We start from the raw sequence: 141,921 nt of genomic DNA, 5'->3' as shown, positions 1-141,921 counted from the left end.
TACATGCCCTTGACCGGAATCGAACCCGGGACCTTTCAGTATGCAGACCGACACTCTACCTCTGAGCCAAACCGGTTTTGGCGGAAGGAGCATTTTAAAGCTCTTTGCCATCTGAGAGGTGAAAAACAGCATTTCCCTTGCATTTTAAAGCAGTCCTTTACAAAATGCCAGCCTGCTCCCCCTGCTACAACCTCCCGTGTTCCCTTCAAAATACGGTCCACAGCCTGCCGACAGGGGGCGCCCCTATCAGCTCCTGTTTACTCCCTTCATTGTCCCTTCCCGCTGCTTCCTCTTCCCACCAGTACCAGGAGCCGCAGAGCTGGTCACTTCGGAAACTCCCCACAAAACTTTCCCCTCCAGGACACTGCCTGGAATGCTGGGTGCTCACTCTGCTTGCCCCTCCCCAAGGTACCCAAGGAGAGGTCAGAGGGTGAAACTGAAGCCAAACTGGCTGCCTTTCAGCCCAGCTCTGCTGTGTGGCCTTAGACAAGGTACTCACCTCTCTGTGCCTCAGTTACCACAATGTAAAAGACAGTAAGGGTTGTTGTAGGATTAACGGAGTTAATAAGAACGTATCAGAATTGTCTGGGTCTTGGAAGGTATCAGACATCTTAGCTGCTACCATCATTATTATTCACTAGAGGCCGGGTGCACGGATTCGTGTACCGGCGGGTCCCTCGGGCTCGCCTGCGCCTTCTCACAATCTCATACTCTCAGGGGTGTCAGAGGCCCAGTGCACGGATTCAGCCGATCCCAGGAGGCCAGGCCAAGGGACCCCATCAGTGCACCACAGGAGGGCTCCTGGAGTGTCTGGCCAGTCTGGCCTATCCCAAGCAGCAAGCTAACCTACCCGTTGGAGTGTCTGCCCCAGAGTGGTCAGTGCCCATCATTGCTACTGGTTGAACGGTTGGACACTTAGCGTATTAGCCTTTTATATATTGTATATATACAAGAGGCCCAATGCATGAAATTCGTGCAGGAGTAGGCCTTCCTTCCCCTGGCTGCCGGCACCGGCTTCCCTCTGGCATTGGGGACCTGGGCTTCTCTCGGGCCACTGCCAGGCACCAAGGATCCAGCACCAGGGATCCAGGATTCTCTCCCAGCCCCAGCTTTGTCCGGAAGGTCGTCCCAAAGGACATTCGCTCTGATTAGCATATTATGATTTTATTATTACAGATAGATAGCTGCTCCTCCCTAATCTGGCCCATCACCTGGAAGGAACAGTCCTCTGTCATTGCTCGCATCCAGCGTGCTGCTTCTCAAATGCAGGAGCCTCATGCTTCTCATCTACCTGAAGTGAATAACCCCTAGCTGCTTCAGACTCGCTTTGAGGATTTAAACAGCGAATATGTATCCAAGAGCTTTTTAATGCAGTGTGTCACTCCAGTCAGGGTTCTCTCTGCCCCCTCCCCTCCCCATCGGAGGAGAGCAGCATGACAGTGAGAGCTGAGGTTTACTGGGTGCCCAGCCTGACCAACCCATTCATTCAGGGCTCCCTGCAGGGCAGCAGTAAGGCCCGGCAGGAAATGGCACCACCCCAGGGCCTCCAAGAAGCTCCAATGGGTTGGGCAGGGAGAAAGGGTCAATGAGGGGTGGTGAGACCAGCGATGGGGAAGTCATTGTGCCTCCGAGGGCTGAAAGGGCAAGGGGCAGTCCGGGGCCACAGCAGGCCGAGGTAGGGGAAGGAGGGCCCGGCTTCTCACCTCCCTAAGATACCCTGCCAGCAGGTGCTGCCCCGCAGAAAGCCCGCTGGCACCGGGCCAGGGCGGGGCGAGCGGTCAGCCTTGCAGGCGGTGCCTGGCAGAGCAGAGTGGGTGGCCGTGAGGAGCATGAAGGTGGGTACGAGCGCTGGGAGACTGTTCTCCACCAGCACCTCCGCTCCGCAGGGGAGGATGAGGCCAGAGCTGAGTTCCCTGCCCGCTGGCCTGGAGCTTCGGGCTGCCAGGCTGGGCGGGGCGAGCGCCAAGCTCGGAAGGATGGTCCCTGCGGCCCCCCCCAGGGTGACAGGGCTCAGGGCGCAGCACCACGCGCTCCTGCCTCCCTCCCTCCCTCTGGCCCCTTCCTCCCTGGTCACTGGCCCCGGCCTCACCCGCTGCCGGCCTGGCCTCGGAGAAGGCCTCTGGCTCTCTCTCCGGTGCCGGTGCCCTTCATCTCTCTCCTCCCATCTTCCCAGTCTCTCTCTCCCAGCCTCTCCCAGCGCTGGACGGGTCATCAGCCCCCAGCGCTCCGATTCTGGCACCTCCTCCCTCCTCTCTAGGTTGTGCCCCGAGCCTCCATCTCCGCCTCCAGCCCCCGCCGCCGCCCGCACCGGTCCCCGCCGCCTCCGGTGGCCTGTCCCCGCCCCGCGGCGCTCGGTGGCCGGGCGGCGGCGGGGTGGGGGGGTGGCCGAGCGGCGGGGGCGGTGGGGGCGGCGGCGGGGGGGGGACGGGGGGACCGAGCGGCGGGGGCGGGGGAGTGGGGAGCGGCGGGGGGGGGCGTGGGGGCGGCGGCGGGGGGGGCGGGGGGGCCGAGTGGCGGGGGCGGGGGGGGCGGCGGAGTGGGGAGCGGCGGGGGCGGGGGGGGCGGCAGAGGGGGGGGCGTGGGGCCGAGCGGCGTGGGCGGTGGGGGCGGCGGAGGGGGGCCGGGGGGGGGCCGAGCGGCGGGGGCGGAGTGGGGAGCGGAATTGGGGGCGGCGCTGGGGGCGGCGGGGGGCTGGCGCGGCGCCTCCTGAGTCACACGCATGAGGCAGCGTGAGTCAGGCGGGAGGGAAGTCCCTGCGGAAGGGGCTTTCGAAGCCGCATCGAGTCTCGGAGAAAGAGAAAGTGTTCGGAAGGTCCTTTGACACAGTGACCTTGTGTGAGCCCGGCGGACACACCCCACCCCGCGCCGGACAACAACACGCACCCCCGCCGGCGGCCAGCCCGCAGCCCGCAACCCTCAGCCCGCCCCCAGGTGCCGGCGCGGGGTGGGCGCAGGGGCTCCGGGGCGGCTGGAGCCAACCACACAGCGCCCGGGTCCCAGCAGCTCTCCAGTCTGTACCTCTCCCCCCACCCCCAGCTCCACCCCCACCCCAACCTCACCCTTACCCCTACCTCCACCTCCATCCCCACCCCCACTCTCACTCCCACCTCCACCTCCACCTCCACGGGCAGCCTTCCCCATCTTCCCAGGCCTGGCGGTGCCCCAGCCAGCATGGCTCACCTGCTCCAGACCCCAGACCCCTCCACCCATACAGGGTGGGGGGAGGCTGTCAAGCAGGGCTCCTTGGGGGTGGACTAGGTCACCAGGTGGAGCTTTGTGGGGGCAGAGGAGACGGGGCATGGGTTCCTAAAGACCCCTCCTGACGCTCTCCTGACCTCGGAGACTCATCTGCAATCAGACCGCTGGATTCAATTAAACAAATGTTTACTGAACACCTTCATTACCGTGCCAGGCTCTGAAAACTGGAGTAGACAGTGAACAAAAAGGACAGAGAACAAAATATGTCAACTGCTGCCCTCCAAGAGCAGACATGAGGGAGGGTGGAGATTTACAATAAACAATAAATAATAAATAAGCAAAGGATTTAAACCTGCACTGTCCAGTAGAAATAGAATGGAAAACACATATCTGATGTTAGGTTTTCTTGGAGCCATATATTTTTAATATGTTTTCCTTATTGATCTCAGAGAGGAAGGGAAAAGGGGAGAAACATCAATGATGATCAGCTGCCTTTTGCATCCTCCCTCCCCGGGGATCGAGCCCACAACCTGGGCATATGCCCCTGACCGGAAGTGAACCTGAAACCTTTCCGTCTGCAGGCCAATACTCTACCCACTGAGCCAAACCAGCGAGGGCTCTTGGAGCCATATTAAAATGCTAAGAAGAAACAGGAAATTAACTTTAATAATATATTTCATTTAATCCAATATATCCAAATATTATCTTTTCAACATGTAATCAATATACCAGAGAATCAGTGTTTTTTGTATCGTGTGTGTGTGTGTGTGTGTGTGTGTGTGTGACAAGCTGTGGAAATCAGTGAGGATTTCGTGCTGCCAGCACAGCTCAGCCCAGACTTGCCACATTCCAGGTGCTCAGGTGCCACCTGTGCCTAGTGGTCAGCCCAATGGGCAGCACAGTCCAGATGTCAGATGAAGTTAAAGCAGAAACAAGTGGAGCAGGGTGAGGGGGTGGGAGAGCTAGGTGGGAAGAGCCGGGTGGGGTGGGACAGAATTCAGAGAAGTGAGACCCACAGATATTCTAAGCCCTGGCTCTGCCATTGGCCTTGGCAAGTCACCTGACTTTGCAGAACCCGTGTCCTCATCTATGAAGTGGGACATGGTTTCTCCCGTGTGGATTGGGAAATGCACAGTGGCCAGGGCACAGCCTCCCGATCTCAGCCACATCCCCTCCACTCCTAACACTTAATGGCCGCCAATGGCGGCCTAGCCTCCCACCCCACCCCCAGACCCTTCATTTTATGTTTCTATCCCAGCAAATACTTAACCTCTTGGACTTCAGTTTCAGAGGCTGTGTAATGGACTGAGCTCTTGGGGAAAAGGATTGCAGACTTCAAGGGACCAAGCCACTGCCAGGGGTGGGGTGGGGTGGGGTGGGGCACCAGGTAGGAGCCTCAGTGCTGAGAAGGTGAATTCTCTTTGGAAACTAAGAAAAGGATTTCTGCCATGAAAGTCACCCTGACCCCAAAGACCCCTCCACCAGGGGCAGAACTGCCAGAAAGAGTTCACAGGCACCGGGCCAGAGCCCAGGAGCAGGGCTGGAGGAGAGGGATTGCCGTGGGAGGGGTTCTGCATCCTTTACCCCACTTCCAGGGCAGCTAGGCCAGCGGGCCCAGAGCCCAAGGGAAGTTGAGGAACAACAATGAAGCCCTCAGGTGGGGGGCTCCATCAGGCCCGTGGGGGGGGGGGGGGCGCAGGCCCCAGAAGTCGCAAAGGAGGCAGCAGGGTCTGGATGTGGGATGCAGACCTGCCCTCACCCCTCAACCCACCCCACCCCCAAAGCCTGGGAACTGGCAGGGCTCCCTAGATGGTGACCCAGAAACCTGACTGTCAGCAGCTCCTCCCTGGCACTGCCCACACGGAGCTCCGCGCTTCCCTGGCAGCTGCCTCGGCTCCTCTCCCCTGGGTTTCTCACTCACCCACTCGCCCACCACCCAGAAACCCGCACTCGCCAGGCTTCCCGGGGCCGGAGCTGACTCCCCGGGGCGTAGCGCCAGGCGGGTGGAAGGAGTGCTCGGCCCGGGTACGCCCTCTGCCCGCTCATGTCCCGGCCGCTCAGGTACTCCAGTCCCCGGGCCACCCACCCTGGTGCTGAGCTCCCGGAAAGTGAGAAAACAAAGATGCGCCACTCACTTCACAGTGAGGACCAGGCCTGGAGGACAAGGACCCCAGGATCTATGGGGGACAAGGACCCCAGGATCTATGGGGGACAAGGACCCCCAGGATCTATGGGGGACAAGGACCCCCAGGGATCTATGGGAGACAGGCCGGAGGCGGGCGAGCGGGAGCAGCCAGGTTCCCCAGGCCGGTGGGGAGAAAGGCGGCCCCTCCCCCGCCGTGGCCTCCCAGCCGATTCCAGACCAGCAGGCTCGCCCGGCTCCGCCCGCCCCTTCCTCCCGCGCTCCCGCCAGTGGCCACCTCCCCTCCCCCAGCCACCACTCTCCGGCCCCTCCCCGCCCACCGCCCTCATTCATCGTCCATTCACTAGGTCTGTGCTGAGCACCGAGGCCCCTTAGGCCTGGGTGCGGGGCTCGCGGGTGTGGCGTCTAGAAAACAAAGCCCCAGAGGACTCCCACCAACGCCAGCATGGCGCCGGCTCCTCCCCACCGCGGCCCACCTCCTCCCAGCCCGCCCGGGCCTCCGACCTCCCTCCGCAGGCCCTCCTCTGCCCCTCCGCACTCCGCCCAGCCTGTGGGCCTGTTCCCAAACTTTGTGCCATGGGTGGGAGCAAGCAGGTGGCTGAAGCCACAGGCCTTGAGTCCCAGGTCCCGCAGCTGGTTAGCGAGCTGACATGGACATGCTGCCCGGGCGGGCCAGTGGCCTGGAGAGACAAGCTAAGCCCCCAGAGAGCAGGGTCACAGGCCCACAGTCGTGGCCCCTAACACTTCCTTCAACTGCTTACATGGATGGGGCCTCCATAGGCTGCACACCTTTAAAGGGCACGAGTTTGGGGGCACTTTATCTGCAGAGCCTGGTGCACTAGACATTGCTAGATGGTTCCTTAGGCCAAAGGGGAACTTTTGTTCCACGCAAAGCGTAAATCTTACCCTCTCCTGGAGTGCACTCTGATGAGCTGCCACCACTGCCAGTCACCAACAAGCAACCCAGCCAGCCAGTTTGCCCCAGCCAAAGGCCAACATGGTTGCCAGCTCCTGAGGCCCAGAGAGCAAACAGTTACCCACCATCGTAGGTAAAATTTTATAATTTGTAAAGATAGCACCTTTACAAATTATAAAATGTAAAGGTGCTGTCTGCCCTGGCGACAGCTCAGCTAGAGAATCATGCCCATACTCCAAGTTGGTAGGTTTGATCCCCAGTCAGGGCACATGCAAGAACCAACCAGTGAATGCATCAACAGAGGAACAGCAAATCAGTGTGTGCTCCAGGACACGTTCTCTCTCTCCTCTTTCCTCTTTAAAATCAACCAATGTATATTTTTTAATCCAAAGGTAATATCCATTAGAAATGAGCCTGCAGGAAATCATGTGACGATGCTGGCCACTGGCCCAGCGGTTTTTAACCTAATGACAAACACAGGTGTCTCTGTAAGGTGCAATCCTGTCTGTCACTCCGGTGATGATCTGCCAGGTTCCCTGCCCTTTCTTTTCTCTCCCTTGACGTTCAGAACCCAGCACAACTCCCTGTGGTGTGGCCTTTGCTGACAAAGAAATCACTTTGGCTAATTATCATCTTTTTTTGTTTTTATTTTAGAGAAACAGACAGAGAGAGAGAAGCCTGGCCAGTGGTTCAGCGTTGACCGCACCAGCAGGTCGAGGTTCCATTCCCAGGCATGTTGGGAGCTGGATCCCCAGAAGGCAACAGATCAATAATTCTCTCTCACCATTGATGTTTCTCTCTCTCTCTCCCTTTCTATGAAATCAATGAAAACATGTTTTGAGAGAGAGAGAGAGAGAGATCCATCTGAGAGAGAAACATCAATCAGTTGCTTCCTGAATATACTCCAACAACGGATCCAACCCTGAGTATGTTCCTTGACCGGGAATCCAATCCACCACCTCATTTGGGACGATACTCCTTCCAGCTGAGCTACCTGGCCAGGACCTAATCATTCTTTATTCAAACACATTTTTTTTTTTAGCTCGAACACTGTGGTAGGCCCTCGGGATACCCCAGTGAACACAGCATAAAATTCCCGGCTCCAATGAAGCTGACTTTTCAGTGGGGAGAACCAGACAGAAAACACAATACGTAGCACTGTTTACATGTTATTTATTTATGGTTAATCCTCACCAGAGGGATGTCTTTACATTGATTTTTAGAGAGAGTGGAAGGAGGGGGAGAGACAGAGAGGGACCCATCCACCAGGCTGGGAGAAGGCAACAAGCTCACCCAGCCCAGGAGAAGCAGTGTGGGGGAAAGAGGCAGCATCCCAAGTTAACCTCCCTGAGGCTGTTTTTAAAAATATATATTTTATTGTTTATTTTTATTTTTTACAGAGAGGAAAGGAGAGGGATAGAGAGTTAGAAACATTGATGAGAGAGAATTATCGATCAGCTGCCTCCTGCACACCTTCTACCAAGGTATATGCCCTTGACCAGAATCGACCTGGGCCCTTTCAGTTACAAAGGTTGATGCTCTGTCCACTGAGCCAAACCGGTTAGGCGAGGCTCAGGTTTAACACCAGTAAAATGGGGGCAATAGCATTGCTGAACAGGCCCTCACTGAGGGCCTGCATGTAGTAGGTGCTCATCAACGCTCCCTTTACCTCTTTTTTGTTTCTTGTTTGTTCCTGAGGTTGACGAGGAGCTGGGCTTTCCCAGGTTCCAGCTCTGAAGTTGATAAAACTGATGCATCATGCAAGGTGGGCAGCTGGCTCAGGGCAGGGGCAGGGAGGTTCCTGTTTCCCGGGCCTTGGCCTTCCTATTTTTTTATTTTTTATTTTTTACATTTTTTACATTAAATTATTATCTGTGTACATATTTTAACATTGCCCCCCCCCCTTTATGTTTTATTAATTTTTTTACAGGGAGGAAGGGACAGGGATAGAGTTAGAAACACTTATGAGAGAGAAACATCGACCAGCTGCCTCCTGCACACCTCCTACTGGGGATGTGCCCACCACCAAGGTACATGCCCTTGACTGGAATCGAATCTGGGACTCTTCAGTCCACTCTATCCACTGAGCCAAACATGTTAGGGCTCTGGCCTTCCTATTTATTGGAGAATTTTTCCCTCGAAAGTTGGAAGCAGAAAAGGTCCTCCTCCCACTCTAGGCCTGCCAGGGTTCCTGGCAGCAGAGCCTGTGGTCGGCAGGGCCCAGTGGCCTGATCCTGCCAGATGACCAGATGGACTAGTAGCTGGGTGACTCTCCAGCACAGTGGTCAACACTGCACGCCAGTGGGATCCTATACCTGGCTTGCCTAGGTCAGTCTTGGTTGATATGGTCCTGGGTCAATCCCACTTACAATGGGCCAGTTCAGGTTCATGCTCATTGCTTGTCATAACTGCTGGTAAACCCTTTTACTCTTTGTGTTGTTTCTATTGATTTCAGAGAGGAAGGGAGAGGGAGAGATAGAAACAAATGATGAGAATCATTGATTGGCTGCCTCTTGCACACCCCCTACTGGGATGTGCCCTGACCGGGAATCAATCGAACTGGTTCATAGGTTGATGCTCCAGTACTGAGCCACACCAGTGTCCTGCTTGTCTGGGCATACATATCCTATGATCCAGGAATTCCTCTCCTAGGTGTGTACCCAACAGAAATGTGCACATCTAGTCACCAAGACACACTCCAGAACATTTGTGGCTGCACTATTTGTAACAGTCTCAGACCAGAAACTATCCAAATGCCCTTCCACAGAGTGGATATAAAAACCGTGGGACACTTACACTAGGCATCAAAGAGAACAAACATCCCGAAGCCACGTGCAATCACATGAATGAATGAAACATAATGTTGAACAAAATAAACTAACACAGGAGAGTCTGTAATGTGTGATTCCATCCACACAAAGCACACAGAAGCTGCTTGACCTGGGTGTTAGTGATACAAGGGTGTTCACTGTGAAAATGTGTTGCGCTGAACACAGGATTTGTGCATTTTCTGTGTGTACATTTTTCACCAGTGAAAGGCTTACTTTAAAAAGGATCCTGGTTTGGTCAATAGGTGCGACAATTTCTACGCCTCTTCACCCCACCTTGTCCCATTTCCCTTCCAGGTGAGGCCAGTTCAGAACACTGTCACACCTGACTCCCGCCTTGTGGGACCTCCATTAACCTCTCCTCTTCCGAGAGCTGCAGCTGATGCAAAAGCCGGAGAAAAGCTGGTAAGTAAATGTGTAAGTGGAGGGATGTCAGACACGAATCCCCAGGGAATGCTAAGGGGCACGCTAACCTACCACGACCTCTGCATTTCAAGCCACGACCGGGAGATGGTCAGGCTCCTGCTACTGAACAGGGCAGGGAAAGAGCTAACATACATCAGGAAGAATTTCAGCAGCCCAGCTGTCCCGAAAAAGGAAGTTGAGCTGAACTCCCCGCTTTCTGAATATGTCTGTGGGGCTCATCATTGAGCTCACTGGGTTGTCCTTATGAAAACTGTATAATTCAACTCGGACATAAGAAAATGTTTCCTGTGGCAAGGACTGGTTCTGGGGCCCCTCAGGCCTTGACCAATCAGGTTGATGGCCCTGGCCTAGAACAGTTTCCTCTCCCTGCCTGCTCCCCATGGCCCCCCAAATCCCATCAGGCCTGCTCAAGCCCACCTCTCCGAGACTTCCTTGACTATCCCCAGCTCCCCCCTCTCCTCCTGTAGCACCCACCAAGTCTCTCTTTCAGCACCTGACCCCCTGGTCTACATTCTAAGAGCATAGAGAACTTGACGTTGCTCACCGATTGCACCCAAGAGCATGGGCCACTCCTGTACACAGAAGGCCCTCAGTAAATATGAACCCAGGCTTTCTGCCTCCTGGCATCTAGGTGATGGCTACTCTGGGGTGCTCCTACTTCTGATTCCTCTAGACATGAAATCCACTGGGGCAAGGACTCGGTCTTATTTTTAAAACCCCTACCACTCATCCTTCTGCTTAATAAATACTTACTGAAAGAGGAAACAAAGTAATTTTGGGGCATTTGCATTCTAGAAAGCATGGCGGTGGGGGTCAGTGGTAGTTATTTGGATTTCAAGGGTGTGGGTAATCCTGGAGAAGGATAAACTACTATTATTTGCCTAGAAATTTATTTATATCTGCTTCCTTCCAGAGAGGGATTGAGGTGGCTTACAAAAACACACATAACACGAGGTAAAAAACAAGTCGGTGAGGAAATCAGGACGAGGGGAAAATAAGATCAAGTCGGCTGGTGAAAAGTGGGCCAAAAAGTTGGCCAAGTTTCCCACAGCCCACTGGAGACGGAGCCCCGCTTCCCCGCCGACTCTCAGGGGCAGCCCCAGGCCACACAAGGCCTCCCTGGCCGCCAGCCCCAGGCACGGCCTACCAGCCTGGGGCCCCGGGTCGCTGGCGGGGGCCTGCCACCTCAGGGTGGAGGGCTCGCTCTCCCACTCCACGAAGGCTCTGGAGCGAACAACTCCCGGCCACCGGCCATTCTACCAGCGGCCTACTAAGCGCGCGCTGGCCCGGCGCGGGCCACAAAGATGGAGCAGCGCGCCTGCACCCGCCCCACCCCCACCGGGGCTGCAGACAAAGGGGCAGCCACCCCTCCCCCAGCCTCCCCTCCATCCCCTCCGCCCTCTCTCCCCTCGGGCCGCCCTGCGGTGACTTCCTCTCCCTCCGGGGCAGCTGCGGACCGCACCGGGAGCGTCCCACCTGGGCGCCGGGCGGGAGGCCTCCCCGCCCACTCCCAGCCCGGCCCCGCGCCCTCCTTTAAACCGGTTCCGTGGGCCCCCGGCGCCTTCCCGCCCGGCGCCCCACCCCCACCCGGCCGAGCACGTGCTGCCCGGGTGGGGGCTGGGCCCGCTCCCGCCCGGCGCCCCACCCCCACCGGAAACATTCCTGAAACATTCTTGGGACTGGGAGGCCGGCCGCCGCTCCCCTCCCCCCGACCCCGCTCCGTGCTCAGGGAGCCCCGCCGCCGGCGGCCCGTGAGGAGGGGGCTGGGCCGGGGCCGGGCTGACCGGGAGGAAGAAAAACATGAGTCACCGCCGTGTGTCACGGGCCGCATTGCAATTCCCTGCATCACGGGAGTGGGGAGGCCGCCCCGGGATCGGGCGCGGGGAGGGGGCGCGGAGGCTCCCCGAGGCCCGGCCCGGCCTGCAGGGAGCGCCACCGGCGGCGCCCTCTCTTCCCCCTGCCCTCCCGCCATCTTCCCACTTGGGCTTCCTGGTCGGTCGCGCAACAAGTCTTTGTTGGGCCGGCGCCAGGCGGCGGGGCGGCCGGGGGAGCGCGGGCGCCTTCCTGCCCGCACCGCGCATCCCGGCGACGCCCGCCCCCGCCTCCCGTCCGCGAAGCCCCGGCGGGCGCAGAGCACGTCTGAGGGGTCCCCCCTCGGGGTACCTGCCCCGAGCCCGTCGTTTGTGTTGCCTTAAGGATGCACCGTGATTGAGGTTCACTTGCGGCCGCTAATAAATTAAAACTCGGATTTCACAAGTTTCACGTTTGAATTTCACAAGAGCGGCGTTTCACCAGGTGGCCACACGCGGGCTGGCACCGAAACGTGCATGCCGACACCTGTCCGCCCGGGGAAGGCTCTCTGGGCGACGGGGGCGGCGGGTAGGCCGCGAGCTCTCCGCCCCCCGCCCCCGCGGACCCCCAGGCACACCGTCCCTCACGGCCTCGCGCCCCGCGGGCCCTTATGCCCCTAAAAGTCATTTACCCGGGACAACCCCGTCCCAGGACGCTCTCCCCCACAACCCCAGGAAAAGCTCCTAGACGACCCCTCGGTGCCCTCCCCCAGGTTCCCCGTCCGGGATGGTGGGGAGTGGCCGGCACCTCCGCCGCAGCGCGGCGCCACCCCGCAGCCAGCACCCACCCGCGGGGCGGCTGGCGGGCGGCCGCCCTTTTAAATCCCCGGGCTCATTTGCATGGCCCCGCCCCCCGGTGACACGGCTGGCGCGGGCGGGCCCGTCCCCCCTGCCCCTGGGTCGCTCTTTTTAAGCTCCCCTGAGCCGGGGCTGCGCTCCTCTAATTGGGACTCCGGGCCCGGGCTATTTCTGGCGCTGGCGCGGCTCCAAGAAGGCGTGAGTTCGCGGCCCCTCCGGTGGCTCCTGCTTTTTTAAATATCTAGCATTTAATGGGATTATTTATTGAGGCCGCGCACGGGCCGTGCCCGGCTTCCTGCCCCTCGCCATCCTTCAGGGGAGGGGGGATGTTCCCTGCCCCCGCCTGGCGGTGACACATAAATGCCCCGGGGGCCTGGGCGGCGAGCACGCGGCGGCGGCGGGCTCTGAGCACCTCTGCTCCCTCCCGGTTTCAGATCCGCATTTGCTACTAGCGGCGGCGGCGGCGGCGGCGGAGCCAGGCCGGTCCTCAGCGCCCAGCACCGTCGCTCCCAGCAGCCCGGAGCGCGCACACAGGCCGGCGGCCGAGCTCGCGGTGAGTCGTCCCCGGGGCCCGCGGCCGAGGGGGGCGCCCCGCCGCCCCTCCTGGAGCCGCCGGGGTGCCGCGCGCGCCTCCAGCTTTATTCCCAGGCCGGGGCCGCGCGAGGCGCGGGCGGCGGAGGGCCGCGCGGCGCGGGGGCGGCGGCGGGGCCCGCGGGCTCGGGCGGGCGCCCGCACTGCTTCCCCCGCGGCGCGGCGCCCTGCGGGGGGCGGGGGCCGGGGCGGCGCGCGGTGGGGGAGGGGGCGCGCGGCTGCGGCGAGCGCGAGGTGTGCACCCGGCGGAACCCATGCACCTCGCGCCCGCCGCTCCCGCCGAGCCCGGGCCCGAGCCGGCCCCGAGTGTGCGGCCGGGGGGCGGGGGAGGAGCAGGCTGCGGCGCGGCGGGAGAGTGGGGAGCCGGCCGTCCCCCGCAGCCTGGGGAAGTTCTAGAAGTGAGGGGGATGGGCAGGGATCCCGCAATCCGGCCCTGCTCCCGCCCGGCCTTTACCTGGCGCCCCTGGCCGCCGCTGAGGCCGAGCCGCGGGCCCGGGTGTGGGGCTTCACCCCGACCCCACCTCTGGCCGGGCCCGCGAGCCTCTCCAGCCCCCGGGGCCAGGCCTGCCCTCCACCCCCACAAACTGGTTTCTCTGCTTTGCTGGGCTCTGTTGGAACTAGTCCCTTGGACTCCCCGTTTCGGTGTGTTTTCCTGGGGCTTTATTTTGCGGCGAGGGCACAGAGGAAGGTGGCTTTCTTCCTCTCTCCGCGCCCGCGCGCGCCAGGTTTCCTGCCCCAAGGCGGGCTGGGGTGCCCCCTCTGGCAGGAAGTGGGGCCGGTGCACCCGCGTGGCTGTGCATGCGGTCGGTCGGGGTGCACGGGTTTCCCGCGCCTGCGAGAGCGCCCCTCCCCCCGCCCATTCTGGCCCCTGCTCCCGCCGGTGGACCTGCAACGGCCATGCAGGCACTTGCAGAGTCACCCCGGGACCCAGGGTGGAGCCGTGGCCACAGGGACTTCACCGAGCCTCCCGGCGGGTCCGCCAGGAACCTACTCCATCCTGTCCCTCAACTTGCTGTGTGACTTTAGGCAACTTACCAGGTTCTCTGGACTACTTTTTTTTTTTTTGTAAAACAAGGCAGCTCAGCGATGCTCTCCTGCAAGTTCTCTAAGCATTTGTGGAGCACACAGTACGGGCACCGCGTGTACAGGGGACAAGCTGGAGCACCAGAAGGTCTTATAAACTGAAGGATTAAGATTGGGCCCTAAAAATGGCTTTTCCACGACAAGCCTCTGATGATCAGAAACAGGTGGAAGAGGCAGCGTTGGTTGGTCTCAGCAGAGAGGGAGGGCCTCGGGCCTTTATTCAACTCATGGAGGGCTGGATTTAGGGTGGGCGAGTGTGGGCTCCAGGGTCCCCAACAGCAAGAGGTGGGAGGAAGCACCAATGAATCACAAGCTTCCAGGGAAACTCATCAGGAGCCCAGCAGCGGGCCCAGCTTCCCCCTCTCTGAGGGGGCCTCCAGCAGACCGGACTCATTTAGCTGATTAATTTCGATGTTTGGTTTGAAAGGGGACCTGTGGTGTAATAGAAGATTTTAATCGCTGCCTGTAATTACAGAGAGGCCAAGCCACTGATGATGGCTAACGCACCAACCATCTTGCTTAAAGCGTCTTCAAGTCTAAAATATTGTAAAACAGGGGAGATACCAGAAAAGGCCCTGCTGCCTGGAGTACTCCGAAGCTTTCGAAGCTTTGAGGATGGGGTCCTCCAAAAGTCAAATTTGCAAAATGTTTTCTCGTTGGAAATTGTCTGAAAAGGAGAAAAGTCACTTTCAAATGTTCTAGTTCTCGTTTTGCATGAAGACTTCCCATTGTTTAGGAACTTTAAAACTTATCTGGTCTGGCCTTCGCAGGAGGCTGGAGAGGGTTGAGGCAAATGTCTTACCTTTACCCCGTTTTACCGCCTGAGGGGCTTTCCGGAGCCAGTCCCTCGCGCCCAGCCCACCCTTCACCACGCAGCCAGGCAGCCAGGAATCGTCCCCATGGGGGTGGTGGAGCCACGGGTTTCCTAACTCCCGCCTCTTGTCTATAACTTGGGGAATATGACTGGGATGATTTCCTTTTTTAATTACTGATTTGAGAGATCAGTTTGTTGTTTCCCTCATTTTGTGCATTCATTGGTTGGTCCCTGTATGTGCCCTGGCCGGGGAAAGAACCACCACCCTGGTGTATCTGGACGACACTAACCAGCCAGCTACCCGGCCAGGGCCTCGATGTCCTTTTTATGCCTCGAAGGGGCTCCCAGCGACCGCGTGCAGGTGTCCTTGCAGGGGGAGGTTTGGGGCAAACTCAAATGGTGAGGCTTCTGAGAGGGAACATGCTAGAAAAGGACCCAGAAGCTTTTTAGGGTCAGGCCTGCCAGGGCTCCGGAGGGTCAGCTGGAAGGTTGGCCCAGTTGGAGAAGCCCCTCCTGTAAGCGGGGTCAAAGGGAAAGATCTCTGATCAGGTGGGCAGGGTGGGGGCGAGGAGACCCACCTTTCCGTTGTGGGCTCCTTCCCCCCTCAGCCTTGCCCACTGCGGTTCAGCCACTTTGCCGGGTCCCATTGTGCCCCATCTTTGAACCCCAGGCTTTACCTGGGGGAGCGTAGAGAGGGCCCTTGCTGGGGCCCAGGCACCAGCCGGCTTTGAGGTCGGTGTGGATGTCAAGGTTGGCCCTGAAAGCCGTAGGTCCTGAGCCTCGAGCTGGACAGTATTGTCAGCACAGTGTGTGGCCTCTGCTGCCTGGCTCCTTGTCTCTGCCTAACTTTCCTCTCTTGCTCCCTGCTGGCTAGAGAGTCCCCCCTCCCCCTCTGAGGTGTGAAGACCCTCCCCCCCATCTACACCTTTGCTCAGGACAGCTCCCCCTCAGCCAGGCCGGGCTGCCTGTGCCTGGGCCCTGGCCCTGTGGGGGTGGCGGGAAAACAGCCCTTCTTACGGGAGCTAAGGAGTGATTCGGACAAAGGGCTAGTTCCCTGCGGCAGGTGGGCATCTGGGCGCAGGCAGTTTTGCTGCTGTTCCTTGGAGGGCGGGGGGATGAGGGCGGAGGAGGTGGCTGGAACGGTTTTGTTTAACACCCCTTTTTCCCACCTTCAGCATCAGCCATCGCTCCGCCTGCTCCATAGAGAAGGAAGATGAGCGAGTCTAGTTCCAAGTCCAGCCAGCCCCTGGCCTCCAAGCAGGAGAAGGACGGCACTGAGAAGCGAGGGCGGGGCCGGCCGAGGAAGCAGCCTCCGGTGAGTCCTGGCACCGCACTGGTAGGGAGCCAGGTGGGTGTCCACAGCATTGCCTCGCTTTACCCCTTTGGGCCGGGGTGTGTGTGTGTGTGTGTGTGTGTGTGCGCCAGGCGTCCTGCAGGTGGAATCACTCCTGTCTGTCTGCATGTCCTCCCCGCATGCCTGCACAGCCAGCACTCACCAGCTCCCAGGCCCCCTGAGACCCCAGCAGAAGGGTCCGCGCCTCGGTTCTGCACAGGGAGGCCAACTGCTCTGTTTCCCGCCTGCCCTGCCCTGCCCTGTGTGGAGAGGACAGTAACGATGAACTCTGGCAACGTGAGAGAAGCCTAGGGTCTTTAAGCAGGAGATCCGCCTCATGTCGCTGAGGGGTTGCTGTTAGGAAAGTTCTGGGTACTCACTGACCGTTTCTGCACTCCCTCATCGCCAGGACAGGGCCTCACTGCCGGTGGCTGGCTTCGCCCTGGCTCTGATCAAGGAAATGGAAGCCTAAAAGTTGAAAGTGGTGGGTGGGAGGGTGGCAGAGTGACCCTCGGAACCCTGGTGCTGTCTTCCTCCAGCCTGCCCTGTGGGGCACCCGGGAGGCATGGCCAGTGGGCGAAGGCTCCCCCTTCCTGGGGAGGAGGGGAGACCGAGGCCAGCCCTTCACACACGGCCTCCCGCCTCCCGGCAGCGAGGGGAGAGGGTCTGTCTTGACTGGGAGCCACGAGCCATTAGGAGTCTGGGGGTGGCATTCCGCTGCCTCTTCAGAGCCCGGTGTGCGGGGCACTCGGCCTTGCAGTCTGCTTCCCTGGGCCTCCCCACCGCCTGTTCCTGGGGTGGGGTTGGGGGTCAGAAGGGGTGTTGGGTTACTGGACCGTGGTTAGAAGCCACCCCCGGGGAGCCGTGGCCGCTTGCCTCTGCTGCTGGCTTCTATGCATTATGCAGCAGCTTTTTATTGTGTCTCGGGCTTATTAAAATTTTAGCGGCAACAATGGTAGGGGTCTCTGGGGTTTCTTCTCCCTGGGAGGCAGCTGGCGGGGCCAGTTCACAGGTGGAGGCTGGAGGCGCCCTCCAAGGGAGACATCCTTTCTGCTCTTCTGCATCCCAGACGAGTGCTGCCGTATGGCCTGAAAAGGGTGGGCGGTGGTGGCGGCTCAGGACTCTGCTTCCTTCATTTCACTTTGATGATGCCCTTTACAAACGAGGAAAGCGAGGCTCGGGCATGAAGGTCTTCCCCAGGATCTTGGGGTTAGTCAGTGGCAGAGCTGAGATGGGCAGAGCTGTCGCTGTCGGCCCCAGGATGCCCTCCCCAGGTTCTTCTTGTCGCAGGGGAGCAAGGGCCTTTGTGAAAGATGGTCCAACAACTGAATCCTGACTTGTCCCTGCCATTGTGGGCTCCTGGCCGAGGGGGTGGCTTGCTGACTGAACTCCGGTTGGGGTGGGACAGGCGGCATCTGGGTCTCACTGCCTCCTTTGTCTTTGCAGAAGGAGCCCAGCGAAGTGCCAACACCTAAGAGACCTCGGGGCAGACCAAAGGGGAGCAAGAACAAGGGCGCTGCCAAGACCCGGGTGAGCTGGGGTGGAGTGGCCATCCTAGTGCTCGCAGAGGGAGGCGTGGGGAGGGCTGGCGTATCCTGAGGCTCTGATGATGGGCAGTGGGTCCCTGCTAACGGGGAAACGGTGATGACTGAGGTCTCACTTCTGCACCTTGGTTCTCCCGGGACCATGGGGAAGTCAAGTCAAGCCCTAAGCATCCCTGGCCCGGAGAAGGGAGGGTTGGGCACAGTGAGGGGCAGCCGCACGAGCCCCCGGGCTGAGAATGTTCCTTCTCTCCTGGGGTCCTGGGTCCGGGCTGGGGAGCAGGGAAGGCCAGCTTCCCGGCGGCATCAGGCTCTCAGAGGAGTTGTTTTGTTTTTTATTTTATTTTTTCTAAGATGCGACTCATATCCTCTGAGTCATGGGAGGAGGAGGGAGTGGGGGGCGCGTGTGTGTATATTGAGGGGGGCAGTGTGGTGGCCAGTCACCACCAGCTGGACCAGCTGGGGCGGACCTGTGGCTGGGATGAGATTCCTGGGCTGCCCTGAGCAGAGGAGGGCAGCCACCGTTATTGGATGAGCACCGATGGGGACATTTTTGACTCTGGGTTTTCTCTCTGCCCTTCTAGAAAACCACCACGACTCCAGGGAGGAAGCCAAGGGGCAGACCCAAGAAACTGGTAGGTGAAGGGGGTACAGGCTTGGCCCCTCTGGGTGGGGTGCGGAGAAATGGGTGAGGCCTACCTGATCCTGTGCACCAGGGAAAACGCTCTCCCGACCAGCTGGGTCGGGAATGATGGCTGTCACACCTGGCCCCGGCCGGCTCCGGGCACCTAGTGTAAAGGGCCGAGTGCCCATGAGCGGTGAGGGCTCCCTGGTACAGCACAGACCCTTGCCCTGCACTCCTGGAGGCTGTCTGCTTCCAGGGGCGCTCTTGGACGCCCTCTAATCCAGGGGTCCTCAAACTTTTTAAAGTGGGGGCCAGATCACGGTCCCTCAGAGAGCTGGAGGGCCGGACTATATGAACTACTAATTCCTACTGTAACACCTCGGCTGCGCTCACTGCCCAAAAAACCTGGCGGGCCGGATCAGACTCCTCTGCGGGCCGCATGTGGCCCGCGGGCTGCAGTTTGAAGACGCCTGCTCTAATCCATCCCCATCTCAGGAACGAGGGGAAGGAGTGAGGCGGGTCTTTGCCCTGATCTGGGGAGGAGGAAGCAGCAGCAGAGCGCTCCGCGCTGGGGTGTGTGTGTGTGTGTGTGTGTGTGTGTGTGTGTGTGTGTGTCAGTGCTGGGGGGGAGCTGAGGGGTGACCCACAAGGAGGCCCCTTTCACTTCTGGGCCCCCAGAGCTGGTGGTGGTGGAAGTAGGTTTGTCGAGTCAGGAGACTGCCTCTAGGGGGCTCCCCTGGGTTAGCCTTCCCGTTCCCAGCCCTTCCCTATCCCCAACCTGCTCCCTGAACTCCCTGAGGCATTCATTCCTCGAGCTGAGCCACTACCATCAGGGCTGGGGGGCGGGGGGGCCTGGGGGGCTGGCTGGGCCCCAGGAGTGAGTAACAGGAAACAAGTTGTTTTGGAGTTTGTGCCTGGCACGGGGGCTGCAGCCCGTGGTGTCCCGACATTCCCGCCCCGTGAGTGAGCCCCTGGGCCACACACTTCCCCTTCCTCCCGCCCTGGCCTGGGGTCAGCCTGTGGCTGCGGCCACTGCCCCAGCTCAGCAGCTGCCCCTGCGTGCCAAGACCACCTGGCTCTCTGCAGTTTCCTCTCCCTGGCTGCTTCTCCCCTCCCCAGCCAGTCACTCCTCCCTTCAGCTTCAATCTGCTGTTCTGGGTTCGGCCCTGTCTCCCACCAGGGGCCCTGGGGCAAGGGAGGGAGGATGGCTCTGAGAGCAGCGTGTGTTTTTTTCCCCTCCTTTTAAATTCTTCCTTTTTTATGAATGAAGCTGGGCTGTGGAGGTTGCTGAGTCACCCACACACTCAGCCCTGACTCATCCCCCTTCTGGAGAGCCAAGGAGGGGTGGGGGCAGCGGGCCTGAGTTCCCTCCCCTGCAGCTGGGGGTGGAGGCGGAGGAGGGCCAGGCCTGGCACCGAGCTGATGGCCCTGCCTGTCCCCCTCACAGGAGAAGGAGGAAGAAGAGGGCATCTCGCAGGAGTCCTCCGAGGAAGAGCAGTGACCGTGCCCCCTGCTTCCTCCCCGTGGAGCCGCTTCCTTCTGGGACTGGACAGCTCCGCTCCCCCTGCCCCGCCCCTCCCCCCGCCACCACCCGCCCGCCCGCCTGCACCGCCACACTACACAGCACACCAGCCGGGCCCTGGTGGCCCGAGTGGGGAACAGTTTTCCTTGGTCTCGATTCCCAGCATCCTCTCCCCCCACAATGCATTCCCCCCGGCATCCTGACAAAGCTGACATCCCACTTAGCTGCACCCATGCCTGCTGCGTCCCTGCTCCCTGGGTGGTGGGGGCATTGCTGACTGGGCTCCCGGTTTAGGGGGTCCCTTCCCCACTCTTACCTCTGGCTTCCCATCAGGGGGCCTGGGAGGACTCCCCTGGCCTTAAAGGGGCCTGAGCCCCGTCTCTCTGACATGCCCCCACTCCACTGTCCTGGCAGCAGCACCTGTGGCCATGGATAGGGTTGTTTGGCCCCCAGATGACTCAACGAACCTGTGTCTCACCAGGTGTGGCTCACACCCACTTACCTGCCTTCCACGAGGCGCCTACCCCTGCGCTAGGTTGAACAGCGCCCCCCTGGGGCACAGGAGGGAAGGCAGGAGGGGTGTGAGCCTGACCCCATCTGCTTCCACTCTGCCTCCAGTTTCCTCCCCCTCATGGGGCCCTAGCAAGGAGCGAGCCTTGCCCACTCCCACCCCTGCTCCTCCCCACCCCCCAAGGTTCTGGTTCCATCTTTCCTCTGTTCACAAACTACCTCTGGACAGTTGTGTTGTTTTTTTGTTCCATGTTTCATTCTTAGACATCTTGTCATTGCTGCTGCTACCAGCGCCAAATGTTCACCCTCACTGCCTCCTGTTCTGCCCACACTCCCCTCCAAGATGCTCTTGGGAAGGAGCCAGGGGCAAAGCAGACTGCCCCAGCCCCAGGGAAGGGGGGCTCTGCCCCTAGGATGCTGCAGCAGAGTGAGCAGGGGGCCGGTGTTGACAGCGGAGTGTAGGGCCACCTTCTCCCCCGTTATGCCGGGAGGGGGTAGCCATTTGTCCCAGCCTGGGCCCCTCCCTCTGGTTTCCTATTTGCAGTTACTTGAATAAAAATATATCCTTTTCTGGACTGGAGTCTGTAGGGGGGATGAGGGGGGTGTGCACCTGGTGGAGCAGGTGAAGGCGGAAACCCAAAATGTGTGCTGGGTGGCTCTGGAGTGAGTGTGTGGGTGTGTGTAGGAGGGGGTGTCTGTAGCTGCCATGCTCAGGTCTTCAGGGTGGAGGCAGGATGGAACGCTGTCACCTCCGGAGGTAATTTAAAGCCCTTGAAATCACCTCTAGCCACAAAACATTTTATTTACAAAGTATGTATACTGAAGACTATACATCAGGCCCTGTCACCATGGAAAGCTCCCAAGCCAAGTCAGGGGCCTAAAGGCCCACAGAGAGGGCAGGGCTCTGTCCACCCCCAGAGGGAGCAACCCCTGCTGCCTGGGAGCAGGCTCGGCCCGCCAAGCAGAGGGGTGGGTGGGAGGAGTGGAGACCCAGTGCCCAGGGTGAGCAGGTGGGAGGGGAAGCGGCAGGACCCCATGGCTCTGAAGATGAGGGTGTCAGGTCTTGACATCCAGCAGGGCCATCCGCTTGTGCTGGTAGCCACTCTGCCAGCCGTGCACCACCTGTGGGGGAGGCACAGCTCAGGCCCCTGCAAGAGGCCTTGCTGCTCAGCCCCAAGGGGAGGGCTGAGGGCAGAGCAGTCGGCTCTGCCGGCTCCGCCTTACCTTCATGTCTCCCATGTCAGACAGGAGCTCTTGCTCAGCCTCGTGCAGCTCCTCGGCGGGGTCGTAGCTGTACATGGGGAGCAGGTGATGGCGAAGCCTGTCCACCCTGGGGAGCAGGCGAGGGGGCTCAGCCACGCCCCCCCAACGTCTGACCGCCCTGCCTCCACCCCCCAGGCTCAGGACAAAGGGCCTCTCCCCAGCCGGTAAGCTGAGCCTGGGCAGGAGAACCTGACAATGGGGTGCAGGGGCTTCAGGCTTGTGTCAGGATGGCTGGGAGCCATCTTACATGTGTGCAGAGAGCACTAGTCCCGTGAGGAAATTTAAGCCCGATGTGGGGAGGTGCTGGGGGCAGGGACACTCACCGCTTTTTCTTCTGGACATACATTACCTGTAACAGAGACAGCGCTGTGGAGGCTGGGCAGCCTGGACAGCCCACCCACCCCCACAGCCACTGCAGGGCAGCTCGCCAGGCTGTGCTCAGACAACCAGGCCAGCAAAGGTGCGGTGTATGTGTGAACGAGGGGGCTCCTTACCACGGCCACCACCACCCCGACCAGGGTGATGAGGAAGAAAGGCCCCAGCACATAGCCCACCATAGAGTCGCTGTTGGCCTGGGGGGCGCTGGGCACCGTGGTGTTACTCATGACATCGGCAGCTGGAGGACCGTGCAGTCAGCATGGGCAGTGCCTCGGGAGGGCGCCTCCACCGGGCTCCCTGGGGAGGAGGAAGGGCGATCAGTGCAGCCCCCGGAGCCGTCCCCAAGAGCCGGTGATACATGAAATCTTGGGCCAGGCACGGGGTTCTCCCTGTACCCTAACCTTCCAACGACTCTCAGCAAATCCTGGGTGCAAAGGGGCACCCAGGGGAGGCCCAGACCCAGAGACTTCGTTCTGCCCAGCTCCGATCCCCACATCAGGGTGGGGCCCAGCTCAGGTGCAGGCCAAACACTTGCAATTCTAAACTGGGGAAAGGTTAGATACAGGTTCCCAGCTCCTGCCCCAACCTCCTGGGGGCTCGGCTGCCAGCACCTATGCGGTGAAGCAAAATGGGGAAATCAGGTGAAAATGTGAGGGCCCTGCACTGTAGCCCGGGGATGAGGTAGGCACGCTGGAAGGAGCCCGTCTCAGTCCTGACCCAATCCCCACACTCCAGGCTACAGTATAGGCTGTGTGTGTCCCTGTCCCTGGTGTCACGTCAGACACACAGCCTGGACATCCTCTTCCTGTGTCTCCGGCCCGGCTGGACACAAGTTGCATCTGAGGTGAAGTCCCCTCCCTCTGGCCCCCACCCAGGACTCCGCCCAGGTCCCTACCCTCCTGGCCTGAGCTGACAAGTAGGAGAGGGGCAGCTCCCATGGATAGATGCAAGGAGACTGTCCTCGGGCGGCTGCCCACAGATGCCCCACGGCCCCTGACCCTGGTCCCCCGAGTCCGCGCCCGATGGCAAGGTGTGAACCACCTGTCCCGGTGCTCGCGGGGTCAGGCTGCTTAGTCGGGGTGGGGAGAGTATCGGGCCGTTTCCAGGGCTGCGGGAGGCTCAGGCGGGGGAGGGAGGCTTGGAAAGAGCGTGGAGGGGCCCCGGCATCCTGGAACCCCGGAACCCCGAGGCGTGGACAGTGTCAGCGCTCCGCAGCCCATCCGCCCCGGCCATGCCTTACCTCCCGCCGCTGCAGCCCGGACAGGAACGCCCTCGCTTGGCTCCCGGGCCCCGGAAGAGGCCGGAGGCGCGTGATCAAAGGACCCGGGGAAGTGGGCGGAGCCCCGGGTTCGGAGCGCAGCCAATCCGGCGGCGCGAGGGCGGGGACGGCCCGGGCTGCAGGGCCACCCCGCGGCGGCAGGGGGCAGCCGCGGGCCGCGCAGGGGGGGAGAGCGGCGCGGAGCGGCGGGCGCGGCTTCCCGGCATGCCCCGGGCGGCCTCGTGGAGCGCGGCGCCGGGCACTCCCGTTCCCGGCGAGGCCGGGTGCCCTCGCGCCTCCTCCGGGACCCAGGCCCGGAGCTGAGCCGCCTCGCGCTTCGCTCAGCGCCGGCCCTGGGGCGTCCCTCCCGGTGGCCCCGGCCGCCAGGCCTCCGCTAGCCCGCTGCGCCCTCCCGCCTGCGGCCGCGCGGAGGGAGAAGGGGCGGCGGGTCCGCTCTGAGCCGCAGCCCGGACCCGCCCGCACGGCCGCGCCTCAACCCGCATCCCGCGGCCCCCCCCCCCCCACAGCCGCCCGCGGCCCCCCCCGCAGCCGGGACGGTAATGGTCAGGCCACCGGGGCGGGTGGGCCCCGGGTCCAGCTGCTGGTGCGCGGGCCGGCTGGGTCAGAGCTCTCCGGCCTGGTCAGTGACATGCCACCCACCTGCCAGGTAAATCTGAATAGGATGGGTGGGTTTTTACCAATGCCGGCACTCTGGTTGGTATGCTGCAGTTTTGCCAAAGTTTGTATTGGGAGCCCCAGCCAGGTGGCTCAGTTGGTGCCCCAAAAGGGTTGCGTGTTCTGTACCCCAAAAGGGTTGCGTGTTCGACCCCGCTCGGGGCGTGTAGGGGAGGCAACCCATCCATGTTTTTCTCCTTCCCCCTCCTCCCTCCAAAATCAATAAAAACATATCCTTCAGTGAGGATTCTTTTTTTTTTTTTAATCATTGGGAGAAGCTAGGCAAGGGGATCGCTGCTATTTCTTACCACCACAGGGAATCTACAGTTACCTCAAATGTGTGTGGTTTTGCTCCCCCCCCCCCCCCCCAATCACATACAATTGGGAAAACTCCAGACTGGCAGGTGATGGAAACCACCTGAGAACACAGGTTGCAGTTGAACCAGGCTGGGATCCTCCCCTTGGGTCCTCGGGTGCCACTATGGCCTGGGTCCCCCTATTTAAAATAAGGTGTTTTTATTGATCTCAGAGAGGAAGAGAGAGAAACATCAATGACAAGAGGATCACTGACCAGCTGTTCACCACCTGCCCTTCACTGGGGATCTAGCCCACAGCCTGAGCATATGCCCCTGACCGGAATCAAACCAGGACCCTCAGTCCACAGGCCAGCGCTCTGTCCACTGAGCTGAACCAGGCAGGCATGGGCCACCCTGTTTTTGCCAGGGCCTGCCCATGGCATGGACACGGTCTGATCTGACCTGTCTCCGAAGGTCCTTCGGGAGGAGGTTGGCTGATTCCGCTGAGAACCAGATTGCAGGCAGAGACTTTGGCCTCTGGCTGTGGTGGGAATCAGAGGGAAAGCAATCATAGAGCCTGCGTTTGGAGGCTCCAGGGTCTCAGCCTTTTGAGTCTGAAGAGGAAGGAGACCATGCCGAGGGAGGAGCCCCCTCCCCAGGCAGACCTGCCTCCCGCTGCAAGGCAGTGGGGATCCACTGATAGGTTTCACTTTTTAACTTATTTCCCCACAGTATTTGTTAATCGTTTACTTATCAAGAGACCTATTCCTCAGCTCAAATACCCCCGTCTCATAGTTCAGGAACACAGCTCGGTGACAAGCTTCCACGGGATTCAACCCAAATAAATTCTTTGCATTCCAAGATCCCTTCTCACTCTGAAAGATGCCAGCCTTCTTCATCTCCTCAAAACCTTCCCTGGAATTACAGTTCCCGCAGGAATCCATACATGCCTTCTTTCTTGCCCCCCCCCCCCCCCCCCCAGCAAACTTACAGAAAACTTCGACCCCAGGACACAATGGTCGCTCCAGCAGTGTGCAGTCACATTGAGGAAGGCCACGCGTCTGAGGTTTGTATCTGAGTACTGGGAGTACTGGCCCTGGCCCTGAGCTAATTTGTCTAGGACAGTGGTCGGCAAACTCAGTCAACAGAGCCAAACATCAACGATTGAAATTTCTTTGAGAGCCAAATTTTTTAAACTTCTTCTAACGCCACTTCTTCAAAATATTATAGACTCGCCCAGGCCGTGGTATTTTGTGGAAGAACCACACTCATGGGGCCAAAGAGCCACATGTGGCTTGAGAGCCGCAGTTTGCCGCAGTTCTTGACTTGAGGAAAAATTTCACACACCAGTCCAGGTGACTATGAGGGTATGTTAATTAAAACCGGGGACAGAGCCGGGACCGGTTTGGCTCAATGGATAGAGCGTCGGCTTGGGGACTGAAGGGCCCCGGGTTCAATTCCGGTCAAGGGCATGTACCTTGGTTGCGGGCACATCCCCAGTAGGGAGTGTGCAAGAGGCAGCTGATCGATGACTCTCTCTCATTGATGTTTCTAACTCTCTATCTCTCTCCCTTCCTCTCTGTACAAAATCAATAAAATGTATTTTAATAAATAAATAAATAAAATAAAACCGGGGACAGAGAGAAGTAGGAAGGGCTTAGGAGAGAAGAAGCCACAAGTGAGTTAGGCTGGGCTGTCCTAGCTTTCTGGGGAGTCAGAGAAAGGCCTTGGGGACAGGGTTAGAGGTTGGCCTGGGGTGAGCTGCTGCTGCCCATTGCTCCCCTGGTCCCTTAGAGTTTAGGAGGTGCGTGCATGGGGGGAAGAAGAGGGAGAGGGGAAGGCTCCCAGGAGGGAAAGTGCACACTGCAACCTTTGTCTGTAGCCTTTTCTCTCTCTTGCAGGCAGGAATCTCAGGGGAGGGTTACAGCAGAATATTCATCCATTTTCTAGGTGTGTGTTGTTAATCCTCACCCAAGGAAATTGATTTTTAGAGAGAATGGAAGCGAGGGAGAGAAACAGAGAGAAACATCGATGTCTCATGTCAATGGGTTGCATGCCCATAGGTTGAGCCTGCAACCCAGATACGTGCCCTTGACCAGGATCAAATCTGGGAGTGACCCAGGATAGAGTATCAGTTCATGAGCTGACATTCTAGCCACTGAGCCGAATCAGCTAGGGCTCCAGTTGTGGGTTTTTTTGTTTTGTTTTGTTTACATTCACAGAATTTATTTAAAAACAAAGCCCCCCATAAGTGGACCACACAGTTCTAACCTGTGTTATTAAAGAGCCAACTGCACTTCAAAATAGCAGTTTGTGCTGTTATTCAGAATTATTTCTTTTTAAAAAATCTTAATTGTGGAAAGTATTACATATGTCTCCTTATTTCCCCATTGACCCGCTCCAGCCCCCCATCCCACCATCCAGGCCCTTTCCAACCCACCATCTGCATTCAGGGGCCTTGCATATCTGCACACAGGTTCTCTGGTTGATTACCTCCCAGCCACCTTCCGCCTCCTTCCCTCTGAGATTCTGCACTCTGTTCCATGCTTCCACGTCTCTGGATCCACTCTGTTCATCAGTTTGTCTTGTTGATTGGATTCCACATATAAGGAGATCGTGTGATACTTGTCTTTCTCTGACTGGCTTATTTCACTTAGCATGATACTCTCCAGGTCCCTCCCTGCTGTCTCACAGGGTAAGAGATTCTTCTTTTTTACTGCTGCACAGTATCCCATGGTGAAAATGTAAACAACTTTTTTATCCATTCATCTGCTGATGGGCACGTGGGCTGTTTCCACATCTTAGCTACTGTATAATGAGCCGCTATGAACACAGGGGGGCATACATTCTTTATGATTGGTGCTTTGGGTTTCTTAGGATATATTCCTAGAAGTGGGATCACTGGTTCAAATGGCAGTTCCGTATTTAATATTTCTAGGAAACTCCATGCTATTTTCCGTAATGGCTGCATCAGTCTGTGTTCCTACCAGCAGTGTGCGAGGGTTCCATTTTCTCCGTATCCTGGTCAGCGCTTGTCCTTTGTGGATTTGTTGATGGTAGCCATTGTGAAAGGTATGAGGTGGTACCTCATTATTGTTGTTTTGGTTTTTTTAAAATATATTTTATTGATTTTTTACAGAGAGGAAGGGAGAGAGATAGAGAGCCAGAGACGTCGATGAGAGAGAAACATTGTCCAGCCGCCTCCTGCACGTTCCCTACCGGGGATGTGCCTGCAGCCAATGTACATGCCCTTGACCGGAACCGAACCCGGGACCTTTTAGTCCGCAGATCGACGCTCTACCACTGAGCCAAACCAATTTCGGCTCATTGTTTTATTGTAATTTGCATCTTTCTGATGAACAGTGACTTTCAGCATTTTATCATATGTCTCTTGGCCATCAGTGTATCCACTTTGGAGAAGTGTCTATTTAGGTGCTTTGCCCATTTTTTAATCGGATTGTTTGTCTTCCTTTTGTTAAGTTGTATGAGTTCCTTATATATTTTGAATATTAACCCTTTATCAGATGTATCATTGCCAAATATGTTCTCTCATACAGTAGGATCCCTTTTAGTTTTGTTAATGGTTTCTTTTGCTGTGCAGAAGCTTTTTATTTTTTTTAAATAAAAATTTTAATTGATTTTTTACAGAGAGGAAGGGAGAGGGATAGAAAGTCAGAAACATCGATGAGAGAGAAACATCGATCAGCCGCCTCCTGCACACCTCCCACTGGGGATGTGCCTGCAACCAAGGTACATGCCCTTGAATGGAATCGAACTCGGGACCCTTGAGTCCGCAGCCGACACATGATTTTGCTGCTTTTCTGGGCCTGGAACTGAAATACAACTGAGGTCTAGAAGTTATCTCTAGGGAGGTGACTTTCTGTATTTGTTATAAATTGCTCTGCCAGTTTGTTCAGCTATTTGTCTCAGTTTCTCCATTTCACGTGTCCTAGATTACTGGTCTATCTCTGAAGCCTTGGTGTTCATTCTCCTCAACTCCATGTCCCCCTTACTCAGTGATAGGTTTTATTGATAGAACCCCGGACAAAGGCTGCCCACACACCAACCTCTGTCCTCATCCCCAGGGCTTCTAACTGTGTATCTTGAGGCTAAGTGGTCCTGCGAGCAGGCCTCCTGGTAACATTGGCTAGGCCAGTGTGTGGAAAGGATTGGAGTCTCAGTATCAGAGGCTTAGCATGTTTTTCTTCCCTCACTCCTAGAACAGAACACTATTTTGAGCTAGGCAGGGCAGGGGGACAACCCCCGTTTACAGTGAGTGAGCTGAGGCCTGAGCAGCGCTGCCTTCCCGAGGATGAGGCAGACTGGACGGCAGGTGGGCCTTCCTCTTGGACAGCTCTGTGTTGGCAGTTGCTCCGGGGCTGCTTGTGAGGCCTGGTTAGTTCCTGTGGAGTGGACTGTGGTAAGGTAAAGATGTATACTGTAAACCCTAAAGCAATCAGTAAAATAACAGTTATAGCTAATAAGCCAGCAAAAGAGGTAAAATGAAATGAAAAATACTCAAGTGCCCTGGCTGGTTTGGCTTAGTGAATAGAGCGTTGGCCTGCGGACTGAGGGGTGCCAGGTTTGATTCCAGTAAGGGTTCGCCCTGGTTGTGGGCTCTATCCCCAACTAGAGAAGTGCAGCAATCAGTGATTCTCTCTCATCATTGATGTTTCTATTTCCGTCCCTCTCTGACAGCAATAAAAATGTTTAAAAAAAAAAAGACAAGTCTCAGCCTAGCTGGTTTGGCTCAATGGATAGAGCATCGGCCTACAGACTGAAGGGTCCCAGGTTTGATTCTGGCTAACGGCACATGGCTGGGTTGTGGGCTCAGTCCCCAGTAGGGGGCGTACAGGAGGCAGCCAATCAATGATTCTCTCATCATTGATGTTTCTATTTTTCTCTAAAATCAATAAAATATATATTTTTAAAAAGACAGTCTCTTCAGTAAATGGTGTTGGGTAAATTAGACAGGTACATGCAAAAAAGAAAGAAAAAAGAAACTAGTTAATCAATTTACACCATACACAAGAATAAACTCATAATGGATAAAAGATTTAAATATAAGTTGTGAAACCATAAAAACTTGAGAAGAAAAACAGCAAAATCTCAGACATCTCTTGTAGCAGTTTGTTTACAAATACATCTTATAGAATGCAGGAAAATAAGGAGAAAATAAACAAATGGACTACATTAAAGTACAAGCTTCTGCACAGCAAAAGAACCATCAATAAAATGAAAAGGAACTGTATGGGAGAACATATTTGGCAATTGATATAGCCAATAAGGGGTTAATTTCCAAAATATGTAAGGAACTCATGCAACTTAACATAAGGAAGACAAACTATTTTAAAAATAGGCAAAGGACCTAAATAGACACTTCTCCAAAGGGGACATATGGCCAAGAGACATGAAAAAAATGCTCAAAGGCACTAATCATCTGAGAGATGGAGATTAATAATGGCAATGAGGTACCATCTCACACCTGTCAGAATGGTTACCATCAACAAACGACAAATATGGTGAGCATGTGGGGAAAAGGAACCCTAGTTCACTGCTGGTAAGAATGCAGACTGGTGCAGCCACTGTGGAGAAGAGTATGGAGTTTCCTCAAACAATTAAATATGGAACTGCCATTTGATCCAGTGATCCCGCTTCTAGGAATATGTCCTAAGAAACATGAATCACCAATCAGAAATAATACGGTATATGCACCCCTATGTTCATAGCACAATTTACAATAGCTAAGATCTGGAAACCTAAGTGCCCATCAGCAGATGAGTGGATAAAAAAGCTGTGGCACATCTACACAATGCAATACTATGCAGCTGTTAAAAACAACGAACTCCTACCATTTGCAACAACATGGATGGACCTGGAGAGTATTAGGCTAATGAAATAAGCTGGTTGGAGAAAGGTAAGTGTTACATGATCTCACATGTGGAATCTGATGAACAAAATAGATACAGAGACAGAAACATGGAACAGCCTGGTGAATTTCAGAGGGAAGGTGTGTGGGGGATGGGTAGTGATTAACCGAGGAATGTATATGCATAGCCATGGACAGACAGTAGAGTGGTGAGACCTGGGAATGGTGGGTGTGCGGTGGGGTGTTTCAGTGGGAAAACAAACAGAATATCTGGAATATTTTCAACAATAAAGATAAATTAAAAAAAATAGAAGATGCAAATAACTAAAATCACAAACGAAGGCTGGCACATTACTGTTGACTTCACAGGAATTAAAGGGAGAATAAGAGAACACAATAACGATGGCAATGTGAGAATTTGGATGAAGTAAATAAATTCTTGAAAACACAAATTTTCAAAAGGGAAAGAACTAGAACTCTTAACAAAACTATGGTAAGAAAACTGGACCAATGGTCAAAAAGCCTCCCATACCCTGGCCAGTTGCTTAGTTGGTTGACGTGTCACCCCATACACCAGAAGGTTACAGGTTTGATTCCCCATCGGGGCACCTACAAGAGGCAAGTGATCAAGGTCGGTCCCGCCGTCCCGGATTGCGAGAGGGATGTCAACTGCTGATTTAGGCCCGATCCCTGGAAACCTGCTATAGGACATCCTTTGAGGGTCCCAGATTGGAGAGGGTGCAGGACAGGCTGAGGAACACCCTTCCCCCTCCCCATGCATGAAGTTTGTGCACCGGGCGACTAGTGTGTGTACACACACACACACTAGTGTCCTGGTACATGAAATTCATGCACATGGTGTGTGTGTTGGGGGGAAGGATGTCCCTCAGCCTGGCCTGCACCCTCTCCAATCTGGGACCCCTCAGGGGATAACCAGCAGTCGGACATTCCTCTCACAATCCAGAACTGCAGGCTCCTAACCCCTTGCCTGCCTGCCTGCTTGGTAGCCCCTGACTTCTGCCTGCCTGCCTGGTTGCCCCTGACTTCTGCCAGCCTGATTGTCTCTAACTGCTCCTCTGCTGGCTTGATTGCCCCTAACCACCTCTGCCTTGGCTCTGCATCCGGGACCCAGGATTCTCTCCTCCCGCTGACCACAGGCACCCAGGATCCAGGCTTCCCTCCCTCTGGTCAGCCATAGGCATCCAGGCCAGCTGCGGCCACGGGATGGTGGGCAGGAGGCTTCGCCTGGACTGCAGTCGCAAGTGCTGGTGCCCCGACCACAGGGTGGATGGCTTCTCCGTCTCCCGGCCACAGCCAGCCGCAGGTACTGGTGCCAAGGACTGCAGGGTGGCTTCTCTGTCTAGCAGGCTATAGTCGGCCACAGGTGCCGGTGCCTGGACCACAGGCAGGCGGCTTCTCCGTCTTCCCTGGGGTGCAGTGGGAGCGACTTCTCCGGCTGCCTGCTGCCTGGGGTCACCGGGCAGGCGGCTTCTCCCAGGTCGCTTCCAGCCTCAGGAGCTGGGGCCCGTTCCTCATCTCCCCCAGGACGTGGGGCAAGTGGACGGGAGGCTTCTGCTGCTGGCTGTGGCCTGGGATCACTGCACAGGCGGCTGCTTCGTCTCCCGGCTGCAGCCAGCCTCAGGCACTGACACCGACTTCGCTGACCCCCACAGGCCCGGAGTGGCTGGGGGCAGAGCTGCCGCCATATTTTCAGGTTAATTTATATGCTCACTCTGATTGGCTGGTAGTGTAGTGGAGTGTTGGTAATTTGCATGTTTCTCTTTGATTTGTGTATATATTAAGAAAGAAGCCTTAGCCGAAACCGGTTTGGCTCAGTGGATAGAGCGTCAGCCTGCAGACTTAAAGGTCCCAGGTTTGATTCCTGTCAAGGGCATGTACCTTGGTTGTGGGCACATCCCCAGTAGGGGGTGTGCAAGAGACAGCTAATCAATGATTCTCTCATCGATGCTTCTAACTCTCTATCCTCTCTTCCTCTCTATAAAAAATCAATAAAATATATATATTAAAAGAAGCAGCAGCCTTTGATGGCAGAAGGGGGGGTAAGCATCACAGGAGGCCTGCAGACAAAGGAGGCCTGGGAGTCAGAACTGATGGGGAAAGTTCCCTGACCCCTGATAGGGGTCATGATGTCCCCAGGCTGTTATTGCTCAGTAACCAGCTTTCTGCCAATTTTTAGTGCCTATACAGGACAGCGGTGCACTCACCAGCTAACTTGACTGACATTTATTATCAAACAAACCGACTGTCCCCCCTCAGGAGTCAGGCTCCTGTGAGCGCTGTCAGGATCGCAACCCTCTGGGCGCACAGCGCGCAGCCTGTGGTGGGCAGCCTGGCTGTGCCGTGGGCAGTGGCCATCCCTTCAGCGGAGAGCGTGTCTGTCTGACTGACATGCTGCCTTTTCTTGCTTCTACCGTTCCCGGGTCCACTCGCTGAGCCTGTGCGGCCTCACGGACGGATGTCGCAAGCTTCCAGCTGCTCTTCCCCAGCCTCCTGCTGCCTCCTCTTCAAAGGGGCTGAGTCTACATGGCTGTCTGTTCAGGGCTTCACCCGGCCCCGCGGCAGCTCAGCTGGTTAGTGTGTCATCCCCATATGCAGGTTTGGTCCCCGTTCAGGGCACACAAGAACCAACCAGTGAGTGCATAAACAAGTTTCTCTTTCTAAAATCAATCAATACAGGTTAGCCCTAGCTGGTTTGGCTCGGTGGGTAGAGCGTCATCCTGCAGACCAAAGGGCCCCGGGTTCCATTTGGGTCAAGGGCACATACCTTAGTTGCAGGCTCCTCCTCGGCCAGGTTCTGGTCAGGGCGCATGCAGGAGGCAACCAATTGATGTGTTTCTCTCACATCAACGTTTCTGTCTTTTACTCTCTTCCACTCTCTAAAATCAATTGAAAAATATCCTCAGGTGAGGATTAAAAAAATAAATACATTTTTAAAAAGGCGTCACCTGTACGGAGCCAGACTCTTGTGGTCTCTGTAATTTGGCCTCCTTGCGCTTCAGTCCTCATTGCAGCTTGATGCTCACTGTCCTTGAGGCCCCAGCGCACTTACTGCTGCTGTCCCACCGACGGCCCCGGCCGTCCTCTGCCTGGAGGCCTACTACCGCATGTTGGCAAACACCGCCCCACCCCTAGGGCCCCCCTGACCACCTCCTGATTCCACACAGGGGCCACTCCCCGCACGCTCCCCAGGTATCCGGGATGTGGCCCATGCCTGCCCTGCCGCACGGGCACTGCCAGTCTGCCCCGGGTCTCCGATCCAGCCCTCACCTGGACTCCCTGGACAGCATACCTTCCATGGGAGAGATGAGCTCTGACAACTCCCCCAAACCCAGCAGAGAAGGATGGGAAGGACTCAGGAAACCTCTAGAAGGAAGAGACGGACACGCACACAGATGTGCAGGAAATACTGGTTTTTATTGGTTGGCACAAGATTACAATCTACGATTCCAATGCCTTCCCTCCCCACAGCTCCAATGGAGAAGAAAAGTGATTACAGAGAAAGGAACAGCACGCTCACAGGCTTAGCATTTGTACAGAGAGGAGGGGGATGTGGGGTGGAGCTTCAGGGCACCACCAAAGCTGTCTGGACTGCGGGGAGGGTTTGTGTGCCCTCTTGCTGGCACCACATAAGCAGACGCTTGAGAAGGAATGGTTACATGTGGCTGCTGCTGTTACAGGGGGCGTAGGTATTGCCTCTGCTGTGCACGTCTCGAACCCAGACCTGGGGCTGCTCCCTGCTCCCCTTCTTTTCCACCTCCACAGCCTAAGCCCACTGTGGAGAGAGGTATGAGGCGCCCCAGGAACCGTTTGAGAAAGGGAAACAGGAAAGCTCCGCTGCCTTCTTGTCTTTGCCCGCAGCCCCCTCCCCTTGGCTGCTGTGGGCACCGCCGCCTCAGGGCGCTGTGAGGACAGGGAAGGGGCGGGTGGGCAGGCGGCACAGGCGCGCGGGGAGGAAAACCTGTTTCCATGCAACACCAAGCAAGGCTGTTCGGAACCAAAGGAAACAGAAAACGAGGCCATATCCCCATGGCGGAGCGTCGGCCCTGGAGGCGTCTGGGTCGGGGTGCAGACCTCATCATGCAGCACCAGGCCCAGGGTGAACGGACCTCGCCGTTCAGCGCCGCTCCTTGGATTCCCAGCTCTGTGAGCTCATTTCTGCCAATCTCCCCAACGCGAGTGCTCAGCCGCTCCCCGGTCCACTCCCCGCCTCTGCAGGCATCCGGAGCTCCCTGCCTGAGCTGGTGCAGTGTGAGCAGTGCGAGCGCGGAGACCTGATGACGGGAAGGCCGGGGGACAGCGGCGGAGTTCTGGTGGGACCAGAACAGTCTAGACGGAGCCCCTACATCTGTTCTATAGACCTGACCATATTTGGCCATTGAGCCTGTTGCATGGATGAGCACCACAGGGAAGCGGCCGAGACTCCTGTCCTTTGGAAAGTTGAACTCCGTACATCCTGGGCCCGTGGGGGGTCCGGGAACACCTGTGGAGTTTGACCGCAGGGAGACGATGCACTAGCCACAGGGTTCGGGAGCGTGCGGCCTCGTCGGTTCTAGAACTGGAATGTGCCAGGGATTTCAGCCTTTCTGGCGCTGAGGGTGGATGATGGAGTGGTGACCCTAGTGAGGAGTCACCTTAAATAGACCTTCCGCTGTTTGGAGACCACACCCTGCAGCTGAGCAAACAGAGCTTACCCCTACCACGTTCACTGGACGGACGGAAGACAAAGTCCTTGAAATAAAGGCGGGGCAAGTATGAAGATGCGACTAAGCTCTCTGAGGAGTAACACTGGGGTCGCCCCCGACACTCGCTTTACTTTATAACAGCTCCCCTCACCCTCCAATGCTCTTACATGACCAACAGGCAGCTCTTTCTTTACTTAGATGTACCGACTGACATTTTACTTACTGTAACCACCAACCTTTTGATTATAAACCAGTTTGAAAGTTTTCAGACCACGAAACAATAAGCACAGACCTGACATGTACAACATGCACCACATACTGTGTTTCTTTTAGCACAGTTACTACCCCAACTGCCTAACTGCTAAACGCAACACCATGCCCTGGCCCCGGGCCCCTCATGCAGCTGTGCCCTGAGCACCCGGCTTCCTGCCGGACGGCAGAGGGAGGCCAGGTTGAGGCATCTTGTGTTTCCTAAGGAATTACAAAGACTGAAGATTTTGACCTAAGTGGACCTCAAGCCCAGAGTGGTTGTACGGGACTGTCAGATGTTCCCTCACAGGTACACCCACAGATGGTAAGCCATTCAGTATGTCATCGTTCCAGAACCAGTATTTATGCTCTTCAGTCCGGCGATTAACAAAACCTCCACTCTGAGCTGGCTGGCATGCGGCTGATGAGCTGGGGAACGGCACTGCCATGACTGTGCCTTTAAAAGCCCATCTCCAGGTTCTAAGTGCCTCACTGGGTGTTTGGTGGCCCCTTTGGGGTTAAGAATGAAATGTAAACCGAAGGAAACCTAGAGCAATTGAATACACAACAGACTGCCGGAGGGACAGACAGCAATCTCATTTCCTCTCCACAGTCCCGCACGCTGGGTTCGGAGTACCTGCCAGCCCCTGCCCGGCGGTCGCTCGGAGACAAGCTCAGCTGGCTGATGGCCACGGAACGCTGGGAGGCGCGGAGCGGCAGCCTTTCACTCAGAGAACGAACTTCCCGCTGCGGGCGCCACACCGGGCCTCCCTCCGCGCGGGAGCCGGTCCGCACCAGCCCGGGGGGTTTCCCTTCTTCATTAATGTTTAAGGGCTCCGAGGACAGATTGTTACTGTAGATTAGCGGCCTCCTCCGCAGGCTGCAGTCAGTGCTTCCCTTACCATCCCCCCACGGCCTCCCTGCCCGTTTCAGCGGCATCTCGGGCGCCACGGAGCTCAGCGCTCTGGGCTGCCGCGCCCTCCGCTCCGAGCGGGGCGGTGCCGGTGCAGCAGGCTCCGCCGCCAACACGGAGCGGCATAGCCCGGAGCCTCTGCAGCAGGGAGAGGTGCCACCCAGAGGGCCCACGGACGTGACCGGACCAGGCAGTGTGAACTCACACCTCAGTTCCCACCTCCTCATCTTCAAGAGGGAGAACGCCAAGAGTGTTCACACTGCTCACCACTATTAAGCCGTGTCCTCGCTCCGGAACTGCCGTCTCCACCGTTTCTGGAAAATGGATTATTCTCTGAAATGCAGACGGACCAGGATGAGGCTGTCTCATCAATGACAGCTACCCTTACTTCTCTTAAAGAGAACTGCACCCGGCTGTGAAGGTATTTCTTCTAATCCTAAACCCGCTCTCAACTACAACAGGCTCACAGAGACTTCAGAATATTAAAATTACAGTTGTGGCAAAAATCACATTGTTATGAAATCCTTTCTGTAAACTAAAAACCCGTGGCTCAGGCTAAGCTGCTTAAAACGGGATCAGGCGGAGGCGGACGCAGTGCTGGCGCTCAGCACAATGGGCACCGGAGAGGCAGGCCCGGCGCCTGCACCGCACGCCCCAGGGCAGGGGCGGCCATGACCACCGTCCGGGAGGAGAGCGAGGAGGAAGGTCCTTCCTGGCACTTTTTCTTCTGAGCAGGTCTGAGCGCGCTCCCATGGCTGCCCTAACAGCACGGCAGAAGGAACTGGCCTGTGTAGGAGCACGTTTACAGACTGCTGCACACTCTGAGTGACCCCTCCGCAGAGGCCGGGAGTCAGGCCTACTCGCCGCCCGCCCCACAGCACCACCCGCTCACGTCGCTGAACAGTAGTCCTTGGCCCAGGCCGCTTTCTGCCCCAAAGACACCACCAACCATCCGCTGCCTTCGCAGTGCAGTGCTGGTCTCCGCCCAGAGGCTCCTCGGACCACGGACCCACATTCCTGTACGTGCGGTTCCCTCCCCAGGTCCCGGCTGTTCTGCAAAAGCACCTGCAGTCCACCGCCCCGAGGGAAGCATGGGTAGAGGTGCGTCTGGGTTCCACGGAGCGCTTAGCTGAGCTCATTTCCTGTCCCTGCAGGCGTCTCCGGGGCCTTCAGCGCCGTCAGGCACAGTGTGTCCGTCTTCAGGTAGGTGGAGACCAGTGAGTGGCGTTAGACGCATTCCATGCTGCTATCCGCTGGGACCTTCCCTTGGGGATAGAATTCCTTTCCGAGAGGGGATGATACGAAGGAACCTGCCGGCACTGCTGACGGGTCTGTGTTTAAGACTCGGAGAGAAGCCCTGACCGGTTTGGCTCAGTGGATAGTCAGCCTGCGGACCCAGGGGTCCCAGGTTCAATTCAGGTCAAGGGCATGTACCTTGGTTGTGGGCACATCTCCAGTAGGGGGTGTGCAAGAGGCACCTGATCGATGTTTCTCGCTCATTGCTGTTTCTAACTCTCTCTCCCTCTCCCTTCCTCTCTGTAAAAAAAAAAAAAAAAAATTATATATATATATGGACTCAGAGAAAAGATGCAAACCGAGGTATAGCAAAATTTAAATTCACCAGCTGACACCCCCAATGCTGAAAACTATATGACACAGGCCAAACAGATACATTAGATTCTTCTAATGGGAGGGAAGAGCAAAAGCTTTGCAAAGTTTGAGTATTTATTAGAATTCTTAAATAAAGAGAACTACGATTCTAATTTCACATCTTGGCTATGTTCTGACAAAGGAGATGCCACTGAGGGTATAGCAACTAGCTCCTTCCCCAAGCCAGGGCTGATCAGTGCCCCTCCCCCTCCCCCTCCCGCCCCGACTGGATTTTAAGACCCTGACTTCTCAACGAGACAACACAAGTGCAGCCAGCAGACCTGTCAGAACCTGACCGGACAGCGTGCAGGGAGCCAGTGTTACACACTCTGCCACACACGGCTTTTCCTCCCGGGACACGTCAGTACTTCTGAGATGAGCATGGTCACTGGCCAGTGCTGGACCCTCAGACAGGCGGACGCCCGGACCGCCCTCCTGCGCGTTTCCGGACGCAGCACGGTCACCTGGGCGGGGAAGGGCTGCACGGCTGAGGGCTGGCCGGCGGACGCACAGGAGAGGCTGCTGTGGTGAGAAGCCGCATCACGGAAAAACTCCAGCAGGACAGGAGCAGTGCGCCACGCCCGCTTTTAGAAAGTAATTCCAGGAACCCAGTTCAAATCCCTACTGTCAGCCCGCAGGGAGGAATTCCATCTCTATCACTCCTATCGCTCCTGGCTTGGTTCTGACAAGGAACAGGCTTCTTCCCGGTTCTCCCTGGGCCGGGCACAGCTGGAGGAGAAAGGCCAGGCACTGGCTGTGCCCGGCCGCTAACCGCAGTCCTGACTGGAGGAGGCAGGCAGGGAGCTGGTCTAGTCACTAACATCAAAAGAAAACAAACTGTGAGGCTCTGTGTCAGAACGCCCAAAATGAAACAAAACAAAACCTTGAAAATTTTAAAGAGTTAAATTCCTCTTCTAAGTCACTTATTTACAGATTACGTGCCCAGGATGTAATGTGTAGGTAAATGCACCTGCAGTGAAAGGGACCGACCACTGGGCAGAAGAGCACATTACAGAGCACATTCTTGAAAGATTTCATCTCGTATTGGTATCTTTTAATAAAATAAAAAAATTAAAAATCGAATAAGAGAGCCGGCCAGGGCCAAGATGTGGCAGATGGAACCCTATAGAGTCGAGGCAGAGGATGGCTGTGCCTCTGAGAATGTAGGATGTGAACAGGGAGGGCAGATCATGCACAAAAGGGCTTACAATTACCCCACCCAACTAAGAAAAGCCCCATCACGGAACACCAAACAGCAACGTTATCACCAGCCCTTTCTCTGCTGCCATGCCCGAGAGGAGGCTGTGAGGAGGGGGAGGAGAGCAAGGGGACAGGGAAGGTCTGCACTTCAGTCTGGTTTCCAATTTCCACCCCCTTCCAGGTCTTCAGTCATCTGATGCCCGTGAAGTTCTGCGGAGAAGACACGGCGTACGTGGTGGCCATGACCGGGGTGCCGTTGTTGGCGGAGTAGCCTTGCCGCAACGTCTCAAAGTACGAGGCCTGCACAGGCTTGTGGTGCTGCAGCACCTGGACGGCCTCTTCCACCTTAAACCACGCCCGCTTCCTTCCTGCGGAGGCAACAGAAGCCATCAGGACCCCGGGAAGCACGAAAGCTCTCTAACCTTCCAACTTCTGAGAAAATGCAGAAGGAAATAAGAGCAATGTTTGTCGACATTTTAAAACATGTTTTATAAACACACTTTCTTATAGAGCGATGCGAGCACACTTCATATGCTTAAACCCTGTACAGCCATGGCCGGTCTGGCTCAGTGCAGAGCATCAGCCCACGGACTCGGGTTCCCGGCTCGATCCCAGCCTTGGGCACATACCTCGATGCAGGCTAGATCCTGGCCCTGGTCGGGGCACATGCGGGAGGCAACCAATCAATGTGTCTTTCTCACAGGTATGTCTCTCTCTCTCTCTCTGTCTCTGTCTCTCCCTTCCACTCTAAAAGTCAATGGAAAAATATCCTCAGGTGAGGATTAACAACAACAAAAAGAAAATACTGTACAAATGCTCATGCAGAAAATAGGTAAGAAATCTGAAAACTGAAGAGCTAACAGTAACCACATGGCACCGCCCACCAGAGAATCAAGGCCAGCGTTTCCTCCTGTTCCCATGGGCCTCCTCAGCTTGCCGGTAAGAGCCTGAAGCCCAGCCAGCAGCCTCCTCTCCTGCAAAAATCAGCCTGAGCGTTAAACTTGCAGAATCACCAGGATGGTTGGCTTGTAATCAGGTATTTATTTTTTAAATTTTATATGGGTAACATCTATACATATAAAAGCCTAAGCGACCGAACAACCGGTTGACTGGTTGCTATGACACGCACCGACCACCAGGGAGAGATGCTCAATGCAGGAGCTGCCTCCTGGTGGTCAGTGTGCTCCCACAGCCAACCTCCCAGGGCTGGCCAACTTCCCGCAGCCCCTCCCCCTGCCGGCCAGCCCCGATCAGCCCCGATCACCAGCCAGGCCGAGAAATCCCACCATGATTAAATTCGTGCACCAGGCCTCTAATATCTATATAACAGAAAATACCACTTTTAGAAAAAGAAAAATTTATCACAATCACTATCAACTTTTCAGTCTATTTTTAAAAATTATTCTTTTATTAATCCTCTCTGGAGAAAATTTTTTCCATTGATTTCTTTTTAGAGAGAGAGGAGGAGGGAGGGAGGAAGGGGGAAAAGAGAGAGACATCAATGTGAGAAACGTTGACTGGTTACACCGATGCTCTAACCACTAAGCACACTGACCAGGACTATTTTCTCTTTTAAAATATGCATTACATACCACTGACTTGGCTCTGTCTATCCATACTGTCCGGTCCAGGCACACTCAGGCCTATGGCTTCTTTCATGGAGTCAATCCATCTCCTATTTGTCCTTTTGACACGTTTTAAAATCCTTTATTTTTTTTCTCTCTTACATTAAAAGATCATTGCTTAACATTGGGAAAATGGAGAAAAGTATAATGTAATTTCCCATGATCTTCTAAACCAAAAATTACCCTTCTCAATACCTTAATGTAGGGGTGTCGAACTCAATCAGAGAAGGGGCCAAAATCTAAAATCCAGCCTAAATCGCGGGCCGAATGGTTTACTGAACAGTCATAAACTGTCATTGTGATGGAAACGCAGCGGAGTGCAGTGATGACAGCGCGGTGCGGGCCACATTGCAAGGCCTGGCGGGACGGATTTGGCCCGCGGGCCTTGTGTTTGACACATGTGCCTTAATGCATTTGCTCTTCCTTTCCTCCTATTTGAAAAAGATACTGTATATGAACGACTAACTGGATCGTGCTTTAAGGTGCTCCAAATCTTGAGAGGCTCTCAGAGTCAAAGTTGGGGTTGGGAACACGGGTGCTGCCGCTAATACGCTGGACTCCAATCACATCACCGCCCTCTAATGAGCTGTGAGGCTTTGGGCATGCTACTGAACATTCCTGTGCCCCGTTTTCCTCATCTACAATGGAGAGATAATAGAGAGTACCTATCTCACAGTCTGTTGTGAGGATTAAAATGTAAAGTAATTGGCCGAAACCGGTTTGGCTCAGTGGATAGAGCGTCGGTCTGTGGACTGAAAGGTCCCAGGTTCGATTCTGGTCAGGGGCATGTACCTTGGTTGCGGGCATATCCCTGGTAGGGGGTGTGCAAGAGGCAGCTGGTCGATGTTTCTCTCTCATCGACATTTCTAACTATCTCTCTCCCTTTCTCTCTGTTAAAAATCAATAAAATATATATATATTTTTAAAAAAGTAAAGTAATTGAATAATACCTGGCACATAATACATGCTATTAAGAGTTCCCTTTCATTATTACTATCATTGTTATAGTGTTTTTGTCGTTTTGTTTTTTTACTTTATACTGCCTCTTGAGCATTCTTCCACATTATAAAATAAAACAAAAAACAAAAAAGCATTTGCTCTGGCTGGTGTGTTCAGTGGTTAGAGCATTGGACCAAACACCAGTCACGGAGTCAATTACACGTCAAGGAGACCTGTCTGGGTTCCAGGTTTAATGTCTGGCCCTAGGTTGGGTGAATGCTGGAGGCAACCAATCAATATGTCTCTCTGACATCGAATTCTCTCTCTTATCCCTCCCTCCTTTCCATTTTCTCTAAAAATCAATGGAAAAAATGTCCTCAGCTGAAGATTAACACCAAAAAATAAATTTAAAAAACACTTTTAATGGCAGTTTATTATAACCATTTCCCTATCACTGAACATCAATATACTGTGATTTTAAATAATACTATAATTAGAAAAAAGTCTTTTATCTGTTTTTCTCTTTTTAACTTCTCAGGAGATCCTTAAAATTGAGATTATAAGAATAAAACATGCCCTAACTGGTTTGGCTTAGTGGACAGAGGGTCGGCTTGCAGACTGAAGGGTCCCAGGTTTGATTCCGGTCAAGAGCATGTACCTTGGTTGTGGGCACATCCCCAGTGGAGGGTGTACAGGAGACAGCTGATCAATGTTTCTCTCTCATCGATGTTTCTAACTCTCTCTCCCTCTCTAATATATATATATATATATATATATATATATATATATATATATATATATATATATATATATTTATATATATTAAAAAAAACAAAAACATTTCGCTCTAAAGGGCTCATGATAGATAGTGCCAAAATGCTTGCCAAGATGGCTCCCGCAGCCCCCAATCCTGCTATGTGTGGTGTACTGGTCTCACATACCCAGCCAGCACTGTTTCCTTTTGCTTGTCACTGCCAATTCTTTTGGTGAAAACCAGTATCTCGTTTAGTTTTCATTTCAAGTTACTATTTCAGTGTAGCTCTAACTAGTGTAATATATAATTCTATACCCTGCTTTTTGCATTCACCAGCACTATTTTTAAGCACTCTGCTATAGTAATAGTTCTTTTAAGTATGTGTTTAACATCTAACATTCCTTCAGATGAATGTATCTTACACCATTTCTCATTCACTGAGTTGTACAGGTAGGACCAATTTTTCATCTGAAAAAGGCTCATCTGCAGGAAGGCTCATAGATATAAGATCTTGGGTTAGGAACTAAGATAGTGGCCTATACTTGCTGCCTCCCACAACCACAGAAAAATTACAACTGAAATACAGAACAATCACTATTCAGAACCACCTGAAATCTGGCTGAATCGAAGTCCGAAGAGAAGTAAAGAAGAAAGCACATGCCCTAGCTGGTTTGGATCAGTGGATAGAGTGTCAGCCTGCGGAATGAAGGATCCCAGGTTCGATTCTGGCCAAGGGCACATGCCTGAGTTTCTGGCTTGACCCCCAGTAGGGGCTGTGCAGGAGGCAGCTGATCAATGATTCCCTCTCATCATTGATGTTTCTCTCTCTCTCTCTCTCTCTCTCTTCCTTCCTCTCTAAAACCAATTAAAATATATTTTTTAAAAAGTAAAAAAAGAAAGCACATTGAAACTGGCAGGAGGGATGGAGGTATGAAACAGACTGGTCCAGCACCCATGTGTGGCATTTTATTAATCTGAAGGGATATCTTCAAGGCCTCCCATGGGAAGCAAGGGGTCCCAGCCCCACACCAGAACCCTAGCCCAGGGTCCCAGAGCTGAGAAGAGAAGTCCCCGTAACTTTGGACTGTAAAAACCAGTGGGGATTGTGGCTGAGTGATATGTAAAGTGCTGGAGTCCCAGGGGTTCCCCTTAAAGGGCCGTAGTACTTACTAGTACACCATCCCACTTCCTCTGAGCTCCAGTGCCAGGTGGCTACTTTTGGGGAATCCAGGGACATCCAGGAGGAACTGGACTATCTGGCATTGGGGCAGGAACTTGGGGGTGACTTTCTCTCAGATAGGGGTACTTGCAGGGGTCATTGTTTTTGTGCTGGGACCTCCCCCCACAACAGAGCTGACTGGCAGACATATCTGAGTTTCTATCAGCTTGGCCCACACTATTCACTCAGCCCTGGTGAATCCTTGAGACCCCGTCCCATCCAATTTGCAGCCCCACCAAAACTGTATGCAGCTGCTTTACCATATCAATGGCTTGTCCTGGCTCAAGCTTCAGACTTTGCTAAAATATTTCAAACAAGCAGCAGGTGGTGTCAAAACTATCAATAAAAGGCCTGAGACCTGGCTCTAGCACCAGCATGCCTTGCTTCACATCTGGGCCTCTCCTGCTGCTTCCTAGCCCAATATAAGTAGCAGCCATCTGCATCATCTGTAGCTCTTGCCAGGTGGCTCCAGGCAGTAGTTGAGTCTGTACCTCTGAGGCCCCAGAGCCAGTGCACCCAGTGAACAACTTCAGACCATTCCAGATTACCACTCTACACATCCACAAGTGACACACTCAAGGGGCAGACTCAGTGAGCACCAAAGCCCCCCTGAAGCAATTCTTACTCCACAGGGGTTTCTCCTGCACAGCAGCTCTTCCAATGTAGTCACAGCTGGTCCTCACAGCTAACTGGCTTGGAGGTAGATTCCTCCCAGTGAAGCCAACAGCAATCAAGGCTCAACTACAATAAGATTGTGCACACAGCTCACACAGGGGCACACATAGAATGCCCAGCTCAGGTGACTAGTGAGGCAGGGTCAGTGGCCCTACAAGACACCATTCCAGGAGACATAACAGTTCTACCTAATATATAGGAACAAACACAGGGAGGCAGCCAAAATGCAGAGACAAAGAAATATGTCACAACTGAAAGAAATGGAAGCAAGCAAACTACTGGATACAGAGTACAAAACAACGCTTATAAAGTTTTTCAAGGATCTTAATGAGAGCTGTAAAGGAATTAATAAAAGTGCCAAGGGACTTATGGAGACTTTTAAGGATCTTAGTGAGAATGTCAAAGACATGAAAAAGGAACAGTCAGAAATTAAGCACACACTAACTGAAATAAAGAATAATTTACAGGGATTCAACAGTAGAGGATTCAAAGAATCAAATCAATGATTTGGAATATGAGGAGGCAAAAAAGACCCAATCAGAAGAGTAAAAAGAAAAAAGAATACAAAAATAAGAAGATAGTGTAAGGAGCCTCTGGGATAACTTTAAGGGTACCAACATTCGAACTATGGGAGTGAGACCAAGAAATTGAAAACCTATTTGAAGAAATAATGACAGAAAACTTTCCCTACCTGGTGAAAGAAATAGACTTACAAGTACAGGAAGTACACAGAACCCCATACAAGAGGAATCCAAAGAGGACCACACCAAGACACATCATAATTAAAATGTCAAGGGTTGCCGAACCAGTTTGGCTCAGTGGATAGAGGATTGGTCTGTGGACTGAAAGGTTCCAGGTTCGATTCTGGTCAAGAGCATGTACCTTAGTTGCGGGCACATCCCCAGTAGGGGGGTGTGCAAGAGGCAGCTAATCGATGATTCTCTCTCATCGATATTTCTAACTGTCTATCCCTCTCTCTTCCTCTCTGTAAAAAATAAAAAATATATATATTTAAAAAAAAGAAAAGAAAAATGCAATAAAAAAATGAAAATTAAAAAATATTAAAAATAAATAAAATGCCAAGGGTTAAAGACAAAGAGAGAATATTAAAAGCAGCAAGAGAAAAAGTAACCTACAAGGGAGTGCCCATATGACTGTCAGCTGATTTCTCAACAGAAACTTTGCAGGCCAGAAGGGAGTGGCAAGAAATATTCAAAGTAATAAATAGCAAGAACCTACAACCAAGATTATTCTACCCAGCAAAGCTATCATTTATTATAGAATTGAAGGTCAGATAAAGAGTTTCACAGAATAAGAATTAAGAATAAGAATAAGAATAAGAATAAGAATAAAAATAGGAAGGAAGGAAGGAAGGAAGGAAGGAAGGAAGGAAGGAAGGAAGGAATGAAGGAAGGAAAAAGGAAAGAAAGAGGAAAAAGGGAGGAGAAAAGAAGGGAAGAGGAAAAAGGGAGGAGGAAGAAGAAGAGAAAGATAAAAAATGAACAATAAAATGGCAACACACACACACACACACACTAGTATATCAACAATTCAACCTAAAAATCAAATAAATGAATAAGCAATGTAATGAACAAAATAAACTGATGAATAAAACAGAATCAGGCATGGAAACATGGAACAGACTGATGAATCTCAGAAAGAAGGGGTGAGGGTGTGTGTGTGTGAATAGATTAACCAAAAGGTCTTTATATATATATATCAGAGAGGAAGGGAGAGGGAGAGACAGACAGAAACATCAGTGATGAAAGAGAATCACTGATTGGCTGCCTCCTGTACATCCCCTACTGGAAATGGAGCCTGTAACACAGGCATGTGCCCTGACGGAATCGAACTGTGACCTCGGGTTCATATGTTGACACTCAACCACTGAGCCACGCTGGCCAGGCTAACCAAAGATCTTATAGCATATTTACATTACCTATGGGCACAGATAATAGGGTGGTGAAGGCCTGGTGTAGGGCAGGGACTGGGTGGAAGGGGCCAATGGGAGGAAAAAAAGGTGACATCTGTAATACTCTCAACAATAAAGATTTTTTTTTAAAATGAAGGCTCATAAACTTAATCCCCATTTTTAATTTTTTTAAATATATTTTTTATTTCAGAGAGGAAGGGGGAGGAGGGTAGATAGAAACATCAATAATGAGAATCACCCCCTGCATGCTCCACACTGGGGATCGAGCCCAAAACCTGGGCATATGCCCTGACCAAGAATTGAACCCTGACCCATGCCAACTGGGCGTATTCACCATAGTTGAGATGACTTCATCAGGGTCAATTCTCAGGGGTGGAGCACAGGTGAAAGGCTTTTCGGGTATTAATAGTGCAATGGTACCTTGAAAATTCCTGTCACAGTGTGACTCCTGCCAGACAGAGACTCTGCGGACAGGCCACACCACACTACCTCTGTCTCCCTCTCAGCCCAACCCCAGCTGTCCAGGAGTCTATTTTTAATTAAACCCCAATTGAATTCCTTTACTTAAGCATATTGCACCCCTACCAGACACAAAGCCATGGAAAGCTAAAAGGCTCTGAAATGCCCACATGAGCAGTGTGAGGGGCCTGGCAGCCAAGCACACACTAACAATAAAGGGAGAGGTTTTGGCAAGTGTTTTGTCTGCTTGCCAACTTAAAACAGAAATTAAATCAATATTACTTTTCTAGAATATACATGTGTGCAGAGGGAAAAGATTAAACCACGACCCAACCACTAAATCATCTCAATTTTTAGTTCAAAGATATGAATACAACAGTGATCTCAGAGATCAAAGCAAACAGCTCTTTAGGAGAGAGCTAATCTAATAAAAGTGTAACAGGCTTCTATAACAATAAAAGTGTAATATGCTAATTAACTGGACGTCCATCTGGAAGAAGCCGGGGCTGTGAGGGAAGCCCGGTTCCCCGGTGCCAGGGGGAAGTCAGAGCAAGCAGCCGGGGGAAGGAAGGCCTCCTTTTGCAGAATTTTGTGCATCGGCCTCTAGTATGGATATAACTGGAAACTACTTCCACTACTCTGCATCTGCCGATGGCTCCGGAGAGAAACTCACACACCAGGCCAACAGTTCTCTCCGACAAGAATGAGCAGCACAGGTCCCGCTCTCCTGGGGGTGCTGTGGCCAGCAGTGGACCTGGCACTGTGGAGCAGGACCCAATCTGATTTTAGTAACATTTCCTATTTGTATGGGCCATGTTTCTATTTGTTGACCACGCACCCAACTTCAGCTTCCTTTTATACATTTCAAAACACAGCAAACCCTCCATTTTGGAGACCTCGATTTAACAGACTGGGATTTAATGGACAGAATTTCTGGTCCGTATGTCAAATGTTAAAATTAACATCCTGTTAATTTTAAAATGTTTTTAACGAAGATTTGCTTATAATTAAATTGACAGGTTATTTTTCGTATTATTTTTAACAAATTTTAACGAATAGGCCATATTTAGAAAACAACACCACCACCACACTGTAGTAATTTGCCAACATAAATATTATATACCTATGCCGAAACTGGTTTGGCTCAGTGGATAGAGCATCGGCTTGGGGACTGAAGGGTCCCGGGTTCAATTCCGGTCAAGGACATGTACCTTGGTTGCGGGCATATCCCCAGTAGGGGGTGTGCAAGAGGTAGCTGATCAATGGCTCTCTCTCATCGATGTTTCTAACTCTCTCTCTCTCTCCCTTCCTCTCTGTACAAAATCAATAAAATATATTTAAAAAAATATTATATACCTACAACTATAGTCTGCTACATATCTACATCCAAGAGTCACTGCTGATTAACAGTGTTTGGTGAATGATTAGCGCATAATCAAACTGAACTGATCACACTGCATCTCAAGGTAACTGGTTCTGTTATGTGGCATGCCTTTCTGTAGCAGTTTTTGTTATTGCTGTTAATCCTCACCTGAAGATATATTTTCCATTTATTGAGAGAGATGGAAGGGAGGGAGGAGGGGGAAAGAGATAAAACACTGACATGAGAGGGTTACATCAATTGGCTGCCTCTTGCATGCACCCTGCAACTGAGGTACACGCCATTGACTGGTATCAAACCCTAGACCCTTTGGTGCACAGGTTGATGCTCTAACCACTGAACACACCAGCCAGGGCCCGAGGATATTTTTCCCATTGATTTTCAGAGAGAGTGGGAGGGAGGGAGGGAGGGAGAGAAAAATATCCATGTGAAAGAAATTCATTAATTGACTGCCTCCTACAAGAAGCCTGACTGGGTCTTGGGATTGAGCCTGCAACCCAGGTATGTGCTCTTGACCAGGAATCGAACCTGAGACCCTTTGGAACACAGGACGATGCTCTAATCGCTGAGCCACACCTTCCCGTGTTCTGCAGCAGTTTTAAGTCCTGCTGGCCAATGTCTGACTTGCACTAGGCCACACCCCAGCCATGTGAACTCATCTACTCCAGGGGACTGGTGAATGGACCCGTTTACTGAGCCTATTCAGTATAAATGTCAAATTACTGTAATACACATAGAAAACTTCTGTAAAATTAAACTTTTTATAATACTTAATTTTAATTACACAAATGTGTTTACATAAGTAAAAACACGTAAGCTAACTTATTTGCCAATTTTTTAACATATGCCTTTGGAAAACCTACTTTATTATATAACAGATTTTTGGCTTTAACAGACACCACCTTGCCCCAATTAGTCTGTTTTATTAAGGTTTTACTGTGCTTTCACAAGTTAAAAATAAGATATGCTTGTTTCATTAAATATTAGAGGCATGTTGCATGAAAATTCATGCATGGGGGTGGGGGGTGGGTCCCTTAGCCTGGCCTGCCCCCTCTCACACAGACCAGGAGCCCTCAGAGGTGGGAGGTGACCCAGTGATCAGGTGCAGGCGATGCCCCCATCACACCTCTGCTGCTGCCACTGCCCGCAGTGCAAGCCTCAGGTGGCCCTGGGCGGCCAGGGGGCTGAGGAGACTCTGGAGGCAGACACACGAAGTGGCTGGACCTGATTGGGGCGGGGCGGCCCGGCCATACTGTGCACCTGCCACCCCGGAGGGGCTGAGAGGCTTGGATGCCACTATCTTGTAGCTGTGAGTGCTGCCATCTTTGAGGGCACGATGGTCAATTAGCATATTCCCTCCTTATTGGCTGTGGGGTCGTCATCTTTGTGAGGCTACCACCTTTGTGAGAGTGTGATGGTCAACTAGCATATTCCCTCTTTATTAGATAGGATGTCTTCCTATTGCTCAGCTGGCATGGCTCAGTGGTTGATTCCCAGTCAGGGTATATACCTGGGCTGCCAGGCTTGATCCCCAGCAGAAGCATGCAGGAGGCAGCCAATCAATGATTCTCTCTCATTATTGATGTCTCTCTTTTCCTCCTTCTCCATTCCTCTCTGAAGTCTGTCTGTCTGTCTATCTATCTATCTACCTATCTATCTATCTATCTATCTCTCTCTCTTAAGTCTGTCTGTCTGTCTGTCTGTCTGTCTATCTATCTATTGCTAAGTATCCGACTGTTTGACCAGTAGCTATGATGCCCACTGACCACCCTGGGGCAGACACTCAACACAGGGGCTGCCATGATGCCTACTGGCCATTTAAAAATAAATGGTACATGGACCTGGCACTGACAAACCATCACTTGGCTTCCCCCAAGTGGGACACAGGCCCTGCCACCACCCCAGAGTGACACCCCACCATATCGCAGCCAATGCTGCCAAGACCCCCCTGGCACAAAATGCAGCCCACAGCCCAGCCCAGAAACGGTGGGTATGGGTACTGGGTAATGACATCACATAGCAATGCCTGGCTTCCTCTCCCTAGCGACTAGCCTCCTTGGAGTTTCTTCAGCCCAGGAACTCCATTTGCTTTATAGCCAGGTGCAAACATTTCACACTTAAACCAGATGTCTGTGAAGTGTTTTCCCATGCCTCATTTCATCTGATCCTCACAGAAGTCCTGGAGTAGGTAGATAGAAGACTCGGTGGAATCCTATTTTTTTTTTTTTTTTTTCATTAGCCAGAAAATAGAGATTTAGAAAGCTTAGAAACTTGATCTAACTGAAGAGAAGAAATAACGGACCTTGAAAATGACTTCAGGTTTTCTCACTGTGCAGAATATAGTCAAACACTGCCACTACTAAATATTTTACCCTTTGTTCTCCCTGAATGATCTATAATAATAATATGCTTCATGTTGATATTTACTGCTGTGTTGCTGACAATTACCTGAAAGAGAAGTTGGAGTGCTTCACTGGACTGGAAAAAATTTAGCTAAATCAGAAAGCAGGTCTAATTAAGCAAGTTTATTCTATATATACAAAAGGCTAAGTTGCCAGGACTGGTTTGGCTCAGTAGATAGGGCGTTGGCCTGCGGACTGAAAGGTCCCGGGTTCGATTCCAGTCAAGGCATGTACCTTGGTTGTGGACACATCCCCAGTGGGGGTGTGCAAGGGGCAGCTGGTTGATGTTTCTCTCTCATCGATGTTTCTAGCTCTCTATCTCTCTCCCTTTCTCTCTGTAATTATCAATAAAAAAATATTTAAATTATATATATATATATATATATATATATATTAAAAAAAAGGCTAAGTTGACTCATGCATGCGTGATACATATAAAGTTTTGCTGACGCCAATCGCACGTGTGTGCTTCAATCTGTCATTGTCTATCATGAATTTGGTTGATACTTCTATTATTGAGAAAGGGTGAATAGCAATATTAAAGTATTTCTTCTAATTAATTTCCTTTCAATGTGCACGAATCTGTGCACTGGGACACAGTATACATATAAAAAGCTAAGTGACTGACCGTCTGTCCATCCGACCAGCCAGTACATATGACCGTACAATGGCAATTTAAAAATAAACATTGACTAGTGCATGCACGATGCATATAAAGCTCTTGCTGGTGCCAATTGCACACATGTGTTTCGATCTGTCATCGAACATGAATTTGGTTGTTTTTGTTGACATTCTGAAGCTGAAAGAAATCAGTTTCATTGACAGAATATGTCCGAAGACCAACTATTAGCACAACTGTCCCTGCCTGATACCGGCCTCCCATTTAAATTAATTAGAAGACAGTTTGATGTGATGCCAGCATTTGTGAATGACTATTGATAAATCACAAGGAAAAAATCTAGACAGAGTAGGAATATTCCTACCTGAACTCGTTTTTAGACATGGTCAGTTATATGTTCCTTTCTCTCGAGTTCAAAGAGCATGTGACGTTAAAGTTGTAAATACTTCATCACAAAGGAAATTAGTCAAGCATTCTGAAAGTGTTTACTTTTTTTTTTTTAAATATATTTTATTGATTCTGTACAGAGAGAGAGAGATAGAGATTTAGAAACATTGATGAGAGAGTCATCGATCAGCTGCCTCTTGCACACCCCCCACCGGGGACATGCCCGCAACCAAGGTAAGATACATGCCCCTGACCGGAATCGAACCTGGGACCCTTCAGTCCCCAAGCCGACGCTCTATCCATTGAGCCAAACCAGTTTCGGCTGAAAGTGTTTACTCTTAATGAGGTATACAGGGAGATAGAATAAGTTGAATCAATTTATCAGTCATTGTTTTTATCAGTGTTTTTATATTATGTTTTTATTGTTTTTATATAATGTTTTTTTTATATCTTTATTGTTGTTATATCATGTTGTTACTATTTATTTACTAATCAATTTAAATATTTTCATATACATTTTTTAATTAAATTATTATCTGCGTACATATTTTACCATTGCCCCAATATTTTCATATACATTTTACTAATTTTTTTTTATCTCTTGACACTTCTATTTTAGAGAAAGGGAGAATAGTGATATTAAAATATTTCTTCTAATTAATTTCCTTTCAATGTGCACAAATCTATGCACCGGCCACTAATTATATATGTATTTAAAGAAGATAAATAATAGGAGGATTTTTTTAAAAATTGATTTCAAAGAGGAAGGGAGAGGGAGAGAGAGAAACATCAATGATAAAAGAAAATCATCAATTGTCTGCCTCCTGCATGCCCCACACTGGAGATCGAGCCCACAGCCCAGGCATGTGCCCTGACCAGGAATCGAACCATGACCTCCTGGTTCATAGGTTGATACTCAACCACTGAGCCACTGAGCCAGGCAATTATGTCTCTTCTTATCAGGCGCTTGTTTCTGGTCCTGAGTACCACCTGGGCTGCAGCAAGGACGGCTGTGGGGAGCTCTCTGGATGACTTACCAATGTTAACCGAGTCCTCCCAGTCTTCCAGCACCTCCGTGACAATGAGCACATACACATACGTCCTGTGCTTCCTCTCCTGGTTCTGAGGGCAGAGAGGAGGACAGAGGGAGTTACTCCTTACAGAGCTGAGAGGACTTACGCGAAGTGCACTCTCACACTTACGTCCAGAGAGGTTGTGTCCACAGGATTCCTTTTACTTTCCACTGTCCTACAGTCAAACACGAACTAGTACCAGATGGGCTATTTGAAATAGGCCACACATGCATTTGAAGGTAAGCTCCTTGATTGGATTTCTAAAGCCAAGCTTTGCTCTTGTTCTCCTTCCGTTTCCTTAAGTGCAACTTCATATAAATGCTGTGAGCAGGAAGGTCATTACCTCTCAAGAAAAAGGCACCACGTACATTTAGGTAGCTGGGCACAGAAAGAAGAGACTGTGGAGGGCAGGGCCTCATCGGTGCAAGTCAGTGATTATCTCTCTTCCTACTACCCTCTTCTTTTCCTGCTTCTCTTCCCTTCCCCTCCTCCAATCTCTACCCCAGTAATTTCCTTGTTTCTCTCTTTTGCTATAGCTGCTTAATCTTCCGTTTTCCCTCTGTCTTCTCTACATTTACCTATCCCTTTCACATCTCAGGAGAAAAGGTAGAGAGAGAGGGATGGGATAAATAATACTTACAAATAATATTCTAGCTGTTTGGAGGAGACAAAGACTACAATAGACTTAATATTTATGCCCCCCCATTCATATGGTGAAATCATGTCCTCAGAGTGATGGTTAGGAGGAGGGGTCTTTGGGGCTGACCCTCAGGAATGGAATTAGTGCCCTTATAACAGAAACCTAGAGAGCAACCTTCTGTTTTCCACCATATAAGGACAGAAACAGTGGTCCATGAAGCAGGAAGCAGGTGCTTAGCCAGACATTGAATCTGCTAGTGCCTTCATCTTCCACTTCTAGGCACCAGAATGATGAAAAATCAATTTCTATTATTAATAAGCATCCTAGTTTATGATATTTTCTTACAGCATCTTGAATGGACTAAGACAAAGATATATGTGTTATTAATACAATACCAAATGTACCAAAGATTTTAACAGACTTACCTCAAAAATTCCAACTAATCTTCCCAATGTCCCTTTTACTCCAGCCTGAAAAGTGGGAAAAAATTAACACTGATATTGTTTATATTGCCATCTCATTCGGAATCTACTGAGCAGTTAGTGAAACAGAAATGAAAAACAAAAAAACATTTTGGTGAGAGGCACACCAGGGTTTCATGTGTCACTGACAAGAGCTTTTTGTCTCCTCTAGGCTCTCCCCACACTGCAACGCCGGCCAAACAGAGCAGGTAACCACAGCCATGGACTACTTCACTCACCTACCCATTTGTTCAACAAAGACACTGAATGCCTGGTCTGAGCCAGATAACACCGTGTACCAGGGATATCGTGACGGACAGGCTAAAACAAAAGGGCAAGGCCCTCATCTGACGCGTTCTTGGATGTCGTGTGCCCAGGACAGAGCTCAGCACCCAGCAGGAGTTCAGCAAAACTAAGTCAACAAAAACACACACCTGGTCACTGTGCCAGGACAGGGACTGACAGAGATGCACAGAGCAATGTGAAGTCAGACAGGATGAGGAGCGACAACTTCATTCAGTGGTTAGGCATTTGAGTATATTCTATCTCCTATTATTTTATTTATTTATATATATTTTTAAGATCTGTGTCTTTCCAATGTACTAGAGGCCCGGTGTATGGATTCCTGAACTGGTGGGGTGCCTTGGTCTGGCCTGCAAGGATTGGGCCCAAACTGGCAGTCTGACATCCCCCAAGGGGCCCCAGTGTGTGAGAGGGCACTCTGCAAAGTTGCTGTTGCTCGGCAGCTCCTGCGTTGAGTGTCTGCCCCCTGGTGGTCTTTATGCATCATAGCTACTGGCCAGTTGCTTAGGCTTTTATATATATATACACACACACACACACATACATACACACACACACACACACGCACACACACACACATACATACACACGCACACACACACACACACAATTATATATGAACTAGAGGCTTGGTCATAAAAATTCATGCACTGGAGGGGAGGTCCCTCAGCCTAGCCTGCCCCCTTTCACAGTCTGGGACCCTCAGGGGCGGGAGACAACCTGGCGATCAGGGGAAGGTAACAGCCCCATCACACCTCTGCTGCTGCCATGGCAGCAGCGCAAGCCTTGGCCGGCCCTTTTACCTGAGCCTCAGGTGGCCCTGGGCGGCTGGGGGGCTGAGGCAGTCCATTAGCATATTCCCTCCTTATTGGTTGTGAGCACCACCATCTTTGTGAGGGTGTGGTGGTCAATTAGCATATTCCCTCTTTATTAGATAGGATTTTTCATTCTATTCCAATTTACTAATTTTCTTTTAAACTGTATCCAGGCTAGTTATCCTATCTCTAGCCTGCATTTTATTTGAAATTTTTAATTTCTATACGTTCTTTACATATCTGTTTTAATTACATATTTTATTTCTATGTTTTGTTCTTTTAAAATAGAAGCTATTCCTTTATTTCTCGATCATCTGAATATATTTAAGTTCTTTGCCAGGCCATCTACAAAATTCACTGAGTCTGAAGAGCATTCACGCTCCAGCTGGGGAAGGCTTGCGAGGCGGCTTTCCCCAGGCCTGCACCTACAGGGCTCCTGCTCCAAGGTGATGTGTGAATGCTGCAGACAGAGCCCGGAGTCAGAGGCAGGTGGCTCATCCTTGAGTGTGCACTGCCTCTGTGTCCTCTCCCTGCCTAGGTCACATCTTTCTAAGTCTCAGCTCCTGGTGTCCTCCCCATCAGGCACCTGGGCCCCACTCCAAGGGTCCAGACTGCATTGTGGTGCTGCTCTGTTTCTGATCTATGGAGGATTACTTCATTCATTCATTCATTCATTCACTCATTCAACAAATATACACTGAATGCCTAATCTAAGCCAGATAACACCTTGCTCTTGAGCCAGGCTATGACTTTTTAGCTTCTGCTTTTTATATCTATCTCTGCCAGAACAGAAGGAAAAGATGAAGCCCTGGAAATGCCATGGAATGCTCTAACTTGTTTTCTATTACTACTACCTTATTTGTATAATGACCTAAAAATTAAGACAAAATATTTTCTAAACACAGCGCAGGTGCTCAGTAACTTTGTACAGAATGAACAAACATTTAAAACAAGTACTCTAAAAGTTTCTTTGTTTGGTTAATCCTCACCCAAGGATATTTTCCCATTGATCTTTAGAGGGACTGGAAGGGAGGGGAAGAGACAGAGAGAAAGAGAAACATTCATGTGACAGAGACATATCAATTGGTTGCCTTCCACTTGCATTCAGACCAGGGTCGGGGATCAAGCTTGCAACCAAGTTATGTGCCCTTGATCAGAACCAGACCCAGGACCTTCAACCATCGGGCTGACGCCCAGCCACTGTTCAGAGCCAAGCCTGCTAGGGCTACTCTGAAAGTTTAAGAGATATTGAATAGAAACAAAAGGAGCCAATGTAACGGGCTAGACACCTGAGTGAACTATATTTTAAAATTAATTTTTTAATATGTTTTATTGATTTTGTACAGAGAGGAAGGGAGAGAGCTAGAGAGTTAGAAACATCGATGAGAGAGTCATCAATCAGCTGCCTCTTGCACACCCCCTATTGGGGATGTGCCCGCAACCAATGTACATGCCCTTGACCGGAATCGAACCCGGGACCTTCCAGTGCCCAAGCCGACGCTCTATCCATTGAGCCAAACCGGTTTCGGCTTAAAATTAATTTTTGCTAATTATCTGCCAAGGAATTCCATTCCTTTCTCTTGCCAAGATGCCTGTTTCTTTTCCTAGTCTTTTCCCCATTCATTATATATATATAATTGATTTTTTACAGAGAGAGGAAAGGAGAGGGATAGAGAGTTGGAAACATCAATGAGAGAGAAACATAGATGAGAGAGAAACATCGATTCAGCTGCCTCTTGCACACTCCCCACAGGGGATGTGCCCGCAACCAAGGCACTTGCCTTTGACTGGAATCGAACCTGGGACCTTTCAGTCCACAGGCTGATGCTCTATCCACTGAGCCAAACCAGTTAGGGCTTTCCCATCCATTCTTGTCCCCATATGGCTTTCAGTCTACTTGAATGGAAATGTCTACCTTTTCTTATTTAAATTGCTTCTCTACAGTTTTAGAAATAACTGCACTTTCACAGCCAGCAAAGACCAGCTAGATTTTATTTCATGAATTAAGCAGTGAAGCAGCCTGAATAACTGGGACAAGCGGGCATACCAGCACAAGCTGGAAAGCCAACTCTGTCCTCTGATCCAGGCAGCCAAGCCCACTCAATGTGTCCCCCTCACCCTTGTCACAGGTATGCACTGACAGAGGTGGGGAGTAGAGCTATCAAGGTTGGGATGGCGGGGGGTGGGGGGTGTGTGGGGGGAGGCGGGTAAAGAAAAATTATAGAGGTTTAAAGATGCCATCATTCACTTTTCTGGAAAGTGGAGAAAGAGTTCTCTTTAGCAGTTATGGTGCAATTAATTGTTTTTGTTAATCCTCACCGGAGGATATATTTTCCATTGATTTTTAGAGAGAGTGGAAGGACGCCCTAAATGGTTTGACTCAGTGGATAGAGCGTCCGCCTGAATGCTAGAGAGAGTGGGAGGAAGGAGAGAAGGAAGGAAGAAGGGAGGGAGGAAGGGAGGAAGAGAGGGAGGGAAGGAGGGAGGAAGGGAGGGAGGGAGGGAGGGAGGGAGGGAGGGAGGGAGGGAGGGAAAAAGGAAGAAATATGAGAAACACATCTACTGTGTTGCATCTGGCATGTGCCCCAATTGGGGCTGACCAGGGCAGGATCAAACTTGCAACCCAGGTCCATGTTCTTGACTGCGAATCAAACCCTCCACCCCTCAGTGCCTGGGCTGACACTCAGAACCACTGAGCATGATTCCATGCAGCCTGACCAGAGCACATGTCCGGGTTGTAGGCTCCAGCCCCAGTATGGGGCGTGAAGGAGACAGCTAATTGATTGTTCTCTCATCCATGTCTCGCTCTTCCTTCCCTCTCTCTGAAATCAATAAAAACGTATTTAAAAAAACCCAAAAGTTTAAAAAATGGTCTTAAAATTTTAAGGGCACAAATCAACTTCATATTACAACAACTCAATATAATTTACAAATTTTAATAGTAGTTTCTGCATTCAGCATCAACATATAACCTGGATTTACTCTGTTGGGAAAAATATAAAGGCATTTTCCTTTATAAAATTTATGCACTCTTATAAAATCTAGAGTAAGTCAAATCACATTGCCATCTGTACACTGAAATTTCAGTGGCATTTACTTTCACTTCTCATTAATGTTCAAGTTGTAGAGAATAACAGTTTTATTTGTCTCTTAGTATTTCTTTCGAGTTTTATATTAACACTTAGGGAATCTACTTGTGTAAATTTTACCTAAGGTGATCCTGCCAATGATTCTATAGTAAAAAGCAAAGAAATATTCCTCTACTTGTCAGTTGTGATTTATTTAAAAAGATATGTACTTTTTTTTATTGATTTCAGAAAGGAAAGGAGAGGTAGAAACATCAGTGTTGAGAGAGAATCATTGATCAGCTGCCTCTTACAGGCCTCACCCTGGGGATGGAGCTCACCACCTGGGCATGTGCCCGGAGCAGGAATCGAACCCTGACCTCCTGGTTCAAAGGTCAACACTTAACCACTGAGCCATAACAGACTGGACTATTTACCAGTTTTTAAAATTAAGCCTTAGGCCTGGCCACGCTGTCTCCATGGTTGAGCATTGACCTATGAATCACAAGGTCCCGGTTCAGTCAGGGCCAGGAGGCAGATAATCAATGATTCTCTCTCATTACTCTCTTTCTCCCTCCCCTTTCCTCTCTGAAATCAGTAAAAATGTATTTTAAAATGTAAATAAAATTGAGATTTAGCAGTTTTCTTAGGAGGAGGCTCTTTAGTAAAAAAGAGAATTTCAGCTGAGACCTGTTTGGCTCAGTGGACTAAAGGGTCCCGGGTTCGATATTCTGGTCAGGGGCATGTGCCTTGGTTGCGGGCACATCCCCAGTGGGGGGTGCGCAGGGGGCCACTGGTCGATGGTTCTCTCTCATAGATGTTTCTGGCTCTCTGTCCCTCTCTCTTCCTCTCTGTAGAAAATCAGTAAAATATATTAAAAATAAATAAATAAATAAATAAATAAATGGAAACCTTTAAAAGTAATAAATAAAAAGGAAACCTTTAAAAAATAATAAATAAATAAATAAATAAATAAGAGAATTTCAGTTCTTTAAAGTCAAAGTGCTGAAAAAGACAGATTCGTCTTGAGCAAAGGTCCTCCATGACAAGGTTCACTATAACCATTTTACTTCTTCATAATTTTCCACAGTCCAACATCCATCTCCCAGCGCTCTCTCAAATGCTGCCGCAGCAACGAGGCTGTTATTTTTATCTCTCATGCGACTCTTGCGTGTGGGCTGGGGTAGGTGTCAGGATCACCGCTGACAGATTTCTGGCCCAGACCCGGGATGAGATTTGGTTCCGGGTACATGGAAGGTGGTCCAGCCAAAGTGTGGGTATGAACTGTCTTTCTCAAATTCCTTTGAGTCAGTTCTGATGTCAGCCTGTATGTCACAGGTTCCTGCTCCAGAGGAGACTATTTAAAAGTCCGTTAGCAGGAATACATTTAAATAGCCCTTGCCAATGTTGCTCAGTGGGTAGAGCCTCAGCCCATGCACAGAAGGGTCCCAGGTTCGAACCTGGCTCAGGTCAGGGCAAGTTCAGGAGGCAACCAACCCATGTTTCTCTCTCATATTGATGCTCCTGTCTGTCTCTCTCCCCATCCCTTCCACTCTCTCTAAAAATCAATCAATGGAAAAAATATCCTCAAGTGAGGATTAGCAACAATAAAAACAAAATCCAAATAAATTATCTATTGGCCTTTATTATTCAACCATACGCAGGTAAACGTTAAAATATTAATTCTAGCTCTTCCGGTCTAGTCAACAAAAATAATCTGAGCAAGTGCCTATTTTTTAAAAAGAAAAAAATCTCAGGCCTGGCCAGGTGGCTTAGATGGTGGGAGCATTCTGTCCTCCAAAAGGTTGTAGGTTCAATTCCCGTTGGGGCACGTATGATGCTTCTCGCTCACATCAATGCTTCTCTCTCTCCCTTAAAAACAATTCAAATGTATTTTCTTTTTAGGATGTTTTACTGAAATGGGAGGTATTTATTTGCAAAGGGCTAGACCAACCAGGGAGACTCTCGTCCCTATCTTTCCCTCTAGCTCCCCTCCCCCCCAGAGGGTGGGCAGAGACACACACACTGAGCCTGCCCCTGAAATGATCTCCCATCACAAGAATGCTGGCTTTGCTGTGCAGTAAGGATGGGTACAAAGTGAACCACCACCTGCTGACACCCACTTTCCACTCTGAGGCAGACATCTGGGCTGACACGCTGGCTGTCTAGCCCACAGCACTGTCCCTCCCGCCTTGCTACTGGGAAGGCAGATTCTGTGGGGTGAGGGCTGAGGCACCGGTGGAGGGGCACAGGGAACACTCCTTTCCTCCGCAGTGACCCACTTCTGGATAAATGGCTCCTGAGGCGATGTCTCTCAGGGTTTCTGGGAAAGATTTCCCACAGGATAAAAAAGCAGTGCACAAAAAGAAACCCTATACCTCCTTGCTTGGCAAGTGGGAACCTGAGACTTGGAGCTGCAATGGTCATCTTGTGATCCTGAAGGGAAAGCCAAGAGAGAATCAATGAGAAGCTGAACCAAATCCTGACAGCGTCGAGCTGCTGAAGCGAGGCGATAATGGCACCTCTGTCTTCTTACGTGAGAAAATTAATGGTGTTGTTGGAGCCATGTTTAGTCAGGTATTCTGGTACTTATATCAAAAGCCTCCTGCTACTTCGCTTGACTTAAAAGGTAACTCTGTGAGGCACTGGGTATCCAAAACCAAAAATTCTGCATGTTCATGGGAGCTCTAGTGTAAACGTTTCCTTTATTAAAGCAATTAAGCCCAGATCCAAAAGGAGCTCAGAGGAGCAGCTCCATGCCAGTGTCTGTAGAGGAAGTCCCAGACAGAACACATGGCCTTCGATGCACGTACCTTTGCGGTGCTGCCACTTCCTGTCCCACAAGGTGGGCACCGCAGTGAGGACAGATGGGAGGGAGCACCAGGAGACGGGAAGTCAGTGTTAAGTGAAATCCCTTCTCAGGGTTTTGTTTTGTTTTAAAATGAAATATTTCAAACATGAAAAAATAAAGAAAATAATAAACACTGGGCCATACTGGGTCCCTTCAAGGTGAGTTAGAATCAGAGTCCTTACATTTTCTTTGTAGCACAAACTCTGCGAGGCAGTTTGCATCTGTAAGGTCGATGAATTGAGAGGAATCTGTTAGGTGGCACCTCAGCCAGGTAACTTACACCTGCACAGGTCCAGTGGCTGTTGGTTGGAGGTGGTGGAGTCGCTAGAGGCAAGAGTTGCATTTGTATTTGCTGAAACCACTGTGAATTATACTGGAGTCGGTGAAAAAGTAATCTGTGGCTCTACTTCCTAATGACTAAAACTCTTTCCTGGAATGTGAAGCTGGGTCAGAAAGCAAATACAACTGTTTTAGAACAGTCATCTGGACTCAATTCATTTAGCAGAATGCACTTGGCTCCTATCCCAGAAATTCACTCTCTCTTCAGAGTTCCAACACAAACCAGCTCAAGTCTAGTACTATATTCTCTGAGGAGCAGATTCTAATCTCTACACTAAGCCACTGAATTAGCTATTCATTAATGGGTAGCATTCAATGATGTGTGATAATGTAGACAGTTTATAAACTTAGTAAAAATATATCTTTTCTTAATTTTAGGTTGTAAAAAATTGGTTGAAAGGTAATTTAGGAGTAAAAGAGCTAATCTTTAAATTAGGTCCTCCAGCCGAAACTGGTTTGGCTCAGTGGTAGAGCGTCAGTCTGCGGACTGAAGGGTCCCAGGTTCGATTCCGGTCAAGGGCATGTACATCGGTTGCGGGCACATCCCCGGTAGGGGGTGTGCAAGAGGCAGCTGGTCGATGTTTCTCTCTCATCGACGTTCCTAGCTCTCTATCTCTTTCCCTTCCTCTCTGTAAAAAATTAATAAAATGTATTTTAAAAAAACCCAAACAAACAAACAAATAAATAAATTAGGTTCTCCGAATTTAAAGTTCCTAATAAGTTTAAAATAAGTAATAAACAAGAAATAATAATATCAATTCTTTGACTAAAGAGTGACTTGTTTTTTTTAATCCTCAACCATGGATATTTTTCCATTGATTTTTTTTTTAGAGAGAATGGAAGAGAGAGGGAAAGACAGAGAGAAATACTGATGTGAGAGAAACAAATGAATTGGTTGCCTCCTGTACGCACCCAGACCAGGGCCCGGGCTGGGGAGAAGTCTGTAATGAATGACATGCCCTTGACCGGAATCTAACCTGGGACCCTTGGGTCTGCAGGTCAATGCTCTATCCACTGAGCGATACTTGGGCTAAAGAGTGATTCTTTTAAAAAGCTGCTAGTGTTTGAGATAAAGAACACTGAATTTACAAAAATGTGATCTACTTAGAATTTTTTATCTATTGAAAGCAAGATATTCCTACTCATGTCTTAAATGATTAGCTTAGAGTAGCAATTTTCAACCGGTGTGCCACAAACATTTTAAAAACATGCAATACCTGACTATTTAGTCAGGGGCACTGGCTTCTTTTCCTTTAGGTTGTCAAATTAAAAAATGGTAACAGCCAATGCAACAATAGCCGTCAAGTGTGACTAAATCAAAACTACTTATTTTGTTGTCAGATTGGCAAAAAATTTATCTTTTGATATGCTGCAGAATTTTAGTAATTAGTTTGTGTGTGCCATGAGATGAAAATAACTGCCTTAGAGAATCAAAAATAAAGTATTACCTCAGAGTCAAAGGAAAGAGAAGTATAATTCTAAAAGTAAAAAAATTTAACTAACAAATGTAGTAGTAGATTGACTAAGCATATTAATCTTTCTTCTTCCTCAGATTCCATAAAAATCAAAGTAGAGGAATAAGATTGGAAAGAGGCTGTTGAAAGAAAAGAGATTTCAAAAATTCCAAGAAGGTGCAGTGATGAATGAGGATTGAAAGGTGAAGAAAGGCAAAAGCAGCAGCTCAGCTTCCAGACTCTGGAGAGGTTCCAGGGTTGGCCCGGGCAGGAGCACACAGCGTGGAAGTGAGAAGGGTCCCGAAAGCCAAAGGCCTAAATACCAAACAGTCCTCCCCACACATGGAGCATGGCCAGGAGCCAGGCCCTGTCCCCCAGCCAACTCTGAGCGCTCTAGCTGAAGCAGAAAAATAGGGCCGTACAGCAGCTTACTAGCATATAGCTTACACACCCCGAGAAGAAAGCCCCATTTTGGCATTCTTTTAAGACTCCTGACACATCAGTTTCACTTCCCTGCAGGTCACTCTGCTGCTACTGCCTCAACCATGACTGTAACAGGACAGCCACAGTCTCCTGATCCAAGGAAAGTCACCAAAAGGAAAGAAAGATCAAAACAAGCAAATGAAAACTGGCTCTGTGCCGAAACCGGTTGGCTCAGTGGATAGAGCGTCGGCCTGAGGACTGAAGGGTCCCGGGTTAAATTCCGGTCAAGGGCATGTACTTGGTTGAGGGCACATCTCCAGCAGGGGGTGTGCAGGAGGCAGCTGATCAATGATTCTCTCTCATAGATATTTCTAACTCTCTACCTCTCTCTCTTCCTCTCTGTAAAAAATCTATTCGATATAAAATATTAATATATTTTTAAAAAAGAAAGAAAAAAATCAAGAAAACTTGGAGAAAATTAGTTCTTATCTTTAAAGAAACTTGAGAAGGTATGGCATCCTAAACAAGAACAAAATGTATATAAAAGCAACCAAGAATAAAAATGATAACACAGCCGAAACCGGTTTGGCTCAGTGGATAGAGCGTTGGTCTGCGGACTGCAGGGTCCCAGGTTCGATTCCGGTCAAGGGCACGTACATTGGTTGTGGGCACATTCCCAGTGGGGGGCGTGCAGGAGGCAGCTGGTCGATGTTTCTCTCTCATCGATGTTTCTAACTCTCTGTCCCTCTCTCTTCCTCTCTGTGAAAAATCAATAAAATATATTTTAAAAAAAATAACACAGAACTTAAAAATGGTAACTTGCAACTTAAAAATGACTAGTAAAACAAAACATTCACTAGAAGAGTTAGAAGATAAGTAAATAAAACTTCCTAAAACATAACAAAACAGCCGGGACCGGTTTGGCTCAGTGGATAGAGCTCAGCCTGTGGACTGAAAGGTCCCGGGTTCAATTCTAGTCAAGGGCATATACCTTGGTTGAGGGCACATCCCAAGTAGGGGGTGTGCAAGAGGCAGCTGATCGATGATTCTCTCTCATCGATGTTTCTAGCTCTCTATCCCTCTCTCTTCCTCTCTATGAAAATTCAATAAAATATATTTTAAAAAAAAACATAACAAAACAAAGGGATGAATATATAACTGGAAAAGAGTAAGAGTGAAGGCTCAGGCCCTGGTTGGGTAGTTCATTAGTTGGAGCATCATCCTGATAGGCCAAGGTTGTAGGTTCCATCCCCAGTCAGGCATGTACAAGAATCAACCAATGAACACATAAATAAGTGGGTCAGCAAAACCATGTTTCTCTCTCTTTCCCACCCACTTTGTCTCTCCCTAAAAAAAAAAAAAAAAAAAAAAAAAAAAGAGTGAAGTCTCAATCTAGATGGTCTACTATCTAATTAATAAAAATTACGGCCGAAACCGGTTTGGCTCAGCAGTAGAGCGTCGATCTGCGGATTGAAAGGTCCCGGGTTCGATTCCGGCCAAGGACATGTACGTTAGTTGCGGGCACATCCCCGGTAGGGGGTGTGCAAGAGGCAGCTGGTGGATGTTTCTCTCTCATCGATGTTTCTAGCTCTCTATCTCTTTCCTTTCTCTATGTAAGAAAATCAATAAAATATATTTTTAAAAATAAATAAATAAATAAATATTATGGACAAATCGCTGAGGAATTTCAAGACCTATAAAAAGGACAAAACTGGTGATCTCCAGAGGAATAAGAACCACACTAGTATTAGGCTTATTATCCACAACACTGAAAATATTTTTACTTTTAAGGGAAAGTGATTTTCAATAAAAAATTCTCTTTAGCAAAACCTTCAGTAAGACATTGACAAATACACACCACAGCTGGGGATTAAACTTGTAGCCTGCATATGTGCCCTGTTCGGGAATCAAACTGGCAACCTTTTGGTGTACAGGATGATGTTCCAACAAACTGAGCCATTTGGCCAGGGCACAATGATCTAGCTTTTATTTATTTATATTAATATGAGGAATTTAATGAACAAACTGAACTACCAAGCAAAATAGAGACAAATTCATAGATAGAGCAGGCAGACAGCTCTGGTTGGGGAGGGACAGGGGAAGTGCTGCGAGGTGAGGATGGAAGGATTGAGCAAGCAAGAAAAAAGAGAGAGAACTCATGGACAACAGTCTGGTGAGTGGGGGGGATGGAGGTGGAAGAGGGCGTAGAGGGGATAAATGGTGGTGGGCAATTCTGTATATACTAGAGACCCAGTGCACGAAATTCACCCATTGGGGGAGGGTTCCCTCAGCCCAGCCTGTACCCTCTCCAATCCAGGATCCCTCTCGCAATCCGGGGCCACTGGCTCCTAACCACTCACCTGCCTGCCTGCCTGATTGCCCCTAACCACCTCTGTCTGCCAGCCTGATGCCCCTAACTGCTCCCCTGCCAGCTTGATCACCCCTAACCATCTCTGCCTCGGCCCCTGCCATGGTGGCTTTGTCTGAAAGATGTCCGATCTAATTAGCATAATACCCTTTTATTAGTATAGATAAAAGCCTAAGTGATTGTCCAACCAGTAGCTATGACACACAATGACCACCGGGGGCAAACACTCAATGCAGGAGCTGCTGAGCTGCGGTGACTTGGCAGCTGCAGTTCTTGGATGATGAACCCGGAACCAGAGAGGTGGGAGCCCAATTGTAACCTGAAAACCCCCTCTCACAATCTGGGACCCCTCGGGGATGCTGGAGAGCCAGTTTCGGCCTGATCCCACAGGCCAGGTGGAGGGACCCACCAGGGCACAAATCTGTGCACCAGGCTTCTAATCTACAATAAAAGTGTAATATGCTAATTAGACAGGAGGTCCGGTCCTGATTGCGTGGCACCATCAGCCGGTTCGAGCAGCCACAGTGGCTGCCGGCTGCCGGCCCCAATTGCCCCTCAGGGCTTCTCCATCTCCCCATGCTCCTGAGGGGCAACTGGTGCTGGCAGCTGCCTCTCGCACCTGCTGCCGGTGACGGCCCCGCTTACAAGCACTGCTGGCACCAGAGCTGCTGTTCACATCCACTGCCCGCACAGGCCCCCCCCCACCCCCCCCCCCCCCCCCCCCCCCGCAGCCAGAGCTGCCACTTGCATCTGCTGCTGGTACCTGGTGCCAGTCCTGATCACTTGGTGCCGTCATAAACCTCTTATACATGCTTCTTTGTGCTCATGAATAGGCATTTGTCTACAGACACTTAGAAATGAAAATGCCAGTCTAAGATGTGAACTACGAAGCACAGAGAGTTATAAGATTTGGTCAAGGCCTCTAAGCCTGTGGTGAGAGAGGAGGGCGCAGGGCTGGGATAACAGAAAATGACAGCAAAGACAAAAGTTAGAAAACCCCTGCCTCCTCCTCTTTTCTATTTTACTTTTTTACGAACCTCCCAGCTCACTTTCATGTCCGATAGTTGAGGGTAGTGTTGAGGAAAGTATACAGATAAGAAGGAAGGCTCACAGTAAAAAACACAGAAGGAAATACATCAAAATGTTACTAGTAGGAAGTATGAAATTTTGAAGTTCTTTTTACTTTTCTGTTTTTCAAAATGTCCACACTGAATAAGAATACATGGAAAAACATACTTAAAATTTACATTTCACCATCAACAAAAGATCTCATGTTTTTAAAAAAGCACTTATGCATCAGCCTGGAAAGTCATGGAAGCTTCCAGAAAATGTAGCAACTGAGCTGAAAACTCAAAGAGGTGTGCCCAAGAAACGAGGGCACAGGGCAGCTGTCTAGCTGGAGGCAGCCATGCACATGATGTCCATGTGGGGCAGGTCCTGCAGTGGAAAGCAGCTGCAATGACTGGTGGACAGTGCAAGAGAATATGGCATTTCTAAGGCTCTTAACACATGCTGCCCCTTTCCTCATCAATGACAGAATTAGGTTTTTTAATTTTAGCAAATTTGGTAAGGGCAATTTAGCAGCTTATTTTAATTGGCATTTATCTGATGACTAGTGAGATGGAATATGTTTTTAAATTTCCTGTCCACTTAAAGCGGGAAAGCCCAGAGAGGAACAAGCATCACCATCTTTTCCTCTCCTGCCACGAGTCTGCAGGTCACTGAGCAGCAGTACTCCCTCCGCCAGGCCTAGGAGCTCCTCAGCTGCAGCCTCATCCGCAGGGCGTCGGACCTGCTCTTTTCCTCTTACCGTCGGCCATGTTCAGGACGCGGGCCCCAACCCTAACTGAGCCTGCAGCAGAAACTTGGCAAATAATGACCAATTAAGCTTGAGTAAATAAGCAACAGGATCTGAGGGACAAAAGAAACTTCCAGATCATTCCAAATTGTTTTTCCACAAGTGTGACCACCCAGGAGCACTATGGAATTGGTGAGTGCCTTTGGTCGTGGGGATGAGGAGAGGAAGGTCTGGCACTAGTAAGAAGGAACCAGGAGCGCTCGATATCCTGCAAAAGGACGGCCTCACCTAAGACTTCTTTTCAAAACCCTGCCACACATTTAGTGTGTGTAAATCTGGTTCAACTATCTGAGCCTAGAACTCAATTCTTTTCTAGTCTATGAACATTAATACAGGAGACTGCTTGTATAAGAATAAAATAGCTGAAACCGGTTTGGCTCAGTGGATAGAGCGTTGGCCTGCAGACCCAAGGGTCCCAGGTTCGATTCTGGTCAAGGGCATGTATGTTGGTTGCGGGCACATCCCCAGGAGGGGATGTGCAAGAGGCAGCTGATCGATGATTCTCTCTCATAGATGTTTCTAACTCTCTATCCCTATCCCTTCCTATCTGTAAAAAATAAATAAAATATATTTAAAAAAAGAATAAAATAAGTGCATCTAAAAATTATACATAAATATATAAATTAATCAATTAGCTAATTTTTAACTTATTTACTATAGAAAGGAGGGATCAAGTTTGACAAGGCTGAGAACCACTCTGATCTAAGCAATCATTCACAATTATAAGAGAAGTAGAGAATGGTTAACCGGGTATGAGGTTTTTGCCATGTAATGCTTACATCCTCATCAACCCGTTTGAATACAACTTTTCATAAAGCCAAGAGTATCTACTTAAGTGTTTTTGTAAAAGCCAAAGTGACAGTCCCTGAAAATTCTCATTCTATGGCTGACTCTACAAGTAACCATGGAAGTGGCCCGGGAGGAGCAGAGGCCCTCTTCTGAAAGAGGCGGCCTCCTGGCTCTGGGGCCAGAGCCGAATTACACTCTGGCCACGTGAGCACAGAACCTCAGCACCTCAGCCAGTCCCTTCACAGGGGCAGTGTCTTTGCCAAGGTCTCCTTTCATCCCCGAATTGTAACTGAGCGGAAAGTCCCTTTCTAAGTCTCAGCTGCCAGAAATAAGAGACTCAGTAAGATTTATTTAAGGGCCTCTGCCAGAGATCTGGGGGATTCATCCTGTCATCTAACATAAAAAAGCCTCACACCAGCGACGACACCCAGGCCTGGTTCATTTCACTGTTCATTTTATATAGTCAAAACTATTTTTCTTAAGGAAAAGCTCTTAATTTCTTTTGTTATATTTTTGTGCATATGCTTTTCCTAGGAGGGCAGACTAAAGATGCTTCCACACACAAATATATATGTTTATGCTAGGTGGACAAAGGCTTTCCTGAAGTTTTAAATCATATCTTCCATTAAATTATTAAAAGAACAAATCATCAGAATAAGATCCTATATAATAAAAGCCTGATATGCAAATCGACTGAAGGGTGGAATGACTGGTCGCTATGAGTGCACTGACTACCAGGGGTCAGATGCTCAATGCAGGAGCTGCCCCCAGCCCACAGGCCCCAAGCCGGCCTAGGCGGGGGCCAGCGGGGGTTCCCCCGATTGCCCCTCAGATTGGCCCTGGTCGCCAGCCAGGCCTAGGGAGCTACCCGGGCATGAACTTCACGCACGCCTCCGGTCACTATATATAAGACTAGAGGCCCGCTGCACGCAGATTCGTGCAATAGGCCTTCCTTCCCCTGGCTGCCGGCACCAGTTTCCTCTGGCACCGGGACCCAGGCCTCTGCTCCAGCTGCAGCGGAGAAGCCCAGCCCCTTCAGTCTTCGCTCTGCACCTGCGTATACAAATTAACCCGCCACCTTTGTTGCGTTGATTTGCATATTTCTCTTTTATTAGTGTAGGTATTAAAAGACATAATTGTTACACTTTATAATGTGGTCACTAAAGGAGTTAAAAATACATCTTCTTACCAAAGTAGTACTTACAAAACCACAATTTATCTTAGGGAAAGTAGTGTTCCACATATTCTACTTCATAGTTTCCTCCTCAAGATCTTGAATATATTTGACACATGATACATATTTATGGCTACCTTTTGCCCAATCTTTTATTTTGAATAATTTCAAACATATAGGAATTTTCTTCCTATTTTTGTACTTATTTTTAATACAAATCTATAGGTACAAATAGCCATACATGTACATTATTGCTAATATTCATATTTATGTGATTTAAAATTCATTAAAAATTAAATAATGGAAATTCGGAGAATGATATCTAAATAAAGCCTGCTTCTCGACAAACCAATGGGGTTAATTTGCGATCTCTTTTGATTTGTAGTAATTTACACCTGGATATGTTTTCTCATATTAACATCCCATTAAACAGTGAAATATTCCCAAGGTTAAAAATGTTTATTTGCTTGAACTTATTTAGGAGACTAAAAGCAAACTCTGTTCTTCCAAGAAGCTGGAGCTTTGTTTGCAGATCAAAATAAAGTGAAAACCTGGAACACAGCTTATCCACCTAATTAAGAAGACATCTTTTGGTTGTTTTCATTATGGGTCTTTCAGTACTGCTATTGTTTCTTCTTATCTATATGCAAACTTGGTTATGTTCATTAACAATCTTTGTAAAATTAGTCACCTACATGGAAAGATCAGGAGATCTCACAAGAGAACCCAGCGTTCAAGCTTCTCTTGAAACATCAGAGCCACACGGGTCTTCACGGCCACAGGCTGAGCCTGAGCAGGTCCCCTCCGTGTGACCAGGGCAGGCTCTCCCCGCCCTGTCAGAGACACACCCTGCCACCAGCCCGCCCTCCCCTAAAGCTTATGAGCTGGAGGCCCCGGTCTACAACATTATTTCCTCTATTTTATCACGTGGAAATGGTTGAAAATACTCTTCATATATTATGACATATATTTTGTGATTAAGGTTCTGGATTTTTTAAAAAATCATGTTATTTTCCTAATGAATTCTGTGATACCTTAGCCCCACCTTCCATTCACAACTGTTCAGACTGTAAATTTGAAAATATAAGTCATACAGAGCCTTCACTTTTTTCTCCATTTCAAATAGAGTCAAATACTTTTGAGCTTAAAAAAGGTTAACAAAATTGAACCTTAAAACTATTCCCAAGTAGTCACAGGCTTTTTAAATACTCTACTTGTGTAGAACAAGAGATAGGAAAAACTGCTTCCCTAATGAGAGACATTTTGAGTTACCCTTTGAAGATTTCTGGTTGCTATGATACATGAAAGAGAGTATAACCATTTATTTTCAGGAACAGGAACACACAGTACCGAACTGGGATAAGAAGCACAGATTTTAAAAATAAAGTTCACTATGGAGTTTTCCATGTTCTTAGATGAAAATACAAATGAGATCAAGAAGGGTTACAAGCTCTGGCTGGTTTTCTCAGTGGTTAGAGCATCAGCCATTAGACTGAAGGATCACAAGTTTGATTCTGGTCCAGGGCATGTACCTCAGTTGCAGGCTTGAACCCCAGGCCCCAGTCAGGGTGCATGCAGGAGGTATCCAATCGCTATGTCTCTCACATCAATGTTTCTCCCCCCCGCCCCCTTCCACTCTAAAAACCAATGGAAAAATACCCTCAGGTGAGGATTAACTAAAAAAAGAAGAGTTACAATAAATTCTTGACAGGCTGACATAAGATTAGTAAAATTAGAGAAAATTATGAAGCAGCTCTGAACTCTTGAGGCATCCAGAAGTTCAAAAACTTCCTTAAATGAAGGTGAATTAGGTCAAACATGCTGTAATATTTTTACTTTATGCAAGACAGCGTATCAACAACTTGAGGGAGAGGATCAAAGTGCAGGGAAATCTAAGGACACATCACTACACTGAGAAATTTCTAAGATGGTGTATTTACATGGCAGAGGAGCAAGTGGTAAGAGCCAGCACTGTAGCAGAGAAGTGTGATACCGTGTTTCCCCGAAAATAAGACATCCTCCAAAAATAAGACCTAGCACATGGAAAGATAAGACATCCCCTGAAAATAAGACTAGCGCAACTGTGGGAGAAAAAATTAATATAAGACACTGTCTTACTTTCGGGGAAACGGTATTAGGACACAAGTGAGGAAGTCAGAGAACAGGCCTATGTCACAGGTTATCAGGCTGCCTACAAGTCCCTTCTAATTTATATTCTAGCAACGGTTCTGTGGATATGGTCTTGCCCAGACATGAAGCAGCAGGCAAAAGGAAATGGCATCCTTGAGGAGAATGCAGTTGGAGGTATGCACATAATTCTCTCCTTCTGTTTCCGTTTTCAGACGTCCTATATTTTTGTAATAATGCTCTTGGTTTGGCTGAGGTGAGACTGGGTAAAAGAAATGAAAATATGACATGAACAGAAGGCAGAACAGCTGCAGACCCAGCCTCTCTCTTTTTACCCTGCCAGCCAACAGTTTTACCTTTCGCACGGAATCAGCAAGAAAGAATAGCTCTGAAAACCACACAAAGAGGTGATTTTCTTTTTCGTTACAGAGAGAGTGCCACAGGGCGGCTCCTGCAACCTCTGCTGCCCCGGCCTGGCCCTGGGAGAAGCCTTCCCCTCTAACCCTTTCCCCCCCCCAAATATATTTCATTGATTTCTTACAGAGAGGAAAGGAGAGAGAGAGAGAGCTAGAAACATCGATAAGAGAGAAACATCAACCAGCTGCCTCTTGCACGCCCCCTACCAGGGATGTGCCTGCAACCAAGGTACATGCCCTTGACTGGAATCGAACCTGGGACCCTTCAGTCCGCAGACCGATGCTCTACCACTGAGCCAAACCGGTTTTGGCCCCTCTAATCCTTGAGGGTCACTATAGTACTAGGTTTTGGCAATAAGCAACTGAGTAAGTGGAGGCCAGTTTATAAAAGGGAACATTTTAGGTCTTTGATGTGATTGCTAATGTTTCAAGTTCTGCAGATTTACCTGTTTCAGAAGTTCAGCCACTTTGCTGAAACTTCAGCTGGGTGAACGAAGCTTAGAACAGGTTGAGTTTAATGGTACTGAGGCCCTGACAATGCGAAGATAAACTACTTAATAGTCGCAGTCCACTCCTGTTCATACAGAGAACTTTTCTAGTAACAGAATAAATATATGTTCAATGCAGAAAAACTTGATAACCTATGAACTAACCCAAAGATAACCACTGTGAACATGTGGGTGAACATTCTTTCAGGAGCACAGCGTTAGGAGTGTGGGTACGGATGAGATACTAGATCAGTGGTCGGCAAACAGCGGCTCACAAGCCACATGCGACTCTTTGGTCCCTTGAGTGTGGCTCTTCCACAAAATACCACAAGCGGGCGCGCACGTACAGTGCGACTGAAACTTCGTGGCCCATGCGCAGAAGTCGGTTTTCGGCCTGGGCGAGTCTATTTTGAAGAAGTGGCGTTAGAATACTCAAGGGGCCAAAGAGCCGCAGTTTGCCAACGACTGCTCTAGATGCAGATCTTACCGGAAGCGCTTGAACACACATAGCTGGGCACAATTTGTGTGGACAACTATTAATCTCACTGACCCTCAGTTTTCCCTCATCTGTAAAGTGTAAATAAAAACAGTTCCTACCTCATAGGGCCCGGTAAGCACTTAGTGAGGCAATATATGCAAAATGCTAAGGACAGAGCTTATCATATAGTAAGTGTATAAGCAGGGTTTCTATTCTTTCTACACAAATGGTTATATACACATTTTTTTAATTGATTTTTACAGAGAGGAAGGGAGAGAGACAGAGAGCTAGAAACGTCGATGAGAGAGAAACATGGACCAGCTGCCTCTTGCACACCCCCTACTGGTGATGTGCCCGCAACCAACGTACATGCCCCTGACCAGAATAGAACCTGGGACCTTTCAGTCCACAGACTGACGCTCTACCACTGAGCCAAACTGGTTTTGCTTATATACACATTTCTTTCCCATTTTATGGTCTCATGTCATAAATGCTGTTTGTAGCCTGCTTTGGTCATTTAGGAACGGGTTACAAACATTTTCCTGTGTTAGTAAATATCTTTCACTACATATACGGGCCCTCAGGAAAGCTGCCCTAGACAGTACCTAAGCACAGGTTGTTATGCTTGTAGAGCACATGAACTTGCCACTCTCAGCACAGCTAGAGGAATCCTCTCTAATAAAAGAGAAACATGCAAATTGATCGTACCTTCACTACACCCACAAGGCACGCCCAATCAGGGCGAGCCAATCAGGGTGAGCATGCAAATTAACCCAACCAAGATGGCGGTTAATTTGCATACCAAGTCCAAAGCAAGGTAGAAAGAAGCCAAGTGCTGCAGAAGGGAGCGAAGCTGCAGAGAAGCAAGCAAGCAGGGTGGCAGAGAGGGTAGGGAAGCAGGCGGGGCGGGCAGAAGGGAGAAACCGGTGGAGCAGTGGAGACCACAGCAGGAAGCCCTATTGCAGGAATCTTCCTGCAGGGGGCATCTAGTCCTATATAATAAAAGGCTTAAATGCAAATTGTCCCTTCGATCAGGGGTTCGATCAGGGAACAGGACCGGCGAGCCAACGCTCACACCTCCCCGCCCCAGCCGGCCAGGACCCCATCCATGCATGAATTCATGCACCAGGCTTCTAGTAAGAAATAAGCAATGGGCAAAGGTATGGCAGACATCTTCAAAATGGCAGGAGCTGATGAGATGGCCTGGCAGCTCTGATCAACAGTCGTAACTAGGCAACACCAATCAGATCCTTCCTTGGGAAGACTGAAAGTGAGATGCACACAGGGAGGAAAAATACAAAGTAAAAAGGTGCAAGCAGGAGCCAGGAGACTGAGAAGAGGTGAAGGCGGCAGATCCTTCACACTGGAAGGGAGGGACTGGGCCACGGGTGTGGGTGCAGGTGTGGTGATGAGGCTGCCTGAGCTACAGACATTCCCACTGTCATCTGCCCACCATGAGCGAGCCCTGCCTGTGCACGGTAGCCCATGCTTTCATTTCTGCACAACCTGGCTGGGTGGGTGCTGCAACACTGTTACTTTCTTCCTCATTTAACTGAAGGACCAGTAGATACATTTACTCCTAACCACCTGAAAGTGCATTTATGTGGCTGCTCCAGTTGTCATTTCAATAATAGTAATAAATGTAATAACTGTAAAATACAAAAATTATATTTTCTTTCTTTTTTTAATCCTCACCCAAGGAGTGAGGATATTTTTTCCATTGGTTTTGTGTGTGTGTGTGTGTGTGTGTGTGTGTGTGAGAGAGAGAGAGAGAGAGAGAGAGAGAGAGAGAGAGAGAGAGACAGACAGACAGACAGACATACAGAGAGACAGAGAGAGAGAGGGAGGGAGAGGGAGAGAAGAGAAGAGAAAAAGAAAGAAACATCACTGTGAAAGGGTACATCAATTGCTTGCCTCCCACACACCTCAGGTATGTGCTCTTGATAATCAAACTCACAACCCTTCAGTGAGTAGGCCAATGCTCTAACCACTGAACACACCAGCCAGGGCAAAAAAAATTATATTTTCTTAAGTACTTGCTGTGTGTTAAGCCCTGGGGATTCAACAGTGAGCAAGAGAGAATGGTACCTTGACTACATAGAGCATCAATTCTATCACAGAAGACAAGCAAGCAGTACCAATAAAGGATGACAGATACCATGATGCTAGAAGTACAGACTGCAATAGACACACAGGAAGAACAAATCTGGGTGGAATTACAAAGACTTGATGAGAGAAGTAACTTTCAGATTAAGGCAAAAGAAATGTAGAGTTGAGACCTGTTTCAAGTGCTATTTTATATGTTCTTGGAATCAGTATTACATCCCTGTGGAACAAGCAAATAATCTAAAACATTATGTGGTGAGAGGAAGTAAATGGGGGTGATGAAACTTATACCAGCCATTAGGAACCTAACTGAGATAACATAAGCAGAGCAGAAGATGGTGTTGCCACAAGAGACGATGGAGAAACATTAGTTCCTTCCTCCTGGTTTTGAATTGCAATCTCTCAGTTTCTCTAATCTATCTGTTAGCTCTTGAAGTAGAGAAGCAAGGGTCTAAGACTTTACTTCTGACTATTTATTCTGGAGTATTAGTTAGATAGGCAGGGCATGGCTCAGGAACTCAAAGCATGTACGTTGAACATCATCTGACTACAATAAAACAGAAAAGGTACTGTTCTCTCTCAAGCTGCACCGTTAACAGCTCTGGCTGACAGAACTGCTGCTTTAGCCACTGCTCGACAGCCAGGAGCCAGGGAGCACAGGAGAACAAGGCTGCCACCTCCCACCCAAAGGCTAATGAGAATGAGCGTGTGTACTGAGACTGCCTGTTCTCCGGCTGATCAGCTGATTCCTGATCTTCTTACCGAAGAGACCCCGGGAGTCACCGGGCTGTCTGGTATAAGTAGACACAGTGACTCTGTGAGAACCCTTCCTGCGTAGAGCGGTGCCTGATAAACACTACCATGTCACCGCCTGACCTCCTCTTTAATCCACACGGTAACTGTTAAATGCCTTCTTTCTACGACCCTCAGTGTGTTTAGCAGACATACAGGTTCACGATCACAGGGTACGCCGTGCTCTTTCTCGTGCATACCTCCTCACAGACTTCCCGGACTGCTGCCACGCCCGGCTCCTCCTCAGGCTCCATGCCTCCTCCAGGGACAATCCACCGGTCTGGATGGCGGCTACTACTCACCAGTAGCACCTGGAAATCACACAGGCCACGTGGTGGTTAAAAACTCAAAAGACACATTCATACAAATTCAGAGTTTAAACACCACAAAAGTAAAAATACCTAAGACCCCTTTGTTTACACCTCTCCAAATCACTTCTTGCGAGGCAGCTTTCGTTTCTCTTTGAAAAAAGCAGGCCACCTGCCTAGTAAAAGCAGGAGGGCATCTAAACCAATGGCATCACCCCCGCTTTCCCTTCCAATTCTGCCAACTGTTCCATCTACCCCCTCCTTCATTGCTTCCTCTAAAACCCACTGAATGCAGAGCTGACGAAAAATAGAGAGATTGTCTCTGATGAGCATGTGAGTGCTGTGAAGGGCTGGCCAGAAGGCAAGGCCTTAGCTGAGGCTGGTACCACAGTCCCACCTTCCCTTCTGTCCAGATCCTGCTCCATCAGATGGCCACGGGCCCACACAACCTGCCACCCTAGGCCCTAAGTGTGCACTGAACACCTCATTCTCTCATCTACATGGAAAGTAGAATATTCCTTTTCATCATGCTTTCAGATGAGATAAAACTGTAATTTTTTTTTACTAAGAAATTTTATTAAGAAGTGAAAAGCAAAGCAAAGACACAAAAATATTGATAGAGAATTCAGTTTACTAATTCAAACTTTACCAGCATTTTATTTATTTATTTAAAATCTTTTCTTGTTTAAAGTATTACATGTAGTATTACGTATGTCTCCTTTTCCCCCACTGACCTCTCCCCGGCCACCCCCACCCCTACCCTCACCAGCATTTTAGTCACGGCTAAAATAAAATCTGGAATTTCTCTAGTCCCTCTTCTTACCCTTCTCAAGGACTCATGCTAAACAAAGTTAGTGGCACCCATTTGGGAGTGGAGTTGGGATGGCATTATTCCTAAAATTAAAGGAATCCCCAAGTGCTCCCTAAGCCGTCACTTTCTGATGTCTTTGAGCGTCCATTCTTATCGCAAACCATATTCCTTACCTACCCCTTCACTCTAGTCCACCCTCAGCACTAAACTTCTACTCTGCAGTCATCTTTACTGCCTAAAAGAATATACTACTTCCTCTGTAGCCTTTACAGATTCCACCACTGACTTCCAGTTACCTACCTTCCAGTCATCCCCTCCCCCCCTTAATTGATTTGCTATATAATACGTAGGCTTTCTTCCTAGAGTTCCCCCATGTTCTGGCTGTTCTTTGGACACAGGAATTTGATAGTTCAATGACATGTCTAATGAATACTTCTAGTTACAACTATAAATGTGGACTGGAGCTAAGAGGGAAAGCGAATGAGATTTGAAAAACAGTCTTAGATCTTCCAGCCAGGATGAAAGGAAGCAGGGGGAATGGGCGCATCTGCAGAGCTTACCTAAAAGAGCTGTCCCCATTTCCTCTACCTGCCCTTGGTGTCATGCAAGTTCCCATCCCCACCACCAAGAGAACAGTAGTGATAGATCTATTCCAGGTATCCCATGTTATTAACGTTCTGGAAATATTGTCCTTAAAAATTAGTTTATCTATGGTAATACATCTTAGATAGATTACTAATTCCCAGAAAAATTGCCTGCAGTAATGCACCTAACATGATCTCATTTCCAGAAATGTAATGTCCCAGTTGACAGCCCCTCAGGCCTGCTATTACCTCCAGAGAGGTCTTCTGGTGTCCCAGATGGCACGGGGCTGCACCCTGTCAAATCTGTGCCATGCCCTGCAGACTGCTTCTACAACCAGCTCTTTCTAGTAATTTGTGTGTTCCTTCTTAAAGATAAGACCAACACAATAGTGGATAATTATCTGAACTTGCTTGGATTCCAGATAAATAAGAGTTTCTCTTTTTACAGAACAACTGCCACAAGTTCTTATGCACGACGACGCTATGTTTAAAAGAAGAGTAAAGCTGAGTAGGAGGTGAAATAACCTTTCAGATTAAATCAGTGACTTATCAGAGGGCCAAGCATTAGTAGTTTCAGTTCCTAGAGTTTTAAAGCCATTTTACCCCTAAGCTACTTTTTTTCCTACCCAGGAGCTCAAATACTGCTACAAAGAGGAACCAGCAGACATAAACAGTTTACAAAACTCCTCATAAACAGCCCTTCACTTTAATCAGGTTGTTTATTTAACAAAAAAAGGAAATTCCCTGCATAGTCCAAAGTAACACTGTATTTGTGTTGTGAATAGATATTCTGACATTTTTACTTTGGAAGTAAGAAGGTATTTTAAGAGCAATACGAAAAGGTGGTAACATACACAAATATCATCCTTAAGTATGAGTCCAAGGGTATGGAGTATGGATTATATGGAGTATTAGACTTCTAAATGAGTGTGTCCTGCTCTGTCTTTTCAAATTAATGTCTAAATATTAAAATAAGCACACATAACACTTTATATTGCCTGGTGTTCAATGACTTTATTTTTTATTTTTAAAGAGAAGACTAAAGAAATCAGTTATATAAAAATAAAAACTATAGTGAAAGTACACTGTTTGAATATAACTTACTGGAACATCCAGTGTGTTCTTATAAACCTTAACCCCCTCCCACAACTCTTGTAAATACTGAAAGAAAACAGACTAATACCAAGGGGAAATACAGGGATAATTACAGCCGCAGGAGTAATTTATTCAGCGCCCACTTTAAGCCATGTGCTGGCTTTTTACATATTCTATTTTTACTGCACTCTCTACTTTTCTAACAACCATGCAAGCCAGGTGTTATGTAATTCTCACCATTATAGAAATGAGAAAAGTGAGCCTTAGATGTATCTTTCAATAAAGTATCTCTTGTAGGCAGCATATGTAAGGGTCTTTTCTTTCTTTTTGTGCCTTTGTTTGTTTGTTTGTTTTTATATATTTTATTGATTTTCCACAGAGAGAGAGGGAGAGGGATAGAGAGCTAGAAACGTTGATGAGAGAGAAACATCGACCAGCTGCCTCCTCCACACTCCCTACCAGGGATGTGCCCGCAACCAAGATATATGCCTTTGACGGGAATCAAACCTGGGACCTTTCAGTCCGCAGACGGACGCTCTATCCATTGACCCAAACCGGTTTTGGCTGCCTTTTTTTTTTTTTTTTTTTAGAAATAGATAGATGATAGCTAGATAGCTAGATAGATACAGAGAAAATCGATGTGAACAAAATATCAACTGGTTATCTCCTGCAATCAGTGTTCCAAGCAGAGATGGAACCCACAACCTCGGTATGTGCCCTGACTGGGAATCAAACCCACAACCTTTTGGTGTGGGGATGATGCTCCACCTAAATGAGCACCCAGCTCAGACAAGGGTCTTATTTTCTTATCCATTCAGCCATTCAATGTCTTATGATGGGAACATTTAATCCATTTACGTTTAAAGCAATGCTGATAGATATGTAGTTATTGCCATTTTATTATTCATATTTTTTACCTTTTTATTTTTTTCTTCTTCTTAAAGAAATCCCTTTTAAATTTCTTGTAATATTGGTTTGGTGGTGATGAACTTTAGCTTTTTCTTGTTCGGAAAGGTTTTTCTCTGTCCTTTGACATAAATGATAGCTTTGCTAGGTATCATTATCTTGTTTTTAAATCCTTGCTTTTCATTATTTTGAATATTTCAGGCCAATCCCTTCTGATCTTAAAGTTTCTGTTGAGAAATAGACTGACAGTCTATGGGAGATTCCTTGCAGATAACTGCCTTTCACTGGTTGCTTTCAAAATTCTCTTTGTATTGTATTGTATTTAACCTTTGGCATTTTAATTATGTGTCTTGGTATAGGCTTCTTTGAGTTCATCTTGTTTGGGACTCTCTGGGCTTATATGTCTATTTCCTTTGTCAGATTAGGAAAACTTCCTGTCATTTCTGCGAATAAGTTTTCAATTCCTTGCTTTCTCTCAGCAAATGTTAGAATGCTTGGTGTTGTTCCAAAGGCCCCTTAAACTATCCTGTTTTAAATTATTTTTCTGTTTACTGTTCTTATTGGGTATTTTCTGCTATCTTACCTTTTAAATATATATATCTATATATCTCTTTACATATAGATATAGACATATAGATAGATATAGATATATTTTATTGATTTTAGAGAGGAATGGAGAGGAAGAGAGAGAATCATTGACTGGCTGCCTCCTGAACACCCCCCACTGGGGACTGAGCCTGCAACCCAGGCATATATCCTGATTCAGAATTGAACAGTAAGTTCCTGGTTCAACCCAGCTGGGCTGTTACCTTACCTTTTAATCACTGTTGGTTCCCTCTACTGTATTCTTCAGTTACTATATTCTTAATTTCTGACTGGTTCTTTTTTATGTTTCTTATTTCTTTTAAATATATTTTATCGATTTTTTTTACAGAGAGGTAAGGAGAGAGATAGAGTTAAACATCAATGAGAGAGAAACATGGATCAGCTGCCTCTTGCACACCCCCTACTGGGGATGTGCCCATAACCAAGGTACATGCCCTTGACCGGAATCAACCAGGGATCTTTCAGTCTTCAGGCTCACGCTCTATCCAATGAGCCAAACCGGTTTCAGATGTTTCTTATTTCTTTGTTGAAGTTTTCATTGAGTTCACTGAGCATCCTTATAATTAATGTCTTGAACACTGCATCTGGTAGATTACTTATCTCCATTTTGTTTAGTATTTTTTTTGGAGTTTTGTTCTGCTCTTTTATCTGGGATATGGTTCTTTGTCTCCTCATTTTGTAAAGTCCCCAGCATGAGCCAAGAAGACAGGCTGCTTGTATGGAAAAGCTACTCGGTAGAACCAGCTTAGGTGGATAGGAAAGTTGGGTGGGGTGTGGTCTAAGGGAATCCGCAGGGCAGGCTCAGAAAAAACAAACAAAAAATGGCTCTGCCAGCACTTTTGTCGGTAAGAAAGCTGCCTTTCAAGCTCTTGTCCCAAAGTCAGACAATTCAGTTCCTCCCCATATGCCCCTGGCATATTTCAAGCTATTGCCCTAACACTGGATGGAGCTCAGAGCGAGTGAGACCATCCATGGGCCCTTTAAGTGGAACGCTGGAGATTCCAGACTTCTCTCTCACTCAGCCACAATCTCCAAAGGTTTCCACACACAGAAATTATGGGGATTTCTCTTCCTGAGCTGGGGAGCCTGGTATGGAGCTAGGACCCCTTGCTACTGTGAAAGAAAAGAGCCACATGCTAACCTGACAAGCTCAGGGGAGGCCTGCGTGGCAGTCTTGCAAACCCAGAGTCCTAAGATAACCACAAAAGACGGTTTGAAAATTAAATATCTAACAGGTTATAGTAGGTAGTCATGTCCCAGATATTTTCCCAGACAAAGATCAACTTTGATCTTTTTACTGAGCCCATTTGCCTTTTGCCTTTAAGATAACATATCTATGAGATGTCTGGGTAACTTGTAATTTCCCTTTTTCGGGAGCCCCTGGGGCACAACCAAATGTGGTGAGCGCCAGGATAGATGCCTCAGTTCCTTCATTATCATGTTAATTGTTCCTGCACTCACCTGAGTACACGTCCATCATTTTACTTTTTATCCAATCCCAAGAGTTTCCCACCGCTTTGCTTTCTCCCGCCTCCTTACTCCATCACCAATGAATTTCATGTAACCCACTTATGTCCCTCCTTTGATTTCAGTGTATAAATAGAGAAATGTAACCCGACATTCTTCGGAGCATTATCTCAATCCGTTGAGGTTCTGCTTCCCGGCATATGTCAATAAGGCTCAAATAAACTCTTAAAAATATTCTTTACAGGCCAAAGCCGGTTTGGCTTAGTGGTAGAGCGTAGGTCTGCGGGCTGAAAGGTCCCAGGTTCGATTCCGGTCAAGGGCATGTACATTGGTTGCGGGCACATCCCCGGTAGAGGGTGTGCAAGAGGCAGCTGGTTGATGTTTCTCTCTCATCGACGTTTCTAGCTCTCTATCTCTCTCCCTTCCTCTCTATAAATAAAAATCAATAAAATATATTTTAAAAAAATTCTTTACACGTTTCAATGTGGGTTTTTTTTTCCCCATTAATACTACTCATGGGGAACCTCTGCAGATAAGATAACTCTCCTGATTTCTAACTGCCACCAGCCCATTCCAAGTCCCTGCCCTTCCTACCAGTCTTGCGGAGACTCCTTAATTTCTTTAGTTATAGGACTTCTTTCCATCATGGTTCTCAATGATGCTGTTCTATAGTTAGTTGTAATTCTGATGTGGTTGTGGGAGGAGATGAGTATACCAACTTAAGTGGAAGCCCTCCTTTTTGATGTTATTTAAAATGGTACTTTTAGTCCCAGCTGGGTAGCTCAGTTGGTTAGAGCATCATCCCAATATGCCAAGGTTGTGGGTTTGGTCCTCGGTCGAGGCACATACAAGAACCAACCAATGAATGCATAGGTAAGTGGAACAACAAATTGATATTTCCCTCTCGCGCTCTCTCTCAAATCCCAATACATTAAAAAAAGTATTTTTAAAATGATACTTTAAAATTTTCAATTTGTTAATTGCTAGTATACAGAAATACAACTGATTTCTGTACATTAAACTTATATCCTGTACCTATACTAAATTCACTTAGTAGTTCTAGTAGCTTTTACATAGATCCCTTAGGATTTTCTACATAGAGGATAAAGTCATCTGTAAATAAGAACAGTTTTACTTCTTCCTTTCTAATTTATATATATTTTAATTCTTACCAAAATTAGGACCAAAAAGAGGCAAACTATATATGGTGCACCAGAAACAAGCCAATGTTTAACTATATAGGAGAAAATTAAGATGGAAAGATTTTTTTTATAGGATAAAGACTTTTATGTAATTTCAAGAACTGTATTTTGCAAATTTTTGTGTTCCTAAATGAATTAAATTTAACTGTCAAACTTTTATTCTACTACAAATTATTCTTTTAATCTATTTAGGAAGATGTGGAGTATCATGAGAGATCACAGAAAAAACTAGGTAGTTTTTTCTCATTAAATGAGATTGAGAATTCCTGGCTACCAGTTCTTTACCCTGGCTGGTTGTGGCTCAGTTGGTTGGGCATCATCCCATACACCAAAAGGTTGTAGGTTTGATTCCCAGTCAAGGCATGTGCCAGGATTTCAGGCTCAATCCCTGGTAGGGGATGTGCAGGAGACAGCCAATTGATGTTTCTCTCTCTCTTCCTCTCTCTCTCAAAAACTCAATTAAAAATATTTTTAGCCCTTGCCAGTTTGGCTCAAGTGAATAGAGTACCAACTATCCTGTAGACTGAAGGGTCCTGGGTTCAATCCGGACAAGGGAACATGCCCAGGTTGTGGGTTCAATCCCCAGCGGTTTTTGCTTATGAATGGCCTTCTCTATTGCAGTTTAACCTAGCAAACTTGCAACCCGGTGCAGACAGCTTCAAAGCCTCTAAACTCCAAGCAGGGAGCAGAGGTCAGTGGTTCTTGCTGTAGCTCCTGCAGGGTGGCCTCAGACAGTAGCTGGACTGCACCCCATTGGAGATCCAGAAGCCAGTGTATCTAATGGTCAGTGTAAGATACCAGATTTCAACTCCTCACATCCATAAGTGACACATTCGGGAGGCGGACTCAGTGAGCACCAAAGCCTCACTGAAACAAAGCCTGCACCATAAGCGTGTCTCCAGCACAGCAGTTCTTCCATTATTGACATACTGGGTCATCACAGCCAATTGGCCTGAAGGTCAGTTCCTCCCAGTGTACCAACAGCAATCAAGGCTTAACTACACCAAGACTTTGCATCAGCCTACAAAGGGGTGTACCAAGATCAACCACCTTGGGTGACTGGGGAAGCTGAGCTACTGGCCCCTATAGATCGCCTACCACACAAAGCCACTCCATCAACACAGGGAGGCAACCAAATGCAGAGACACAGAAGCATGTCACAAATGGGAGAGATGGAGGAAAGTAAACTACTGGACAACACAGAGTTCAGAATCACATTTATAAGGTTACTCAAGAATCTTCTAAAAACTGCTGAGAAACTTGAAGAGATCTTCAAGGACCTTAATGAGAATACCAAAAATATGGAAAAGGACCAGTCAGAAATTAAGCATACACTGTCTGAAATAAAGAATATACAGAAACTCAACAGTAGATCAACATACTCCAAGAATCAAACCAAAGATCTGGAATATGAGGAAACAAAGAACACCCAACCAGAGAGGCAGAAAGAAAGAAGAATCCCAAAGTGTGAGGATAGTGTAAGGAGCCTTTGGGATGGCTTTAAGCGTACCAACATCCATATTTTTGGGGTGCCAGAAGAAGAGAGAGAGCAGGATATTGCAGGCCTATTGGAAGAAATAATGACAGAAAACTTTCCCTACCTGGTGAAATAGACTTACAAGTCCAGGAGACACACACAAGAGGAACCCCAAACAAGAGGAATCCAAAGAGGACCACACCAAGACACATAATAATTAAAATGCCAAGGGCAAAAGACAAAGAGAGAATCTTACAAGCAGCAAGAGAAAAACAGTTAGTTACCTACAAGGGAGTACCCATACGATTGTCAGCTGATTTCTCAACAGAAACTATGCAGGCCAGGTGGGAGTGGCAAGAAATATTCAAAGTGATGAACATCAAGAACCTACAACCAAAATTACACTACCCAGCAAAGTTATCATTCAGAATTGAAGGTCAGATAAAGAGTTTCACAGACAAGAAAAAACTAAAGGAGTTCATCACCACCAAACCAGGATTACATGAAATGCTAAAGGGTATTCTTTAATAAGAGGAAGAAGAAAAAGATAAAGGTAAAACTATGAACAACAAAAGACATCAAATACATACCTACCAACAAGTGAATCTAAAAACCAAGTGAATAAAAAATCTGAAGAACAGAATTGCACTGGTGAATATAATATAAAAAAGGGACACAGAAAGGAAGTGGACTGACAATTCTCAGAGGGAGGGGGTCAGAGGGGTGCGGGAAGAGATTGGATAAAAATCTTACACCTATGGATGAAGACAGTGGCAGGGGGTAAGGGCATGGGGTGGGGTGGGGAATCAGGTGGAGGGAAACTATGGGGGGGGGGAGGAACACCTATAATAATCTGAACAATAAAGATTTATTAAACTAAAAAAATAAATAAAAATAAAGTCTATTTTTTAAAGTATTAAAATATTTTTATTAATTTCAGAGAAGAAGAGAGAGAGAGAGAGAAAAATCAGCGATGAGAGAGAATCATTGATTGGCTGTCTCCTGCACACCCTACACTGGGGACCGAGCCCACAATACAGGCATGTGCCCTTACCGAGAGGTAATCGAAGGGTGATCTCCTGATTCATAGGTCGAAATTCAAACACTGAGCAACACTAGCCGGACAAAATATTTTTTAAAGTATCAGATATATATATGCATGTAAATATAATCTAACTTAATTGTCATAATAACCCTGGAAATTAGATGATCTTAGTGGATGTATTTCTATTTTATAAGTGAAGAAACTGTGATTTAAAGAGGGTAACTCAGACCTGACTACCAACCTGACTCTAGCACCATGTGTTTTCCACATCCTTGACTTCATTTGACTGCTGTAGCCCTATCCAGCATTATTAGCCAACACTCATAATGAGTCCTGGAGTCTGCAACTGAATAAAGAGTAAATTGCACATGAAGCTTCAGTTCTATAGCACATGGTTTAAATTTGCAAAACATGCTCAGTATATACAGTAACAATTAATCACAACACTCAAACTAACAAGAATATTAACTTCCTCTCTACTTTTCCGGGCAGCCCAAAGCTGACAGATGTTTACAGCTGGTTTATGAACTGTGAGGCTGCATTACTTGTTAGTGGCCATACTGAGGTTCACTCGGTTCTAAGCCAGCAGAGCCTGGAAGTCCTCCAGATCCATATATTCAGCCTCAAGAAGGATACAGGGTTATTTGGGTCCCTTTGCAAATCAATGAGCACTTCCACTAGCAGTGGTTCTCAACCTTTCTAATGCCACAACCCTTTAATACAGTTCCTCATGTTGTGGTGACCCCCAACCATAAAATTATTTTCCTTGCTTCTTCATAACTGTAATTTTGCTACTTTTAATGAATCGTAATATAAATATCTGTGTTAGGCTCTACAGCAGCGGTTCCCAACCTGTGGGTCCTGACAGGTTCCCACAGGTTGAGAACCGCTAGAAGGGTACGCCTAAGGCCACTGGAAAACACAGCAGATATTTACATTACACTTCGTAACAGTAGCAAAATTACAGTTATGAAGTAGCAATGAAAATAATTTTATGGTTGGGGGTCACCACAACATGAGGAACTGTATTAAAGGATCACGGCATTAGGAAGGTTGAGAACCACTGCACTGGAGGAAGTCAGCTATACAAAGAAAATTTGCAGAAGTAGCAAATAATCAAAGGGAAATATAAACACAAAGGGCAGACTTGAGTCCTCATGCAACCACAGTGGTGAAAAATAACTGAATTTTTATCCTAGCCCATTAAAAGGAGTGAGGAAAGCAGGCTTGTCATTTGAGGATCAGAAGCAAACCCAACAGTTGTGGGAGATGAGTCTTGGCAGTGGGAAAAGAGGGCCCAAAATAGACATATTAAACATGGCTAGGTGAGAGTTCTGATCAGCATGTATTTTTAGTAATGGCACATTTATAACTTTCACATGTCCAGTTCAAAATTAGTCTATTAATATATTTTTAAAAAAATGTTTTTTATTGATTTCAGAGAGGAAGGGAGAGGGGGATAGAAACATCAATGATGAGAATCACTGATTGGCTGCCTCCAGCAAAATGAAAAAACAAACAACAAAAAAACTTCAAATGGCTCCCATTACTTTTGAAATCACAGCTATAATTACACGAGAGGCCCGATGCACGAAATTCGTGCAGGGGGCTCAGCCCTTGTAGCAGCCCTAGCTTCATCTGGAAGGTCGTCTGGAAGGTCCATCTGGTCTAATTAGCATGTTAGCTCTTTATTATATAGGATGGGTGAAAATACAGATGAAGTAAGATTAGCCAACTATTGATTAAGGCTGGAAGATGAGTACCCTGAGATTATTATACTGTCTTTCTTCTGTGCATGTCTGATATTTTCCACAATAAAGTGTTAAAAAATGAATAACAACCAAGAAACAAAGACCGAATGCCAAAGACCATGGTTGACAAGCACCTCCATGGTCTGGCCCTCTGAACTCCATGTTTGTTCTCTGCCTCACTAATCTAACTGGTCTAATTTCAGTTCTTCATATACACTACCTTCTCTCTTGCTACAGTGCCTGCACATGCTGACCCCTCAATGTGGAATGCCTTCCCAATGCTTAGTTAACTCCCACTCATCCTTCAGAGATCAGGGCAGCCTTCCCTAAGAAACTCCTGTCCACCTGTCCATATAAAGTTCTTCTGTCAGAAGCACTGACTGACTGATGTTCTTCTTCTAGAGAATGGTACTCAGTTTATGATCAAACATTTCTGATTGTGATTATGTAAACTTCATAAGAGCAGAATCCATACTTTTGCTTATCAGTGAATACCAAGCATCTGCAATAGGATCAGCTCTTTAAAAGTAGTTGTTGAGTGCTCACTTCGGCAGCACATATACTAAAATTGGAACGATACAGAGAAGATTAGCATGGCCCCTGCGCAAGGATGACACGTAAAAGTAGTTGTTGAATAATCTATTACTATTTAAGACTATCAAGGCAACTGCTTTCAAATTTTTATAACAAAACATTCTTTTTTTTTTTTTTAATGTTATTTTGGTCCCAGTTTCGCTCTATTTGCTACAGAGAAATTGTTGATATTTATTCCCTTTGAAGATCCCTTCATTTGAGATACTGGAGTCTTCAACATTCCTGTGATAAAAGTATCATGATTACCAACCAAAAATAACCACACAAATCCACCCCTGGCCTCTTTTCACTCTTTGTGGTTGCTTCTCCTCTCCTCTCCCCCAAGCCAACATCAAAGAACTGGAGACACTTGGGGATAAATTCCCTGCCAGATCCCAGGAGCTCTCTCCAGCTCCTGCTCCAGAGGCTGGCCCACACACTTCTATTAGAAACGCTTCAGCACAGCCCCGGAGCTCACTCGGAGCTGCACTCGCTGCGACCACATTCATATGCCTTCGCCAGTGTATCCCAGGCATCAGCGCAGTGCCCTGTAAATGGGCTTAGCTTTTTATTTTAGCAAAACTCCTGGGCAATAGGCAAAAAACAGAAGATATTAGAAATTAAATCTAATTTAAATAAGTTTGGTTATTTTATCATGTTAACATTCAGTATAACAATTCGTGTAACTATAGAGTGACATATTGAGTATTAATTTCAATACTTCTTAGAAATACAATGCTGACACTAAGGACCATTAAGTGCTTAGGACCCTAAGAAAGAAATGGCCAGCCAGGAGACTCAATTCATCAAAATACCACCTGAACATAAAACTACATGAAGCATCTGGCACAGGCTTCATCAAGTAATTCAGAAGTCAATAATCCAAATTTCTAATTGAAAAGAAGCCAAGTAAAAATTTAACTTTTATACTATCTATAACCTGCTAAGTAAATCAAGAATAGAGTCCAAAAAATTTAGACACCCTCATTTGAAAATAACCCATGTTAACTACAAATCACTCTTGTCAGTTAAAGCTAGATGGTGAGGAGTTCCCTAGGATATGGTCTAATGCCATGCATATACATATCTATGAATCAACAAAGTTCTGTAATATGTAGTTCACACTATTAACTGGCATTATGACTGGTAAATAAGTCGGAATTAAGAAGATCCTTGAAAAACAAACATAAGAGGAAGAAGGACCTACTATAGTTTTAAACACAAAAGTGGTCTTTAACACCAGAGCAAGAGTAAGTAAGCCTTAAAGTTCCTTTTTAAATATTTGGGAAAATATTCTTCATAAATTTTAATTACTAAAAATTGTAACAGTAAAACTACCTACTCAAAGCTGAAAAAATGGCAATGAAAGAACTTCATGTATTTTTAGAAACTTTTTTACCAAGTTCAATAAAAAAGTTTAACAGAAGTTATCTTTCAATCTGGGAAGGGAAGTTCTCAAGACTGATTTATCACTTGCTCAGTATAAAACCTGGGCTAAAGAGTAGAGCCTTCTGAAAACTAGACCATTCCTACCTGCAGGAAAGACTGCATTTCAATTTCAGACAGATGGAGCCTGTCTTTAAGGAAAGACTGCATTCATAGCCTATTACAGTGTTTATCTGCTGATTGTCACAAATCTCCGATGTTTGCCCTTATACTTAACTACCCTGTTTCCCCGAAAATAAGACAGTGTCTTATATTAATTTTGTTCCAAAGATGTGCTAGGTCTTATTTTCAGGGGATGTCTTATTTTTCCATGAAGAATACGGTACACATTTATTGTTAAATGAAAATAAAGGAAATTTATTACCTGTATACGGTACGGTGGTACGGTAGTTGTCAACATGTTTGTGAGACAAACTGTGAATCCTACAGTATCAAGAATTTACTCATTTATTCAATGACAATCATGTCATCATCTTCTGGAACATCATCATAACAATCCAATTCCTGAATTTCCTGGTGAATTTCTTGTGACTATTTCTTTTAGAATCTTTTAAATCTCTCATGTTTAGCAATAGCATTCTGAGACAGAGCCTAGGGGGAGGCCTTATTTTCGGGGGATGCCTTATATTTCACTCAGAAGGAAACCTGTAAGTAGGTCTTATTTTCGGAAGATGTCTTATTTTTGGGGAAACACGGTAATTCCTCCTGCCATCATTAGTCCCATTCTGGTGTTTATTGGGAGCAATATGGTTACATAAAACAGGACAATTATTAAGTAACTAGAGGCCCTGTGTATGAAATTCATGCATGGGTGGGGTATCCCTCAGTCTGGCCTGCACCATCTCCAATCTGGGACCCCTTGGGGGATGTCCAATTCCCGGTTTAGGCCCAATCCTCTTCACAATTTGGGACCACTGGCTCCTAACAGCTCACCTGCCTGCCTGCCAGCTTGATCGCCCCCTAACTGCTCCCTGGCTGGCCTGATTACCCACAACTGCCCTCTCCTGCTGCCTCATCAACCCACAACTACCCTAGCCTGCCACAACCCGCCTCCTCTGACACCTGCTTCCTTTGCGCTAGGAAGCAGAGACGCCGGGATGGCCTCCTCTGTACCACACAGAGCCTTGCGACCCCCAGGCCTCACTGTGTGGAGCAGCCACCGGATCCCACCTCCGCTGTGTGCGTGGCCATCTGTGGCGGCCATCTTGTGATGCCACTGAGCTAAGGCATGACACCATGTAGGCTTTTATGATAGAGGATTCCACTTCTGTCTTTCCCTTTTAGAAGTGTACAGCCAGCATGGCTCAGTGAGTGAGCTTTAACCTATGAAACAGGAGGTCATGGTTCAATTCCCAGTCAGGGCATACACCTGGGTTGCAGAGGCAGCCGATAATGATTCTCTCTCATCACTGATGTTTCTCTCTCTCTCTCCTCCCTTCCTCTCTAAAATAAATAAAAATGTTTTCTTTTGTTTTGTTTTGTTTTTAAAAGAAGTGTGGCTCTTTATCTGGCAGCTACTAGACGTTTTAAGTGGTGGCCTGTATTGCCAATTAACAGTATATATGCATAAGGCGCCCACACAGCACTGGCCAAATGTTTAATAAGCCAGTCAGTGTGTGTATGCCTCCTCAAGTACCAGGTAACTTAAGAAGACTGTTCAGGTCTATCGTTCCACAGACCTTGATGTGTCATATTCATTGTACAATTTGCCAGCCAATCTCTTAAAATATTTAGAGAATTTTTAAAATAAGTCTTCTAATTCCTTATCTGTTATTATATCACCTACCAGTGGAATTAGGTGACAGTTTCCAGTTCTATTTTCCCAGGAAAAAGCTTTGACTGGAGAGAACCAAGATGGTGGCGCAGGTAAGCACAACTGTACTCTCCCTCTCCCACAACCACATCAAAATTACAATTGAAATATAGAAACGCCTGAAATGTGGCTGAATGGAAGTCCTACAGAGAAGTAAAGAAGAAAGCACATTGAGACTGATAGGCGGGTGGAGGCACAGAACAGGCTCGTCTGGCACCCACATGCAGCGTATTTTTAAGCAGAAGAGATATCTCCAAGACCTCCAGTGAGAAGCTGGGGTCCCAGCCCCCCCCCCCGCCCCGGGGCTCTGGAATGGGAGGCTTCTGCAGCACCCAGCATCCGGGGCCAAGGTCTTGGCTAGGGTCAGGGGTGGGGCCATAGAGTTTACAGAGGCAAGGCTGAGGACAGGAATGGATCCCCGTCACCAAGCCTAATCAAGGACAGGAAGATCGAATCCCTGAGATCTATCTCTTCTCCCTGCCCATTAAGGAACCTGAGGTCATTGACTTTTTCTTGGGAGCATTCCTCAGGGACAAGGTTTTAAAGGTTATCCCAGTGCAAAGCAGAAACATTGCTGGCCAAAGGACCCAGTTCTAGGCTTTGTCTCCATTGGGGATGACAACAGCCATGTTCTGGATGGTAAGTTGCCCAAAGGAAGTAGCCACTGCCATCCATGGGGCCATCGTCCTGGTCAAGCTCTCTGCTGTCCCTGTACGGCAAGGGCACTGGGGGAACAAGATCAGCAGCCCCACTCCGTGGCTGCTGGGCTCTGTGCTGGTGCCTCCTCCCCACCCCCAGGGCACTGGCACAGTCTCAGCCTGTGTCCAAGCATCTGCTGCTGGTGGCTGGTATGGCCAGCTGCTGCGCTCGGCCAGGGCGGCACTGGCACCCTGGGCAACTTCGCCAAGGCCACCTCTGAGGCCACCTCTGAGACCTAAGCTACCGCACCCCCGAGCTCTGGGAAGAGACTGTGTCCACCAAGCCTCCCCGTCAGGAATCACTGACATCCTGGAAAGGCCCTCACCCATTTCTGTGTAGAGGACCCAGGCTCCCGCTGTGGCCAACACGCAATTGCATGCAAGAAAAATACAGTGAATTCAGTTTGCTTAACAAAACAAAAACGCAATGAGAGCTCAGCTCTGACCTATTAGAATGGCTGTCCTTAAAGACAAGAGGTAACCATGGATATGGAGTAAAGGGAACACCTGGGCGCTGCGAGTGGGAATGTAAATTGGTGTAGCAACTTTGGAAAACTGTATGGGGGAAAAAAATTATAAGTAGAACTACCATATGATCCAGCAATTCCATTTATGGGTATATATATCCAAAAGAAACAAAATTACTATCACAAAGTGATATCTACACACTTATGTTCACTGCAGCATTATTTACAATGGCCAAGCCATGAAAACAACCTAAAAGCCCATTTACTGATGTATGCGTAAAGATGATGTGGTGTACACACACACACACACACACACACACTGGAATATTGCCTATATATATAAACAGCTAAGTGGCCAACCTGCAGGTCGGCTGGTACATATGACGCATACTGGCAATTTAAAAATAAAAGTTGACACACATGCGCAATACATATAAAGCTCTCACTGGCACCAATCGCATGCATGTGTTTTGGTCTGTCATTGTTGATCGTGGAATTTGGTTGACACTTCTATTATAGAGAAAGGGCAAATAGTGATATAAAAATGTTTCTCCTAATTAATTTCTTTTTAATGTGCATGAACCTATGCATTGGGCCACTAGTTCAGAATATAAAAAAGAAGAAACCTTACCATTTGCAACAACATGAATGGACCATGAGATGCCTATATGTGAAATATGCTATGTGAAATTAGTCAGACAAAGACATACTATATGATCTCACTTACATGTGGCATCTAAAAAAGCCAAACTCATTAAAATATAGAACAGATCGGTGGTTGCCAAAAGTAGAGGTAGGGGTGAGGTGGGAGGTGAACATGGTCAAAAGGTAAAAACTTCCAGTTATAAGATAAATTAAGATCTGGGGATGTGATGAACAGTATGATGACTACAGTTTAATAATACTGTAGTGTATATCTGAAAGTTATTAAGAAAATAAATCTTAAAAGTTCTAATCACAAGAAAAACAATTTTGTAACTATGTTAGAGAAACTAGACCACATGTGTCAAACACAAGGCCCGCGGGCCAAATCCGTCCCGCCAGGCCTTGCAATGTGGCCCGCACCGCGCTGTCATCACTGCACTCCGCTGCGTTTCCATCACAATGACAGTTTATGACTGTTCAGTAAACCATTCGGCCGAGATTTAGGCTGGATTTTAGATTTTGGCCCCTTCTCTGATTGACAGACACTAACTTAACCAAGCAATCAAGGTAAAACATCACCAGTAATAAGCCATGTTGATATAATGTGCCCTCTGATATGATGCATTGATAAGGGCATGTCACTCCTATGTTACTGCCAAAAAATGAGTGACCTCAAATTAATCAAGAGAAAGATGAGTTCCAAATTAAGGAACATTCTACAAAACAATTCACTATGAATCTTTGAACAGCTCAATTTTCTTGAAACTTCAAAACAACATATCACAAGACACTGAATGCAGAATCAGATATGAAAACTCATCTATTTTCAATTAACCCAAAGAGATTTGTAAAAAATATAAAATACCACCACTCTTTACACTAAATCTCATGCCTGCTTCTTTTTTTTATTAAATATATTTTATTGATTTTTTGCAGAGAGGAAGAGAGAGGAATAGAGAGTTAGAAACATCGATGAGAGAGAAGAATCAATCAGCTGCCTCTTGCGTACCCCCTACTGGGGATGTGCCCACAACCAAGGTACATGCCCTTGACTGGAATCGAACCTGGGACCTTTCAGTCCGCAGGCTGACACTCTATCCACTGAGCCAAACCAGTTTCGGCGTCATGCTTGCTTCTTAATAAGCACCGGGGGAAAGATTGGCAAATGGAGAGTAGTAATTCTTTAAAATAGTTGGTTGTCATGTTTTTTAAGATGTGTACTTTGTGAGGCTGGAGAAAGGAAACCATTAATTACTGTGGTCACCAATACTAGTTTCTTTTGTGATTTAAAATGTCATTTACAACAACAAATAAATGGGCACATAGCCATTAAAAATGTATATGCTAAATTCAGATTAGGGAAAAAAATGTTTTATACATGAAAAAAACATAAAACTGTGTATAAATTTATCACAATGTTATCAAAACTAAAAACCATAATGATGGAAGAATTGCTCCTAAATGTTTTGAAGGAAATTTGAAGGATAGATGATATTTATTCTCACAAGTGTGGCCTCCTATGTGCAGAGCACCATGGAGGATACTATGAGCTGGAGAGACTCTGGTAGCTTATAACCTAGTGGGCTCAGAAGACAGGCGTTGCTCTAGCTGGTGGGGCTCAGTGGATAGATCTTTGGCCCAAGGACTGAAGGGTACTGGGTTCAATTCCAGTCAAGGGCACATACTTCAGTTGCAGGTTCCATCCCCAGCCCCATGTGGGAGGCAACCAATCGATGTGTGTCTCTCAAATCAGTGAAGAAAATGTTCTTGGGTGAGGATTAACAACAAGTAAACCTCAAATGCCACCCTATGGGGCCTGGACAGGGGAACGTAAGTTTATGATGTCAGTCAAACATTGTGGCCATAAGCACATCATGAGTCCAAAGTAAAGAGGAATATTTTCACCTCCAGAAAGAAAGAAGTGCTCTCCCATTTTCTTGAAACATGTTGCCCTTTGTGTCTCCCACATTTGAGAGAAATTCACCATGGCACAAGTTTCTGACCTTCCTCTTAACTCTACCTTAAAAAGGCAGTACCACCTCAGCCACCACAATCCATGGAAGCTGACAAGAGCCTCAGCATCTCTGCAGGGAGTGTAAGAACTGAGGCCAACTGAGGAGGCGTGAAGAGTGCAAAGGGCAGCCACCACGCAGCTGCAGCCAGTCATTACATAGGAATGTTGGCCCAGTAGTGCCAGATCTTGTGATTCTTTTCAAGAGAATCCTAAAGACTAGGTTACTAACTGAAATTTTTCAATATTAAAATGTAGGCAACTAATTTTGAAAAGTTATTCATCTTGCCCTGGCCAGTTTGGCTCAGTGGATAGAGTGTCAGCCTGCAGACTGAAGGGTCCTGGGTTCGATTCCAGTCAAGGGCATGTACCCTGGTTGTGGGCACATCCCCAGTGGGGGGTGTGTAGGAGGCAGCTGGTCGATGTTTCTCATCATGTTTCTAGCTCTCTATCCCTCTCCTTTCCTCTCTGAAAAAAAATCAATAAAATGTATTTTTTTTAAAAAAGTTATTCATCTTGCTGCCCAAACGTAGCCATATGCCATCAGTTTATGGTCCTCACAACCCTTAGGACAAACAGGCTTCCAAAGACTATACTAGTCCATCCAGGTCTCTACTTCCCATGGTCTACCTGGCCCCATGTTTCCCATCTGGAATATTCTTCATCAGCTACTCAAATCCAACCAAGACATCCAGGTGCAGCCCCACGCTCCAAAAAACTGTTCCTGACAGTCCAGCTCGTCTTCAGAGACTCCTCCCAAACCCCCTACACATTCCTCTCCATCGATTCTCTAATTATTTCACACTCTCGAAACTGCATCTTGCCAACAGAGAGGACAACAGGGCAGGGGAATGGACGTATGTAGTACTTCCAATAATAAAGAATTAAAAGAACAGCCAAGACTGGTTTGGCTCAGTGGATAGAGTAGGGGTGTCGAACTCAATCAGAGAAAGGGCCAAAATCTAAAATCCAGCCTAAATCGTGGGCCGAATGGTTTACTGAACAGTCATAAACTGTCATTGTGATGGAAACGCAGTGGAGTGCAGTGATGACAGCGCGGTGTGGGCCACATTGCAAGGCCTGGCGGGATGGATTTGGCCCGCGGGCCTTGTGTTTGACACATGTGGGATAGAGCGTCGGCTTGGGGACTGAAGGGACCCGGGTTCGATTCCGGTCAAGGGCATGTACCTTGGTTGCGGGCATATTCCCTGTAGGGGGTGTGCAAGAGGCAGCTGATCGATGACTCCCTCTCATCGATGTTTCTAACTCTCTATCTCTCTCCCTTCCTCTCTGTGAAAAATCAATAAAATATATTATTAAAAAAAAAGAATTAAAAGAACAACCAAAAAGTATTTTTAGTGCCACTTCAGCAGCACATATATATCACACACTTATTTCCTGCCCAGCACCCCCTACTGCCTAAAATCACCAAGTTCACTGATATTTTTGCTCATTTACTATCTCCCCGCATTCCTATCAAATGCTCCAAGAGTGAGGGCTTCCATTCTGCCTTGCTCACCACTGTGTCCCCAGAACAGTATATGGCCTGAAAACACTCAATACAAGTCTGCAGAAGTGAGTAAATGAATGAATATAAAAATGAACATTTTGCACTAGTCAAAGGGTTTCAGAGAGCAAAGGTTTCAGGAAGGCTGGGAAAAAGATGTGAATATTCTTTTTAAAAATATATATATATTGAGTAATTTTATTGACTTCAGAGAGGAAGGAAGAGGGAGAAATAGAAACATTAATGATGAGAATCATTGATTGGCTGCCTGCATGCCCCCCACTGGGGATAGAGCCCGAAACCCGGGTATGTGCCCTTGACCAGGAATTGGGAACTGAACCATGACCTCTTGGTTCACAGGTTGACGCTCAACCACTGAGCCACATCGGTTGTGCTGATGTGAGCATTCTTGAGCAGCTTCCATGCTACTTTAGAAATTCTGAAATTGCATTCAAGAAAGCTTTACTGGGTGTTGAGGGCATTTTACTCAGAAAATGGACTTTTGATGTTTATGTTTTACTAGAGATCCAGTGCATGAAATTCATGCACTCGGGTATGGTCCCTCAGCTTGGCATGCATCCTCTCGCAGTCTGGGAGTCCTTGGGGGATGTCAGGGAGCGGGCCTACGCTGGCAGTTGGACAACGTTAGTGCTGCCACGAAGACGGGAGAGTCTCCCGCCACCACTGCTGTGCTTGCTAGCCTTGAGCCTGGCTTCTGGCTGAGCGGTGTGCGCTCTGTGGGAATGAGCCGAAACTGGCTCTCCAATATCCCCCAAGGAGTCCCAGATTGTGAGAGGGTGCAGGCTAGGCCGACAGACCGCACTGGTGCATGATCAGGGCTGGGGAGAGACACGGGAGGTTGGCCAACTGGGAAGAGACTGAGGAAGGGCTACAGGGTGTCCCGATCACTCAGTCCCGATCAGCTGGACCCCAGATCAAGCTAACTTACCAATTGGAGTGTCTTCCCCCTGGTGGTCAGTGCATGTCATAGCGAGCAGTTGAGCAACCTTAGCATATCATTAGCATATTGTGCTTTGATTGGTTGAATGGCCAACAGGTCAACCGGACACTTAGCATATTAGGCTTTTATTTTAAAGCATTTCTAAATTTTAAGTATGCAGACTTTATTTCCAAATTCAACTTATTTTTCTTTTATTAACATATTATCATTTTTGCATATAGTGGTTCCTTTGTTCTGTTTCAGATATTAACTACCATAAATGAAATGCTTCAAGACTTAGCACCCACAAACTTTCCATCATATTTCCTTCCTTTGACCTAGATAAAGAACAAAATGATGATAAGAATTTTTATAATCATCTCTACCAACCTTCATTTTCAAATTAACTAATCTAATATTAACTAGAATCCAGACTTGACATATAGTGGCTAGATACCACTATGAACAATTCATTAAAAATAGTGGCCTAGCTTGTTTGGCTCAGTGGATAGAGCTTCGGCCTGTGGACTGAAGGGTCCCAGGTTCAATTCCAGCCAAGGGCACATACCCGGGTTGTGGGCTCGATCCCCAGTAGGGGGCGTGCAGGAGGCAACATCATTGATGTTTCTATCTCTCTATGACTCTCCCTTCCTCTCTAAAATCAATAAAGATGTTAAAAAAACAACAACAGTATCCACTACATACTTGATTGTAGTTTATAGATGTATATATTTATTAAGAATAGGTTCCAGGCTATCAGCAAAATGAAAATCTTTTTCCCTAAAGTACTGTACCTCTAGGGTTGGAGATCAGTACATTATATTAACTACCCAACACAAGTCCTGTGAGATAACAGGCTTTCATGTTCAAAATACGAAGAAATTCAGTGTCCTATCATAGGATGATCCAATTAGATTCAGAAAAGATTTACAACCAAATACACATATACTCCTGCAGAGCTGATACTCACACTAAGACACTGGAAATACAGAGAACTGGGAGACTTCTCTGAAACATACTTAGCAGCATTTGGTGTATTTTGGCTACTTTCAGCTCCTCCACTAGACTGCAAACTTCTTAAAAGCAGAGACTATGTGGCCCAGCCAGGGTGGCTCAGTGATTGAGCATCTACCCATGAACCAGGAGGTCACGGTTTGATTCTGGTCAGGGCACATGCATGGCTTGAGGGCTCGATTCCCAGTAGGGAGCATGCAAGAGGCAGCTAATCAATGATTCTCTCTCTCTCTCCCTCTCCCATACTCTCTCTGAAATATTTTTTTTTTTTTTTTTTTTTAAATAAAGCAGGGAGCCCTAGCAGGTTTGGCTCAGTGAATAGAGTGTCAGCCTGTGGATCAGAGGGTCCCAGGTTCGATTCCAGACAAGGACACGTACCCTGGCTGCAGGCTCCTCCCCAGCCTGGGTCCTGGTCAGGGTGTGTGAATGAGGCAACCAATCCATGTGTTTCTCTCACATTCATGTTCCTCTCTGTCTTTCCCTCTCTCTTCCACTCTCCCTAAAAATTAGTAGAAAAATATCCTCGGGTGAGGATTAACAACAACAACAACAAAAACAGGGACTATGTGTTCATTCCCTCATTCACGCCGTCAACAAATAATACTGAGTATCTACTAAGTTCTAAGCACTGATGATACAGGAGTGAATAAAACAGACAAAACTTCCTATCCTCATGGATTAGCCTGCATTCTAGTGAGAAGAAACAGATAAGAAGCAAATGAATACATAATATGTCTGCGGTTGATACATGCTGCCAAGGAAAAAAGCTGGAGCCACGCAGTGACAATGGACTGCTATTATCTTATATAGGCTGATCATTAAAGACTTGTCTGATAAGGTGAAAAGTAAGCAAAGGCCTAAAGTGAAGGATTGAACCACACAGGTAATGGGGGAGGGGAGGCAGCACAGAGTCAGTGTGACTGGAAGAGAGAGACAAGTGAGAGGGAGAGGGATAAGAGACGAGGTCAGAGCCACGGTAGGGTACCAGAGCATGAGAGATCACGGCTAGGACTTTGGATTTATTGAGACAGAACATCACTGGAGCAGGGTGACATGATCTGACTTCCATGATTGAAGAATCACTCTAGCAGAAGAGATAGAGACAACTAGCGGAGTACAAGCAGAATCAGGAAGACCAGTTAGGAAGAGACAGCAACAGTCCGGGAGAGAAGGAGCAAGGGGTTAGGCTAGGATAGCACAGTGGAGTCAGAGATAAGGTTATTCACTTGCTGTCAGGTAAGATGTGGGCATAGAAAGGAAGTAGTGAAGGATTGCTCCAAGGTTTCTAACCTCAGCACCTGATAGCACAGAGATTTCATTACTGAAAGAGGAATAACTATGGGAGAAGTGGGCGTCTGTTGCTTTGTTTTTTGGAAAATGGAAACGAATAATTTGGGCATTTTACTATAGTAAGTTTGAGATGCCTCTCAGGTATCCAGATGGAAATATTAAGTAGATTGCAGGATATTCAAGTCTATGATTTCAGGAGAGAAGTCAGGGCTAAAAACAGACACATAAAAGTAATCAATATAAACAGGGCAAGAAAAGATGGAATTGGATGAGATCACCTACTGTATGGGTGTGCGTGGCGGGGGGGAGGGGTCAAAGATTGCACCCTTGTACACTGCAATGAAAAGAAGTCAGGAAAATGAGGAATACAGCAACAATAACAAGGAGCAACCATAAGATGGGTAAGAACTTGAGAGATGCTCTAAAACCAAGATGAACTGTGTTTCAAGAAGAAAATTACCGCTAACATAAGGACTGAGAACGGGCCCTGGGTTTAGTAACTGGTAGGTTCTCTTGAATAGTAGCTTCAGCAGAATCAGAGAAAAGAGTGCTTAACTGAATGAGTTCGAGAGAAAATGAGAAGAGAAGGACAATCAAGAACAGAAAAGTTCTGTTATGAAAGAGAAGAGAAAAAAGGGATGGTAGCTAGAGGAAATCTGGGACCAAGGGAGCATTTTTTAAAAAGATGTTAAACATTAAAGCCTGTTTGCCTGGGAATGATGGTGCAGAGGACAGGCGATGAAGCAGGAGAGATGGGCCAACGGTAGTAGTGAGGTCACTAGGCAGGCAGGCAGGGATGGCACCGTGCAGAGCAGGCAGAGGGGCTGATTTTATGAGGGACCACAGACTTACTAACCTGTGTATTATCATGATCTTGCACAGAAACTAGTCAATTCTAGGGCTCTCAAAAAAAAAAAGTGTGCTGAAGGAATGAATAAACAAAGGCATTCTTGAATAGGGCCCTTCCTTTTCGTATTAGGCTATGAAGAAAAATACAGACTACTTCACACTTGTAGATGCACAACACTACATTTACTAAGAAATAAAAATTACCCAAAAGCAAGTAAGATTAGGGCGAGGTGTAGAAAAGAAGAATGGACCCTGCAGTATGATTTCAGACCAGGATTCACATCTCAGGAAGAAGGCAGAATGGAAGGTAATGGAAGAAATGTTTAAGTGACTAACCAGTACACACACACACACAGCCTCCAGAAAAGATTAAAATGAGCAACAAAGAAAAAAATTAAATAAAATAAATGAAAATTTTTCAAAAGACAAAAGAATAAAGAAATGAAGAGCCTGGCCGGTGGTGCTCAGAGGTGTGTGTCACCTATGAACTAGGAGGTCACAGTTCGATTCTCAGTCAGGACACATGCCCAGGTTGCAGGCTTGATCCCCAATAAGGGGTGAGCAGGAGGCAGCCGACCAATGATCCTCTGATGTTTATATATATTTCCCTCTCCCTTCCTCTCTGAAATTAAAAAGAAAATGTGTTTTTTTAAAAGAAAAGAAATGAGAAGCAGAAATGTCGTCAGACGACTGGGTCAATGCACCAGATATACTACAAAAAGATGAGCCAACCAGCCTGGGATCTTCTAGAAGTCCTTCATCATGGTCACTGCCTCTGAGATTGCCATCTGTGTCTTACTACCCCCTCTCCAGAGCCTCCACCTGCTCCTCTGTAGCATTTTTACTGACACTCAGGCCACTACAGTCTCTGCCCACTGAGGAGCGTCCATGTCCATCACCTTCCCATCCAACCTAGTGAGCTCAGGGATCTGAGAAGACGAGATGCAGCAGCCCCTTGCCAAGAGATGCAGGCTCCTGATGGAACAGCTCAACAAACCCAACACCCTGAAGGACACTTTAGTTCTTTCTTTTTATTTTTATTTTAATGCACAGGAAAATCTAACTGAGATGACCCTATCAGTACTCATTCCCCTCGCCCCCTTTATGTAGAAACAGACCCTTCAGGACCAGTTTTAACTTTCTCAGGCACTGTGATGTCTGTCAGGTGGCATGCAGTCTGTATCACTGACCTGAGTGAGTATTTCACTCGGCTAGATACTTCACTGACTAAATGCCTGTTATACTCTCCCACTCCATTCTGGGATGGTACAGAGTATAGGCAAGCCCACCCCCAATGTCTCTCACTTCCTGTCATTACAAAACCTCCCAAAATGGAAAGAAGTGCTTTAGAAAGGCCAGAATAATTTGACAAAGATGAACTGTCATATTACCTAATCAAGTACAATAAATTCTTATTCAAGAAGTCTGTCTTCTATATTGTTTGTGATAAAATATTAATTAGAAGATATGGCAGATTAAAAATATAAATGTAGCACTAGCCGTTTTGGCTCAGTGGATAGAGCACTGGTCTGAGGACTAAAGGGTCCCAGGTTCGATTCTGGTCAAGGGCACGTACCTTGGTTGCGAGCACATCCCCAGTGGGAGGTGTGCAGGAGGTGGCTGATCGATGTTTCTCTCTCATCGATTTTTTTTTAATATATTTTATTTAAAGAGGAATTGAGAGGGATAGAGTTAGAAACATCGATGAGAGAGAAACATCGACCAGCTGCCTCTTGCACACCCCCCACTGGGGATGTGCCCGCAACCAAGGTACATGCCCCTGACCGGAATCGAACCCGGGACCTTTCAGTCCTCAGGCTGACGCTCTATCCACTGAGCCAAACGGGTTTCAGCTCTCATCAATGTTTCTGACTCTCTATCCCTCTCTGTAAAAAAATCAATGAAATATATTTAGTGTGTGTGTGTGTGTGTGTGTGTGTGTGTGTGTGTGTGTGTAAATGTGGCCCTGGCCTGTGTGGCTTACTTGGTTGGGCATCGTTCTGTGCACCGAAAGGTGAAGATTTAATTCCCAGTCAGAGCACAGGCCAGGGTTGCCAGCTTGATCCCTGGTTGGGGTGTGTACAGGAAGCAACTAATATCTCACACTGATAGTCTGTCTGTCTGTCTGTCTCTCTCTCTCTCTCTCTCTCCTTTCCTCTCTCTCTGAAAATCAATTTAAAAAACATAACCTGCCGAAACCGGTTTGGCTCAGTGGTAAAGTGTCGGTCTGAAGACTGAAAGGTCCCAGGTTCGATTCCGGTCAGGGGCATGTACGTTGATTGCGGGCACATCTCCAGTATGGGGTGTGCAAGAGGCAGCTGGTCGGTGTTTCTCTCATCGACGTTTCTAGCTCTCTCTCTCTCTCTCCCTTCCTCTCTGTAAAAAATCAATAAAACTATATTTAAAAAAAGACAGCCGAAACCGGTTTGGCTCAATGGATAGAGCGCCGGCTTGAGGACTGAAAGGTCCCGGGTTCGATTCCGGTCAAGGGCATGTACCTTGGTTGCGGGCATACACCCAGTAGGGGGTGTGCAAGAGGCAGCTGATCGATGACTCTCTCATCGATGTTTCTAACTCTCTCTCTCCCTTCCTCTCTGTACAAAATCAATAAAAATTTATTAAAAAAAAAAACAATAAAAAACATAACCTGCCCTAACAGTTTGGCTCAGTAGATAGAGTAGGGGTGTCGAACTCAATCAGAGAAGGGGCCAAAATCTAAAATCCAGCCTAAATTGCGGGCTGAATGGTTTACTGAACAGTCATAAACTGACAATGTTAACCAGAAATGTGAATTTAAAATGAGTGGAACAATCTTTTCCTTAACAGTGCTGTTAACCAACTCACATGCTATCAAGCAAAACAGTAATATTGGTATCAAGCAAAACAGTAATATTGGAATGTACCTAAAATGCTCATTGTTTTGTTTTCTGGCTAGATGTCTGACACCGTTTTCCCCGGATCAATGAGTCAATGTTCGGTTTTATTTCTTGGGCTGTAGCAACCCGCAAAACAGCATGGAGGTTGTCATCGGTAATGCGTGATCTGTGCTTGTTTTTGTTCAGATTCATTATTGAAAACATCTGTTCACAAAGATAGGTGCTCCCGAACATGGATAGAATACGGGCAGCATGAAGTCAGAGCTCTGGCATTGAGTCAGGGGGCAGTAGAGGGTAGAAGTCCTCAATTTCAACATCCTGAAACCTTGATTTCAGGCCACTGTCAGACTGAAGCTCGATTATCTCCATCTGAAGGTGATGGGGCACATTGTTGACAGCAACTGTAGAAGGATTGGCAAAGACGTCAAAGCCTGAGTGCTGTGTTCTAAAGTCAGAGAAGCGCCGCTCAAATTCACTTAGTAAACGGCTAACTTTGGTAGCCAGCCGACTGCAAGGAAAAGTACCAGAAATAGTGGTTGAGATACTCAAACAAACGGGAAAGTGGGCAAGATTGTCCTGTTCCAGTTGGGACTTCCATAGTTGAAGTTTACGCTGGAATGCTGTGATCATGTCAGACATCTTCGTGATGACTTGTTTGCGTCCCTGCAGCTTCAGATTCAGTTGGGCGAGATGCTCGCATATGTCACACAAAATCACATAGCCAGGCGGGATCCGACAGTTCAGGCAAGGGCTTTCCTTTACTTTCCATGAAAAGAGCAGTTTGTTCTCTGAGCTCAAAAAATCTTTTGAGGACTGCACTCTTGCTCAGCCATCTTACTTCTGTGTGGTATGGCACGTCTCCATGCTCTGCACCCGCCTCCTGTAAAAACTGCTGCAACTGGCGATGATTCAGGCCACGTGCCCGTATAAAGTTAATAGTTTTAATGACTGTGGTCATTATGTCATTCATGTCCAGAACTTTTCCACACATAGCCTCTTGGTGGATAATGCAATGATAAGTAATCAAGGGTGTGTGGCAGTGACTTTTTTGCATTCTTTCCTTCATTAGTCCAACCAAGCCTTTCTTTTCTCCGCACATTGAAGGTGCGCCATCAGTAGTTAGCCCCACCAACTTTTCCCAGGGTAATTTAAAATTATTTATAGATTTCTCCACAGCCTCAAATATATCTCTACCAGTCGTCGTCCCATGCATGGCAGCTACATCCAAAAGTTCCTCAGTGACAGAGAGGTCGGTCTTCGTAGCACGTATAAAGATGGACAGCTGCGCTGTATCAGTGTTGTCTGTGCTTTCATCGATAGCAAGTGAAAAAGCGAGATAACTGCATGCCTGTTCGGCCAGCTGTGATGATAGATTTCCTGAGAGTTCTTGCACTCTATCTGCAATGGTGTTTCTTGACAAACTGACATTTTGAAAACTCTGTATCTGGTCTAGGCATACTTGCTCACACACTTTTAGCATGCATTGCTTCAAAAAGGCACCCTCTGAAAAACACCTTGAAGTACGGGCAATTTCTTCAGCCACTATAAAGCTTGCTTTCACTGCAGCATCATTTTTCGCTGTAGCCTTTGTAAACATTTGCTGCTGTGATTGTAGTTTGCCTTTTAGTTCTTTAACAATTTTATGCTTTTCTTCCAAAGTATATTTGCCATACTTAACATTATGTTTGGTGTCAAAATGACGATGTATATTGTACTCTTTCATCACCGACACTGTCTCATAACACAATATACACACTGGTTTGCCCTCTCTAAGCACAAACATGTATTCATTTTCCCATTTGTCATTAAATTGTCTGCCTTCACCATCAACTTTTCTTTTCCTGGACATTTTGGGATCAATATTGGCAGTAAAAGATGTAGTTTATTGGAAATCTGCGTTAGAAGGAAAAAGTTGAAAACTGCACAGGGATAGCTTGATTTGGCAGATGGAGTGGAGAAAAAAAAAGTCAGTCAATAAATGCCTGGCTGGGTACAGATAGCAGATTCTGTTGCGATTTTTATGCCTGCACTTTATGCCAGGAACTGGCAGCTTCTGGTGTGTATTTTTTATGCCCGCACACTCACTCACTCTCTCCTCTGCTCTGCCACCCGCACAACCACATCGGATGCCGGACTATAGGTCATGCCTCCTGAATCTCGCGTGACTTGTTATCTATGTGCATGCGTAATAGATAGCAAGTATGGCGGCCGGCGAGATCACAAGCCTCCTATGTCACCGCGCATCATTGTGATGGAACGCAGCGGAGTGCAGTGATGACAGCGCGGTGCGGGCCACATTGCAAGGCCTGGCGGGCCGGATTTGGCCCGCGGGCCTTGTGTTTGACATGTGTGGGATAGAGCGTTGTTGGCCTGCGGTCTGAAAGGTCCCAGGTTTGATTCCCGTCAAGGGCGTGTACCTTGGTTGCGGACACATTCCCAGTGGGGAGTGTGCAAGAGGCAGCTGATCAATGTTTCTCATCAATGTTTCCAACTCTCTATCCCTCTCCCTTCCTCTCTGTAAAAAATAAATAAAATATTTTAAAAAACAACAACATATCCTCGGGTGAGGATTAAAATATATATTATATAAATGCATATTTATTTGCCAATCTTTGTTTGTAGGTCCAAGATTTTATCTTGAGTATGGGTGTACTATGGATTACAAGTATCTTTCTTTCAAATTCCACATCCATTGTGCATGACCTATGTTTTTAATATATATAAACAAAAATCTGAAAACAGTCATGTACTCCTAGACTACTCCCTCCCCATCTTTTTCAGTTTTTTTATCTATATAATTGAGCAGTAATTTTTCTTAGTGACTTGAAATTATCTAATCATTCCAAAGCATTTGAAAAGCTCATAAAACCATTCTTTAATTCAAATTTCACTGGCTTATGTCAAATTTAATTACACTAGATAATTACAATAAGTACCATGAACACGAACAGATACAGAAATAAATACAACTGACTCCTGCCCTGGCTGGTGTGGCTTAGTGGTTGGAATGTCAGCCCATGGACCTAAGGATCACAGGTTAATAACCGGTCAAGGGCACGTACCTGGGTTGCAGGTTCAATCCCAGGCCCTGATTGGGTGCTGTAAGAGGCAACCCATTGATGTAACTCTCTTACATCCTGTGTTCCTCTCTCTCTCTCTCTCTCTTCCCGCCTCCCATCCCTTCCACAGTCTCTAAAAATCACTGGAAAAATATCCTCTGGTAAGGATTAATAACAACAACAAAAAAGCAACACATAGGGAGGCGGGGACAGGCTGGAGGGGTAGATGGGGGGCAGGGGAGGACATTATGTGATTCTTTCAACAATAAATATTAAAAACCAACAATAAACACAGAGCTGACTCTTTGTAAACACAGATTGGTTGGAAGGCCACAAGGTCAAGATATATCAGATCCATAATTCACACAGTAACAGTGAGTGTTCAGTGCACCAGCTGGTTAAAGCAGAGACTGGGTAAAAAAACGTTCACTATATATCAGATTCAAAGTACTATAATAAAAGTTAGTTATCACAAACACTCCAAACTTAAAGATTTTAATTTATCAAAATGTCAATCACAATTAGTAAAATTTGTAAGTGGGGAAATTCTCCTGCTATGGTTTCTTGTTTATCCACAGGAAAAGCAGCCAAGATTTGAAGGAAATTCATTTTCATCGTGTTTTGGTCTATTTGCTCTTCCATCTCTCTCACCAGACTCTAAACCCCCGCAGTCTGTCACCTTCATAACTGTATCACAGATCCTGACACTTAAAGTTGCTGAATACGTTCACACATCCTGAAATACTAGATCAGTATTTCAATAGGCCTATAAATAAATTTTCTAGGGCTGATAAAACAGAATGTTAGAAGTTTTGGTTCACAGTCTATTATTTGCTAATATTTTCCATCTCTTTTTCATTACACTGTATGTAATTTCCTGATCCTGGTTAATTAAATTAAACCAGAGCCCTATTTATACTTATACTACTACTGTATTAATGCTAATAATATTCTGTAAACTAATCTTTTTTTTTATTGATTGATTGAAAGAGAGAGGAAGAGACATGGAGTTGTTGTTCCACCCATTTATGCAGCATTCATTGGTTAAACTTCTATGTGCCCTGATCAGAGGTGAATCCTGAAAAACTGTGGTCTATTGGAACTACACTCTAAACAACTGAGCTACCTGGCCAGGGCTAAATTATTCTATATTGATTAAAATCATGAAAGTCAATTAAAAATTTAAAAATGGCCCTAGCTGCTTTGGCTCAGTGGTTGAGCCTCAGCCTGGGGATTGAAGGGTCCCAGGTTCGATTCCTAATTAGGGCACATACCAGGTTTTGGGCTGATTCCAAGCAGGGGGCATGCAGGAGGCAGATGATCAATGATTCTCTCTCATCATTGATGTTTCTATCTCTCTCTCCCTCTCCCTTCCTCTCTGAAATCAATAAAAATATATTTTTAAAATATAATAAAATAAAAATGGGTTGAATGTCCTATTGAACTGGAATTTCAAATCCCCACAATGTGGCAGCTAACACTTCCAGTTTCTAGCACATCTATTAGAATATAGAAGTTCTCCTGGAACTAACAAATTCTTCCCAGCCAACATGATTATATAATCTGAAAGTTGAGCAGAACCCTAGAGATAATTTCTGGTCCAAAATCTCTCCCAATTAAGGGATCCTATCAGAAACTACTCATGTTTTTTGGGCAGGAAGGGAAGTTGATCCAACATTAGAGTGTTGCACCCACAGTAGGCTCCTAATACAGGCTTGTTTAAGTGAACTGAACAAGTCTAAAATGGGCCCATTTCATTAAACTTCTTGTTCTTCCCAGGTGTTAGGTGCATATCCACTGAATCTGTAAAGATAGGCATTAATCTTTTGCTCATTAACCAATATTCAAAAAGAAATTCAAAAAGAAATTCAGAAAAAGATTAAAAAAAAGAAAAAGAGAGAGAATCCAAGATGGCTGCGCCCAGGTAAACACCTAGCCGCAGCCGCACACAACAATTTCAATAAAATATAACTAAAATATAAAATGGACATTACCCAGAACTACAGGAAAGTCGACTGACTGGAAATTCTACAACGAGAAGCGAGGAGAAAACCAGAAGGAAGCGTGGAGGAGCTGGAAAAGCCCAAGGTACGGAGACATGCGGCGCGCCAAGAGGACGGAGCCGGAGAGGAGGGAGGCCGAGTGCCTGGCTGGCCGTCCCAAGCGGGAAGGAGATAAAACTCCAACTGTGTTGGGCCCTAGTTCTGACTGCTCTGAACCCCAGTTCTAGGCCAGACCCTGGGGACCCAGGCTTTTCCACAGGGAGCCGGGCTGTAAGGCAGAACCCCGGGGAGCGGTGAAAGGAGGTCCCGGTGGAGTGTACACTGCACGCAGAGAAGGGACGGTCGGCTGTGCCGCGGGATTGCCCTGGCCGGAAGGAGACTGGGGCTCCAGTCTGCTCTGAACGCCACCTCCAACTCCACTTCCAACTGAACTGAACCCCAATACCGGGCTCATTGGGGGAGAGCATAGACTGTTTGGCAGCAGGCGAAAATCGAGGGCACCTTTCTCTCAGAGGCGCCTGCAGCGAGCACTGAAGGACCCGCATAGGGCGGGGCTGACGGAAGCCAAGGCTGTAGGCTCCACCCTGAAACCCCGCCCCATCTGTAACTGCGAAATGCGACAACAAAATAGATCACAAACGAAAGAAATGGAGGACAAAAAGGGACTGGATATAGAGTTCAAAACTACGCTTATAAGGTTTTTCAAGAATTTCCTAGAAAAGATGGATAAGACCTATGAGGATATGAAAAGAGATTAACTAGAATTAATAAGGAGTCAAAAAGAAATGATAAGGGATCAACAAGAAATAAAGAATACATTGTCTGAAATAAAAAATATTATACAGAGTCCTAAAAACAGAATGGAAGACCGCAAGAATCAAGTCAAAGATTTGGAACATAAAGAACCAGAAGACACTTCTCCACAGAAGCTAGAAGGCAAGAGAATCCAGAAAATTGAAGATAATGTAAGAAACCTCTGGGACAACTTCAAGCAAACCAACATCAGAATTATGGGGGTCCCAGAAGATGAGAGCAAGATATCGAAAACATACTGAAAGAAATAGTGACAGAAAACTTCCCCCACCTGGTGAAAGAATTAGACTTACAAGTCCAGGAAGCGCACAGAACTCCAAACAAAAGGAATCCAAAGAGGACCACACCAAGACACATCATAATTAAAATTCCAAGAGCAAAAGACAGAGAGAGAATATTAAAAGCAGCAAGAGCAAAGAAGGTAGTTACCTATAAAGGAGCACCTATACGACTGTCAGCTGACTTCTCAACAGAAACCATGCAGGCCAGGCGGGAATGGCAAGAAATATTCAAGGTGATGAATAGTAAGAACCTACAGCCAAGGATAATCTATCCAGCAAAGCTATCACTCAGAATCGAGGGTCAGATAAAGAGCTTCACTAAAAAAAAAAAAAAAAAAAAAGCTAAAGGAGTTCATCACTGCCAAACCAGAATTATATGATTTGCTGAAGGGGGTTCTTTCAGAAGAGAAAGTAAATAAAGATAAAAATTATGAACAACAAATACGTAACTATCAACAAGTGAATCTAAAAACCAAGGAAATTAAAAAAAACAAAACTGATGAACAATATTAACTGTTGAATATAATAGAATCAGAGGTATGGAAGGGGAGTGAACTGATGATTCTTGGGGAAAAGGGGAGAGGGGGATGTGGGAAGAGACTGAACATAAACTGTGCACCTATGGATGAGGACAATGGGGAGTGGGGAAAGGGCAGAGGGTGGGGTGGGAACCTGGTGGAGGAGAGCAATGGTGGTGGGGAGGGGGGGAAGGTACATTTGTAATAATATAATATGAACAATAAAAACTTATTTAAAAAAAAGAAAAAGAAATTCAGTAGAGAAAACTCCATGATCAGTCAAATCTATTAATATTAATGCTACTCATGTCAGTAAATAAGAAAACTTTAACAGAAAATCAAATCTTTGTTTGCTTATGATCATCTATAAAGGATTTCCAATGTATCCAAAATGCTCACGTTTTCAATTTCTAGTATAACGTTTTACAACAAAATCTTGTATCATTCATACAACTGAATTATATACCCTTCCACTTATAAGTGGGGTGCTCTCACACTTAACCAATGTAGTGTAATGAGATATATTATTACGCTAATTAGTTTTCCATCCAGTTAACAGCTTGTGATCCCATGATTTCCCATAATCCTCCTATATAATGGGAATCTTGCATGATACCACTACACCAGCAGCGCTTGTTATCCTCCTATATAATGAAACCCTAATATGCAAATCGACCGAACTGCCGAACAACTGGTTGCTATGATGCACACTGACCACAGGGGGCAGACACTCAATGCGGGAGCTGCTCTCTGGTGGTGTGTGAAAGCGCTCCTCGGCCAGAAGCTGGGCTTAGGGGAGCCTCTCCTGCCTCTGCTGCAGGCAAGCAGTAAGGAGCAAGGGGTCCTGGACTATGAGAACCCAAAACTACACTGCGGGACCTCCCTCAGGCCCCACAATCCCCAGTGCACAAAATTTGTGCACCTGGCATCTAGTATGATACCGGGCCTCTAGTAGGATATAACAATGAAGAGAATAAAGGCTTTGCCACCAGTAAATTTACTCAAGTATGTATTCCAAAACAGTAAATAATTTACAGCATGGCCCTGCTTAGTACTCCTATTAAAATACATCTGTTTGGGGGATTTTTACAACACATGCTAGGGCACAAAGTATACATTTCCAAATCCACTTCCTTCTGTTGTGTTAAAGGGGAACACACACCATCCCTCAACACCACAATGAGTGTTCTCCCCTCCCCCGAGCAATAATTTAAATTCCCACTTCCTCCTAAATATCTCTGGACAGACGCTTCTGCCAACCCATCTGTCTCTTTCATCACAGCTTCTTTTCATAACTAACGGGTCAAGTTCCTTTCCCCTCATTTCAACACCATGCCCCGTTTTCACCATTGCCCGCTGCCGAATGCTGGACTCTAACACACTGAATTTCACTGTCCTTCATTGTTTCCAGTTTAACTGCCATTTTACCACCATGCACAGGAGAGAAATGCATTCCCACAGGCATCTTATGAATTTCCAACGCGCTTTTCTTTGTGGATTTACGAAACACGTTCCTTTTCTGAATTCCCTTTATCACCACAGAAACGGCTTTGAGAGGCTGAGATTTTTTTTTTTTTTAAGTGCCTTCTGCAAAAAGAAACCGATTCAAAGCATTTCTATGTTGCCAGCAAATTCAATCCCAAGGGCCTTGATGCGGAGCCGTAGAGGAATGTCAGGGCAAAGACCTTACATATCGTTTCTGGCCTTCCCAATTAAAATGAAAATTTTTTCTCAACTCTCAAAGATTATCTTATCAAATATCTTTTCTTCTCAGGTTACACCAAAAGGGCTGCCCCACAGCCACACATAATCCCTCCGCCACCCCCTAACCTGCCAAGGAAGAGGGCGATGTCCCGGCCACAAAGGAAGGGGCGGCCTGCCCTCGTGCCCGGCGGCCTCCGCACACATGTGCGGGGCTGACAAGTGCGGAGCTGCCCTTCCTGGACCTCCAGCCGGAGGCCCGACCGAGAGCCACACGCCCTCCCCGGCCGCCGGCCGCCCTCCCCAGAGACCGGGCCTGGCACCGGGGGCCCGGCCGCAGCCGGCACCCTCTTCCGCCCGGCCCGCGCCGGAGGGCCAGGCTCAGACCCACTCCCCCTCGCCCACCGCCTTTCCCTTCCCCTTCTTGGCCTCAGGAAAAGCCGTCGGAACTTCATTCGGGGCGAGCCCCGGAGTCCTGCCCCGAGTCCGGGCACACCGTCCCCGACGGCCGCGCCCCCTCCCCGCCCGCCTGGAAGCGGCCGCCGCCCGGCGCCCCCCGCCCGGCGCCTCACCTCCTCCTCGCTCTCGCTGCGGAAGCACAGGCACGCGGCCCGCTTCTTGTAGCCGTCGCCGTCATAGGTGCGGGTCTGGTTCGACTTGAGCTTCATCATCCTCCGGGCCCGGTGGGGGTGCGGTGCGGGGCGGAGAGTGGGGAGCCCGCTCCGGACGGCCGCGCGCGCGCGCCCCCGGCTCGGCCGCGGGAAGCAGAGAGGGGAAGCCGCTCCTCCGCTACACCGCTCCGCCGCCGGCCCGCCGCGGCCTCCTCATTCCCGCCGGCCCAGGCCTCGCGCCGCCGCCGCCGTCACGGCTGTCGTCCCAGCTGCCGCCACGGCCGCCGCCCCCGCCGCTGCCGCCGCCCCCGACGACAACCGCGCCGCCATCTTGGGCGCGCTGCGTCAGCGGCGTAAGGCAGCGCCGGCCCGCGGGACGGCCGCGCGCTCGCGGCGGAGGCTGCGTTCGGGAATCGCGCCCTCCCCGTGCGCGCGGCGTAAACGAGCGTCCGGGCGCGGGGGCCGCGCGGCGCCAGGCGGCCTCTACGCCGGCAGCGTAGGGGTGGGGTCGGTGGGGCGCGCGCGGAGAGAGCCGCGGGGGGAAAGGATGCTGGAGCCGGGCTTTCCCGGCGGCTGAGAAACGGCCAGGGCGGGGACACCGCTCTCCATCCCCGCGGCTCTGCGGACAGGGAAGCGGGAACTTGACCAAGGTCACGCCGCGAGTCCGCGGCCGCAGGTGACTCAAGGTCAGGCCGCCCGGGCCTTGACCCTTCCAGTCCATCCGGGAGGGGGGAGGGGCGATGTCTGGGGAACAATTGGGATGCGATTAAACCGGGGCGGGGAGCCCGTGCTGCCTGGGATCAGACACCTCACCGGATAGAGGGCATGTTTGTAGGGCGGGGCACGTCTCACTGACATCCAGAAGCTCTGAAAGTCTTATGAGCTGGGGCATGTAGCCTTTAGGACAAATGTTTATCCTGAGATCCTTTATTTGTGCAATAAAGCAAATGCGTCGTCTTAAGGTAAACATGAGGGCCGGAAAGGAACGTGTGTGTGTGTGTGTGTGTGTGTGTGTGTGTGTGAGCGCGCGCGCCATAGGCAATCATCGTTTCTGGCAATAAAAGGAGTGCATACTGTGGATGTCAGATTCTCCAGGAAAAGATGTACAGCCAGACACTTTTGAGCTGGAGATCTGTGAATGTTATCAGCAGTCCAGACCGCCAATGCCTTAAACGTGTTGAAAAGCCTGTGCAGGGTTTGTGAATTGCTTATTAACCTTTTTTAATTTGCTTGTATTTAGCATGAATTAAAAAAAAAAAAGATTAGGATTTGAAGCCAAACATTCCCCTGTAAAATAGAGATAATAATCCTTCTTGGCACCTAGCACATAGTTGGCTCTCACTATATTGCAACTAGTAGTGACATTTCATACAACTTTTACCATATAAGATGTAGAATTTCAGTTAATTTTGGTCAGTCCTCATAACAGAATAACCCAAATCTTGGTCATTTTGGCTGTCTTTCTAGCTTAAATTCTGCTATTGTCCCTAATTTGGGGCGGGGGGGGGGGAGGGGGGAAGAAATTCAAAAGTTCTGATTGTAGAAATACTATAACATTCACATTGTCAAAAAATTGAAAAATACAGAGAACCTAAAAATACTAAATTATGGATACTTTGAGCACCTTTTTTAGAGATTTGTGTCCCACTTTTTTTTCTGTTCTTTCCCCCGTGTTGTTATTTTTAAATACTATTTCTAAGTATCACCTAATATTCCATCATAGGGATTCACCATCAGCTATTTTCCCAATTCCCATTGTGAGGTGGTTGTATCCTCTCTATCTTTAGAACAGCAATGAACATCTGTGCATAAACCCTTGTCCATAGCCCAAATAGTTTCTCAAGATACATCCCAGAGGCAGGTCCAGCCACTGGGAACATATCTGTGGCTCTTGCCCCCAGATGCCAAAGCCTTTGCAGAGAAGTTGCAGGAATGCAGTCATACCGGCGGTTAGACAGCCACACTGCACAATACCACTTCATTAAAGCTGAGCGCATAATAGCAAAAAGCATTGCAGGTGTCAGTACAAGAGCAAAGACAAGTTAGCTTGTAAACTCCTTGAGAGCAGTCTTGTGTCGTTTTCCTTCATATCCCCATCTCCTAGCACAAGGCCTTATAAAAAAAAATTAAAAAAAAAAAAAGATCTCAGGAAATGTTGATTAAATAGATGGATGGAGGTTTCTTGTTGGTTTCTAATTCCTTCCCCAGCTTTTATGGGCCTGTGTAGTGACAAGAGCCCAAAAGGCCACTCCCAGATCCCTTGTCTTAGTAATGATTACATTTTCTTTTTCTTTTTTTTAATATATTTTATTGATTTTTTGCAGAGAGGAAGAGAGAGGGATAGAGAGTTAGAAACATCGATGAGAGAGAATCATGGACCAGCTGCCTCCTGCACAACCCCCACTGGGGCTGTGCCCGCAACCAAGGTACATGCCCCTGACCGGAATCGAACCCGGGACCCTTCTATCCACTAAATCGGTTTCGGCTGATTACATTTTCTTGTTCAGGAAACATTAACAAAGTGATCCCAACCTTTTCTGGAAGGCAATGAATAAACATCACATTTAAATTGATTAAAACAGATAGTAGTTCCCCGCCACCACCTTATCCATGGTTTGCTTTCACAGTCTCAGTTACCTACAGTCAACTGTGTTCCAAAAATATTAAATGGAAATTCCAGAAATAAATGGATAAGTTTTAAATCGTGTGCCTTCAGAGCATGATCCTCCCTTCGTCCAGCATCTCCACGCTGTGCACTCTGTCCCCTGGCAGGCACTCACTCGGTAGCTGTCCGGTTATCACATCCACTCGTGGTATCGCAGTGCCTGTGTTCAAGTAACCCTTCTTTTGCTTAATAATGGCCCCAAAGCGCAAGAAGACAGCAGGTCCTCAAATAACATCCTTTCATTGTTAACATTGCTGAGGAGTCAGAGGAACTGAACTCTTGCTCATGGTAAAATTGGTATTGTTTTAAGCAATTTCTCTTAAAGTCACAGGACCCATCGACAACTTTAAGAAAGGACTTACTGTAGTGATACTGGCAATTCAGATACGTCAAAGAGAAGCCATGAAGTCTTCCTTTAACTAAAAAGGTATATATGTAGTGTATAGAAAAAAAACAAACAGTATATATATAGTGTTTGGACCCACAGTTTCAGTCATCCATTGGGAAGTCTTAAAGTTTATTCCCCACGGATAAGTGGAGACTCTGTATTTATTACCTTTTATTCCAGTTAAATACTTCAAAAGTCCTATAAGAAAAAAACTATTATTATGTAAAATGTTGCCTGTTTCCTTGTGACAGTAAATAGTGAGGTACTCGCCAGTTGCCTAAGGCAGAATGTGGGAGGCATTGCTATCTCTTACCTTCTATCTGATGACAATAAACTACATTGCCTCTTCCTCCTTGACATCAACCCAGCCTCTTCCCTCCTTGCCCACTGCCATTACTTCAGTAGGATTCTTCCTCTTGCCTCTTCTTGGCTACCATCAGACATCCATTTAGCCCCTCTCACCCACGCAGCCAGAGGAGTCCTTCCCAAATGCAGATCTGAGTAAGTCATGGCCTTGATTAAAACCCTTCAGATGCTCCTCAGTGCTTTGAAGTCCAAATTCTAGCAGGTTGGCCTCTGCCAACCTTACCCTATAGTCTAGTCATTCTGAATTACCTACAGTTTCTTGAATCACTAGCCAACCTTCCAAATCTTGAACACACTTCCCTGTTGTCTGGAGAGCTCTTCTTCCAAGACTCTCATACACTCAATTGTCCCCTCAACGCAGAGAGAGGCCAAATTATATTTATCCTTCAAAACCTCAGATTAAAAGTCACCTCCTGGAAGCCCTCCCTGACTGCCTCTGTGCCTCCTATTGGCCTGGCCTGCTTTTATCATATTGTTTGTCACATAGTGTTATCGTTGTTGTCTTGCCAGGCTCACATTTCAGATTATTTTTTAAAATAAATATATATTTTATTGACTTCAGAGAGGAAGGGAAAAGGAGCAAGAGAGAGAAATGTCAATGATGAGAACCATTGATCAGCTACCTCTTGCACGCCCCCTACTGGGGATTGAGCCAACAACCCAGGCATATGCCCTGATGGAGAATTGAACCATAATCTTCTGGTTCATAGGTCAACACTCAACCCCTGAGCCATGCCTGCTAGGCACATTTCAGAGTTCTTGAAGAGAAGGTCTTGTCTCACTTATCCTTGATTGTTTCACTCAGCAGTTATCCCAGGGCCTGACATAGAACACATCTCAAAAAAAAAGAAAAAAAAAAGACTTATCCTATGACCCAACAATTCCACTTCTAGGGAATTGAAAATATATGTCCACAGAAAGCTTGCACAAGAATGTTCAGAAAGCCAAAAGTTGGCACCATCCAAGGTGACCACAATACAAGAATGGATAAATAAACTGTGGTATCTATACAATAGGATATTATTCATCAACCCAAAGGAACACACTCCTGATACACATGTATCACTATGAATGAATCTCAAAAACATTACACTGAGTGAAAAAGCCTTTCACAAAAGAGTCATGCTGTATAATTCATTATAGGAAGTCCTAGAACAAGCAGAACTAATCTACTTAGGGGGTGGGAGGACCAGAAAAAATGGCGGCTTCCGGATGGTGATTAACTGGGAAGAGGAATGAGGGAAATTTCTGGGATGATGGTAAATTCTGTATTTTAATAGAGGGTTGGGTTACAAATCACATTGTCACAACACAGTGAAAGTACACTTAAGATGTGTGTATTTCGCTGAAACCGGTTTGGCTCAGTGGTAGAGCATCGGTCTGTGGACTGAACGGTCCCAGGTTCGATTCCGGGCAAGGGCATGTACATTGGTTGCGGGCACGTCCCTGGTATGGGGTGTGCAAGAGGCAGCAGGTCGATGTTTCTCTCTCATTGACGTTTCTAGCTCTCTATCTCTCTTCCTTCCTCTCTGTAAAAAATCAATAAAATATATATTTTTTTAAATTGTGTATTTCATGTATGTCAACAATATTGACCTGTCAATTGATAATATCAATGCTGAAGTACTTAGGGAGTAGAGTATACTATTGTCTGCAACTTTTAAAAATATGTTTTTATTGATTTTTTAGAGAAAGAGAAACATTGATGTGAGATCAGCTGTCTCCTGCCTGGGTTATGTTGTGCACACCCTAACCCAGGTATGTGCCCTGACCAGGAATTGAACCTGTGACCTCTGGTTCATGGGACAATACTCAACCAACTGAGCCACATGGGCCAGGTCTATTGGCTGCAATTTATTTTAATTCTAAGTCTCAATAGTTAAGACTGTGATTTTGATCTTAGGATAAACATGATCTGATATAGGATAGAGTCCAGGAATCCAACCACACTTCTACAATCCACTGATTTTTGACAACAGTGCCAAAGCATATCAATGGGGAAAGGAAAACATTTCAACAAGTAGTGATGGAACAATTGAATATTCTTTATTTTTTATTTTTAAAATATATTTGTATTGATTTTAGAGAGGAAGAGAGAGGGAGAAATAGAAACATCAGAGATGAGAATCATTGATTGGCTGCCTCCTGCATGCCCCCCTCTGGGGATCAAGCCCACAACCTGGATACATGTCCTTGACCAGAATTGAACCCAAGACCCTTAAGTCCACAAGCCAACTCTATCCACTGAGCCAAACTGGCTAGGACTATTCTTTTTTCTCTATACTAATAATAGAGGAATATGCAAATTGTCTGGGACACCATCACAGTAACAGTAATGACTGAACAGCAGTCTGTGGGGCAACAGGCCGGCAGGGGGGTTAGTGAGAAACAACCAAATGACTGAACAGCAGGCTGTGTGGGGTGACCAGGCTTGTGGGGGGAGCAGTTGGGGGCAACCAGGCTGGCAGGGGGGCAGTTGTGGGCAACCAGGCTGGCAGGGGGTGGGGGACAGTTAGGCATGATCAGGCAGGCAGGCAGGTGAGCAGTTAGGAGCCAGTGGTCCTGGATTGTAAGAAGGATGTCCCAGCAATTGGGCCTAAACCAGCAGTCGGATATCCCCTGAAGAGTCACAGATTGGAGAGGGTGCAGGCTGGGACTCTAGTGTGTGTGTGTGTGTGTGTGTGTGTGTGTGTGTGTGTGTGTTTAAATATTTTTTATTTATTTTTTTACAGAGAGGAAGGGAGAGGGATAGAGAGTTAGAAACACTGATGAGAGAAAAACATCGATCAGCTGTCCTGCACACCTCCTACTGGGGATGTGCCTGCAACCAAGGTACATGCCCTTGACCAGAATTGAACCTGGGACCCTTCAGTCTGCATGCCGACACTATGCACTGAGCCAAACTGGTTTTGGCTTAATTGATTTCAGAGAGGAAGGGAGAGGGAGAGAGATATAGAAACATCAATAATGAGAGAGAATCATTGATCAGCTGCCTCCTGCTTGCCTCCTACTGAGAATCAAGCCCACAACATGGGCATGTGCCCTTGACCAGGAATCCAACCATGACTTCCTTATTCCTCAACCACTGAGTCACAGGGGCGGGGCTGGATATTCTTATTCATATGAAAATAATATGGGTGGCTCAGTTGTTGAGCATTGAAAAATAAAAATAAAAAGAATGAACCTTGACACCTACCTTATACTATACACACAAATTAATTTGAGATGAATCATAAACCTAAATGTAAAAGTTAAAACCATAAACATTTAGAAGAAATCATAGAAGAACATTTTTTGGACTTGGGGGTAGGCAAGGATTTCTTAGCAGGACCCAGAAAGCAGTAACAATAAAAGAAAAATTATGTTAGACTTCAAAGTTGTAAAACTGCTCATCAAGGTACCTTTCAGAAAATGGACAACCAACCACTGTTCATAGCAGCTCTCAGATCTGGAAACAGCCCAAGTGCCCATCAGTAGATGAGTAGATAAAAAGCTGTGGGAGAGCATTAGCCCGAGCACTGAAGGGCTGCGGATTCCATTCCTAGTCAAGGGCATTCATGAGTTGCTGGTTCTTTCCCCGGCCCTTTCAGACGGGGTACGGGAGGTCACCAATTGATGTATCTCTCTCACTTTAATGTTTCTCTCATCTCTCCCTCATTCCCTTCCACTCTCTCTAAGAATCCATGGAAGAAACATCCTCAGATGAAGATTCACACACACACAAAAGAATGATGGTACACTTACACAATGGAATACTATGCAGCTATAAAAAAGGATTTCTTACCCTTTGCAACAGCATGGATGGACCTGGAGAATATTATGCTGAGTGAAAAAAGTTGGTCAGAGAGATAAATATCACTTGACCTCACTTATAAGTGAAATCTAATGAACTTAATAGACTGACAAACAAAAGAGGTCCAAAGGTGTGGAGGCAGGGAAGAGGCTGATATATCTCAGAGGTGGCAGCGGGGGAAAGGGGAGAGAACGGGAAAAGATTAAACGAAAAACTTATATACATATATGCATAACCAATGGACACACATAATAGTGTGGTGAAGGCCTGGGGTGGGGCGGGGGCCCACATGCGGCTCTTTGGCCCCTTGAGTGTGGCTCTTTCACAAAATATCACGGACGGCCTGGTCGAGTCTATTTTGAAGAAATGGCGTTAGAAGTTTAAGTTTAAAAATTTGGCTCTCAAAAGAAATTTCAATCATTGTCCTGTTGATATTTGGTTTTGTTGACTAATGAGTTTGCCGGCCACTGGGGTCTTATAAGGAAAAGAGGGAGACAGGAGGTCTGAGGCAGAGAAGGAGATGTGATAAGAGCAGAGGTCAGAGAGAGAGATTTATTTTTATTTTTTTAATATATATTTTTATTAATTTTTTACAGAGATGAACAGAGAGTTAGAAACATCTATCAGATGCCTCCTGCATACCCCCCACTGGGGATGTGCCCGCAACCAAGGTACATGCCCTTGACCGGAATCGAACCTGGGACCTTTAAGACCGCAGACCGACGCTCTATCCACTGAGCCAAACCGGTTTCGGCGAGAGAGATTTAAAGATGCTATCCTGCTGGCTGTGAGGTGGAGAAATAGGTTATGGAATGCAGGTGGCTTCTAGAAAAGGCAAGAACAGATTCTTCCCAAAGCTGCCAGAGGAACGCAGCCCTGCTGACCCATTTTGGACTTGTGACCATTAGAACTGTAAGCTCACAAGTTTGTGTTGCTTTATGCCACTGAGTCTGTAATAATTTGATAGCAGCAATAGGACACTAATACACCTAGAAAAAATGAACACGTGCCACAAAAGACTTCTATAAAACATTCACAGCAGCTTTATTCACACAGCCAAATAGCACAGATGTCCATCTGTTAGCTGGGACGGGACAGGAGGGAATTTTATGGGAAAGTGAAAGGTGCTGCATCTTGATGGGGTGTCAGTGCCCTCCAGCCCCTGATCAAGAATACACCTGTAGTTTAACAAGGTGGAGTTTTGGCTCCTTGCAATGAGGAAGAACACGAACCATGGGGAAGCATCGAGTCTCAGTAAGAAGGTATTAAGGATGACTTATTTTAGGGTTTGGTTTGTTTACGTGACTTTGGGGTGGTGTTAAGAAAGCAGGCCTTTGCCCTAACCAGTTTGGCTCAGTGGATAGATGGTCAGCCTGTGGACTGAAAGGTCCCAGGTTCGATTCCGGTTAAGGGCATGTACCTTGGTTGCGGGCTGAGAGGTGTGGAGGGGACAGCTGATTGATGTTTCTCTCTCATTGATGTTTCTAACTATCCCTCTCCCTTCCTCTCTGTAAAAAATCAATAAAATATATTTTTAAGAAAGAACAAGAAAGGAAGGAAGGAAAAAAGAAAGAAAGAAAGAAAGAAAGAAAGAAAGAAAGAAAGAAAGAAGGAAGGAAGGAAGGAAGGAAGGAAGGAAGGAAGGAAGGAAGGAAGGAAGGAAGGAAGGAAGGAAGGGAGGAAGGAAGGAAGGAAAGAAAAAGAAAGAAAGAAAGAAAGAAAGAAAGAAAGAAAGAAAGAAAGAAAGGAAGGAAGGAAGGAAGGAAGGAAGGAAGGAAGGAAGGAAGGAAGGAAGGAAGGAAGGAAGGAAGGAAGGAAAGAAGGAAAGAAAGAAAGAAGAAAGAAAGAAAGAAAGAAAGAAAGAAAGAAAGAAAGAGAAAGAAAGAAAGAAAGAAGAAAGAAAGGGCTTTGTTCTGGATTGGATGTTATCAGGAAGCAGGTAAGCCAGCTGTAAGGGTCAGGCACCTCCTGGATGTCAGGGCTACTTTCTCTTTTTCAGGGGTGTGAGTTACATGGTTGTATCCATTCCTCAAAGGGTAGAGTTAAGATTTGTATATTTCCAATGCCAATTTTATCCAAAATGCCTGTATAAAAAATCAACAAGAATAAACTGTAGTACAGCCACACTACACAACAAAAAAATAGGAATAAACTATTGACACATGCAACATCACGGAAGAGTCTCAAACATTATGCTGAGCAGGAGAAACCGGACACAAGCCCTGCCGGTGTGGCTCAGTTGGTTGGAACATTGTCACACACACTGAAAGGTGGTGGGTTCGATTCCCGTTCCAGGCATATGCCTAAGGTGCAGGTTTGTTCCTGGTTGGGGTGCATGCAGGGGCAACCAATCGATGTTTCTCTCTCTCCCTCTCTCTCTCTTTCTCCCTCCCTCCCTCCATCCCTCCATCCTTCCGTCTCTCTCTCCCTCCCTCTTTAAAATGAATCAAATAAAAAAAAAAAATCAGCCACAAAAGAGATCATAATGGTTCCCTTTATCTGATATTCTGGAAAAGGCAAGATTCAAGAGACCAAGAACAGTGGTTGGCAGGGAGGGTGTTGTTGACCACGAAGGGGAAGCCTGGGAACTTTTCAGGGTGATGGAAAGGTTCTCTAGCTGTACTGTTGTTAACAACTGTATCTGTTTATCAGAACTCAGAACTTACATGCAGCAAAAGTCATCCTCTCTCAGAACTGTATTCTGAGAGAGGATGACTTTTGCTGCATGTAAACTATACCTCAATAAACTAAAGAAATAATTGAGTTAGCCAAGGCCGATTTGGCTCAGTGGATAGAGTGTTGGCCTGTGGACTGAAGGGTCCCAGGTTCGATTCTGGTCAAGGGCATGTACCTTGGTTGTGGGCACATCCCCAGTAGGGAGTGTGCAGGAGGCAGCTGGTCGATGTTCCTCTCTCATTGATGTTTCTAGCTCTCTATCCCTCTCCTTTCCTCCCTATAAAAAATCAATAATATATATATATATATATATATATATATATATATATATATATATTTATTTTTTTTTTTAAGAATTGAGTTAGGGGTTAGAGTGGAGTGGGTATAGGTATCTATGTAACAAGGATACTAGAACATTGATGGCTGTTAAAGCTCAGTGGTGGGTATATGCTGGTTTATTATACTCTTATGTTTATCTTACATTTGTTTAAAATTTTCCATAATAAAGTTTTTCGAAAAAATTTAATGGAAAGGAAAATCTGTGTGTAATGGAGGCAAAGATGTCAGTCAGTTACTGCTGGTCTCCCCGATGCACTTTTGGACATTAATGGGCTGATGCCCCTGAGTCTCAAACTGACCTCCTGCTTTCCATGCACGAAAATAAAGTAGAACGATTTGACATTTCTCGCTGGTACTTTTTAGGTTTTTTTTTAATATCACTTGATTTGAAGCTTTTGCAAATTTTGCTCTGTTTTGAGGTCTCCTTATTCCTTCAGCTTGGGTATCTGCTCCCATTTCGTATTTACTTACTTTAAGGGCGTCCTCCTCACAATGGCCTCTTTGATACATCAGGAAACCGTGCTGGGCTTACTTTTCAAGTGGCTGTTCTTTGGATTTGTGCCATGCATTTACCACGGGCTCCCAATAGAGCACTTTCAAACAGAAACGGGCTCCAGGCTTTCTATGGGCTGCAACTTTTCAAACAATTCCTTTCATTTCTCCCCCCTCATGCCCCCATTCTGTCCTAGTTTCCCTTTCTAAAACTGAGCAATCAGTGATGGATTTCCCCCTCCCTTTCCCGTTAGCAGGCTGAATGTGCATTGTGGTCTCTATTGACTGAGCGGTTTACCCATGACCACTGTGCCCAATGTGGGCACTGCCCAGACCCAAATTCAGATTACTATTTCCTGCATTGGGGGTTCGAGTATTTGTCAAGCAGCCAGCACTCCTGGTCATGCCAATCCTCACCTTTATTTTGTTAATTGTTTTTGTTTGTTATTTTTCAAAATATATTTTTATTGATTTTAGAGAGGGAGACATAAAAACATCAATGATGAGAGAGAAACATAGATCAGCTGCCCTTGCCCCCCCTCCCCGACATGCCCCACACTGGCGACCAAGCCCACAACCTGGGCACCTACCCTGACCTGGAACTGAACCTGGATCATGGGTCGACGCTAAACTACTGAGCCACACCAGCTGGGTGCATGCCCGGGGTTGTGGGCTTGACATCCAATGGGGGACAGCTGATCGATGTTAATTGGCTCAGTATCATAGGGAATAAAAGCGTAGTATGCTAATTAGATTGAACATCTTTCTGGACGAAGCCAGGGCTGGGAGGGGAGCCCGGGTCCTGGGTGCCAGAGGGAAGCCAGTGCAGGCAGCCGGGGGAAGGAAGGCCTACTCTTGCACAAGTTTTGTGCATCGGCCTCTAGTCCAAGGATAAAATCCGAACTCTTCACACATAGTAGAGTGGCTAAAAGAAAAGACTGAAGAGACCATCAATAGATGAGAAGAAACTGAGATTCACACACCACTGGTGAGAATGTAAAATGGTAAAACTACCTTAGAAAACAGTTTGGCAGCTCCTCAAAATGTTAACCAAAGAGTCAGCATATGATCCAGCAACTCCATTCCTAGGAATATATAACCATTCTCTTGGTTATACACTCCCACATGAAACTTGCACAGGAATGTCTATAGCAGCATTAGTCACAATAGACAAAAACTTAAAATAACCCAAATGCCCACCAACATATAAATGGATAAAAACTGAGGTATATCCATATAATGGAATACTACTCAGCAACAAAAATGAACTACTGATGCATGCAACAAGACTAATTCAAGGAAGCCAGACTATATAGAGTGCATACTATATAAATTCACTTTTATGAAACTCTAGAAAATGCAAACTAATCTATACTACAGAAAGCAGATGCCTGGTGATTAGGGTGGGTGAGGGATTAGGGATTAGAAATTAAGGAGGAAACTTTTGGACTGATGGTTATGTTTATTATCTTGATTTCATGGATGTACATATATGACAAAATTTATCAGATTGTACACTCTACATAAATGCATTTTATGTCAATTATACTTCAATAAAACTGAAAAAATAAAGAATAAAATAACACAAATTCCTGGCCCAGCCATCATTATTGCTTCATGCTGTTTTAGTCCCAACTGTTGAGCCTTAGCTGGTGTGGCTCAGTTGATAGAGCATCAGCCTGTGGACTAAGGGTCCCAGGTTCAATTCCAGTCAAGGGCACATGCCCAGGTTGCGGGCTTGAACCCCAGTAGGAGGTGTGCAAGAGGCAGCCAATCAATGATTCTCTCTCATCATTGATGTTTCTATCTCTCTCTCCCTCTCCCTTCCTCTCTGAAATCAATAAAAATATGTACTTTTTAAAAAGATTAAGCTCATATGGTGACAGTGACCCACTAAGAGGCTTTTCCCTGGATATTCTTTGCTCCCCTCTGCCCACAAGTCTCCAATAAAACTCCAGCTATAGCCACCAGATCACCTACCACTTAGCGTACATTTCTAGGTCTGCCTTCCCTAATTCCAGCAGAACCTCCATAGCAATCATGCATCTCAGTCACTTCTGCATTCCCAATTGGGCCTACGGAAACTTTTTTTTGCATAGAAAGGAACAGCAACTCCTTACAGGACATCATTCATGCAGCTAACAATTACAAAGGAGCTACTGCACGTGAGGCACTGAGTTGGTCCCCAGAGCGAGGCTCAGTGTGAGAGGAAATGGACAGTGTCCATCAGTTCCAATACAGCCTGCTATAGCTCAGCTGCTGTAGGCACTAACAGGTGGGGCACCCTACCTGACTTTGAAGTAGAGGCAGTTCTGTCAGCAAAGGCTTCTTAGAGGTGATATTTAATGTGAATAATGAAGAGTGAATAAGCACTCCATGTGGGTGGGAGGTGGGAGAGGTTTCCCTGTAAAAGGAATGCTGTGCGCAAAGAAGCCTCAAGCTGGGAAAGAGCGTGAGCCAGTTTAGCTGGACTGGATTTGGAGCCTTGCTTTGGTAGGCAGATGGGAAGCTGTGATGAGCCTGTTAGGCCATAAAAGGAGTTTTGCATTTGTCTAGGTTCTAAAACGTTCTAGAAGGCCCAAGTTGGTTTGGCTCAGAGGATAGAGCGTCAGCCTATGGACTGAAGGGTCCCAGGTTCGATTTGGGTCAAGGGCACATGCCCAGGTTGCGCGCACATGCCCAGTAGGGGGCGTGCCAGAGGCAGCCCATCAATAATTCTCTCTCATCATTGATGTTTCTCTCCCTCACCCTTCCTCTCTGAAACTAATAGGAAAAATAATAATAATAATAATAAGACTCTAGAAGGCAATACAGAGCTTTTGAAGAACTTTAAGCTGGGAAATACCTTGTTCAGATTTTTGTTTCCAAAAAATAACCTTGGTGCCTCATGGAGAGCACATGGAAGTGAGGCAAAGCTGGAGGCCAGGACCTCTTAGGGGAAGTTATGATAGTCTGGGGCAAGGCTGAGGGAGGGCTGAACAGGAGGATGGTACACTTCTGCCTCCCTGCCCCCCCTCACCAGCCCAATCACCTTTCCCAGACTGCCAGCTTCCCTCAGCATCCTAAGATCAAGTCCTTGCCTGAAAACCTAACCAAAAAGGCCATCCTCCTCTCACCAAATGGCTGGTCCTGCCGCTGATCCAATAGAGCTTTACCCATTGGAAACAGCCAAACCTTGTCCCAGAACAAAGTGATCAAACCAGGCCTCCCTCTCCTGTGGGCTTAGAAACAACTGTCCTGAGTGCTATCAGCACGGCTCCTTTCTCCCACCTCACTTCTCCCAGGTAAGAAGTAAAAGGACTGACAAATCCATTCTTAGGGCTCAGCTTTAAAGCAGAAGTGGCAGAAGCTCCCGCCCCCGCATTGCTGTGGGGCTACCACCAACTGCATTCCCAAACCTTCGAGAACAGTTTGGGCTGCTCTTTCAGCTTCATTAACAGACCCGGCTTCTGGAGCCCAGGGTAGGAATGGGGAATTCCTGGCCCCATGGGCCCACACTGCCCTTAAAGGCCAGTGCCTGGGGTAGGGAGTGTTCCAGTGGGCCCTGTCTTTAGGTAGATACAGCCTTTTCAAAGACACTGCCTCTCAGCACCTCACCTGGCACATGGTAGCTGTTGGTTAGTTTACTAAATTCATCCGAACAGAAGCAGGGCTGCCTCGCTGGGTGGCTCAGTTGGTTAGTGTTGTCCCAATATGTTAAGGTTGCAGTTCAATCACCAGTCAGGGCACTTACGAGAATCAATCAATGAATGACTGAATATGTGGAACAATATATTGATGTTTCTCCTCTTTAAAATCAATTAAAAAACAAAACAGAAGTAGGACTTCAAGAGTTGCAGACTTGAAGCTGCTACTGGCACTGCCTATAAGAGAAATCTATTTTTCAGGGAAAGGGGATGTGTTCATATTTGGAAGTTGTTAAATTATGAAAATATATCTTCAGCTGTCAGTTTCCAAAATTCCTGATGCCTTTCTTGCTGGTCATAGGGGGAGTAGGGATTAGCTGGTGAGCTATGAGCCTGATCTACCTTGGAAGATGGGCCAAACTTCCCCAAAGGCTTTTGTTCAACAATGTGCCCGTGCATGTGCCCAAGTGTGCCTCTCTGTACCCCTCACAACCCATGCACCCCAAATGACCTTCTCAGGCACTTTAATAGCAAACATTTGTTTTTCCTAGCTTTACTAAAAAAAAAACACCCAGCCGAAATCAGTGGATAGAGTGTCGGCCTGTGGACTAAAAGGTCCCAGGTTCGATTCCGGTCCAGGGCAGGTACATTGGTTGTGGGCACATCCCCAGTAGGGGGTGTGCAAGAAGCAGCTGATCAATGTTTCTCTCTCATTGATGTTTCTAAATAACTCTCTATCCCTCTCTGTAAAAAAATCAATAAAATATATATTAAAAAAAAAAAAAAAAAAAACCACACACACCCCCAGAACAGCACAGCTGACGTGGCTCAGTAGTTGAGCATTAACCTATGAACCAGGTCACTGATTCCCCATCAGGGCACATACCCGGGTTTCAGGCTTGATCCCCAGTGGGGAGGCCTGCAGGAGGCAGCTGGTTAGATTCTCTCATCATTGATGTTTCTAGCTTTCGCTCCCTCCCCCTCCCTCTCTGAAATCAATAAAAATACATTTATTGATTTATAATAAAATTGTTTTAAGAAACAAAAATATATTTATTTAAAAAAACACAAACACACACAAAAAACAAAACCAACTTTCATTTCTGGCATGTTTCACAACTCAATACCACTTTGAAGGAAACCTCTTTAAGATGCCGACTTGTCTCACCCTCCAGTTCCTCACTTCAGCCTTCCCTCATGGCCCCTGCCTTGCCCTTCCTTAGAATTCAGCCTGGACATGATACTCCACGCAGTACTTGGCATGGGCTCAAGGTATAACTTTGGTTTTGTTTTCCTAACTAGACCGTGAGGTTCTTAAAGGCCAATTTCGAGGCTTGTCTCCCAGGGGACATACTGGTACTGGTCCCTGAACAGTTTTAATTAATGATTATTGATTGGCAGGGCCACACAATCTACCAAAATGTGAGGAAGGGCTAGCAGGCAGCAAGAGCCACCACAGAGCCACCACCATCTGCATGTTTTTACCCACAGGCTCTGCCTCTGCTTTGTATTCTCCAGGTTTCCCCAGTGTCCATGGGAGATCTTGAAGAACACATTCTGGAACTAATTGAAATCACGAGGGAAGCGGTTGGCAAAGAGCCCTCATTGAAAAAGAGATGCTTTAATACCAGAAAGTCACCAAGGCTATGAGAAAACACATACACTTGCTCGCTGGCCTCAGTGAAACAGAAAGACCAGGAGCTAACATTTCACATGGAATCCAGGTTAAACAATCAAGGCGTGTGGACACCGGCAAACCACTTGCCATCACTGGAGCCAGCAGAAAAATTGGATAAAAAGCAATCTTTGGCAAGGCAGCAGTGAAACAGCTTCCCCAAACACAACCTTTCTGCCAAAGCAAGCTTCTGCTCACTGGTGGTGATTCCAAAGCACACCTCCCAGGGCCAAGTTTAAGTGCACAATTGGTGTTGCCTTTGGCTGCCACCTTGTGGTCTAAATTACAAATGTCTATGAAGACTGAAATAGGTGGCTACTGAGACAAAACCACCTGTGTACCACTGTACCACACAAATATAACCCCCAAGTCCCATTTCAGCTGCCAGGCCAGAGCTCCTGCCTTACAAGCTTTGACCCCCATTATACTGTACCCATCTAGTCAGGGTTTGTCTGCAAGTTAAAGCAAAGGCAAATCAGGCAGCAAACCGGTCTGTGCTTGTCCAAGCTCATCAGACTGCACATTCGCCACCCCTCCTGACACTGCACAGAACCTCAGAAATAGTCCCGTCATTTTTTGTTCCACTTACATTTCATTGGTTAATTCTTTATATGCCCCGACTTTTATGGTCGGCATCACAACTTTGGCAAATCAAGGTGATGTGCTGAGCCACATTTTGTTCCACTTACATTTCATTGGTTAATTCTTTATATGCCCCGACTTTTATGGTCGGCATGACAACTTTGGCAAATCAAGGTGATGCGCTGAGCCACTTGGCCAGGGCTCCATCAAACCCTCTGGTACCTGTACCAAAACCCTGCTTGGCCCCAAGGGAAAATTCTCAACACCCTTCTGTCACCTCTAAGGCTCCAGGAAAACTGGACAATACACCCCCTCTTGTACTCTTTGACATGTAAATCCTTTAGCCTTTAAGGTTGATTAGTAAATTGTAGACCTGAACACCATGCCTGTAGTTTCTTCCGCCTGTTAGTCAAGACTCTGAAGGATTTTAGAACAGTATTCCCCTGGTTTTCCTTACATCCCACCTCCCCAGCACTTGATATTCACAAATAGGCACAGAATCTCAGTTCGAAGACCAACAAAATAGCAACTTTCCCACCACACGGAGCTGAGCCAGCATGGCTGGTCTGGTGAAGATGCCCCGCATTCTAACAGCCTCCCAAAGTGGTAACCACACTGGCCATGACTCTGCAGGGAGGTGTCTGCTGGAACAAAGAGAGGCCAAGTCAAAGCCAAGTCCTGCAGCAACAAGTGACGTCACCCTGGATAAGACAACTCCCCAAACCAATCCAGTCTTGCCCATTTACATTCCATAATTCAAACAAAACATGGTTTTCTGAGCACAAGTTTATTCAACACAAAATAATCCGTCCAACTTTACTGAGGTGGCTGACCACGTCCACGACCAAATCCGCCTCTCTGTAAGAGAAAGCACAGGACACTGCGTTAGCAGTAAGCCGGAACAGCAGGCCTCTGCACCATCCCAAAGAGAGTGCAGTCCTAAGCCCCAGCCTTGCCCTATTGGCGGTAGGGCCACATTCACTTTTCAGGCTGTTTCCTCATTTGTAAAATGGGAATGGACAACCATAAAGAGTGTGCTCACATACACACACATAGAAGCCATAGTACGGGACAAGATCTTGTGTCTGCCACCACCATCCCTTTTTTTTTCACTGTGCTACAGGGCAGCTGCTGCTCCAGTGATAGCCCAGCCCCCACACAAGCACCTGACCTGGATTACCTAATCTCACAACCATCTTGAGATAGCTACAATCATCACTCTATTTTATAGGGGAGAAACTGGGACACAGATCACACTTCTTAAGGAAAATAGAGGATTTGGTTCCAGAGCCCTCTTAATCTCCAGTGATAGATTCTCAACCTTACATTTCGTTTGTGAAACTAAAGGGATTACGGTCATTATAAAAGAAATAGAAAAGACCACTATGCTACATGTAGTATTGATTTGTGAGACTCATTGCAATAATCTATATATTTAAAAAAATTTCCAGCCGCAACCGGTTTGGCTCAGTCGTAGAGCGTCGGTCTGCGGACTGAAAGGTCCCAGGTTCGATTCTGGGCAAGGGCATGTACATTGGTTGCGGGCACATCCCCAGTAGGGAGTGTGCAAGAGGCAGCTGGTCGATGTTTCTCTCTCGACATTTCTAGCTTTCTATATCTCTCCCTTCCTCTCTGTAAAAAATCAATTAAAAAAAAATTTCCATCTGTCTTAATGTAAAAACCTTATCTGGAATTTGTGTGATTTTTTGGGGGGGAGGGGGGGTTTGGGGGGAGATGAGGGGTGGGACCCACAGGGCTGAGGCCATACAGTGACTGCTCATGGAGAACAAACGGGGGAACGAATACTCACAAACTGGAATTCGGTTGCTGACCCAGCCCCGGCCTCAGCTTTCTTGTCAGCACCAGCTGGAACGAGAAACACCAGTTCAGATTCATCACATGGTCCCATCTACTGCAGACAAGTCACCCAACCCAAGCTTGCAGGGAAGTCAGCAAACAGACCCCATGACATACAAGTGAACTACACCTTCTGAGCCACTTTGCCCCCCCTCTCTCCCAGAGCAGCCTTCCTTAAGTCACCCTTCAAAACACAGTCCAAACTATTTATTGCCTCCTCCAGGAAGGCTGCCCTGACTGCCACTTCCCATCACTACATGCTTCAGATTAGCACCTAGCTTACAAAGGGAACTCAATAAAGGAAGAACTAAAAAGATAAAGAGCACAATGGCCCTCAAAAGCATAAAACAACTTTATTATGACCATGGGAAAGAAGCAAGACGAAAGATCTCATGCTGTCCTGTCCAGCAGCCACTAGTCCAAATTGAGGTTTGTATACAATACTTATCAGGTTTTAAGACTTAAGAGCATGTAAAACCTCATTAATATTTATCTGGGTTGAAAAATTAATTCAGTGGGGTGGAGGTCAATGGGGGGGATGGGACAGAAAGAGGGGACACTAATACTTTCCCCTCCATTGAGTTCAGAGAGGAAAGGAGGAGAGACAGAAACATCAGTCATGAGAATCATTGATTGGCTGTCTCATGCATGCCCTCTACTGATCGACCCTGCAACCCGGGCATGTGCCCTTACTGAAACTGAACCGGGACCCCTCAGTCCAAAGGCCAACACTCCATCTACTGAGCCATTATAATACTTTTAACAATAAAAATAAAATTTAGCCAAAACCGTTTGGCTCAATGGATAGAGCGTCGGCCTGTGGACTGAAAGGTCCCGGGTTCGATTCCGGTAAAGGGCATGTACCTTGGTTACGGGCATATCCCCAGTAGGGGATGTGCAAGAGGCAGCTGATTGATGACTCTTTCTCATTGATGTTTCTAACTCTCTCTCTCTCTCTCCCTTCCTCTCTGTACAAAATAAATAAAATATATATTTTAAAAAATAAATAAAATAAAACTTAAAAAATGAACATTCCATTTGCTCTAAGTGTGGTCACTGGGAAATTTTATAGTCCACACTGCAGGGGTGGGGCTGCAGAGTCAACAGTGAGTATGGTTTCAGAAAATCTTGTACAAATTGGGGTCCCTTTGGCGCACTTCAGACCACATCCACCACAGGCTCCTGCCTGCTCACTCCCCTGCCCCTTTGACCAGTAAAGCCAGTGTCTTCTCCATCTCCATATCTTTGTTCATGCTCACCTCTTGCCTGAAATGCTCACTCCCCTAAACCTGAGGACCCACCCTGAGGCTTGGTCCCAACCATCACACCCCCTGGAGCACCATTCCCTGACTGACTTCCCATGTGGTGTGACTTCTGTAGGAGCAACCACTTTCTCTAAACGGAGAGCAGGTGTGCCAGAGGAGTTCATTACTACTATCCTGTAAGGCAGTGTTTCCCAAACTTCTCTCATGATGAGAATCACCCGGTGAGTTGTTAAACTACAGATTCCTGAATCCCAACTAAGAAGTGCTAAACTAGAATTTCTGGGAACATATAGGTAAAATTGTATAAGAGCACTAAGTATACAATTTTATCTATATGTTCCCAAAAATTCTAGTTTAACAACTCCACCACATGATTCTCATCATGAGAGAAGTTTGGGAAACACTGCTGTAAGGTATTCAGGTCAAGTGCTCATTTAATCAGGAACTACAACTAGAGACAGGTAAGAGTGAAAAGTCAGTAAATATTCCCTTTTATACCTTGTTTTTCTAACTCAATTTTATTTCTGCAACAAAGACAGTGATTCTTCCTACCACTCCTCTGCAAACACCAATAGCTCCCCATCCTACCCAAGAGTAAAATCCCAAGTCCTCTCAGCCTACAGACCATAAGACCCACATCCTTATCAGATTCTCCAACTGTCCGGTCATTCAGACAAGCCAGATGCCTTCCCCAGGTAGCCACTGGCTGGCTCCCCCCCTCATCCATCTGGTGTTTGCTTAAATCTCACTCTGCAACATTATTGAAAATTACACACACACTTTAACTTTCCTGTAGCATCCACATCATTGGGACATATTATGTTACTTATTTTTGCTTCTCCATCTATCACTCAAATGCAAGTTCAATGAGAGATGGGCCTTTTTGTTATGTATTGAATGAACAAACATCTGCTATTCCAAGTCGATGCTAATACTTGCTATTTAAAACAAGATTTTACAGAAAGACGTCCTAATATAAGGCGACAGAAGATTTGACTTTGGGTGATGGGTACACGCTGCAATATACATTTCTTGTAACATAAAAACCCACACCTGAAACCTGTATGTTCATTTGACCACTGTCACCCTAATTAGTTTAATAAATATTTAAAATATAACAAAACAAAACTTTACACTATTTTTTGCAATAAGAAAACAACAAAGGTAATTTGAGCGGACCCTTCCTTTAAGGAGTTTACAACACAGGAACACAACCACAACATAAAACCATGTTGCTTTGCTGAAAGTTTTCAGTTTGCTCTCGTTAAAGGTTTTCAACCTAAGTCGGTCCCTCACTCAAAGGATGTTTCCCCCAATCCCTATCCATCAAACCCCTGGGTAAGGCAAGAAGCACCAAGGACCCCAGCCGGAGAATGAAACCAAGACTTTCTGGTCTCTCTGGCATCTTCAAGGGCTGACGGAGAATCCAGATTCTACCCTCGCACCCCCACACAGCCGACCGTTACTCACGGGGCACAGCACTCCGTCTGTAGGTGTCTCTGTCGGCTTCCCCTCGTGTGAGTCTTGCAGGTCGCTCGCCCTCCAGACCTACACAAGTAAACCACACGGTGAACATGGGCGATGGGTTCCCTTCAGGCCAAGAAACCTGGAACTGTTCTCCAAGTCTCACCTGAGAACATCTTAGTCACTGTAACGAGTTAGTGGGAATAGGAACTCCTACACCTAGAAAAACTTGTCCTTGACATTGTGGCTCCTTGAAGGCCTGGGAAAACCCATCTAGATTGAAATGCCACACATCTGCAAAAGGATTGCTTTCTATTTTATTTTTCAATACAAACACACTTTCCAATTACTTGGCAAATTCAGAAATTCAGCTATTTCTACAAACTTTCCAATAGCTAACATTTTTAACTTGATCCATCTCTGAAGTGGAAACTCCCCATACAAAGGAGGCATCGCAGAGGAAAGCCCCACCTCCAATAGGAAGTATATAAATAAAGCTGCCACCGAGAATCCTTCAGTCCCCGCCCTCCCATCCTCTATGCTGTGGATACATTAAGACAGATTTTAAAAGGCACTTTAAAAACACTGAAGGTTAATTTAGTATTCTCTCTATCCAGTTACCTTAGAGTCCATATAGTTAAAACACTTTTTTTGGGGGTGTGTGGGGGGGGCTTACCTGAGGATATTTTTTTCTATTGATTTTTAGAGAGTAGAAGGGAGGGAAGGGGAGGAAAAGGGAAAAATCTCAATGTGAGAGAGACATCCATTGGTTGCGTCCTACATGCACCCTGACTGGAGCTGGGAATTGAACCTACAACCCAGGCATATGCCCTTGGCCGGGAATTCTTTAATGTACAAGACATAAAAGTGAACCTAAAGTGAGTGGCTAAAATAAAGGGCACAGACAACGGGCTCCTAGATGCAGTGTAGGACTTCCACTCCAGATACACAGCCCCACGCAGCCACCAGGGCCCCTTGGAGCATCTGTGAAACCAAGATTCCTGAGCCCCATGGAGTCTCCAGCGGAACCTGGGAGCCACGGCCATCGTGTGTAGGACCTCCATCGTCACCCAAGCTTAAAGTTCTCGTGACAAGTTTTTCAGAATGCAAAGAGGAAATCACAACCCCGGGCAAAAACATGACCTTGAGCCCCCCACCCCACACCCACACATGAAGCATAAACATTCACACGGTGATTTTCCGGAAAAGGTCACTCAATGGTCTACCACACAGGTCTGGTCACCGACTAACATTCTATGTGAATGCCGTCTCTTGGGATAACCCGAGGGCCCGAGTCCAGATCCATTACAAGCCTCATCCTAAGGGACAAAGGCTTCGGGACTTGACCTGCATGCCAGAGCCCTCTAGAGCTGACACCAATGGTGGATTATAAGACCCCTTTGCGTATTCTCTCTACCCAGAGAATGGAAGAATCCCCAGCTCCCCAACCCCCCCCCCTCCCCCGCCCCGTTTCCCATGTACGGCTCCCAGGAAGAGCTGGTGCAGAGCAGGCCGTTGGAGGCATTTACATGGGCACCATACCTTTGGGCCTTGGGCGGCCAGTCTCAGGCCGGCTGCGGCGCAGCGTGGCGGGCACTATCTCAGGGGGCAGGTGGAGGTAATCGCGGAGGTACTGGATGCCCTCGTTGGTCAGGTACCAGTAGAAGTGTCTCCAAGCAAACTGCTCCTTCACGTAGCCCCGGGACTTGAGAGACTGCAGGACAGAAAACCAGGGTTGAGACCTAACCAGAGGCTTAGAATGGAAATGGGTGCAGAGGAGGGTGGGCTGCGCAGTAGACAAGTTCTCAGGTGCATCTATCTCACGGCCGTCAAGGCAGCGAGAAGCCCGGGCTGTCCTGGCCTCTCCTCGGCATTTGCCTTGAGCAGCCGGAAAACCCCTCCCGGCCGGCTACCTGCATGGCCTTCATGACGTGGAGGTTGGGCACGTTCTTGTCTGCCAGCTCGGGGTGCTTCGGCATGTGCACGTCCTTCTTGGCCACCATCACCCCCTCCTTAAAGAGGAGCTCGTAGATGGCGATCCGGTTCTTCTTGGGCATCAACATCTACGGGAAGAAAGTAAGAGCACCTCTAAGCAATGTGCCCAGGGGTCAGGAACAGAGTTCAAGACCCACAAACGACCACACTGTCCAATGGACTGGAATCTCGCACACAAAACACGCAGGAAGGAGGGATTCAAACTGTAGATCGACAGCCACCAGTTACCAGCTCCCACCTCCAGCCCCGAAAACAACTAAGGTGAGAAACAAGTTACCAAGGCATTAAAACAAAACGGGGTACACATTCGCTTCAAACTTTCACTCACAACCATAAAGGAATAATGGGGCGCAGACTCGGCATTCTATGAGTATCTGGGGACCATCAACAACTGTGCCAAGGCGCGCGCGGCGTGGCTGTACCTCAGGGACGCGAGAAGCGTCTTTTTCTCACGACGGGCCGCTGACCCGCAACCGAAGGGCTAAGGCCTTCGCACCCTCATCTCCTACTCCTCTCCCCCAAAACTGGAGTCGCAGGGCCAAGCAAAGAGGCAACCGGGGTGAGGAGTTCTTCCCCAAAGGAAGTGTGCAAGCGGGGTACAGTCCTCCTAGCCTCGCCCACAGACACCGCCACGCAAGGGCTTCATCCTTCCCTCCTCGGCCCTCCGCCATCGGGACGCCGACCTCCGCGAACAGCGTCCCACTACCCCCCCCCCCCCCGCCCCCGAGTGTGCCCCTGACCTCTCACTACTCAGAAATGAGCGAGCGTGCAGTGGGATAGGGGTCCCCTCGCCCCAACTCCGGGGAAGAGCAACGACTACGGCGGCGACAAGGCCAGGATGGAGGCCGATAGGAGCCTGCACTCCACAGGAACTCACCTCGGCGGCTGCTGCGTCCCGGGACCGAGCTAGAAAGGAAAGGGCATGCGCGGCGCTGCGCGACGTCTCTTCCGGGCCGGCGTGCCCCGCCCACCGGTCAGGACCCGCGCACAGCCTGGGGTGGCCTCGACGGTGCCTGAGAGGCTGGCGGCTCGGCAGCTGCAAACCCTGACAACTCCGCCGGGAGCCTACGTGGTTTGTCAGGAAATGGTCCGTTTTCTGCTTGGGCAGGCTCCTTTGAAACACGCTATTTTATTCCCAGCAATAATCCAATTTAATATCATGCAAGTAAGGCATGCACTTTGAGCAGGAAAAGAGAGAACATGCAAAATAATAATAATAAAAGACTTATTAAAAATAATCCTATCACAACCAAGATTACTGTATCCAGCAAAGCTGATATTCAGAATTGAAGGGCAGATAAAGAGCTTCACAGATAAGAAAAAGTCAAAGGAGCTCATCACCACCAAACCAGTATTATATGAAATGCTGAAAGGTATTATTTAAGAAGAGAAAGAAGATCTAGTGAATTAAAAATCTGAGTAACAGAATAAACTGGTGAATATAATAGAATCAGGGGCAAAGAAAGGGAATGGATTGATAATTATCAGGGGGAAAGGGGTGTGGGGGTGCAGAAAGAGACTGGGTTAAAATCGTACACGTATGATGAGGACAATGGGGTGGGGGATAAGGGCAGAGGGTGGGGTGGAGACCAGGTGGAAGGGAGCTATGAGGGGAAAAAGGAGAAATAATTGTAATAATCTGAGCAATAAGATTTATTTTAAAAATAAAAATAAAAATAAAAACAATCTTATCAACCAAAAATAATCACGATGAACATTTTGTATATATTCTTCCAAACTCATATACACCCAAGTAAATTAAGGGGACCAGATTTTAACATTGGTAAAACGGGACACCATTGATTGGGGGGTGGGGGGGAAGTTCTTGATTAAAAATTTGGTCTATATGGAGCAACAAAAATTTTCATAGAACGTAAAAATAGTATTGTAATATATTTTTGTGGAGACAGAGCGTGATGGGGAGCAGGAGGTGACTTGTCCGCTGAAAGCTATGGAGGAGCCAAGCCTGGGCTGCGAACTGGCTGGGGGAACAGCTCCCTGAGGAAAGGCCTAGCTTCAGGGGAGGCTCCAAATGAAAGGCAACCAGCGTGGCCCGGACAAGGCCCACGAGGCGACTGAGACACGCCAGCGGTCTCAGGAAGGAGTTAGGATTTTATCCAAAGTGCAATGAAACCCAGCTGGCGTGGCTCAGTGGTTGAGCGTCAACCTAAGAACCAGGGGATCACAGTTCAATTCCCTGTCAGGGCACATGCCTGGTTGCGGGCTTGATCCCCAGTATAGAGCTTGCAGGAGGCAGCCAATCAATTCTCTTTCATCATTGATGTCTCCTCTCTCCCTCTCTGAAATCAATATATATATATATATATATATATATATATATATATATATGTGTGTGTGTGTGTGTGTGTGTGTGTGTGTGTGTGTGTAATGCAATGAAAAGCCACAAAAAGATTTCAGCAGTAGTGACAGGATCAGATGTCTGTTGTAAAGAGATTACCTTTATAAAGATCAGCCTCGTTTTTATCACTTCCACCCTATATTGTGCATGAAATATCGGTTTATCACCTGCCATGTGTTACTCACACACACACACACACACACACAAACAAACAAACAAACAAACATTTATGCTTAGAGAAATAGATGAGCTTGCCCAAGGTCACTGAGGTAAGAAATGAGGACCTGGGCTGTGACTGCAGAGCCTGCGCCCCCCGCTGCCTCCTCTGCCCCTCAGGGTTTTCCTGCTGGGCCAGAACCCGGTGAGAGGCTTCCGCTCTCCTGGGTTTGGTCTCATCTCTGCTGCTCATTAGAATCCCTTGGAGGCTTTTAAACGTCCATTCGTCTAGGCCTCACCCAAGATCCATTAAGGCAGGCATTCTGGGGGTGAGGCCCAGGCATTCTACTTTTTTTTTTTTTTTTTTCATTCTTTTCTTTTTGTTGATTTCAGAGAGAAAGAGAGAGGGAGAGAGAGACAGAAACATCAATAATGAGAACCATTGATCGACTGCCTCCTGCTGGAGATGGAGCCCACAACACAGGTATGTGCCCTTGACCAGAATCGAACCTGGAACCCTTTAGTCCTCAGGCCGATGCTATATCCACTGACCAAAGCTGGCTAAGGCCCAGGTATTCTATTTTTTAATTTTTCTTGATATACATATAATACTGCATGTAATAAACATGCACTAAAGTGCAAGTATCTTAAAATTACAACTCTATGTGTTTTCACGGGTGTTTATGTAAGTCCTTGTGAACTACCCTCCAGATCAAGAGAGAGGATATACGCTCGCTGGTGTGTTTGCGTCTGGCTATTCCCCCTGCCCCTCTTACCCCCTCACCTCTCTTCTCCATAATTAGGTCTGTGAAAATCCATGTCATAGGCATCAATTCTTTGCTACTTTAAAAAAGCATATGTTCTGCCGAAACCGGTTTGGCTCAGTGGTAATGTAATTTGGTTGCTGGCACATCCCCAGTAGGGGGTGTGCAAGAGGCAGCTGATCGATGATTCTCATCGATGTTTCTAACTTTCTATACCTCTCTCTTCCTCTCTGTAAAAAAATCAATAAAATATATTATATATTTAAAAAAACAACAACATATGTTCTTATTGATTTTTAGGGAGAGAAGAAGGTAGAGAGATAGATAGAAACATCAATGAAAAAGAAACATCATTGATCGGCTGCCTCCTGCATGTCCCCTACTGCAACCCAGGCATGGACCCTGACTGGAAATTAAACCAGTGATCTCTTGGTTCTTGGGTCAATGCTTGACCACTGAGCTACACCAGCCGGACTCTTTGCTACTTTGTATTGCTGAGTGGTACTCCACTGTATAGATATACCTCAATCTATTTATCAGTTGATAGGCATCTAAGTTATTTCTAGGGTAATAAAGTTATTTCTTCATTATAAATAAAGCTGCAAGGAACATTTTAACATGCCTTCTGGTGGACATGGATATTGGGCAGCCATTGTTGAGAACCACTGCTCAAGAGAGAATCACGGCCTGGCTGGTGTTGCTCAGTGTTAGAGCATCAGCCCAAGCGTGCCTAGGCTGCAGGTTCAGTTCCCGGCCCCCGTTGGAGCATAAGTGGGAGGCAACCTACCCATGTGTCTGTCTCACGGCGATATTTCTCTCTCACTTAAAAAAAAAAAATCAGTGGAAAAAATATCCATTGAAAAAGAGGATTAAGAAAAAGACTTTAAAAAAAACCTGAAACAACAACAAAAACAAACAAATAAATAAACAATAAAGAGAGAACCACAGGCCAAAAATGACTTCACACGTGCTAAAAGCCCATGATACCAAAACCAGATTTTAAAAAATATTTTTTATTTCAGAGAGGATAGGAGATGGAGAGAGAGAGAAAGAGAAACATCCACGATGAGAAAGAATCATTGATTAGCTGCCTCCTGCATGCCCCACACTGGGGAATGAGTCCTGACTGGGAATAAAACTGGGACCTCCTAATTCAGAGGTCAGCGATCAACTCCTGAGCCATGCCGACCAGGCCAAACCTAAATTAAAAAAAAAAAAATTACCTTTATTGTTGAAAGTATGACAAATGTCCCCCTTATTTTCCCTCATTGACCCCCTCCCCCTCCCCTAAAACTAGATTTAATACCTATTTGCAGTTTCAGCCTCTCTAGGAGTGACATTTTAAGCCAGTTTCGAACTTCCTGATCCGCATTAGTGAGGTAATCTTCCAGGTAAAACTCCTGCCCTCCCCTAAGGGAAGGAAGGCGTCCTGGTCTGAAACAATCCACGTTTAACTCCTTAGTCCCGCCCTCTTTGCGTCTATAAAAGCCTTCCATTTTGCACCACCCTTCAGAGTGTCTTCTGTTTCCTAGGTGGGCTGCTGCTCCGTTCTCAGGAAGCCACTGAGAGCCCCCGTTCCATCAGGGGACTCTAACACGGCTGACTGCGGAGCCTGCCCTCTCCCCGGGGGAAGTCAGGGCCAGGCCCCGGGCTGGGACTCAGGCATCTGTGGCTGGTGCAGACTTCCTGGTTGCGGTTCCTTTCCCTTCGAGGTTCCAGAACCTTTAAGACAGTCTGTGTCACAGCAGGAAAGGAGGGAGCCCTGGGAGCAGTGTGGCCTGTGGCCAGCACCATGGCCTGTCTCGGAGGCCCTGGAAGCAGTGGGGAGGGTGATGCCCAGGCTGTAAAACAGGAAACCAGACATTCCTCAACAGCAAGGAGCTCACCCCCCACCTCTCCCCACCTCCCCCCACTTCTCCCCCAGCAGCGTCTGGAATAGCTTCCAGGCCTGCAGCATGCTCCCTCCGCCCACTCCCACAGAAATCTCCTCAAAGAGCCATCTGTGCTGTGAGTTCTCATTTTAGTTCCCACAGCACATGAGAGTATGGTGAGTAGGTAGGTGTCTGCTGATATATTCCTGGACACACACACAGCCCCCACATGGGGCGCCATGGGGCTGAGGGTGTGATTTCTCCTCCAAATGGAGCCAGACCACCCCCTCCGCATGGGCAGGCCATGCCATGGGCCACCTCTCTCTCAGTGACTGCCACCTGTTGGCCTGCCACTGGGGGCGCTCCTCCGACCTCACTACCTGGAGCTGCTGTGATTATCTTCCTGAATTATTATACTTGTACTTGATAACTAGAGGCCTGGTGCATGAATTCATGCACTTGGGGGGTGTCCCTCAGCCTGGCCTGAGCCCTCTTGCAATCTGGGAGCAATGGGGGGATGTTTGACTGACGGCTTAGTGGGCCTAAGCCGTCACTCGGACATCCTTAGCACTGCCACAGAGGCGGGAGAGGCTCCCACCACAGCTGCTGTGCCTGCCAGCTATGAGTCTGGCTTCTGGCTGAGTGGCACTCCCCCTGTGGGACCACACTGACCACCAGGGGGCAGCTCCTGTGTTGAGTGCACATCATAGTGACAGGTCATTCCACCATTTGGTCATTTGCATATTAGCCTTTTATTATATAGGATACGCTGTAGATGAGGCCCCCTAGAACTATAGAAATGCAAAAAATTCACTGTTACCTCATTCTCGAATTGCCCTCACTTAAAATCAAATTGCCCTCCTGGGCTGCCCCTTGGGAACAACTGGGCTTGACACCTTTCCTCTCTGAGCTTCATTTCTGAATACTTACACATACACCACGGGAACTGTAATCTCTTCTCCGCCTCCCTCTCTGGGTTGTCATGAGGAGGTTCTGAGCCGATGAACCTAGAAATGTCCCATCAGGTAAGTGATGTCTAAATGGAAAGGGGTTGTTATTTTTAAGCCCAAGGGTACCCTCGCAGGTGGCAGGGGCTGATTAGGGAGGAGGGCCTGATTGTTTCCTGGGACTGTAGCTATGGAAGCTTTGCAGAGGGTTCTGCAGGCCTTGGAGGGGCGGGCTCTGGCCAGCAGCCCTGTAGCGGTGGTGTTCCCTGGAGGTGCTGGTGGGGGGTGCGCTAGGGGGACAAGGGGGGCGGTGAGGCCAAAGGGGGAGTAACTGTTAAACCTCTCTATCTTGGTGCCATTCTTTAAGTTGTACATGGCTGTTTCTCAGCTGTACCTGCTCAGGGCGGGGCTCCAATCTCCTGGAGCGGTGGGGAGGGGGTGGTGGTGGTGGTGTTGGAGGACCGAGTCAGGGGGTGGGCCAGGGCGGAGCCAGGCAGGCTAGGAGGCCAGGTTTAGCAGTGCCCCCTCCCCCGCTCCCTTGCGAGGTTCAGTGCACTTCTGCTGTGAAGAAGGCACTGCTGCTGTGTGTGTGTGTGGGGGGGGGGTGTGGTCTGACCCTGGGGGGCTACCCAGGCCTGCCTCCACTCGGGTCTGGAGTTGTAGAGAGGAGAGGTGTGCCCGGCCCCAGTGGAGGGGGCCTGGCCCCAGTGGAGGGCCATGACCCAGGTGCGCTGATGGGTTGGGGGCACTGATGGGTTGTCGCTGGTGTGGGCGCCCCTGGCGGGGGTGAGGGGGGAAGAGATCAGGAATCAGAGGTGCGGGCTGTGGCTACTCCCAAGGCTGGGTCTTCTTCCCACTGGTCAGCCTCGCCGTCGCCCCAGGGGTGCAGGGGCGGGAGTAGGGTGTCCATGCAGAGGGATTGGAAGAGCTCCCCATGGCTGCTTCCTCTTCCTCCTTTGCAGTCGGGGCTCCTGTCAGGCGCTCTCCTCAGACCCCCGGGTACTTGGCTCTGGCCACCCCGTCCCTCTGTGGCTCCCTGCAGCCCTGCCCCACTCAGCTCTCCCCTCCTCCCCTGTCAGGAGGCTGCTGGGGCGCCCTGCTGGGGGCAGTGCGGTCCTGGGGCAGGGGGTGGGAGTGTGCGGAGCAGCTCCAGTAAAGTTTAATAAACTCCAGGTCCGCATCAGGATTGGCTTGGGGTATGGGGTGTCTGTCGGGCGGGAGGAAATCTA

At 47.6% G+C, this 141,921-nt stretch overlaps 4 protein-coding genes, 1 long non-coding RNA gene and 1 other non-coding gene across 20 annotated transcripts; 2 read left to right on the top strand and 4 right to left on the bottom strand.

Annotated features, from left to right (window-relative positions):
• The first annotated feature begins 12,186 nt into the window (after positions 1-12,186).
• HMGA1 (high mobility group AT-hook 1) lies at positions 12,187-20,753 on the top strand. Of its 4 annotated transcripts, none has more exons than XM_045573022.1 (6): positions 12,197-12,357; positions 12,594-12,712; positions 15,823-15,995; positions 17,427-17,510; positions 18,106-18,156; positions 19,594-20,753. In XM_045573022.1, exons 3-6 carry the CDS (start codon positions 15,861-15,863, stop codon positions 19,645-19,647), a joined length of 324 nt encoding a protein of 107 aa, XP_045428978.1. In that variant the 5' UTR covers positions 12,197-12,357; positions 12,594-12,712; positions 15,823-15,860; the 3' UTR covers positions 19,648-20,753. The 4 variants fall into 4 exon arrangements, with proteins under 4 accessions (XP_036271230.1, XP_045428978.1, XP_036271231.1 ...); XM_036415338.2 differs by having other exon boundaries at positions 12,198-12,357; positions 15,823-15,962; XM_036415337.2 differs by lacking the exon at positions 15,823-15,995 and having other exon boundaries at positions 12,187-12,355.
• Positions 20,754-20,965: 212 nt separating this feature from the next.
• SMIM29 (small integral membrane protein 29) lies at positions 20,966-23,274 on the bottom strand. Of its 6 annotated transcripts, none has more exons than XM_036415346.2 (5): positions 23,060-23,226; positions 21,996-22,116; positions 21,765-21,790; positions 21,403-21,508; positions 20,966-21,300 (listed from the first exon to the last, which is right to left on the bottom strand). In XM_036415346.2, exons 2-5 carry the CDS (start codon positions 22,044-22,046, stop codon positions 21,235-21,237), a joined length of 249 nt encoding a protein of 82 aa, XP_036271239.1. In that variant the 5' UTR covers positions 22,047-22,116; positions 23,060-23,226; the 3' UTR covers positions 20,966-21,234. The 6 variants fall into 6 exon arrangements, with proteins under 6 accessions (XP_036271239.1, XP_036271233.1, XP_036271235.1 ...); XM_036415340.2 differs by having other exon boundaries at positions 20,966-21,307; positions 21,410-21,508; positions 21,936-22,116; positions 23,060-23,223; XM_036415342.2 differs by having other exon boundaries at positions 21,936-22,116; positions 23,060-23,212.
• A 14,219-nt stretch (positions 23,275-37,493) lies between these two features.
• NUDT3 (nudix hydrolase 3) lies at positions 37,494-111,767 on the bottom strand. Of its 2 annotated transcripts, XM_036415335.2 has the most exons (6): positions 111,374-111,767; positions 75,246-75,356; positions 53,164-53,208; positions 52,063-52,147; positions 38,871-39,000; positions 37,494-38,831 (listed from the first exon to the last, which is right to left on the bottom strand). In XM_036415335.2, the coding sequence occupies exons 1-6, from the start codon at positions 111,470-111,472 to the stop codon at positions 38,822-38,824; spliced, it is 480 nt and encodes a 159-aa protein (XP_036271228.1). In that variant the 5' UTR covers positions 111,473-111,767; the 3' UTR covers positions 37,494-38,821. The 2 variants fall into 2 exon arrangements, with proteins under 2 accessions (XP_036271228.1, XP_036271227.1); XM_036415334.2 differs by having other exon boundaries at positions 37,494-39,000.
• On the bottom strand, positions 47,042-47,945 carry LOC123651380. Its single transcript, XR_006740052.1, has 2 exons — positions 47,593-47,945; positions 47,042-47,359 (listed from the first exon to the last, which is right to left on the bottom strand). It is a non-coding gene; the product is annotated as an uncharacterized LOC123651380 (long non-coding RNA).
• On the top strand, positions 86,836-86,942 carry LOC118706275. Its single transcript, XR_004983980.1, has one exon. It is a non-coding gene; the product is annotated as a U6 spliceosomal RNA (small nuclear RNA).
• A 17,017-nt stretch (positions 111,768-128,784) lies between the features above and the next one.
• On the bottom strand, positions 128,785-140,372 carry LOC118706118 (40S ribosomal protein S10). Of its 6 annotated transcripts, XM_036415326.2 has the most exons (8): positions 140,347-140,352; positions 140,079-140,084; positions 134,514-134,663; positions 134,143-134,314; positions 133,277-133,291; positions 132,607-132,684; positions 129,825-129,880; positions 128,785-128,872 (listed from the first exon to the last, which is right to left on the bottom strand). In XM_036415326.2, the coding sequence occupies exons 3-8, from the start codon at positions 134,661-134,663 to the stop codon at positions 128,831-128,833; spliced, it is 513 nt and encodes a 170-aa protein (XP_036271219.1). In that variant the 5' UTR covers positions 140,079-140,084; positions 140,347-140,352; the 3' UTR covers positions 128,785-128,830. The 6 variants fall into 6 exon arrangements, with proteins under 6 accessions (XP_036271219.1, XP_036271224.1, XP_036271218.1 ...); XM_036415331.1 differs by lacking the exon at positions 140,079-140,084 and having other exon boundaries at positions 140,344-140,372; XM_036415325.2 differs by lacking the exons at positions 140,079-140,084; positions 140,347-140,352 and adding an exon at positions 135,473-135,594.
• Positions 140,373-141,921: the final 1,549 nt, after the last annotated feature.

This window comes from Pipistrellus kuhlii, unplaced genomic scaffold (genome assembly GCF_014108245.1).
Source record: "Pipistrellus kuhlii isolate mPipKuh1 unplaced genomic scaffold, mPipKuh1.p scaffold_m20_p_5, whole genome shotgun sequence".
In the NCBI taxonomy this organism is placed as follows: Eukaryota; Metazoa; Chordata; class Mammalia; order Chiroptera; family Vespertilionidae; genus Pipistrellus; species Pipistrellus kuhlii.
Note: the sequence above shows the minus strand (reverse complement) of the source record. Positions and strands in the feature narration are given on the sequence as shown.

Bases quoted from the DNA above. Each gene is read 5' to 3' on its own strand.
- SMIM29 (XM_045573024.1), bottom strand. From the start codon at position 22,046: ATGAGTAACACCACGGTGCCCAGCGCCCCCCAGGCCAACAGCGACTCT. The intron at 21,791-21,935 runs GTAAGGAGCCCC...TCTCTGTTACAG, and splicing joins TCGGGGTGGTGGTGGCCGTG to GTAATGTATGTCCAGAAGAA. The intron at 21,301-21,764 runs GTGAGTGTCCCT...CCTCCCCCACAG, and splicing joins TATGTCCAGAAGAAAAAGCG to GTGGTGCACGGCTGGCAGAG.
- LOC118706118 (XM_036415331.1), bottom strand. From the start codon at position 134,663: ATGTTGATGCCCAAGAAGAACCGGATCGCCATCTACGAGCTCCTCTTT. The intron at 129,881-132,606 runs GTGAGTAACGGT...TTCTCGTTCCAG, and splicing joins CAGACGGAGTGCTGTGCCCC to CTGGTGCTGACAAGAAAGCT. The intron at 128,873-129,824 runs GTGAGTATTCGT...TTTCTCTTACAG, and splicing joins CAGCAACCGAATTCCAGTTT to AGAGGCGGATTTGGTCGTGG.
- HMGA1 (XM_036415337.2), top strand. From the start codon at position 12,202: ATGGCCCCGCCCCCCGGTGACACGGCTGGCGCGGGCGGGCCCGTCCCC. The intron at 12,713-17,426 runs GTGAGTCGTCCC...TTGTCTTTGCAG, and splicing joins GGCCGGCGGCCGAGCTCGCG to AAGGAGCCCAGCGAAGTGCC. The intron at 17,511-18,105 runs GTGAGCTGGGGT...CTGCCCTTCTAG, and splicing joins AGGGCGCTGCCAAGACCCGG to AAAACCACCACGACTCCAGG.
- NUDT3 (XM_036415334.2), bottom strand. From the start codon at position 111,472: ATGATGAAGCTCAAGTCGAACCAGACCCGCACCTATGACGGCGACGGC. The intron at 53,209-75,245 runs GTATGCACGAGA...CCCACTTTTCAG, and splicing joins TCCGGGAAGTCTGTGAGGAG to GCTGGAGTAAAAGGGACATT. The intron at 52,148-53,163 runs GTAAGTCTGTTA...CTCTGCCCTCAG, and splicing joins GATTAGTTGGAATTTTTGAG to AACCAGGAGAGGAAGCACAG.